We start from the raw sequence: 132,388 nt of genomic DNA, 5'->3' as shown, positions 1-132,388 counted from the left end.
TCTCCTTGGGTTTATCCTGCCTGGGACTCTCTGCACTTCCTGGACTTGGGTAGCTATTTCCTTTCCTATGTTAGGGAAGTTTTCAACTATAATCTCTTCCAATATTTTCTCGGGTCCTTTCTCTCACTCTTCTCCTTCTGGGACCCTATAATGCAAATGTTGGTGTGTTTAACGTTGTCCCAGAGGTCTCTTAGGCTGTCTTTAGTTCTTTTCATTCTTTTTGCTTTATTCTTTTCCGCATCAGTGATTTTCACCATTCTGTCTTCCAGCTCACTTATTCGCCCTTCTGCCTCACTTAATCTGCTATTGGTTCCTTCTAGTGTATTTTTCATTTCCGTTCATGTGTTGCATATCTCTGTTTGTTTGTTCTTTAATTCTTCTAGGTCTTTGGTAAACTTTTCTTGCAACTTTTCGATCTTTGCATCCAGTCTTTTTTCAAAGTCTTGGATCATCTTCACCATCACTATTCTGAATTCTTTTTCTGGAAGGGTGCCTATCTCCTCTTCCTTTAGTTGTTTTTCTGGGGTTTTATCTTGTCCTTTCACCTGGTACAAAGTCCTCTGCCTTTGCATTTTCTCTGTCTTTCTGTGGCTGTGGTTTTTAGTTCCACAGAATGAAATACTGCTGATGCTGCTTGATACTGCTGTCTGCCCTCTTGTGGAGGAAGCTGTCTAGGAGGCTCCTGTGTGCTTCCTGATGGGAGGGACTGGTGGTGGGTAGGGCTGAGTGGGCAGAGCTCAGTAAAACTTTAATCCGATTTGGTGGGTGGAGCTCAGTAAAACTTTAATCTGCTTGTCTGCCTATGGGTGGGGCTGTGTTCCCACCTTGTTTGTTGTTTGGCCTGAGGCAACCCAGTACTGGAGCTTACAGGCTCTTTGGTGGGGCTAATGGCAGACTCTGGGAGGGCTGATGCCAATGAGAACTTCCCAGAACCCCTGCCACCAGTGCCCCTGTCTCCTCGATGAGCCACAACTGCCCCCCACCTCTGCAGGTAACCCTCGAACACCAGCAGGTAGGTCTGGTTCAGTCTCCTATGGGGTCACTGCTCCTTACCCCTGGGTCCTGGTGAGCACACTATTTTTTGTGTGCCCTCCTAGAGTGGAATCTCTGTTTCCCCCTGTCCTGTGGAGGTCCTGCAATCAAATCCCGCTGGCTTTCAAAGTCTGATTCTCTGGGGATTCCTCCTCCCATTGCTGTACCCCTAGGTTGGGGAGCCTGACGTGGGGCTCAGAACTCTCACTTTAGTGGGTGGACTTCTGCTGTATAACTGTTCTCCAGTTTGTGAGTCACCCATCCAGCATTTATGGGATTTGATTTTAACGCGATTGCGCCCCTCCTACTGTCTCATTGCGGCTTCTCTTTTGTCTCTGGATGTGGGGTGTCTTTTTTGGTGAGTTCCAGTGTCTTTCTGTCAATGATTGTTCAGCAGTTAGTTGTAATTCTGGTGCTCTTGCAAGAGGCAGTGAGCGCATATCCTCCTACTCCACCATCTTGATTCCTCCCTCGCAAATAAGAATTTTTAGGAGGCTGAGTTCCTATAAGTCAAATTGGATCAAGAGAGTCCTGACTTTGGGGTTATTACTGTTACTGTTGTCACATTTCTACACATCAGTCAATAGCACCTGAGGAAATTCAGTATGCAGAGGTGACTAAGGCACGATGACAAATACACATTAATTCCAGAGCCAAATAAAATGTGTCTGGATCATAGGAGAGGTCCAAACAAAGTGCACCAGTGCCTTGACAGAAGGAAAGGTGAGGAGGACCAAAACGAGCAGAGCATCATATACTTCTGAGGCTGCTTATTTTAAAAACTGACATCAATGTGTTGTAAATTGATACCACTACAAATTGACTTCTACTTCATGGCCACCTTTGCTGCCTCTACATGCCTGGATCTAACTGCTAAGATTCCAGCTGAGCTTCCTGAGTCAAAGGAAGTAAAGGGCCACTTGGGTGTTTCCTATGAACCCCAGGTGGACTCTTAGGAGCTGTAAGTGGTTCTGGTGAAGGAGCTCAGGAAAGCCATAAAAATGATTCACCACAATCTGAATCATGTCATTTTACTGAAAATCACTTGGCTTACAGTTAGCAAGAAGTTTCATTAAATCATCATAAACATCACAAAGACTGGTACAGGCAGAAAATTACATAATTCTTTAGGGCGAAGAGTCTATATCCAGTAAATTATAATGTAATTATACAGCCAGCAGAAATTCTCTCTACCATGTATTAGAAGGAGTGAAAACAATGTCAAAAATACCACCACATTTGTTGACCTTCTAATAGCTACTCATGACATCATCCACATTTGTAATTCTGTTGCTATGGAAATCTGCCGAATTTCTAAAGCCATGGTTAAGATTTCCCTGGCAGACACCTGGGTTGGAATAAAATAGCACCAGACTCCCCAGCAAAGTCCCTGTGTTCTACATGTGTGTTGACATCTCTAATTTCAGGTAAAAAAAAAATCGGGAATAAGGGGAGAAGATGGTCCAAAACCAAACAGAACGCCACTGTAATTAGCTATGGAGCCCTAATTTTTTGATCTGTAAATTGCAAATAATCATATCCCCATGCAGAAAGCATCGCTATTATTCACCGACATCTGGTTCTCCTCTGCTTCTGAGCACAGGGGTGGTGGCCGGGGGGCGGTGATTAGAGTTCCCTGCTCCTTTGAAGCTGGGCACGTCCACGTGACTTATTTTGGCCAATGAAGCAGCAGTGTCCCATGTTACTTCCAATGGAAGAGAGTGCTGGAGTCTCATTGCTTGGTTTTCCCTGGCCCCGCCTTGTGGAGTTAGTGTTGCTATGGAGGGTCCACATAACCAAAGCAGCGTAGGATCCTGGGCAACATGTGGAGAGTTGCTCAGACCCAAAGCCAAAATCTGTGAGTGAGAAAAATTATTAAGATCAACCTCAGAGATGTGGGAAGTTGTTTGCTACTACAATATATCCTAGCCTATACTGATCATAGACTCTTCACAGGGTCATCAAATGGAGTAAAGAAGATTATCTATGAAAATATCTAGCATTCTGGCTGCAGTAAAAAGCTGCTGTATCATGTATTAATGAAGCACAGAAAAACACTTAAAAGATGAGATTTTGAACAAATGGTGCTGGGAAGACTGACTATCCACATGCAAAAGAATGAAGCTGCACCCTTACCTAACACCATGCGCAAAAATTAACTCAAACTATATCAGGGTCCTAAACATAAGAACAAAAACTATAAAACTCTTAGAAGAAAATGTAAGATAAAAGCTTCATGACATTGAATTTGATAAGGATTTCTTGACTATGACATCGAAGTCACAGGCAACAAAAGAAGTGATAGACAAATTGGACTTCATCAAAACTTTTTATAATCAGAGTGGCAAAGACACTATCAACAGAGCAAAACAGCAAGCCACAGAGAGAAAATATTTGCAAATCACATGTCTGATAAAGTGTTAATGTTTACCTTCTGTTACCAAGCAGGAAGGAGAAAATAGATATTTGGTAAGGAGCTAGCAGTTTCTGCGTTGATTGAGTGCCTTCTACCCTGTCTGTTTCTTCACATAATTTCCAAATCTAAGTTCTATGCCTGATTTATAAAGAGCTCAGTTAAATGTTTGCACTCCAGAAGTTGTTTTCTTCATTAGAGGTGGGTGGAGTTTTACTATAAGAAGTGGCAAAATGAGAAAAGAAAATTGAAAAGGTCTGGTGGGAGTGTGGATGAGAGATTCCTGCTATGTTCTCTAACCATCAAATGCAGTGGTTCAAGTAAAAAGAGAGGCTCAAATATGCATCCACACTGTTGTGTGTAACGTATTTGAAAGGTTTCAGGGGATCTGGATGAACTCCTAGGACATGGATGGACCTTAAAACATCATTGAAGGGACTTCCCTGGTGGCATAGTGGTTAAGAATCCGCCTGCCAATGCAGGGGACACAGGTTCCATCCCTGGTCCAGGAAGATCCCACATGCCACGGAGTGACTAAGCCCATGTGCCACAACTACTGAGCCTGTGCTCTACAGCCCTCAAGCCACAACTACTGAAGCCCATGCGTCTAGAGCCTATGCTCCACAACTAGGGAAGCCACAGCAATGAGAAGCCCACGCACCGCAATGAAGAGTAGCCCTTGATTGCCACAAGTAGAGAAAGCCTGCATGCAACAACAAAGACCCAACACAGCCAAAAATAAATAAATAATTAATTTAAAAAAAAGTCATTGAAGAATGCTCTGACTAGAGGCAGCCTCACCCACTTTAAATCAATCATTAGGCAGCCTCTTATAAATGAGGGGAGGTGGCAGCAGAGAGGGGTCAAGGCTTGGATCTTAGATCTGTTACAGATGAGCTGCACAATCTTGGAAGTCCCTGAAGCTGTTTTCTTGTCTACAATATGAGGCTGTTGGGAGAATCAGTAAGAAGATGTATTGTTACTTGGTAATCTATAACAGCACACAGCAAATATTAGCTATTTGTTACTTAAATAATAAGTGGTCATTAATTTGGATATTATGATATAGAAGACAGTATTTTACTTTATTTACTTATTTTTTTGACTCACCGAGGTACGTGGCATTTTAGTTCCCTGACCAGGGATTGAACACACAGTCCCTGCATTGAAAGCACAGAGTCTTAACCACTGGATTGCCAGGAAAGTCCCAGAAGTCCCTGATTCTCCCCCAGGCCTCCAGGAGGGAAGGTAGCTCTGCTGATTTCTTGATTTTAGCTCAATGAGGTCCATGATGAACTTCTGACCTACAGAACTGTATGATAAATCTGTGTTGTTTTAATCCACTGGGCTTGTTGTACTCTGTTACAGAATCAATACAAAATAAATACACTTGGGAGTATGATTGGTTGAAACTTTCTTAATCCATGTGCCAGAACATTTCTAAAACATAGATCTGATCTCTTTCCTCACTTCTAGATCCAACTAGACTCCACATCCTGCTGATTCCACCTGTAGAATTGATGACACTAGCTACTATCCTTTGAGGACTGGCTTCATGCCAGGCACATGCTACATACCTTTTCCACAATCTCACAACTATTGCCAAGTAGGTAATGATTTCTTTTATTCAGATGAGAAAATTGAGACTCAGAGATTAAGTGACCTTCCCAGGTAGAAATACTGCCCAGTGTTCTGGACACTTTATAATCCTCTACCTATATCCCCAGTAGAGGACCACTGCCCACTATCACAAATGCCCAAACATGGACAATCCTAATAAGATGGGTATTATCTTCATTTTACATATCAGAAAGATAAGATTCAGAGTTGCTGAGTAACTTGCTCAAGGTCACACAGCTAGTGTCTACACCCAAGTTTCGGTGCTTTTATCTCAGTCTCCAAAGCCCATTTTTCTTTCCACTAGTACAACAATTCAGTGAAAAATAGTGAGTGCTCTTTTCTTAGATTGTCCTTTATAAACTAGGGAGAGGAGAGACACAGGTTTTCTCCTGATTTGGAAGGAACTACTGCTGTGTTAAAGGAAAGCTGAACTTAAGAGGTTTATTTGGAAGCTCCTGAGGGAGAAATGTGAGAGGAAATGGCAGAGTCCTTTCATAACCAGCTCTAAACACACCCCATCCACTGTGCTTGAGAGGATTTTAATGAGTCAGGGAAGAACAGAATGATCCTTCCTTTTTTTCCTGAGACAATTGTTGCTTGAGAGGCTGAACAACAAATGGAAACATCTTGTTCCAGAGAGAAAAGTGTCTGTGGAGCCTCCTTCTTTCATACACCATAATCATCCCACCGACTTTCAAAGCTCTGCTGAAATGGCTTTCAAATTGGGCTGAATTAAAATGCTGGGGTGATACTTGATGCCTCCCTCTGCTAAAAAAGTCCATGTCCTAATCCGCAGAACCTGTGCTTATGTTACTTTACATTGCAGTAGGGTCTTTGCAGACATGATTAAAAGGACCCTGAGGTAGGGAGATTATCCTGGACTATCTGGGTGGGTCCAATGTACTCACATGGGTCTTTTTTTTTTTTTTTTTTAGAACTCTTATTGAGATGAGTTAACATACAATAAACTGCATATATTTAGAGTGTACAATTTGGTATCCCAGTCTTCCAAGAATGTTTTTGGCTATAGTCAGAAGGAGGTGTGACTACAAAAGAAAGGCACAGAGGGATGTAACCTTGTTGGCCTTGAAGATGGAGGAAGGGGCCACAAGCCTAGGGATGCAGACCGCCTCTAGAAGCTGGAAAAGGCAAAAAACCAGACCCTCCTCTAATGCTTCCAGGAGGGAAGATAGCTCTGCTGATATCTTGATTTTAATCTCAATGAGGTCCGTGATGGACTTCTGACCTACAGAACAGTATGAGAAATCTGTGTTGTTTTAATCCACTTGTTGTAGTGTTATAGAGTCAATACAAAATAAACACACTTGAGAGTGTTATTGGTTGAAAGTTTCTTAGTCTGTGTGCCAGAACATTTCTAAAACATTGATCTGATCCTCTATCCTCACTTCTAGATCCAAGTAGACTCCACATCCTGCTGATTCCATCTATAGAAATGATACTTATGACACTAGCTACTATCCTTTGAGGACTGGCTTCAGGCCAGGCACGTGCTACACATTTTACATACCTTTTCTACAATCTTCACAACTCTTTCCAAGTAGGTAATAATTCCTTTTTACCAGGTAAGAAAATTGAGACTCAGAGATTAAGTGACCTGCCCAAGTACAAATGATGAAGCCAAGACTTGAACTTCCTGGTCCTCTCTGGCAGGCATCTTGGGTGCCAGAGATGGGGGTGGAAGTTGGGGAACCTCACCAACATTCCAGAATCTGGCTCTTCCTCTCCATCCCCATGGCCATGGCCCTGACAGAGGTCCTCAACTTCCACCAGAATTTTGGCTACTGATCTTAAAAGGTACCCTGGCCTCCGGATCTCATCTTCACCAATCCATCATGCACTGCAGGCAGAGAAACTTCTCTGATACATACTGGTTCTTGCCACTTCTTTTTAAACTCTTCCAGGGGTCCCCACTTTCTGCTGCATAAAGTCCAACCATCTTGGCTTGTCGTTCAAAGCCATTCATAATCTGCTTCTGAGTTCAGTCCATCCTACTGCATGCTACAGACCCAACAACACTCATTTTGCACCAGAATATGTCATGGTTCATCACCACTTATATGAACCTCCTTATGTGATAGACAAGGAAAGTATAAATCAGAGATGTGAAGTTAGCTGCCTTAAGTCACACAGCTTGTATGAAGTAGAGTCAATGCTAGACCCCCAATTTCCCCATTAGACCATCCTGGAGCCTTAGAGAGAACATCTCTGATCCCTCCTCTTCTCTCCTCTGCCACAATTACTGAGTGAAAATAATCATCCTTTCTTGTGGAAAGGACTACAGTACCTCCAATCTGTTCTCCACATGGAATAAAATCTAGTCATTCTTTTCTACTGCTTAAAAATCCTTTGCTATTCACTGCCCTTAAAATGAATAAGCCCTTAAGGATGTGGCCCCTATGAGACTTTCCAGCCCCATCTCAGGGTCCTTTGCCTCTCACTTGGTATCCACTGTCTTTCAGACCCCTCCATGTGCCTCCCTCCTCCCACCTCAGGGCCTTTGCACATGTTATTTTCCTTTAGAGTGCTCTTCTTCCTCTCCATCTTTCTTCCTTATCCTTTATCTCCCTTCAGTCATTACTTCCCTAGGAAGTCTTTTTGACTGCCAGACTGGTTATGGGTCCTCCTTGAGATGCTCTTTCTGCTCCTAGAACTTTGCCCCATTCAGTCCATCAGTCTGTATTATCTGTGTGTGATTATTTGATTAATAACTTCTGTCTATCAAACCCTATGCTCCTTTAGAGCAAAGATTTAGTTTATCTGATTGTGTACTTTTGAGTCTCCAGAGTTGATCACAGCAATTGGAATGATGATGGAACTCAATAATTATCTGTTGAATGAATAAACACCAGTGGGCCCCAGCTGTGAAGTCAGTCCCAATTTCCATTTATGTGTCTTTTGAGGGAAAAGAGCAAGAAAGGCACCAACTGTTTCAGCTACTGGAGACACAGAATTGGATATCATATCCTGTAAGTTGTTTGGTATTGTTGTTGTTAGTATTAATTATGTTTTGCTTGTTAGTTTCGGGGGAAAGATTCAAATGTTAAAAAAAAAAGAAGAAAGAAACAAGCAATACTGCTCTGAACCAGATTTAAGCAGTAAGAACATTTCTAATCCATCAAATGAATGGAGCTAAATTAATCCCGTTTAAGAACACAATTAAGGACTCATGACAACTTTTAGGGAAATGGGTTTCCTGCTTCAAAATTTTTTTTAATTCTTAAGACGTAATGTCTTTAGGGCCAGGGCTGCACAAATAGGCCTATGACATTATTTCATTTTTTTAAACATAGGACAGGCCATGAGCAATAACCTGTGTGTAGAGCATAGACAGAGCTGATTCCAAAATTACCCTTGCTCACAACTTCTCCTCACACATTTCTTTTGGCATCATCTGATCTGGAAGTGGTTCAAATACTTTTGCTAAAGGCTTTTCAGCATTCTGACATCTTTTTTTTTTTTTAAGATTAATTTTTTGATATGGACCATTTTTAAAGTGTTTATTGAATTTGTTACAATATTGCTTCTGTTTTATGTTTTTTTTGTTGTTTTTTCTTTGTTTTTGTTTGTTTGGTTTTTGGTTTTTGTGTGGTTTTTTTGGCCACAAGGCATGTGGGATCTTAGCTCCCCAACTGGGGATCGAACCCGCACCCCCTGCATTGGAAGGTGAAGTCTTAACCACTAGATTACCAGGGAAGTCCACCATTCTGACCTCCTTTGACATCAAAGCAAATTTGATGAGCCCTATTCAACTTAGAAGAATTTTCAATTTTTAGTTTGTTTTTATTGTGGATTTGAACATTGTACATTGTTTTGTTGACTTGACCTGTCATTTTACTGTCCAGAGTCCAGCAGAAAGTACAATACCCTTCTTCCCAATCCATCTTAAAATAATGCTGTTCTTTTCCTTTTCAATGTCATCACAAATGTATGTTGTGCTTTTTCCTAAACCTCATTCATGAAACACATTCTTCACTTAGTGCTCTTCTTGGATGAACCATAATTTGAAGATAAAACAATATCTTGAGGAGCTATTGGAAAGCAAAATCCATGGCGACAAGCCACTGTCCAGCACATAAGGGACACTCAATAAGTATTTTTAAATGAACACATTTAGATTTATACTTATTTATTAAACTTTTAACATTAAAAATAATACATATTTATTTTAGAAGTTTTAGGACAAGTAGAAAAAAAGAAGGGAAAGAAAAGATACTGCTACTTAAAGATGATCACTATCAACATTTGGCGTATTCCTCCAGACATTTTACTTATGCATGTATATATATTTTTTTCTTTTTAAATCATACTATACATACATTTTTTTAACTTACATTGTATTAAGTGTATATATTCCATGCCATCAAGTAATTTGAACTACATCGTTATTAGTGTCTGTGTTATTCCACGGTAAGAATGATCCATAGTTTATGTAACTAATCTAATCACTCTAGGAAACATTGTCAGTGCTGTAAATGCTCTATTTTTCAGCACTTCAGGAAAATAGGACATTATGGTTACTAGGGAGTGAGTGTCTAGGGCCAGAATTCAGTGAACAACCCTAATTCTAAACTCACACAGAACGTGTTTCAGTCTTTCTTTGATGAATCAGGAACATCCTAGAATGACTTTGCATGTGGAAGGAACATCATTCATTTTACAGGCCTAACATATGTGCAAGGCTAGCTAAAGAAAACAGTAGCCCTGGTGCTTCTGGTGTTGAGAGGGGAACCCCAATACAGCGTCCTCAATACCATCAAATGACCCCTCAGGAATGAAAGAAAAAATGGCTGCCATACTTATTTGTTTGAGGCCAAACATTTCAATTCCTTGGTTTCCTTATCTCAAAGGAGAACGCCAGCCCCTCACTTCCACTTCCTGCTTTAGATAGCAGATCCAGACTGTATTACTCTGAAGATCAAAGGTTTACTTTAAGAAAAACTGACCCCGTCTGACAAGTGTATAGGGTACTGTTTCTAAGACTGCTTTTGAAATTAATTTGTGCTTGAAAGTCATGATAGAACCTACCACATATGGTGGTAAGGCTAAGTGTTGGACAGTGCCAAGGATGGTTACTCATACCACGGTATAGGGCTAGGGGAGCACCATATTTGGTGGGGACTACATATCTGGCTAAAGAGAATTCATACTGGTACCATGGGGCTCCCCATCTTATTCACACATATATAAAAACCATATTTTATATTTATAAAATTCCCACTTGGAAATTGCCATAGAGCATAAATCCAAACAGATTTCTCCAGAACTCACTACTACTTCTGAGCACATTCTATGAGTATTTACTTTAATGGAAAACCAGCAACATCTCATTTTTAGATGGGAGTTTCAACAATGAAGTATTTTAAATGATTTATATAAGGCTTACTCCAAGCCAATTTCTTAGCCTGAATAAATGAATATGTTCTATAAATTGTAAGGATTAAACAAGGTTAAGATATATGGGACAGGTTAAATATCTAATAATTTGCTAAAATGTTTTTAATTTATTTGCAGTGAAAATTTTTACTTGAAAGAAAGCTTTCAATAAAATTTCAGACCCAGAATTAAATTTCTCAGAATAAAACCAATTACATAAAGAAAACATTCCCCTAAGAAGTCAATTTGAGGTCACCATTGATTACTATGGGGTAAAGAACGGGTCCCCAGCCCCTGCAATCTAATGTCTGGTGATCTGAGGTGGAGCTGATATAATAATAATAGAAATAAAGTGCACAATAAATGCAATGCACTTGAATCATCCAGAAACCATCCCCACCCCGCCCCGCATCCCCCTCCCCAGCCCGGCTCCGTGGAAAAATTGTCTTCCACAAAACTGGTCCCTGGTGCCAAAAAGGTTGGGGACCACTGGGGTGAAGGAACCATTATTTCCTGCTGTCCATGGGCAAAACCATGACTTCAGGCTTTTCCATTGGAGAGGTGGTGGCAGGAATTGGGGTAGGGAGGGACTGTTCCTCTCCCATCTCCTCCAAGAAAATCTGATCTGTCCTTAGACATAAAGAGTGGCTCCTGGGCCCTTTGGGTTTATCCCCTTAGCACCCAGCACAGTGCCTGCACAGAGCAAACACTCTTATACATTCACAGATGAGGAAGAAGAGAGGAGTAGTAGAAAGGGAAGGTTTGGGTCCTCCCTGACCCTCTACGGGCTCACAACAATCCGTTGGCTGATGGCTCCCGGCAACGTATAGATGAAGAGGACCAGGAAGATGATGAGGATGATTAGAATGAAACCAATGATGATGTACTTCTTGTAATTCCTCCAGATGAGGTGGTACAGGCACTTGAAGGGGCTCACAAACCAGGAGAAGGAGGTGTCTGGGCGGCTGAGAAGGAAGCAAGAGAGCATCAGGGAAGGGGCCACGTTGTCAACACATAGGCAAATTCTCAGGAAGGATTTCTGACTCCTGGTTTCCAGAGACCCACAAAGATAGGCCTGAGAACAGGAGAAGACCATGGTGCCTTGAAGCAGAAGCAAGCTAGCATTTTATGTGATAATGATTCCTCATCATTTTAAAGGTTGGTCTGGAGGAGGCAAAGAGTCTAGTTAGCACTGAGAACTGAGGGTTCTCTGTCTGTCCCACCCTGACCAGCTCAAGCCCCACCTCCCTGACTACTCCAGTCCACAATAATTCCCCTCATTCTGAATTCCTACCTCACTCATGGCTGGACTTCCCCACTTGGTGAACCTAACCTATGTCTCCCACACTCTGATGACTGTTTATGAATCCATGTGTTCTCCCTAAATAGGCAGAAAGCTTCTGGAAGGCAGAGTTTATGGCTTGTATTTCTTTGGTGTTCTTCAAAGTGTTTTTTTTTTTTTTTTCAGTAGGTACACATTATAGGAGCTTAATAAAATAATTTTGAATGAATGAAGCACTCCTTATGTTCCCAACACTACGTTAGATAAAAGGTAGGTACAGAGAAGGGACCATCTACTCATCATGAGACACCTGGAGTCCAGGGAGAGATAAGACAAATACAATTTGAAAGAGTATTTTGTGTACACATTTCATATCTATAGATGTTTATTTTTAGTTGATATGTAACTGTGGTTTCAATTGAATAGGGTTACACTTGCTGCTAGCAATTCTACTTTTGGAAATTTATTTTAAGGTGATAATTTATAAAGGGGAAACATTTTTATCATATTATAATAATGGAAAAAAGGTAGAAGTAAATTAAACATCCAGTTATGGGGTGGCAACCAACTCAATTAAGGATACCGAGTCTATGGACTGTTCCACAGCCATTTAAAAAATTCTGATTGTGACAACTACAGCAACAAGGTAAAATTTTTCAGCAAAGGATAAGTGAAACATGAAGATCATTTTGTATGCATAGCTAGAGAAATAGAAAAAATTCACTTGAAACCTATATTCCTATGAAAAAAAAGTAGAAAAAATATATGAAATTATTCTGGAAATGCCTATGTGGTAGTACTATGGGAAAGTGTCCTGTCCAGTTGCCAAACATTCTGTAATGTTTGCGGAATATTTTTAAAATTATAGAAACAAAAAGCCACACTGGTTGGATGGTACCTATTGACTCCTCCCCACTTCTCCCAGAGGGATGCTCTGGAGAAATGCCTTCATCCTCTGATATGGGGACCACAGAGGATCTTTCCCATTTCTGACGTTCCCACTCCCCCACCCCATGGCTTCACTCACTTGGGCTTGGCCAGGGGCTCTGGCTCCTTTCGGGCTTTTCCAACAGGATTTTTCTCAGCTTCCTCTGCTGTAACGAGGTGGAACTCGGCTTCAACCTTGCCCTGCATAAAGACAAAACCCTCAGTTTCTAGTCACAAAGAACTGCTGGGGGCAATGCCAACCTTCTAGAAGAAGTGTTATCATGTGGGAGAATGCCAGGAAGGCTTTTGACTATCCTGCTGCTTTGTTTTGAGGAAGTATTATCTTCTTGGTCCTGGGAGAAGCCATTTTTTATGATGGACAATAAAAGCTCTGAAATGATGTTACTAGAGTTTTGTGAGGAGAGAGGGTCCCACATGTACACATAGACACACATATACTCAGTCACATGGACTATTTCACTTGTAATCATTTAATATCTGCAGAAGTAATTTGAATTATAGAAAGTAAAAATTAAAAGGGGGACTAATTACTTGAGTGGCAGAACCCTTCTGAATCTGCTACCATCCTTCTTCTCTGTCAATGACCCTCGAGAGGAGATGCGTAGGTATGGACCTACATTTGCCAAATGGCTTTTCTGTCATCTTTCCTTGTTTTTGCTGCCTCCTCTAAGTGTTTCAGAATTATCCTTTTATTCTAGCCCTCTGTCTCCCCTTCTCTTCCCTCAGTAAGAAACAGCCTTTTTGGTTTGAAAATTGTGTCATATGCTTCTTCAGAGCATTGTACCAAAGTTATTGGCAGGGATGTAAGTCTTGAGTTATCAAAGGATGAGACAGGACACCTGCAAAAGGTAAGAGTCATTCTTTCTTGTTCGTTCACTACTTTTGGGGACCCCTTGTATGCCAGGCACTGTTCTAGGCCCTGGGGACTTAATAAGAAAAATAGGATCCTTGATCTCCTGGTGCTCCCTTTCTTGGTGGAGGATACCCTCTCTCCAGCCTCCTTTGGTTTTGTGGATCAAGATTCAAGGTGACAGGAGGGACACAGAAGTGGCAGAAGTGGCAGGAGCATCATGAAAGTATTTTAGCCCCTATGAATGCTGTTAAAGCTTGTCTTTCTGAATCCCACATGGATGGGGCATGGTTGATTTTCTACCCCAATAAAAAGGTCTAAGATTCTGATGAACCAATGGTCTTGTGTTAATTTACCTATTCCCTCTGAAAAAGCCAGGGCTTCTTAACAAGCAAGTTTAGTTGCTGGCAGTCATGAAAATGTAATCATGGGAGAAATTAGAGAAAAGTAGAGTATCTGGGGTGAAGAGAAGCTAGGGAAGAGAGGCAGAGTCATGGCTGTCTGAATTAGTAAAGAGGCACAGTGGGCTTTTATTGCAAGTGAAGTCATGAGTTCAAATCTAGGTGGTCTCATCCATTCTTTCGACTAGTACATGACCCAACTCAGAAGGCATTAAATTCCTGTGATCCAGAAACATTCCTTAAAAATATGTATATATGTACTCTCTTATTCCTATTGAGAAATTTTGGCTCCATTGGCAATGACTTGCACGTAAAGGCACTCGGGAAGTATTTGAAAACCAGGAAAGAAAGAATACAAAGTTTCTATCCATTCTTGTCACTCCTCTACACACCTATCAACAGTAGAGTAATAGTAATATAACTCTAATTATAATTGCAATGCTTTATTGAATGCCCATTTTGCCCCAGGTTTGTTCTTTTTATCTGTCTCTCCCCTATCTCTCTCTCTCTATATATATATATGTATATAGCAAAGTAGGTCTCCTTTACATTGATAGAGAAATGAAGCCATAAAAGTTAGATAACTTTCCCAAGGTCACACAGGCAATATGCCAACCAATTGGAATTTGAACCAAGGTCTGTATGATTCCAAAGCTCATGTTCTTTCCATTATGGCAAGCTGCCTCCCAGCTGCCAGATAATTGGACTGGAACTTTTATGAGGACCTTCCTAGCTCTAATATGAGATGCTTCTGTGAGTGTCTTCATCATTTCCACCTAAAAGCTCTTGTCTTCATGGGTCTTAGTTTCCTCATCTATCAAATGGCCAGAGGCTCTTTAAAGCACCTTGGCTCTAACTTCTAGGTTTCATGAAAGGCAGAATTTAAGCTCAAGGTGCCCCTACAGGATTTCATGGTTGGAAGAAACCCAAGAAGCCAGGCCACAACTCATGGCAGAGGTTTTTCAGAGATGATCTGAGCTCCACTGAGCAATATATTTATATGCTGGGAGCTTCATCCAACTCCTCTATACTTGGCAGTGTTTAAGAGTCACTAACTAGTTGCTAGGCTCCAGAATGTTTGGAAGAGAGGACAAAAATCAACAGAGAACAAGTTAGGATGAGAGTGAAAGGATCATACGTGTCTTTTTTCTTCATTGCTTAACAATAAGCTGAGCCACAGTGCTGTATCACTTGCATGATGTAATATGAAGACATTATTGCATTTAAACTATTTGACAGACTGGAAAAACAAAAGACATTTTTTATTCCCATTTTATAGCCCAGGAAATGAAGGCTTGATGATGTATGCTAATTTGTGTTACAAAACTAGGATTTGTACCCAGGTCCTGTGATACCAGATCCCATCCTCTGCTATTTTATGTGTCCAGGTGGCCCCTTTACATGGGAAAAAAAGCAGCCTATTTATTTAGCAATGAATCAGTATGCATTTTCTGAAATGTTTAAGAGGAGCCCCATCACCATTGCCACGGCTCTGGCATTAGAATATATTTTTGATGTTTCAAATAAAATGTTGAAAAACACACTTGCTAAACAGAAACACTTGCATAAAAGAAGCTAAATACAAAAGGACACATGATGTGCGATTTCATTTAGCTGAAGAAGGAAACAGACATGATCGGTTGATGAAATTAAAGGTTAGGATAGTGGTCAGGACAGGGGCTCGAGGGGTCTGGGTCACTGGAGAGGTTCTGCTTCTTCGTCTAGGTGCTGATGGGAGTGTTTACTGTGTGAAAATTCATGATTGGCACACTTTATAATATATATCACTTGTTTCTATATGTAAGTATATATATATATTTTTTTTTTTGGAATCTCAGTCTTTATTGGCTGCAAGGCTTTGCACGCTCAGGCCAGTGCCAGCGCTTAGATCTTGTTGAAAGCAGCAACGTCAACGCTCTGCACGTGCTCCTCGAACTTGGTGTGTAAGTGTATTTTAATAAATTGGTTTTAAAAAGAAAAAAAAAAACATGTTTTTGACTTCCATCTAACAGCTTGCCTTGGGTAGCTTAAGAAATAGTATAGCATAGTGTAGCATAGGAATTGAGTGGGTAGGATTTGGTGCAGACAAATTTGCATCTGAAATCAGGCTCTACCACTTACTAGCTGTGTGACCTTGGGTGAGTTACCTGCCCTCTTTGAGTCTCACTGATCTGGAGATGCTAATAGCATGTACCCCATCAGATTGCTTTGAAAAATAAATGATACAATACTTATAAAGGGCTCAATCCAGTGTATGGTGAATAGTATACTCTTAAAAAAATCATAGTTGGTAACTTCAATGCTATTTTATGGCCAGAAACACATAATTTAATGAGAAATATATTCTGCCCATTCAGAAAACTCCCAGAGAAGTCCCAAGGACCCATGTTCCCACAGGAAAAAATTGCAAAGAAAAAAAGGAGCAGAGAATGTGAAATTAATTCTGCCCTAGGCATAGGAGTCATCAGTTAATATCATGAAGAGCCTTGTTCCCGCTTCACTGCCCTGCCTGAGTGGTTGCAGAGCATTTACCTGGTATCACAAAGGCAGCAGGGGAAGGTGTTTACTGACATAGTCTGATAAATGCTGCTCCTCATTCCATATCTCTCCACACAGAGGGTTTATGTCCTATTTCAATCATCAGTATTCAACCCAGCACCAAGCAGAGGTCTTAAGCTAATAATATCCTCCAAATGTCCAAATGTAATTTTAAGTGAGAGCTAGAAAAAATGGACAGTGTGTTAACCTAATGACATCTATGGATGGAAGAAAATGATAAGGAAAGGTCTCGAACAGACTAGATTTGTTGTATCGCATCCATTGTTAATGGGCCTCAAACTTCACTGGGCCTGGAGGGTGGACACTGGGGGAAGCTGAGAACTGATTGTGTTCAGGTTGGACATGCCATCTTCAGCAAATAATTATTGCTTATTAAACACAGGTCTCACTCGTATGAGGTGAGGCATTCACATACATTAATGGTGGGTGCATACTGTATACAGTCATACTCTGGACCTGCGAATTCCATTTCTGGGTAGCTAACTTAAGGAAATAATTCAAAACTCAGAAAAGTCTTTAATGCACAAAGCATAGTCATTATTCTTTTGGATATATTGTTCTATGTATCACAATGAGATGTCCCAGACTCATCTTGCATTTATCTGCCTGAGACCTGGAATCATCCATTTCCCCAAAGATGCCTGGTTTCTTTCAGTAGGAACTGGTATTTAGAAACCAGTGTTTCTAACAGGGTTGGAAAAAATATTTTAAAATTCATGAGTCCAAAATGATACAAAGAAAAATAAAGCAAGAGGAAAAAAATCTCATTTACCTCCATTAGAGGTGATTCTTACAACAGCTCTTGACTCAAAAACTTGGTAGTTAATGGAGAGAATTAAGCATTTATCCTGTATTTTTTTTTTTATGGAAGGTGGTAACTGTAACATATTCCCATTTGAATGAGAGAAAGGTCTTCTTAACACATGAATGCCAACTAATAAATGAACAAAGAATGATATAATTAGATAGATAATATATAGATGGATAGATAGATGATAGATATAGATAGATGATAGATCGATAGGCTGATAGATAGATAGACATGGATGGATGGAAAGAAGGAAGAAAGAAAGAAATTAATCAAGATCACCATTGGGTGAAAGCTGGCAGCAGAACGGGAATTTCCCACAGTGCCAAACTGTCACCACACTGGTTACTTGCTAATTGCAAATGGGAAAATGTACCTTTACAATGAAGAGATGTCACTGTAAAGTGATCAAGTGAGCAAACACAGCATCACTCTCAATGAGGCCATGTGAGGGCGTGTGCCTCCTGACAAGACTCAGTATGAAGTAAACAATGTGGTATATTACGTATTCTTGCCCAAAATGCTCAACCTGAACCTGAGAAAGCTGTTGTACCTAACTTCATGTTCCTGAGAAATACAGGGTAGAGAGAATATGATAAACTACATCATATGAAAACAACCAGACAAGTCAGGCCTACTCTCATCAAATAATGTCATGTGGATAAAAATGGTAAGGGGACTATTCAAAAATAAAATAGACCAAAAAGATGTAATAGGCAAAAGCAACACATCAACCATGAATGAATCCTGTTTTAAAAAAAGCAAAACAGCTATAAAGTACATTTTGAGGACAATAGGGTATCCTTTTTATAGATGGAGAAATGAAGATGATATGGGTATCAAATTATATTAGGTTAACTTATATGTGATGATGGCATTGTGGTTGTGTAGGATGTCCATATTCTCAGGAGATGCATAGGAAGTATTTCGGGGTAAAGTGTCAGAATGTCCACAACTTACTCTTTAATGGTTCAGCCAGTGTGCGTATGTGTGCGTATGTGTGTGTGTGTGTGTGTGTGTGTACTATACCCATATATTCACATATACAGACAAAATAAATACAGCAAAATATCTACAAATATTAAATCCAGGTGGTGGGTATATGGCCGATCATTGTCCTATTCTTTCAACTTTTCTGCATGCTTCATTTTTTTTAATGCGTATATGTTGAGGAAAAAACACATGATTAAACTGTAGCATTTCTATTTTGAGAATACAAAGAATTAATAATACTATTCATAATAAAATGCAGGGGGGGCGCTCATTATAACACTGAGTAAACCAAAATGAACAAGGCATTATTTTTAATATAGAATGATCACTACTATGTAAAATTAACCAAAATCTATGCATGTTGGAAATAACCAAAATGTCAGCAATAGTTTACCTTGGGTGATGTGCCTATGGGTTCTATTTCTTCCTTTCTACATTTTTGTGTCTCTCAAATTTCCTATAAATGCATATAATATACTTTGCCTTAAAAATGATCTTCACATGAAAATACCTCCCCCCTCTGCTTCTGGAGAATCTGAATTTGCCACATACTATTTAGATGATTTGTCTGTCTACCAGCCTCCTCAGCGAAGCTGTGAACCTCTGGATGGCAGGAATGTGTCTTATTGATCATTGAACTTTTACCTCCATGGTAAATGCTGACAATTATTTTTCACACCAAACTGGAGGCTAAGAAACCTCCCTTTTAATTTTAGTTGTTATGCTCTTGGGACTCACCTGGGCTACCTAACTGTAGACTCGCAAGATTAACCTGTAAAAGAGAATTACTGATCTCCATCTCCTAAAGGAGGTTGCTTTAGTAGGGTTATGCATATAAAATGCATAATGCAACGTGTTTCATGAAGAACATGTTCAGTACACATTCCCTTTCCTTCGCCAAAGGGTACCCATTCTTTTGCGTTTCCACTTGGAGCTGTTTTTCACCTACTATCCATATTCCACACTAGGTGCTGTGTGATTCAAATGTCTAAATTACATTGCTTGGGTGTACAGATAAGCAGCTTTAAAAATAAGCCTGGCAGGTGGCAATGCCCATAAACAAATCCCTCCTGGCTGCTGGTAATTGGAATAAGAGGACAAGGATGTCCTGACTGCCGGCTTCAAGGCACGGGCGGGGAGCTCACGCAGAGGTGGAATTAGAGAATGTCTTTGCTGGAAACACACCTTGGAGGCACCCAGTCCAAACTACTCATTTTACAGACATGTAAACTGAAAATTAATAAACAGAAACCTCAATTAAAATAGAAACGGGAGATCAGAAAGAGGAGCGGACACGCCCTACGCTGATAGCAGAGCCTATTAGGAAGAAAGACGTTCTCTTCTCGCCTGGCAAGAGCTCAGCCAATGAGATAGGCATGACTCAGCCAATGAAAAGCCATGGACTCTTTGTTAACTATAGCGCTCCCAACTTCCTTTTCCCTTTCAGGAAAGGGTTCTCTCCGTTTTTGCTGGAGATTTGCACATAGCTAGCCATGGTTGCAGACCTCAAATTCCAATTCTCTGTTAATCCCAAATAACCTATTTCTTGCTGGAGAAATAACTAGCAGTCTATTGTTGGAGCACGTATCAGCACTTTATTCCCTTTTATGGCTAAATTATATTCCATTGTATAGATATGACATATATAAAGCCATTTAAAAAGCAAAATGGAGTAGCATTGACATATATACACTACAAATGTAAAATAGATAGCTTGTGGGAAGCTGCTGTTTAACACAGAGAGATCAACTGGATGATTGGTGATGACCTAGAGGGGTGGGAAAGGGAGGGGTGGGAGGGAGTCGTGGGAGGGAGGGGATATGGGGATATATGTATAAATACAGCTGGTTCACTTTGTTGTACAGCAGAAACTGGCACAACAGTGTAAAGCTATTATACTCCAATAAAGAGCTTAAAAAAAAAAAAATAAAAAGGTCGCCAGGAGAGGTACAAACTGTTACATATAAACTAAAGTACAAGGATATATTGTACAACACAGAGAATATAGCCAGTATTTTATAATAACTGTAAATGGAGTATAACCTTTAAAAATGTGTCACTATATTGTTCACCTGTAACTTATATAATATTGTATATAAACTATACTTCAGGTAAAAATTAATTAACTTTAATAAATAAAAAATAAATAAAAGGTCGCCAGCGTCTTCCACGTTGCTAATCCCGATCCATCCTTCTCTGCTTCTTCTACAACCACCCAGGAGCATTTGACACAGAGACTCAGCTGTCCTCAGAATAGTCTCCTCTCTGGGTTTGTGTCGCAGCACATTTTCATCATCTTCTTCCTACATCTCTGCCAAGTTCTCTTTCTCCACTTGTGACCCTCTCCCACCCACTGTCCGCATTTCAATGAGGGACTGTTTCCTCTGTGAGTCAGATCCCCTCACCTCCCTGCGGGAAACCATTCACTGGCTTCCTATTGATCTGAGACTAAAACCCAAACTCTTCAACGTGGCGTCCGAGAGCTGCGTGATCCGGCTCTGATTTCCTCTCCACTTCACTGGCAACAGCTTCTCTTCACCCTGCTCCAACTGTGAGAGGTTTTTGCTTGTTTGTGTTTTAGTTGCTCTTACGCACTGAACACATTCTCACCTCGGGGCCTTTGCCTGTGTTGTTTGCTTAGTGATAAATGCTCTTCCTCCCATTTTTTTCCCAGAGGGCTCGCTACTTTTCATTCTTTAGGTCTCAACTGTAAATGTTCACAGTCACAGAAAAGCTTCCAACCACCATATGGAGTGGAAATACCTGCCTTGGCGATGCTTTAACTCAGTACTTCCCAGCCCTTGTTTTAAGAGTTGACTTTCTTGGTGTGTCTGCGGGTGACTCTGTGCATCTACATGTGCCCATCTATTCACCCTGGTGTGTCTGTCTTTGACATTGGACTATAAGCTCCATGCTGGCAGAGACTATGTCTGCATTACTTACATTTTATTCTCAGGGCCTACCCTTTAATAGATGCTCAATAAATCTTTGTTGAATGAAATGAAAAAAGAAATAAATGACAGAAAATAAAGAGTCAATTAGGATCAAATGAAATAAGGGGTCTGAACATATCTGTCAAACTCTGAAGGGCTATAAAAATGTAATAGGTAACTGCCATTATGCAGTACATACATAATCACTGCTGTTTATTTGATAGGAAAAGGAATTATGTTAAAAGATAAGAGTTTGGACTTCAGGACTTGGCATTCCCCATTTCCTGACCTCACAATACATTCTGGCAACTCTGACCAGTGGGCAGTTAGCTGTCCACATGAGGATATTCATGACTCTAGGCCGTGGTCATCATGGTTCCTCCACTTGGAGTAGACATCCACGCTTCTCTTCATCTAGAAAATACCTTTCATCATCCTTTGTTCTTGAAAAATCCATACTCTGCCCTGCTTGACCCCTCAACATCCTCAGAGAGGATTAGCTCTCCCCTTCCTCTCTTCCTTCCCTGTGTCATTTACACTTTGACTGTTTCATGCAGACTGGACTGTTGATACATCTGTCCCTCTCGCTGGACACTGAGCTGGTTAAGAGTAGAAGCCAGGCTTCCTTCCTTTCTTCCTTTTTTTTTTTTTTTTGGCTGCGTTGGGTCTTCATTGCTGCACGTGGGCTTTTCTCTAGTTGTGGCGAGTGGGGCCTACCCTTCATTGCAGTGTGTGGGCTTCTCATTGTGGTGGCTTCTCTTGTTGCAGAGCACGCACTCTAGGTGTGCAGGCTTCAGTAGTTGTGGCACATGGGCTCAACAGTTGTGGCTCTCAGGCTCTAGAGCATGTGGGATCTTCCAGACCAGGGATCAAACCCGTGTCCCCTGCATTGGCAGGCGGATTCTTAACCACGGTGCCAGCAGGAAAGTCCATGCTTACTTCATTTCTTAACTCATCCATTCATCAATCAAGTCATTGACTGAGCATCTATTATGTGTTAAGCCGTGAAGCCAGGAACGGAGTACAGAGGCTGCCACGTAGTAAGAGCTCAGTGCACATGCTTGAGGGGACTGGGAAGAAAGAGGCTGCTTGGGTCCTTGTTCTTTTGATCCATTCTCACCAGGGGGGACTGAATGGATAATGGATGGAAGAGGAAGCCTGCTACTAAAACATGCTAAAACTAGATACCACAGAGTCAGGTCAGCAGCTGCCATTTACCCAGTTAGGTTCAAAGAAATCCTTGTCTTGCATGCACTGAGCCCTTAGAACTAAGAGAGAGTGAGAAATCAGTCTCTATCCAGACCTGCTACCTGAAAGGTCCTGAGTTTGCTTTTGCCGCTGGGCACTAGGAACAGAGGGGAGAACAGGCTCTCTCCTCTTGGAAAAGTGAGTGAAAAGAGGCACCTATGCAGTCCTGGTCCCTTTTCTCAGTCTCACTGAGCACTTAAATCCTCCACCCTCCCTTACAGAGAAGTGATGAAGGGGCTGAAAGAAAGGGCAGGAGAAACTTTCTTCCCACTGTTTGTGAAAGGCCTGAGTTCCTACAGCATGTGCCACACAGTATGGATCAAGCTGGCAAGGCAGGGACAGGGGTAAATGGCTCTCCTTTCTCCTAGCATCCCCTCGAGCAAGTTTTAAAAGGATGGATCACTTTTTAAATTGAGTTTTGCGTTTGAGGGTGAAGGGATGAAGCAGTTACATTAAAATCGTACATTAGTCAGGACTTTATGCCTAATTTCAAGAAATGTTGAAAAAAATTAATGCCGGGGCATATGTTCAAGCCAAGAATATAGAAACCCACCCTGATATAGATTACTATTAAATCCAGCATGCTGAAATATGGAAGGCTTAATGCATTTATAAATTTTTCAAAATTCTCGCTTCTCAGCAGAATCTTTGCCCTAAAGGGCTCTATGTCATTTTAAGGCACTTGACTTGAAGTTTACAAAATGACTCATTTAAAGAGCAAGAGGTCCTCCGCCTGCCCCACCCCCACCCCATCTCCTACAGCTGTCACTTACCGTGAGTTCTTTGCTTTTAGCGAAAGGCCACCAGCCCCGAACACGCTTTTGCTGGAATATGGAAATCTTGCTCTCCTCACTTGCATTTTCAAACTTGGTGAGATCACAGGCTTTGGCAGACTTGGCTGCTCGAGGGAAACTATTGAGGTTCATTTCCAGGGAGCCTGTGAAGAGATGCCCTTAACAGCTATAGAAGAGCTTTAAAATCCGTCATCATCCTCATTCACCCACACATGCATCCACGTACTCACTGGTCATCCAGTCAGGACCACATGGGATCCACCGCATGTGCTAGGTATTGGGGGCACAAATATGACCAAGACATGTTTGGTGCATTTAAAGCATTTATAACATGGCAGCAGGTGGAAGACAAAGGCAGAGCTACCATATGTAACTTTCAAGTCAGTTTCGGTGTCATCTGCTGGGCCTCTTCTCTGCTCCCTAAGTGTGATCTGGATTACACATCTGTGCTTTGGGCTTTTCCCTGTCTTAGCACAGATCAGCCTAGAACAACCTCCTCCGCTGACTACACCTCCCTCTTTGAGTCCACTAAATTCCTCCAGGTTGGGGACTAAGTCTTAGTGTCTTGGTAGCTACTCTCCAGTACCTTCATGGGCGCTCAACAATGTATTTTCTTCTTTAAAAAAAAAAGAAGTATACAATTTTTAAGGTTACTTTCCATTTATAGCCAATATAAAATGTTGGCTATGTTCCCCGTGGTGTACAACACATCCTTGAGCCTATCCTACACTCAACAGTTTGTACCTCCCACCACCCCACCCTATACTGCCTCTCTCCCCATCCCTCTCCCCACTGGTAACCACTAGTTTGTTCTTTATATCTGTGTCTGCTTCTCTTTTGTTGTATTCACTAGTTTTCAACAAAGTATTTTCAATGAGTGAGTATAAGGCAGAGTAAGATAATGCCCTGAGAATGTTATATTTCTTTCTCTTTAACAATCTTTCCCTATTACAAAAATGATATTTGTTCACTGTGAACATTAAGAGTACACACAATAAATAAATAAATAAATAAATAAATAAATAAATAAATAAAAATAAAAAATAAAAATAAATAAAAAATTAAAAAATAAAAAAGAGCACGCACATTAGCAAAAAAAAAAAATAGAAATTTTTTTCTATTATTTTCTATTTTTTCTATTATTTTCCTACCTCCCAAAAATTGACCACTGTCCTACTTATTAGTTCATATCCTTATGTCAGTCTTTCTCTCTCTTTGGCTGTCTCTGACTATCTCTTTCTCCTATACAAATAAACTTATTTCTTACCAAAAGGGGACTTTTTTCTATGCACTTTTTTTTCACTTAATGCACCTTGCACAACTATCCAACTCAGTAAATATTCTAACATTTTGATGGCTGCAGGGTTATCACTTACTGAGTGCTTACTATGTATGAAGCACTGTACTTCATTTTTAAACTATATTATCACATTTACAGCTCCCAATGCCCTCTGAGGTATATAATATTTTTATCCCCATTTTACACCTGAGGAAAACTGAGGTACAGAGGAGACCTGTAATTAGCTCAAAATTTAACAGCTTCTTAGTGGTAGAGCAAAGGTCAATTTTAGTCTGTTCGAATATGTATCTTCCACCAGAGGGATGTACCATAAGCTATTGAGTCAATCCCCTATTAATGGCTATTTGGAGTGTTTCAATATTTTGCTATCCCAAAATTATTAAGTAGCATCGAAATTATGACCCCTGGAGCTAATTCAGACTAAGCTCTCCAAAAGCTGGGACAGAATCCTCAACATTAATATGAGTTTGATGAAGCCACTGGCTTACCCAGAAAATCATCTGAGGACAACCTTTCAAAATCCCAAACCTGGAGCACCAACACAGCTGGCGTCTTACACTCCATCTTCTCTAAGGAAAAGATGTTCTCCCTCTTGGTAATGACCATTTGCTTCTCCGCTGGGAGATACTGAAATGGAAATAGAAAGCGCCAGTTGAAGTTGCCCTCTCCAGTCAGGGAGCTGTAATGCACGTCTGTCTCCTGCTTGTCGTCTTCCAAACCCTTTAACCACCTGCATAAAGACAGGAAAAGAATTAAACACTCACAGCACACTCTTCAGGCATCGGTATAATCAAGAGTGATTTAACCAGTTTCATTGTGGTCACAGATACATAGTTTTAAAATTATGATCTAGTTAGATTCAGATGGAAGTTATCACTGAATCCAAAAGAGATAAATAGGGACCAAAGGGTCAGAAACTGAAACAAGACTCTCCTCCTAAGTCAGGTTGGGGAATTGTCTTCAGTTTTGGGGTAGATCTGAAGTTCCAAGCGATAAAGGGGTAAAATTCTCAGTGTCTTTAAGAGATAGCTGCACTCCCATGTTTATTGCAGGACTATTTACAATAGCCGAGCTATTAAAAACAACTTAAGTGTCCATCAATGGACGAATGGATAAAGAAAATGTGGTTGTATGTACGATGGAATATTACTCAGCCTTAAAAAAGAAGGAAATCCTGTCATTTGTGACTGCATAGATGAACCTATAAAATAAGCTAGACACAGAAAGACAAATACTGCACGATCTCACTTTTATGTGTAACCTACAGAAGTTGAACTCATAAAAGCAGCATAGAATGGTGGTTGCCAGGGGTGGGGGAAACCAAGAGATATTGGTCAAAGGGTACAAAGATTCAGTTATAAGAGATGAATAATTCTGGAGATCTAACATATAGCATGATGATTATACTTAATAATCATGTATTGTATACTTGCTAAGAGAGTTGATCTTAAATGTTTTAACCACACACACAAATTTATAACTATGTGAGGTGGTGGATGGCTTAATTAGTTTGATTGTGGTAATCATTTTACAATTTATACATATATCAAAACATCATGTTGTACACCTTAAATATATACAATTTTTATTTGTCAAGTATTCTTCAATAAAGCTGGTGAAAAAAATTTTTTTAAAAAGGAGGGAAAATTCAGGAAATGTAAACTGAAAGTGTAACCTGAGTTTTCTCTCACCCTGGGAGACTTCTTCAAAAGGTGTGCCATTTCTGCACCCATCACATTACATTGCTACATTACATAAATAAATTACCTAACCTCTCTGTGCCCTTGTTTCATCTGGAAAATGGAAGCAGTGGCAGTATTAGTTCAGAGGAATTCAGAGGAATTATATGAGATAATAAATGTACAGTACTTTGTATACTCCAAATGATCTGTTATGTTATTTCCTCTTAGAATTATCTGATCTTTCTCCTCCACGCCAAGTATAAAATAAGCTACAATGAATATATTTTCCCCTAGTGCTTCAACCACAGCTAATTAATTCTTGAGAAAAGATGTGTTTTTAATTCAAACTAATTGATAATGCCAAACCGCTTGCTTTCTGAAAGCAGACATCCCTCCCTCCACCCCATCCCACCCTGGGGCAGGGGAGGGTAAAGACCCTTCTCTTTCCAGAGGAGTGGTACCACTCGGGGTATGAGCATAATTATTTAGCTAAAGATGGTGTTCAGTCAACGAATATATGTGCCCCTTGCCTCTATTATGAGGCAAGGGGTGAGCTAGATGCTAGGGGAGTGATGGGGAGCAAACAGAGATGGTCCTTGCCTTCATGGAGCTATGGTCATGGAGGGAAGAGGATGGAGGGATACGGGTGGGGTGGCAAAAGTCACCAGTGAGGGATGTGCAAAGGCCCTATGGAAGAAGAGGTGAGGACACATTCTAAGACAGAAAGAAGCTCAGTGTGACTAGAGAGAAGAAGGCAAGGGGGAGTGGTGATCCAGTGAGATGAGTCTGGAGAGATAGGCAGTGACTAGTCATATGTGATATTTTAGGACTTATGAGGGATTTGGATCTTTGTCCAGAGAAAATAGGATGTCATTAAAGCTCTTTAAGAACAAGACTGATGTGATCAGATTGTATTTTTGAAAAGATAACTTGGGTTTCAACATAGAGAACAGATTATTGGAGGCAGGACTGAATATGGAGATACAATTCAGACAGTATTGGTATTTCAGTGGCCCCAGCAAGAAATGATGGAGGAAAAGATGATGATGGTGATGTGGTGAGAGGAAGAGAATGGATAGTACTGACAGCTATTTGGGAGGTAAAATGAACAAGACTTAATGGCATACTGGAAATGGGATTGTCAATGAGGAAGACGGTTTCTTGCTGGGGGAAGACAAAGCGATAACAAGATAAGGCTGAGATGAATTTACTGTTTCTGAGATGAGTTTTACCTGAGGGTACATGTTTTAAGTCGCATTGTTTCTGATTCTCTACCACCTCATCTCCCTCCCTGATTAGGGGCTAAAAGGAAACCTACAAAAGCATTTGTGTTACAGCCAAGAGGTTAGAGAGAGATACAATATATTTCATTTCCTGAGTCCTAGGCTAGTAAAACTAGCAAGTGGGAGGGTATAAATTTTAGCTTTCATATTAGGCTTATAATCTTCTTAACACAACCTTTCATCAATAGCCCTACAGCTCTCTACTTCCTTCTGGTGTAAAGGTATTTTGAATGTCATTCAAAAAGTTTAGGCATCCAATGTTTAACAGAAAGAAATGTTTACATAATAAGATTTCCTCACAAAAATATCTCGTGAGATAATCATTCTTAGTAAAATGACCAAATAAGGCAAATATTTGACAAAGAAAGTGACTTTATCTAACGTAAGATGGACGCCTTTTGAGGGATGTGGGTGGCGTATCGTCCACGAGGCATAGTTTGGTTAGGGGTTAAAGCGGTAAAGAGGAGAAGGAAAGGGGGGATGGCATTTGCTGATGATCTTACCCTTTAACATAAATATCACTTGATTTTTGTCCGGTGAAAATATTCTCATCCTCTAAAATGACATCTTCCGTGTTCCAGATGGTTACTCTCAATTCATACCTGGGATAAGGGAAGGAGACTTAGGTTGAAGACCCTGGAAGCTGAGTCAATTGGTGTCTATGTGATTTTGGTACCGCTTTGAGTCTATAAGCTTCCTCAACTTTACCAAGTTCAAAAACACCCATACTTAAGGGCTTCGTTCCAACAAAACCAAGTGCCCAGCTGGAATCACCTAGAACATGATTTCTCTGAGCACATCCTCCTTCCATTAACCAAGATTTTTCAGAATGTTGAAGAATGTTGAAAATGAGGGGCTCCCCATAAAACAGGGGCCACCATTTCAATCCCCACCACTACTCATCACCACCACTCACCTCCTGCTGTAATTGGCCAGGTGGAAAGTGAATCATGATTATGATTATCGGTGTCAATTGATTAATGTCATGTATCAAACACCAGATCAAATGTCTTGATCTTTAAGTCTGTGACTATGGTCTCTTTCCTTGAAGCTGGGCCTGCAGCTTACTTACCCTTTGGGTTTCCTTGGTGAAATGTCAACAGGAGGTCCAGGCTGAGGCATATCTTTGGGAAACATGTCAACCCACATCTGCAGGCGGCCCTTGTTAAGAAAAGAAGACACTCTTTAGCTTTTTTTTTCTTGGGGGGGGGTACCATATGGACCCTGACCATTCATGATTTTAACAGATCCCTTTACTAGAAATGGATATCAGGTATATATAATGTAATGTAATGTAATATAAAGATACTATCCATATTGTATTTAGAATATTTGTTGACAAAGATAGAATTTATGTTTTTATTAAAAATTAGAGCATATATAAAGACCACCATATATCAACAGAAGGAGAAGGATAAGCAAAACTTTATTTAGCACTTACTATGTGGTCGATGCAGTACTATGCACTTGAAAAGCACTGTCTCATTAATTCTTCCAATGTCCCCACTAGGTAGATGTTATTATTCCCACTTGGCAAATGAGAAAATGTCTTGCCCATGTTTACACAGGCAACATGTAGCAGAGCCTGGATTCAACCTTTGTCTGTTGACTCTAGAGACCCCGCTTTTCTTACCAACCCCTAAGGATTACAAACGTAATACAGTCTGACAGAAGAATCATGCTTCATTGCTTCCAATGTACCTCAACATCCATTAGCTCCATCCGTGTTACCCCCCAGCCACGTTTCTATGTTACACATAAAGAAACTAAGGTTCAGAGAAGACAAAGAAATTATCTCAAACCCTGTGGCTAATTAGTGGCAGAATAGGGCCTTCCATCCATTGTTTTGGACTCCATACATCAAAATTTACCCTGCTGCAAGGAAGGGATTTGAGAGCCCAGCTGGGGAGAAGGTGCAGTGAATTCCATGTTCAGCTCTGCTGTATGCACTCTAAGTACTCTCTCAGCTCAGGCAAGAAGGTGAGTGATCAAAAAGGGCCGGGATGGTCAGAGGAGATTTCACATGAAATAAGTGGGGCTTCTGACAGAGTGGGAACGATTTGTAGGGTTTGGGCAAAGGAGGGGCTTTGGCTAGGAAAAAAAAAAGAAAGGATTTCCAGAGAGAGGGGCAACGTAAGCAAAGAGTTACATTCAGGAAAAGAACCAATTCAATGCAGGATTATATTCCTAGGGTCTCTAAAGAGATATTAACATTCACCTTTAACCAAGAAGCCACATCTGACAGGCAAAATGAAGGATACCAGTAACCAAAAGGTTTCAAACATCTGGTAGTAAATCTTAGGAAATAATCATAAGCTTCTACATTTGACAAAAGTTTATCCTTTCAAGACGTGCCCCCACATAGGCTATCACTAGGTTTACACCCCAACGTTGCTGGGATAGCAGTGTGGGAGCTCCTGCCCCGTTATGGTCAAGTCCATGTGCTTTGCCCAGACTACACAGTGAGTGAGTCCAGGGCTGGGACAGAACTAGGGACTCACACTGCCTGGGTTAAATCCCACCTCCATTTATTACCAGCTGAGTAACTGTGAGCGAGTTACTTAAACTCTCTGTGAACCTCAATCTCTTCATCTTAAAATTCAGGATCACAGTAATTTCATCATGAGGCTGTACTAAGAAATAAGGGTGAGGTGACCCACAGATCTTTGTTTGTTTAGGAAAATCCTGGTGTGTGTCCCTTGTGTCAGCTTAATTATTAATAGTGCCCCCTTTCACTCTCAAAATGGCCATAATTTGGATAGATAAATCTACAGCCATCTGAATTAGGTGAGATAGTTTCTGTAAAGGGCCTGGGACACAAAAGGCTCGTAATAAATTATCTTCTCTTCCCTTCTAACTCATAACCCAGATCTCTAGTTATCTTTTCCACACCGATTGTTTCGCCAGTTCTTCAAGGTAAGCCTCTATCTATTGCTTTTCTGGGAAAACTAGTGGGCTGTGTGGTTACTGATAGATATTGGACAAGGTCTTGGGCACATCAGATGAGTTTTGAAGTTTCTCAAATATCAGGATTCTTCAGAAAGAATTTGATAACTCAAATCATAAAAGGCAAAGAGCACCAAATCCAACTCTGACTTTAGGGCAGAGTTTCTCAATCTCAACATTCGTTTTGGGCTGAATAATTCTTTGTTGTGGGAGGCTGCCCAGTACAGAATAGGATGTCTAGTGGCATCTTTGTCCCTTCCCATTAGATGCCATTAGCACCACCACCCACTTGAGACAACCAAAAATATTTCAAACATTGCTGAATGTCTGGGGCAGGAGGGGCAAAACTGTCCCTAGTTGAGAACCATTACTATACGGCACACACAAGATTAACTTTTAGGGGAAAAGTCACTTTCTGGGGGGATGAACACTCCCATTGAGACCAGAACTGTCTTGGCCACTACCTGCTCCATTCCTGGCTTATCCTTGTGGTACAGCGGCCGAGTTTCTATGTGCTCAGGAACCAGCCTGCACCCAACCTCCGGCATATCCTCCCAAGAGTGTAAAACCCTGAGGGCCAAGTGCTCATGTGACTCCACCATCTCATCTGCATGGAAGAGAGAAAAATAAAGAGACTTCTCAGGTGTGTGTTCCTGTAAGGGGACAGAGATGGGCTCTCAGATGCATTTTCAAACACTCCTTAAAGGTTCATTTAAATATAGCAAGGAACGGGGAGAGAGAAAAGGCAACAAAAGAGAAAGAGAACAGAGAATGGAAAGGGGTGGGAGGAGAGTGGTGGGAAGGGGAAAGAGATTGAAAGTTAAGAGAGTGAACCTATCTACAAAACAGAAATAGACTCACAGACACAGAGATCAGACTTATGGTTGCCAAGGGGGAGTGGGGGAGGGAGAGGGACAGACTGAGAGTTTGGAGTTGGTAGATACAAACTATTACATTTAGAATGGATAAACAACAAGGTCCTACTGTATAGCACAGGGAACGATATCGAATCTCCTGGGATAAACCATGATGGAAAAGAATATTTTAAAAAAGAATGTATATATGTGTATAACTGAGTCACTACTGCGCAGCAGAGATTCACACAACATTGTAAATCAACTATACTTCAATTAAATTAAAAAAAAAAAAAGAAAGTTAATAAGGCGGGAAATGAGATGGTTCTACCAGAAGACCCAGAGCGCATTCAGGGTCTTGGAGTACAGGATTCTCACCACCCATTGAATCAGACTCCTTTAGAATCTACGAATCACAAACTTGGCTTCAAGGGACTAGAGAGGGTATGTTTCCTGGACGTAAAACTGTTTGCTAACACCACAGTGGGAGAGAGCCTGGGGAACCAGCGTGGCTCTAGGCAAGGCGGTGAAATAGGCACAATATGTGCTCATCGATGTCTTTTGACTTTTCTCATTATTGCTTGGGACCTCCCTCCTACCAATACCTCCTCCAGAAAAGATTCTCTGATCTATCATTTTACTAAAAAAGGTAATTCATGACAAAAACTACCAGTAGAAATCATACTCACAAAACAAGACAAAAATTGTTGAAAGAATAAAATCTTCTTGAACAAAGTTTAAAACATCCAAATTCAACATAGGAAAGTTGAACCTGGTTTAATCAAAAAAAAAAGGCTACCAAAAAAATCTTCCACATCAGTCACTGCAATCAGCAAAAGTCTATAAGGATGAACCAGTAATCAATGAATTAAATCTTTGTCATAAAGTTTAATCAGTCAAGAACTGATCTTAATGAACGTAATTTCAGATTTTTGGTGGGCAAGTAAATTGTTTAATCATGAAATGGAGAATGCTGACCAAGGGACTAAATTGGCTTAACAGAGCATATTGCAAAAAAGTATTTTTCTCACAGATATTCATCAATGTTGTTAATACACTAAATGTCAATAACTCTGTATGCATGAACCTCTAAGAAGTTCTTGGGGCCAAAACAACAAGGTAAAAAGAAATCTTGGCATCGAAGTGGTAGGATCAACATAGTGTCAAAACACCCTGTAGCATGTACTTAATTGGGCTTTTTGCATCAGAAACACTGCACCATACACAGGTAACTTTTAAGCATCAAATGGACAGATGTGACAGGAATGGTTGCATATCCTTAAAGTAAAAGTCGCTTTTTTTTTCCCATCCTAAATTTATGAAAGGTTCTTTGAGATCTTCCTGGTTTGTCCTATGTTACTCATACAGAAAAATCTGTTTCTTGGTGTTGAAATAGGAAAGTTGTTGGTATAACACTTATGGGGGTAATTTGAGCTGGGTCCAATTATTTATTTTATATAATATTCATTTCAAGGTATTTGTCTTCTGATGCAAAAATTCTACTTATATGACGTATACTGTAGACACACCAGATATATGCAAAAATATGTGTAAGGAGATTCACGGTAGTGTCACTACAAAATGGACACAATGGAAATAAATGTCACAGCTACAAAATAGAATATTATCAAGGATCGTCTCAAAGGACAAAGGAGAATTGTCATAACCTACTGGAAATAGAAAAGGCAGAGTAAGTATAAAACTAGATACAGGGTACATTTAAATTTATGTAAAAATGTGACATACTGCACACACACACACACACACACACACACACAGAGTAAAGAAATATACCAGCATGAATCATGGTTTCTCTGAATCTGGGGATCAAGAGTCATTTTCATCCTCCTCCTAACTTCTCCATATTTTCTACCATTAGCGTGCATTAATTTGACAATAGATGACCATTGTCTTCAGTCACCAATACCACTGAAAGCAGGCTTTTCAAAAAAAGAGCCACATCAGCAGAATACATTGTGGGGAGTTACCCGTGTCCTCCTCGGTGAAGACTGTTTTTCCAGAAAAGACCTGGTTTCCTATCTGTATTTTCCCAGGGCGAAAATAGGGGCCATCCAGCTTGTTGTCTTTGCAGAGCTTGGTGAGGATTTCAGTGGGTTTGGAGGTGTCTCTCCAGGCATTGTATCCTTCTCTGAAAAGTGGAGAAAGGACAGAGGGTGAGGCCCGGCCTCCCCAGGAGCCACCCCCGAGGTCCCCATAAGAAGAACTACTTAAGTATGATCTGCGTGGTTCCCTTCAGATTTAACTGGACTTTCTACATGCTTGGGGCTAGTGTTTTTCTTTTACTTTGCTCTCTCTTTTCTGGTCAATACCTCTGCATGTGTATGCTTGTGTGAAAGGCAGAATTTCTGAGTAGCTTGACATAAAAATCTTTTCTAGGTAGTTTTGGATATTTTTTTTTAAAGAAATTCATCCTTTTCAAAAAGAATTGAAGCGAAATTCACATAACAAAACTGACCATTATAAAGTTGACCAATTCAGTGGCATTTATGACATTCACAATATTGTACAACCACCTCCTCTATCTATGAGGCTGAGTCAAAAATTATCCGCACTCTGGCTGTTGTTTTAATGTAACTGGAGTGTGGATAATTTTTGACTCACCCTCGTAGTTCCAAAAAATTGTCATCACCCCCAAAGAAAACTCTCTACCCAGTAAGCAGTTACTCCTCATCCCCCCTGCGTGCCCCCCCTCCCCGCCCCAGCCTCTGGCAATCACCAATCTGCTTTTTGTCTCTATGAATTTCTTTGCAGGTAGTTTTTGTTTAGTTTGTTCTATTCCTGGCAGAATAGCTTTTACCTGCTACTTATTCTAAGAAGAAAGCCTAGCTCATCCTTCCAATTTCTCTGTTTCTTTCCCCGCTTTTCTTCCTCCCCCAAAATCATATTGTAGACTCATGTCACAGGCAGGAAGTCTCGAGTGCCGTTTCTCTAATCAGTTATTTCCTAGTGGTGAGCTTCTAAATCTTTCAACCCCTTCTTCCCTTAAAAACTATCTGTTTGGTTAAAAAGTATTAACTTGCAATGAGATGCTCCCTAGGAGCCATGACCAAGGTAAGCTTGGATTTCTCTGCTCCCTGGGACCTGGGACTCATCAGAATTTAATTTACCTTAAATAATTTATCTTAAATGCTTAACATTGGAATAAACCAAAACATGACTATAAAGTAGTTTTCCTACTTTGGGCCAGAGATATGAGGATCCTGAAAAGATTCCAAGCTATGCCCAGAGCCACACATAGGCCTCCCTAGAAATAGGTGCTCTCGTCTATTTTTAAAACTTCAGTGAACAACTTCCCTGACTAGACTATTCTGGTCCCTGGTAGTTTCGTTGTCAAGAAATTATGCTGAACAAAAGATGCAGCACATTTGCCTGTGGCTTCCTTTACTGACTTCAGAGTGAGCACAGCTAATCATTCTCTGAATGGTACCCTCTCAGGTACTTGAGAATGATGTAAATAAACCAGGAGGCTTATAAATTCACTAGCGTCCCAAAACTGAACTGGCTTTCTAGGTTCGGAGAAGAACAGGCCGGCAGTAGAGACGTGTCTGAAAATCATGCCACAGAGGAAATAGATGTTCAGGCTGTGTTAATGAGAGTCTAAACTGGTCCAACTCTTCTGGAGAGCCATTTGGACACATACATTAAAAGTCTTTAAAGTGTGCGTTCGTTTTAATAGAATAAATCCCTGTGGATGGACATTGAATGAATTATCAGAAAGGTTTGCAATGGCTTTTGTATGGAAATGTGCATGGCAGCAATATCTCTAATAGAATAAGAAAGAAAAATATAAATGCCCTGAAATTCGGGAAGGGCAATTGGTTATATCATTTTATAATAAATTCATATAATGCAACACCATAGAGCTATTAAAATAATGATTTTGAAGAATATTTAATGACACCATAAAATGCTTTTAAGGGTATAAGTGCAACAAGAAGCTTACAAAATTGCATAGATAATATGTGTCCAACTTTGGGAGGAAATAGCATAGAAAAAAATACTAAAAGGAAATACAAATCTTTTAATGTAAGTTTTATCTCTAGATGAAATGATTTGAGCATCATTTTGTACTTTCTGTATTTCCTAAATTTTCTACCAGGATATATTACTTTATATTTGGAAGAAATATTTCTAAAATTATACCGTGGAAATCTAATGGATGTTTTTATATTTTCCAGGCTGATATTTGTAAGAGTTTTTTTCTTAAGATATTAAATACATCATACTTTAAAAAATAAAGCTGGTCTCCATTGCTCTATGTCTCATTTTTAATTGAGCATTAAGGGAATGTAGTATTTTAATCATAACTCTGCCAGTATCTTTATCTAGAGGCCTGTTGCCATTTTTGTCTTTTATGAAATTTTTGTCACCGAGAAAGGCAGGATTACATGTGTTTCCTTCCAGATTGAGGTGGTGTAATGTACTCCTGGTTATCAAAATACTCTTGGCTTTGGGACTTTGAAATGGTAAATATTCATGATGTGTGAAAAAGCATGAGACATAACTGTGTGATCTCAATTACATAAAAATGGATACTTAGTTGTGCAAATACACAAATGAGACCTAGAAGGACACATCAAATGGAAAACTGCTTGTGATGATGAATGACTGTATTTTGCTTCTTGGGTTTTTTAGTTTCCTATTATGTACATGTTAATTTTTAAGAAATACATGTTATTTTAACAATCTTAATAAAAATAAAAAAAATTTTAAAAAGCTGGTAATTTGTATTTTTAAATTAATCAGAATTCAAAAACCTTTGTGAAGAATGAGAATTGGACCCACTTTTCTCTCATGTGTAAGATGGGGATAACACCTCAGTGGGTTTTGAGAGAATTGAGTAAGATATTTCACGTGAAGTGTGTGTGGTATTTTGCAAGCACTCTTGAGTGTTAGTTGTAATTTACTAGGATATTGTCATTTGTACTGTATTAATCATTCTTCTAGCATCATTCCCCACCAGGAACTCCATCCACCAGGCCCAGCTGATTGAGTGAACAAATACAGCTCAGTTCTTGACTCTCGAAGAACCTGCCCTGGATTCTAAATCAGTGCTGCCTTTCCAACCCCAAGTACTCTCAAGTGCAGTGAGAAGTTTCCTCCAAACCAGCCCTGCTGACATGGAGCACATCTGAGATATTAAGGCTGAGCCTTGACTGGCCTTCCCAGCACATGGGCTGCAGCCTCAGAAGACCAACAATGTCTCCACGGGAGGAAGAACTTACATCTCGTACTGATTCTGCAAGCCACAGATGGCTCGGTGTTTGCTGTAGAAGCGGTTCTCCAGGTCAATCCTGGTCTCGCCAATGAGGTCATCCGTCCCGATCATGTCATGGTCGTAGATCAGCACAGAGAGCAAGGACTCCTTTGGGAAAGTGGCCTGGATCTCAAATGACCTGCCGTCCAAGCAGAGGCTTTAGGAATCAACATTTGGTGACACACAGAACTTGTCCCTGTTTCACTTTTAGCCCACTTACTGCCCATAGGAACTCACTAAGCACTCAGCAACCCAGTTACTACTTAATGGATGTTTACGTGGTTTAATTTTTCACTGAGATGCAAACAATCTCCAATCTTTTGTCAATTTCCAGTCACCAATCATCTCCTCTTTTGTGGGCCACATCTTGCAGTCTTCAACTAGGGTGACAGCAAGAGGGAGAGGAAATTCCTTAGATTTTGGTCTCAAATGACTTCTTCTCTTTTCTTTTTTTCTTTTTGGCTCTGGAAAGTCATTTTTATTAATCATGTATGTCAGCTGCTTACCATATACGACCAGTTACCATGCAGCCCCACAATAATTATGTCATTACAATGCACACGAATCAATTTTGTGGTATATTTTATCTGTCTCTATATGCATATCTCCAAAAATAGAGAGACAGAGATACATGGACATGCTCAGGCCTCTCAGTTTGTCCCTGATCGGTTCTGATCGCCTCTTACAATTTTAAAGAATTAAAGGGCACATGGCTCCAAACTGCCTGAGTTACAGTGAATGTCCCCTCACCCTACTTCCCGTTTTATTGACAAACAATTAGAGGCTCTTTCAAAAAAGCATCAGTTGGAGATCAAATGGGTAGGTATCCACTCTTAGGAATATGGCAGAAGTGATCCTACCAAAGACCTTACTGATTTCTAATCTTGATTTTGAATCAGCCACTTGCTGGTTGTAAAACATTGAGAAAGTTATTTCATCCCTCTCAGCCCCTTCATGTGTAAATGGGGATACATATGTCTTCTTTATAATATAGCATAATGGTTAAATGTGATATTGTTTGTATAGACACAGATTTTACTTCCAGGCATTCAACCTGGTACCCAGTAATTTACCATTCCCTTTCCCCTCCATTGTTGCTTCATCAGGGAATACCAGCTGGGTTTATCTGAAACGAAAATCCTATTGAAGGTGGAAAATCATTAGAACATAGAATTGCAGGGACTTCCCTGGCAGTCTAGTGGTTAAGACGCCACACTTCCTCTGCAGGAGGCATGGGTTTGATCCCTGGTTGGGGCACTAATTTCCCGCATGCCAAGCAGTAAAGCCAAAAGAAAGAGAGAGAGAGAACATAGACTCGTAGGATGGGAATGCTATCTCTACAAGATTCTGAGCCCCTTGAGAACAGAGACGCGCCCTCTTCATCTCCGCATTATTGGTGCCTGCACTTCATCTGCAGGGAGTAGACACAATAAATGTTTCCTTGAGCTGTAAGGGATCTCAGAAATCACCGTATCCAATCCCTTCATTTTACAGATAAGGAAACTGAAATCCAGTGAACACAAGGGACTTGCCCAGGATCATAAATCAGGTCAAACTGGGATAAGTAGCAGTTTCCTAACTCCTAGTTCTGTGTTCTTTCCACAATCCCACCCCAGTGCAGTGTTGAAAGGAGCAGCGATGCTGTCGGATTTCCTGTGACAGTGTTTTATCCTGCTACTGAACGTTAGAGACGATAATTAAGAATTGAATTGGGAGTGAAAGCCTGCATTTTAGGGAAATGTGTTCTTGAAAAAGAAAAATCAAGGATACACCAGTGTCTCTTCAGTTGTTCCTGACTCTATCTGCCTGGGGGACAAGGTGGGGAGGGCTCGTCTGGGAGCAAGGGACAGAGAGGAGGGGCGGAGGGGGGAATAGAGGATCCGTTATTTCCCTGCATGTCCTCAGGCCTGTCTGGGCTGCTGCTGTCATGCTCAGGTCCACTTAGCCTTGACCCTCACTCTCCAGGGTGGCAGGGACGGCAATCACAGTGCAGCCTGGAGCCAATTAACCCTCCCCAGAGAGAAAAAAGCAGAGATGCTGGACAGCTGCAGCACCTGTAACTGACAGATGCTGGCAGATCTAACAGGCCAGGGATGCGGCTGTGCAGAAAAGAAATTCTTTTCTTCCATCTGAAGACATAGTATTGCCTCCCTGGGGCTCCAAGATTTGGATCTGAAACTGTAATTGATATTCTAGAGGCATCTCACAAGAAAGTGCCCAGCCACCTCTGAGCTTGGCCACCACCAAGCTGCTGCCACCAAGGAAGGACTTATTAAGTGCTTAACTGCCCCTGGCAACCATGACAGAGGACAGGGGGCTCAACTGTTCTGGTCCATCTCCCAGAGTTGTATGCTATGTGCTCACAGATTCACCTCTCCTAAATTTTCATTAGCGCTGTCCTTAGAAAAGCTACTGGGACTTCCCTGGTGATCCAGTGGGTAAGACTCCAAGCTCCCAATGCAGGGGGCCTGAGGGAACTAGATCCCTGCATGCATGCTGCAACTAAGAGTTCACATGCTGCAACTAAGAAGCTCACATTCTGCAACTAAGAGTCTGCATGCCACAACTAAGAAGTCTGCATGCTGCAACTAAAGATCCTGCATGCTGCAACTAAGACCCAGCACAGCCAAAAACAAACAAACAAACAAACAAAACCTACCAAAAACAGCTCACCATCATTGGACTTCTAGTCACTCAGGGAAAAACTAGGCTTATACCAATGTGTGTGTCAATAAGATAGGCTCTCTAAATACAACGTTGGTGTGAGAAAAGAGAATGCATCATGAAACAGGTGAAAACTGAACCTGATAGAAACCTTCAGTACCGCTAAGCTTCAGAGCAAAGATGTCCCATTGTTTTTTTGTTCATTCTTTTCTTCATTCTTTTGTTGATTCATTTGTTCATTTGACATTTGTGAGACATCCACTATGTGCCCGGCACTGTGGTTATTAAGAAAATGAGGAGCCGCCCACTCTTCAGACCCGTACCCCCCAGGATGATGGGGCCCCATGAAATACCACTGAAAACTGACTGAAGGGTTGTTTGTCCAACTGTTTGTTCATTTGCTCATTCTACAAATACTTAAAGAGCATCTGCTCTGTGCCACGCCCCTGTCCTAGGTGCTGGGGATGCAGCATTGAAGAGATTGGACCAAGTCCCTGCACGAATGGAGCTTGCATTCTAGCAGGGAGATGGGAGATAGCCATGAACACATAAACACACCAATTCATGTCACACGTTATGAAGAAAAGTAAGGCAGACCAGGGGCCGGGGCATCAGGGGTGGAGCCTGTGACATCCTCCTCTGGGGAGGTCTCAAAGAGGAGTTCCCCAGACCCCAGGTCAGGCATGAGAGCCGTCACTCTCCCTGCTGGGACACCACAAGATTGGGCCAACAATATCTGTCTTGAGTAACAATCAAATACACATCTGACAAAGCACCCACATCTGGAGGGCTTCTGGAAGAGGCTCTGCAATGGCAGAGGCAGGAGGAACTATTCCATCACCCTCTTCTTTTGTTTACCACAGCCATAAACGGAGGTTATAAAACCAGTCTAGTTCATGGCACTGCAGTGAGAGCAGCTCATAAAAAGTGACTGCAAAGCACTTGGCAAAATGAAGTGCTGGTTACATAAACAGCAGGTAATGGTAAAGGTCATCTCTGGATCAAGGAAGCAAGGGTAGGTTTCCTCAGCATGTCGTTTTAATCATTCTCTTTAATTTGAACAGGCAAGATCATTTATTGCCTTATTTCCTCGTGAGCAATAGAATGTAAGAGGCTGGTGCTGATCAAATGTCAGAGGGTCCAAAGCGGTCACAAATGTGTAAATGAATTTAAATGAGGTAGATAGAGATTTCATCCCATGTTCCTTGTTACTGCGGGAAAAAAAGCAATTAAATACACTTAAGCTGTGTATGTTGCTAAAATGAATGTCAAGGGAGAGAGGAAGGAAGCTAATGTGTTTTGAGTATCTGCAATGCACTATCACAGACACCGTGCTAGCTGCTTGTCATACGTAATCTTCTAAAGGCGTCCATGAGTGAAGTGTCATTATTATTGCTTTACTGATGAGGAAAATTAGGATCAGAGAGGTGAAGCCATCTGCACAAAGTTACTCGGCCTGTATGGGGCAGAGTGAAACCCAGGTCTGCTTGACTCCAGAGTTAATGGCAGTCAGGAGCACACACACACGCAAGGAACATAAATGTGTGACCTACCCTTTTAGATGATAAATGGGGTGGTAGGGTCGCTGTGGACTGGAGAGTGCCTGGTTCACCTCAACATATACAAGTGTGGTTCACCTCAACATACGCAAATGCGATGCACTGTAAGCACTTTGCAGGACAAACAACAAAGGTAGGGGTGCAGTTCCACTCTTTGACTGCAGGCGGTACCTCAAATGAACTACAAAATGATAGGATGGGAAAACTCCTTTGGTAGAAGACAAAAGACCAAACATCTGGCCTCTTCTTTTCTACTTATGAGCAGCAGGAACTTGAACAAGTCTCTTAACCTCTCTGAGCCTTGGTTACCTTGTTTGTAAAAAGGAACTCTCTCCAAGGCAGGAGGCTGAATCTGATGACTGTTCAAAGGCCTCTTAAATTTGAGATCTGGGAAAATCATTATTGGAAAACCATGGGCATGAAGACTGTGCAAGACCAGACTGCTGAAGGGACCAAGGAAAGAATTCGACCCCTCTCCACGAAGAGAGGCTTAATTGGTTGTTATCACGGGCAGGAGTCCTCATTTAATCTCCTGTACTGTTTTCTCAGACCCACACACTTATCCACACCAAACACCCCACAGAAACACCACAGGAGCAAATGCAGAGAGGACGATGCAATGAGACGCAGATGGCCACTGACCTTCCAAATACTGGGTTCAGTTGTTTAGGGATGTATTTGTCCCGGTCTTTGATTTCAGTTTTGCCAAGCTTGACCACAATGTAGGGATCCGACTTGCCATCTGGATCAGCTGGGCTAAGATTAAATGCCTGGAGAAGAGAAAAAAAAAATCCCTTCGGTCCAGTGGCTCTCAACACTGGCTGCACACCTGGATTGCCTGGGAGTTTTAAAAACCATTGATGCCTGAGTTCTATCCCCAGATATTCTGATTTAATTGGCCCTGGACTTGGGGATCTTTAGAAGCTCTAGGTGATTCTGGTATGCAGCTACAGTTAAGAATCACTGTTTTAGCCTCTCCACTCTGCCGTTAAAAGAAAAGTTATGTGATTTGCCCAAGTTCTACATTCTCTGGAGTTGTCTGCCCAATGGGAAGCAGCGCTTGGCATAGAGTAATGAGGAATCTGTTGGACCAGGAAGCTGAAGGCATGAATTTGGGTTCTGGTTCTAGGTAGTCATGTGATCTTGGGCAAAATATGTCACCTCTCTGAGATTAGTCTGTAAAATTATGGGGTAGACCTAAAGGCTCCTCCCCGAACTAGTGGGCTCTGAACTCATGACCGTGTCAGTCTTGCATTGAGCATTGGTTAGCTGAGTAATGATCTGTTTCCACCATCAGGGAGGACCAGGGTAGGGAGCTGGTGAGGAAGGATATGGAAAAGATGGAGAAACTGTAGAGATGAGAGCTGGATAAGAAACAATCTTATTTTCAGGACTCTATCCTACAGACAGAAGGGCATAAGCACACAAAGCTATATTTTCAAGGTGGTTCATTAAAACATTGTTTAACAGCTAAAAATTGTGAACAACCTATATGTCAATTGCTTAGGGAGAAACTCAATCCAAAATTGTCCCTTCTCATTTACTCTCATCACATCGCCCAATTTTTTTATTGTAGTATAGTTGATTACATCGCCCAATTTTAATTCTTCATGTGGCAATTATCTCTGACATTCATCTTGCTTGTTTATCTGTCTGTTACTTATTTTTATACCCTCCCAATCCCCACACCACCCCCAACTAGTTATAATCTTCATGAGAGCAAGGGTATTGTCTGTCTTGTTCATTACATTATCTCCAGGACTTAGGACAGGGTCTTCCCAGTACTTGAATGAATGAATAAATGGTTACTATGTTAATTCAAGAAAACACTAGGGGGTTACTAATAGGAATGAGAAAGACCTATATACACTGATCTAGAAAAATGTCCAAGGTACATTACTAAGAGAGAAAATAGAAGATCAACATATAATACATGAAGCAGGACTCTGTTAAATAACTACCCGAGTGTAGCTGTAGACAAGTGTAAACAGATAGAGATGTGTTTTCATAAGAAGAGAATATATGCATAAGAAGGGTAAGTTATTTCTGGGGGAGGAATTGCAGTGGTGAGGGGATTTGATTTCTTTCTCCATGCAACTTTTAAGGAGTATTATTTTCTACTTCTTTGGTATTTCATTAAGAGATTTTCAAATTAACTTATTATTTAATTAATTAAATCTTAGTGTAAGAGAGCAAACCACACATAATCACTATTACTAGAAATGTCAGTGAAAAACATTGACTGTCCATAATTTATCCTACTTCCTACAACCCGGGGCTGCCACCCTCTGACTCTTCATTTGCTCAAGACCTGCCTGTCCTCAAGTTCCAGCCCCAGTACTCCTTCCTCCACTCTCTTTCCTGAGCAGGAGACTGATCTGCATTCTCTGTCTTTGTCTAGAGACGCACCTGTATATAAACATCTACATATAGATACAGATATATACATACACATGTATGTATATATATACACAGATATATACATGTACAGATACAGACATATGAAAGTGTGCTGTAGATATTTGCTAAATGAACATGAATAAACAAATCATAATCCTTTTCCAATCTCTGTAGTCCGAAAAATTTCTCCCCCTCCTTCCTACTATTCAGATTCTATTTCTGAGTTCCCCAAACTCTGTCCCGTAGAACCTGAGTTCTGCAAGGTTTTCTGTAGGGAGGAAAAATAGGTGTGGGCAGTACGTTTTGAAAATGCTGTTATGAGATTCAACAGTTAAATAGGTTTCTTTGCTTCTGGAATTCTCAGAGCCTTGAATATGCTAATAAGCTTTGTGACTCTCAGGTGCTGGAGAAGGGAAATGAAGTATTATAAGCATGACTTCTCGGATTTATCTGAACATATGGTCTAGTTCCAGAGGAATGCACGTTAATGATCTCTCCCAAGACAGGAGTGATCTCCTGAACAAAAATTTGAGATTAGTCTAAACTATCTTGTGGGTGGGTATTTAATATAGACTACTGGGCATTGCCAGTAGCGCGTCTCTCTTATCTTTCCAACTAGATTGTGACTTCCTTGAGGGCAGGGACTGTGGATTTTTTCCCATCACAACATCCTTAGCGATTAGAACATGCCTGGCACATGTGGTCATGGCCATGATGATGCTGCTCCTGTTAACAAAGAAAAACTGAGAACTGCATGATGGAGAGGGGACTTTTCGTTCTCCCTTAACGTTGGAGAATAACTCATCTTTGTTTCCTGTTTCATTCCTCTTTCTAAAAAAGATTTTAGGCAATTTAAGCAAACAGCTAATATAAAATAAGATAACTGCAATCATAGTAAGATTATGAAAATCAACTCCAAGTTCAGGAGATGAAAACAAACACGTGACCATAAAAGTCTAGCACACGGTGGCTTTGACTGAGCATCAAATGTGGCCCCGAGCTTCCTGGCAATCAGGACCAAAAGGTTCAAATTAAAGTTTAGCACTCTCATTATCAGAAAGGAGGAAGCCTAGGGCAGGTATTATTTTTCTTGGAAATACACAGGAAACAAAATTTCTGACTGCAACAGAGCAGAGGCATAGCCACGGGGCGGGGGGCGGGGGGCAGGCAGGGGAGGACTGCACAGTGGCAGCTGCCCTGTTCTGCCCTGGTTCTTCCCTCTAACTGTCTTGCCTGTGAGCTTCCTGCTTCAGTGCTCCTTGGTTTTCTGTCCAGCTAGCAGACAACCACAGAGAGCAAATAAAGCTACACAGAACAGTCCTACCAGCCTGGGAAATATTTTCCCTGAGTGAAAAGCCATCAAATGTCCACTTGAACAACCAAACTTCAGACCGCCATTATGGGCTGAATTCTGTTTTCTTAAAATTCCTATGTCAAAGCCCTAACCCCCCAATATGACCATATTTTTTGGAGATAGGGCCTTTAGGGAGCTAATTAAGGTTAAATGAGCTCATAAGGGTGGTGTCCTAATCCAACAGAACTGGTGGCCTTACAAGGAGAGGAAGAGATAACAGATCTCCTCTCTCTCTCTCTCTCTCTCTCTCACACACACACACACACACACACACACACACACACACACACACAGAAGAAAGGCTATTTGCAGACACAGCAAGAAGGTGGCCATCTACAAGGCGGGAAGAAAGGTCTCAGCAGAAACCAACTCTGATGGTACCCTGATCATGGACTTCCAGCCTCCAGAACTGGAGAAAGTGAGTATCTGATGTTTATGTCCCCCAGTCAACGGTATTTTGTTATGGCAGCTCTAGGAGATCAAGACCACCCCTCAGAGTAAACAAGGATGCCTCACCGCAACAATGTACACCCTGATCAGGACACTGACGGGGTGGTTGGGTGGAATCCCTTGCTGGATTTTTAGCTGCCCGCTGTCCTCGATGCTGGTATCCTCGGGGCTTTTGTAGATGCAGAAGGAGCCCTGGAACCACAAAGCACTACCCGTTGAAACAAGATGGTCAGATGCCCCACTGAAAACCATATAGAGGAATAAATTATTGATACACACAACAATTTGGATGGCTCTAAAGGACATTATCTAAGTGAAAAGAGCCAACCTCAAAAGTCTCATACTGAATGATTCCATTTATATAACATTCTTGCAATTTCAAAATTATAAAGATAGAGGATAAATCAGTGATTGCCAGGGAGTAGAGACGGCCAGAAGCAGGGCATGATTATAAAGGGGTAGCATGATGGAACTCTTTGTGGTGATGGAATAGTTCTGTATCTTGTTTGTGGTAGTGGTTACACAAAGCTACATGTGATAAAAATTACATAAAACTGTATCATACTTTCTATCAATGTTAATATTCTGGTTTTGATATTTACATAAGATGTAAACAATGGGGGAAAGTGGGTGAAGTGTCCACTAGACCCCCGCTACCATCTTTGCAACTTTCTTTGAATTTTAACTATTCCAAATAAAAAGTTTTTTTTTTAATTTTATTTATTTATTTATTATTTTTTGGGGGGTACACCAAGTTCAATCATCTGTTTTTATACACATATCCCCGTATTCCCTCCCTTCTAAAAAGGGTTTTTTTAATTAAAAACAAAAAAATAAAAAAAACCCAGCACATATAGGCCATAGAGCTGGGAAAAGGAGCACGGCCTGGGACACAACAGGACCTGGGGTGGTGCTACCCTCGCCCCCTGGATGTCCTCAGGCCATATCATACAACGTGCCTGCATCTGTGCTTCTTCATGGTACATCAGTGATTCAGTGTTGGTACAGTACCACCCTCCTCACAGGGCTGTTACATGAGAAACACGAATAGGAGCATCAGATGGGATCCTGGGTGCCTTTTACATGCGGGGTGCTAAGCTAGTGTTTTCTTCCATTACCTCATTCAATCTTGGCTGAAGTATTTCTATTTCCAGATGCTGCAGCCGAGGCTCAGAGAGGTCAAGTACTGCTCAAGATCATGAAGTTAGTTAGGATTTAAATCCTAAATTTAAATCCTAAATTGCAGCTTGCAGATTGACAAGATGCAATGCCCATGCAATTTCCAACACATCACCTTCATATAAAGGGCCCAGGCATGCAGTAGTTTCACAGCGAGTGTCAGCTCCTGCTTTGTGATGCTGACGCTGTTAAGTCTGCCAGATGAGGGGTCTGTGTTGTTTGGTTTGCGTAAATCATATGTTTGGTAGGTTAGGGGTTGGAAAAGCTAAGGAAAGTTCAGTGATCCTTTTAGGCAATGACTCTGGCTCCTCATAGTCCACAGACTGAGCTCCAATCCACTTTACTGGCCACAAATCAAATTGAAAGACCGGGGCTAGGTCTTCTGGGATTCTAGAGAGGGAGGGTCTTACATAGAGATTATAGATTTTTCTTATAGACACCACACACCACAGTCTAACAGAACTGAGTCATATCTGACATTTATGGACAGGAGAGCCAAATAAAAAGGTTAACTTTGGAACCTGCCTTAAACTTTCCTATGACTCGGTCTCCATCAAGGCCATGGTCATCCTCCGTAGACTTGCCTCTGAGCAGCTCAAAGGTTTTCACCCAGTCTTCAAAATTGTTGAATTCACTCTCAAGATCCCCATCATATATCTTTAGGAAAAAAGGAGAAGAGTGTGCTCAGAGGAAGAAGAGCCCAGGACTGATTTAATGAAAAATGCCAAGATTCTCCAAAACCAGCCTTCATATATGCCCCTTGGGAAAATCTAAGAGGCGCTGTTAATTTATCTTCAGCAAAATAAGGAATATGATTGACTTGGCATTCCTAGAACTAAGTACCACTCTGAAATTTATAAAATGTTTCTGATAAACTTTGAAATTCCAAGAAGTATAGCTAAATGAAAAATTTTAAAACTATAATATATAAGTATAAATATGACAAGTCTTTTTATAGCTAATTGATGTCATTGATTGTTGGATACAGACCACAATATATTGAGGACATTCAAATTTTTAAAATATTCATTAAACATTTCATTCTTAACACATACTAAGTGATGGAATATTTGTTTTTATTATAATGCATATAGACATGAATTTTCCAACAAGAAAATTACATGTATATTTTAGAAATGGAAAATTGAGTTTTTGGTTGAGTAATATAATTAAATCACTTGTTCAAATTTCCTATCAAAGTTACTTATCTAAATTCATTATCTAGGTCCATGATTGTCATACTCCCAATTTTTCACATCCATCAATCTGCCTCTAGCTAATAGCCTTTAGCTAATGTTAGGATTGGTCTGACGAAGCTGACTTCAATGAGAGTTAAAATGCCTGCTATTTCGAGTCTCTACACATCTGCATGATGATGTCAAGACCCAAGAGGTGATCCCAGGGGAACTCACACACTGTAAGTTACATTGCTGGATTCAGACTAACCAAGATAAGTTATGCCTCGTCTCAATATGAGGATGTAGAAAGTGAAAAAATAGCAAGCTCTGCTGTCTTGGTTTACAAGCTTGTTAGTTTGTTACTCTGCATCAATGATTATAACAAAGACAAAGTAAGTTAGTGCAGACAGAGGTATTTTGGAGCTGACTGAAGCACTAAAGCACCCCCGCCGTCTGAGTTTCCCACCCTAACCATGGCCAAGATGGCTGTGTCCACACACCTGCAAGACAGCCAGGTTGGGGATTTCATCTTCTTTGAGTTTCTTCTTGAGCATTTTGTCTTTCTTCTTCTTCAGACCATCTATATTTACCACTGCCTCGTCTGGTTTCGCCTCTGTGGATATTTAGTGGAAATGGTTAGACTTCTCATGGCTGTTGAGATGAGAAGAGACAAAGTCAGGCTCCCTCTTTCCCTTTGCTCTGGCATGTGTCATGACCCTTTTTTTGAGAAAGAAATAGTAACGTTTCACTGTAGGATTTCTGCACAGAGCCCTGCAGCCTGTGCACTGAAGGAGCAGAGGAGATGCCCCTCACGTGGCAGTGCAATGTCAGCGGATGCCCTGGGGCCGGCAACATGCTGGCCTTCCCCGCCATATGCAAGAATTCATTAAACTAGGCACAGAAGGGGTAGGTAATTTGCCTAGTCACCCAGCTTGCAAAGAACAGACCCAGGATGGAGTGACACCAGAGCTTTAGATACATTACCTCTCAGATCTGTTTAGGAACTTGAGAATTATCTAGTTCAACAACTTCAGGCTAAAATATGCTAAGGGTCTTACAAAAAGTCACAAATGTACCTCAAGAGATCATTCAGTAATTTTTTAGGCACAGGTTCTGGAGAAAAACCAGCTGAGATAGACTCCTAACTTTGCTATTTTCTAGCTGTATAAGCTTGGGCAATGTACTCAACCTCTTTGTACTTCTGTTTTACTATTTGCAACTCAAGATACTATTGCTTATGTCCTGAGGTTGGTCTTAGAATTAAATATACTAATAGGGGTGGCCTGAGGAACTGAGCTTGACTTTAGTTTTCTTACTTTTTATGTTACCTGAAACAACCCTCGGTGTTATGGTTGTTTTTAGGCCAAGAGCTACTGTTGGCTTATATTGAATTTGCGGTCATTTCAAATCCCAGGGCTCTTACATTTGAGTTTCTGCCAAACCAGAGCTATCCAATCCTTGTCAACTGAGTTTGGGAAGCTAAATCCAAGTCACCTCTATTAAAGTTTGTCATGTTGGTTTTGTCCTGCCATCCCAGCTTGCTCCTATTTTTACTCTGTTCTTTCTACATTAAGACCGTCAACGTAGGGAGCCAAAGGGCCGATTTCAGCACTCAGCTGAACTCAGGAGACCTGGGATCGGGTCCCGGTCCAGCTCATATTAGCTACGTGACTTCTTTAAAGTGTTGTCATCTTCCTAGGATTATTTCCTCACTAGGGAAATGAGAGAATTGGGCTCCAATGTTGCTCCCATGGCTCCCATGTTATCATTTTCTCACTCAAATGGCCTTATGCATCTTCAAATGTCCCCAGAACAGCCACTTACCTGTGTTGCTTTTTTGCTGCTTGGAATTGCTCTCCTTTTCCTTTGAGAAAAGAGGGAGATGAGATGATGGACACTGTCACATCTCAGTTATTAACCCTGATGGCTAACAGTTCTATTTCAGTTATCTCAGCCTTCTGCATTTTAAAAGAATATGCAAACAGTCCTCAATAGCCCCCAGATGAAGCTTCATTGTAAAGACCTAGGACTTAAGTGCAGGGAGATGTCCTGCCCTAGAGAAGAGGTGCCCACACCTCCAAGACCAGTGCCACCAAGCTGTAGGTGTCCTTGTCCTCTATGTGCAGCCTCCTCTCAGCCGCTGGGAAAGCAACCCCTCTCCCCACTATCCTTCCATACCCCTGGAGCACCACCTCAATCTCCAACTATGAGTTTTAAGGGCTGGCATGTTGGATTGTCCGGTTTGTCTTGGGACTGAGGAGGCCAGCAGAGGGAGTGTTAAACACTCGCCAGAAGTGGTAGTGTCCATTGTAGTAAAAGGAGGGCATTTGGAAGCAGGGATTAACATTTGGTTTGTTTATTTAACTATATGTCAATATTCATGGATAGTCCTAGATGAAAAAATTATGGTCTTTCCAAATAAAGAATCAGAAGAGCTCCTATTCAATAAAGTATGATAACATCTGAATAACTTTCCTTTCCATTTTTACTCAAAGATGAGAAGTTTTACCAAATTCAGCCACTGAGCTTTTGCCTGAATCTCTAGACCCACTCCCCACTGGTTCTCTGGCTTTATAACTCAATCCCTTTCTTATTCCACATGCATGAGGCCCTGCTGATTATTCCCATTTGCTAAGACCAAGACTTCTGCCTTTACTTTGACAATTTCCCATATGAACTTAGAGACCTGCTGGAGACCTGCAGCCCTTTGAACTGGAATCTCCAGGTGAACCTGAAGCCCCCTTCACTGATGCACACCTGTCTAGAGACCCCATTTCTCCTGGCTGGATCTCCCTGAGATAGGCAGATTCTCTGGATGCCATGATAGACTGCACATCCTGTCAACATTTACAGCACAGCCTGTGTCCCAGGGCCAGCTCCAGCCAGACAGTAAGGATCTGGCAGTTCTGGACCCCTGTTCCTTTTAGGCTTTGTACCCTTCAGCAGTTAACAGAACCACACACAAGTAGGGCTTTCCTATAGTGGAATATAAAAGAGGGGATAATGCGGGATTTGGGGTGGGGGAGGGTGGTAAAGGGTGCTGTGTTCTTATTGAGGCCCTTGACTGTCACAGCCAGGAGAGAATCTACCTTCTGTGCTTTCTTCAGGGAGGCATAATATTTCGACCACCAGTCAATGACATTTTCAGCAGATTCATCCGCTATGGTCCTCTTTCTTCTTTTAGTCGACCTCCGGGAAGGTTTCCTGACATCCTGGCAAGGGATGAAGGGTGCATTTGTAGTTAGGCATCAAGGATCTGCATGCTGGTGACTGAGCAGTTTACTAAGGAAGAGGACATATAGGTACCCTCGGGGAGGTGGATGGAAGCGTCGGCAGGTTTGGTGATTGCAGCTCTCCGTCCACTTTCAATAAATAAAAGTTTAATAATCTGTCATCCATTCATGTGTTTATTTGGCATTTATCGAGCAGACATGAGATTTCATGGTTAATGTTGGGACTCTAAGGGTTAGACACGATCTCTACCTTTAGGAAGCTTTGAATTCAGTGGAAGAGACAAGCTGGCTACAATGTGACATAGTAGAAAGGGAATTAGCTTCTAAACGTAACGTAAACAAAAACAGAAATTTTGTGATTCTCAGTTTGCTCAGCTAGGAACAATAAAACCTGCTCAATTCACTGTCATGAGGATTAAAATACATAAGGTAAACAATCCTCCTCCAGCATCATTTCTGATTTGAACAGGTGCAAATAAATGACACTTACAACATACATGATGGGGGGATAGGAGAGGCAGTGTATGGCAGAAAGGAGGCATTTGGGGAGAAGACAGCTGTGCCATGACAGATTCATCGTGTACTCATCATCTGTTTGCTCTCAGACATCTCTCGGGTACCTACAATGTGCCAGGCACTCTATCAAGTGCCTGGGATACAGAGATATTTTTAAAAATCATCTTTGACCTGGTGAAACCCACAGTTTATGGTGGCAACAAACATTAACTGAAATTTGCAACATAAACTGGCAGGTACAATCCTGGTGGGATGCAGAGAACCCTGTGGGCTGTCGGACAGTCACGCTGAGCCTGGATGAGATGGGAAGAGCCTGAGAAAATAGCCATTCATCTATCTTACTCTGCCTTTTATGTCAGCTTTTACCATTTGCTGGGCAGGTCATCTCGTCAGACTTTCTTAAAATTGCTTTCTTCTTTAAGTCAATTGATAGATACATGAGGCTTTTGCACTCAAAATGATGACTTAAAAGATTACTCCTGTCCCCATTTTATGGTCTTGTGTATTATCCATCTTCTCTTCCAGAATCTCAGCTAACCGAGGTTGTCTCACTTCTATTTAGAATCCAGAAGACACATTTTTTTTGTTCCACATAACATTGTACAAAGCAGGTTCAAAATAATTGTGGAATAAGCCTTGATGAGGAAACCATTGTTTTTCAAGCTAATGAATTGAGAAGAGTTTCTGTTCGATTAAATACTGCTGTCACATTTGACTAGCAATTTAATTTCATATACACTGACTTATCTGATTCTATGACAATGCTGTAAATGGGTACTGGTGTCCCCATTTTACAAACGAAGAGCCAAAGCTCAGAAATATGAAGTTGCTTGTCGTGGTCACCCAGCTAGTAGGTGGGAGGATTAGTATCTAGAGCCTTCTAAGCAAACTCTAATCTGCCTTGTAAATGTGAAGAGGGTTGATATTCTGACCTTAGGTTTTCCATCTTTAGGTGGCTCCTGGGCTGCAGGTTTGTGTTCTGGCTCCAGCATAGGGGATGAGTCAGGGATGTCAACCAGGCTGGCTGCCTGAACCTGGGCCGAGTCGGGTACCACTATGGAAGGCGGCTCAATATCCACAAAGATATGATCAGTTGGGAGCTCCTGAGTAGAGCTGGCGGTCTCAGAGGGCTCAGTGGTAATTAATGAATCTGAAATAGCTGAAATGAAAGTACATTGGGTCAGGCAACTGGGCTACAGTACAGGGTAATCATTTCAGGGACCCAATACTGGGAATCGGACAGATCTGGATTCAAATACGACAAGTTCCTAACATCTCTGAACCTCGCTTTCCATATTTATAAAATGAGAGTAAAAATACCCATGTCATTGGGAGATAAAAGATCTCATGACGTGAGGTGTCTGAGGCATAATAGGTAATCAACAAATGACTGTACTTATTATTGATCCCTCAGAGTAATTTTAAATAACTGTGGTCATAGGAATCGTGTTTATCAAGATTTAGGGCACAGGTCCTCTGTCCTCTGTGTTGATTGCCTTCCCCCAGTGTGTTAACTGGGGAAAACTTGGAGGCTGCAGAAGTCTGTGAACTCCCCAAGTGTTGACAGGACTCTGGACACCTGAGTCCATGTGCATGACAGGGAGCAAGGCTGTGTCCCTGGATGTTACGAGGTTTTTAACTGAACTGTCGATCCCTGCCAAGGGTCCTCTTCTCTCCATCTGTGCTGTAGAATTCAGGACCTAGGAACATTCCCCAACGGGAGGCTCCATTGCTGGCACAGTCTCCATGCTACTTCTGACTTTTCAACAGCAAAGTCAACCCAGCAAACACTTAATAGGCATCTACTCTGTGCTGGGCACAGAGAAGGGGAGTTCAGTGGGACAGAATAGAAAGCTTAGAAATACTTGGGGTGTATGCCTATTTGATTTATGAAAAAGATGACAGGACAAATCAAGGAGGAAAGTTAGTAGACTCTGGGGGAAAGAAAATGATGTACTCTATAGAGATAAATGTAGCTGGATCCCAACCTCAAACCATCTAAAGGTCTTTATTTTGATTAAAGATCTAAGTGTAAAATATAAAAACATAACACTGACATGTGAAAATATAAGATCTTTGTGACCAAGGGGTAAGAGAGGGTTTCTTAACAAGAGTCTAAAAGAATAAACCATAAAGTTTAAAATTCGGATGGATATGATTACATCAAAATTAAGAATTCCTGCTCAAAGATGAGGACTTTAGATAACATTAGCAGTTATCAGGTTAGGAGGAGATTTGAGAAATATCTATAATCTACAGGGTATTAACATCTAGAATATACAAAAAAGAAAATTTAAAGAAACACATAAAACATGGGCAAAGTCTATGAGCAAGAACAAAGTCATAGTAGGGGAAATCAAGATGGCAACAAGCGTGTGAAGAAATGTGCAAACTCAATAGCAATCAGAGAAATCCAAGCTAAAATTACAATTAGATACTATTTTATATCTGAGTGGCAAATACCAAACACCAAACAAAATGAAACAAAAACTCAGAAGGTTGGATAATAGTAGGTGCTGTTGAGCAGGAGGGAAATGGGACTCCACAGCAGTAATGGCAGGAATATAGACTGGTATAGCCTGGTGTGGACTGGTGTAGACTCATGTAGACTGGTATAGACTGGTATAAACCAGTACAGCTCTCTGGAGCGCCCTCTGGAAGTACTTAATGGAATTACATGCACACATTCCCGGCGAGCCAGTAATCTCACTCCTGGGTGTATATTCCAAAGAGAATCCCACACAGGATTGTCCCTCAGTGAAAACACACAGCATGTTCATCACAACACTTTTTGTGGAAGTGGGGAGTTGGAGGCAGCCCAATGGTCCAATATGAGGGGAAAACAAAAGCAAAGTGGGGTAGATGCAGCAGGTCACGGTAACAAGTGAAAATACCCACAGCAACATGGGTAGATCTTAAACATAGCTTTGAGTGATGAAAGTGGAAAACCAAATGAAGATTATAGCATCATATCATATATCAATATTTCAGTTAAATAGGTTTAAATTTTACAAGCATCAGCAGTGGGGAGTGGGGGCGCACATTGGGGAGGAGACTGGGAATAAGGCATGAGGGGCAGTGGATATAACGAGACAGAAGCCTTGCACAGACCAGTGATGCTTGTACAGTGTGAATTGAGAAGCGCAATTAACTCGACTCTGCACGTGAAATCCCAAACAGAAGAAATTATAGTAACATCAAGCAAAGAAAAGTGTCAGGGAGTAGGGGCAGGAGAGAGCTCGAGTCACATTCCAAGAAGCCTTCTTAGAGGAGCTGACCCTGATGTCAGGCTTCAAGTCAGAAATTGGCAGCTAAGAAGTAGAGGGGACCGCAGGAGCAAATTCTTCAGAAAGATCCACTTGACCTTGGGGCATCTGCTTTGCGTTGGAGCCCAGAGCAGGCACCTGCAGCCACCACGACTTTGTAGCCCGCAGCTCCAGAGCCTAGAAGGAGCTTCCTACCTTGCCCAACTTGGGCTCCATCCACCTGTGAGGTGAGGGCAAGGGGCTCCGCGGATTTACACAAAAACTGTTTCAAGCAGTTGATGGTGTAGGTGCCCACCAGGGTGCTCCTCCCAAAGGCTCTCCAATCCACCACGCAGATGCTCAAGGGTGGGTGCAGAAGCTCGTTCTCAGGCAGCTCCTGCGGGGAGAGGCTGCGGTGAAGTGGGGCACTGCCTGGGCTGATCTGTCTGGGGGTAGGACCAAAGCAAGCTGGGCACCCATCCTTCCTCTGTCCCTGCCTGTCCTTTCCCTCCAGGTCACCCCTGCAGCTTGCCAGAGTCTGGAGCAATGCCTTCTCAAGCCAGGGAGTCATTACCCAAACATATGAGGGATGGCACTAATTGTCTACATAAATTGCAAAACTCACACACTCCCAAATTCTCTATGGCAGTAGTCTTCAGTCCTCTTATTTTGTCATTATTTATCTGAACTCTCATCTCTGATGAACATTAATCCACACCAAACACATAAAACAGATGAGAGTTGAGCCATTTAAGATGGAGCTGAGTGTTAGGGGCCAGCACCCCATCCTTTCCTTTACCCTGGTGACCCTCGAGGCTCAACAAAGCCTGGTGTAGAAGGTTTGCAAACACAGTACGCGTTCTGTAATTCTAGTCTTTGTTGATTTAGAATCTGTGTCCATTGGAGCTGACTGGGTTGGACGAAGAAAATTTTGACGTCACAGTTGGTTCCAAATCGGAGCACAAAAAAGTATTGAAATAAACAAAAGCACAGGTGTCAAACATCACTTTAGAAGCATAAGTTCACGTGTAAACTACTGACATGCTATGTACAAATAATTTTTTAAAAATCTAACCATTAAAATAAGTTTCATGACAGTATCTCCTAGGCCAGTGGTTTTCAAACTTCAGCGTGTATCAGAGTCACCTGCAGAGTTTGTTAAACCAGAAGTGCCTGGGCTCCACCCCCTCAACAGTCTCTGATTCAGTAGTACTGGAGCAGGGACTGAGAATCTGCATTTCTAATAAGTTCCCAGGTCACGTTGATGAATTGGGGGCCATATTTTGGGAACCACTGTCAACCTGCTCTGATTTAGTGTATGATCTACACCCAGAACCTTTAAAAGCAAAACAACAACAAAAGTCTATTTTATCCCATTCTGAAATTCTGGCTTTTCACTGAATTAGACTGTTCTTTCTCATGAGTAGTGGATGCCTGAAACTTTAAAACATCTCCTCAAGGCAGATTCAGGAAGGAGTGGGTTGCATCTATGGAAATGAAGGGAATGAGCAGGTGGGGGCGGGGAGAGGGGAGAGACCCGCACCACTTCGAAAGCATCTGCCTGGACGCTGAAGTTTGGGTTGTTCTTGTAGCTCTGGATCACACAGGACTTGACCCCGCGTCCCCCACACTCAATGAGGACCTGGGGACGATCCACCGAGAGGAGCTGCACCTTCTTCATTTCTCGGACTCCCCAGAAGAGAACCTGCGGAGGAGAGGACAGGCAGCGCTGTCACTCAAAGGCCCAGGGAGGAGCCAGTAGGTGGGGCTCGGGTGTGGGAAAGTCAGACGTGCCTGCGGGAGAACCACAGCATGTTCTTCCAGGAGAGGACGGGGCGGCTCCTTGAGGGCTCCCTCTGATCAGCCATGTCTCCTTCCCACCCCACAAGTCCCCTCACACAATGCAAGCATGACTGCAACACACCAGTGTCCCTTAGTCCCAAAGAACAGCCCAGTCCTTCCCAGCCCCATACCTCCACTCGGTATTTACTCAGCACTGGCCGGATGCTGGCAGGAACCGGGTAGATCTGGGCGACATCGGGTGGGTCGAGGGGAGGGAGCCCTTGCAGCCCAGATTCAGGGACCTACCACACAGATCAAGTGCTGGTTAGACGTTCGGGGGGAGAGGTAAGGAAAATGAACGCTGCCACACAATCACCTCATCTGAAACGCTGTCACTGTTTTAACCAAAGGAATGTTTCCAGCTTAAAATGTAAATCAAGACAATACATTTTATCACAGTAAATTATTTCTTAATTGGCAAGTGCATTCGCTCACAAGTACAAGCAACATTTAGTGAGCATGTACAGTGTGTCACAGATTAATAGGTTCATAAGCTTTCAGTGAGCCCACAGCACAGAAGGGAGGAAAAAAGACAAGCAGATAGATGCTGGTAACCTCATCAAATGACACGGGAACTACAACCGTGGAGTGGAGAAGGGGCTCTGATGGGACCCTGAACCTCTGAGGTGTAACTATTCCCTCACTATGCACTACAAGAGATTCATTCAGTCACATGCAGACTATGTCTTAAACAGGGAAACAGAAAATGAAGTCTTTTGAAGGCAGACCTCCAGGATGAAAAGGCGTAATTTCCTGTGCACTTGGAGTGAATGAAACTGCAGGAGGGCAATCACTGTACGTGATTGAAATCTCACACAAAGGACTTGGAAAGTCTCCCAAGGAAAGGGTCTTTCTCACTTGTGGGCCACCCCACACTGCCTTCAAGACCTTGCTCAACATGTCCTTCTTTCGAGAAGCCGCCCCTGATGTGGTCCAGGCCTCTGTGGCCATCCTCCTACCCTTCAGTCCTTGGAACACAGAGTTTCCTCTCTGGAGGCTTAGTGCAGAAACTAGTGGACTGAGCCCAGAAACCGGGCTCTGCTGTGTGACCCTGCATGAGTCCCTTTCCCTCTCTGGGTCTCCGATACTGGACCAGCTGACCCTTCAAGTCCCTCAGGAGCCAGATGTTCTATTAAATACCACTTTTGAGCAGGAGGTTTTCCTCGCTGGGGGAGTTTGCCTGACTTGGCCGAGATGAAGGCTTTGTTTCCTTCATTTCATTCTCAGACCCTCAAGTGATGGTCCGAATCCAGTGGGTTCTTGATGAATGTTTACTGGCTCAATGACACGTAAGCCTCATACGCTCAGAAAAGCCTAATTGCTCATCAAAACCTGCAAAGAATAAACATATCACCATTTCCTTTTCACAGGCATATTCTAGCTGGCAACGGCAGATGTGGTTCAGTTAATTAGAAGAAAGCCCGGAAAAAGAAGACAGCAGTCACTGTGAAAGCCAAGTAGGCTCAAGATGATGAACCTGCAGGAGGAACCAGACCAGATAAAGGAGCTGGGAAAAGATGAGGTGCACGCTGCCTGGCGGTGAGGAGGGGAGCAATCCAGCCTGCAAAACATCACCCCCTGGGAAGGCCAATTGCTCCCTCAGCTCCAAAGGGAAAGCCAGAAAACTGCTGTGATGGTGGTACAGGATGGCGCCTCCGGATGTGCTTTTAAAAGTACCATATGTTTGCTTGTCTTGGGGCTGCTGAGATGCCCACCTGGGAAAGGCCCTGTGGAAGCTCATTCCACAAGCACCTCAAAGATGCCCTTAAGAGTTTAACATGGGCCTTGAAGGATTCCACAGCATTGCAGGAGCTTCAGCAACTTTGCTCCCAGCCAAGGTGAAGTTTTTTCAGAGTGAAATGGGTGAGCTGCTGGCCTATAAAACCATAGGGTGTGCAGTCACTCAGCACATGGGGCCAGGGGATGAGAAAGAATTGTTATGAAGGCAAAGTGCTAAGAATCAGGATAGGCTGGTCCAAAAGCCAGGCTGCTCTAATATCCCAGTGGAGACAATATATCAGGACCTCCAAGGAGGTCCAGCTACAGGACCAGGACAAGGTGCAGATTTTAAGGGGGTGCCACACTTGGCGGTCAGGTAGGACCCTAGTTCCAGCACCCCCCCCCCCAATCTGAAAAATCACTGGTGCTCAGAAGCCTTGCTCGTTCTCTGTCTCCCCCAGCCTGTCATCCATACCTCCATTATCCCTCGTACTCAATGTAGTGGGCGGGTACCAGTTTTGGGCTCCATCACTTATTAGCTGCGGAACTTAGAAAAGTTATTCAGTGTCACTGAGTCTCAGTTCTGTCATATGTAAAGTGAAGATAATGATATCGGATTCATGAGTTGCTGTGAAGAACTGATGAGAGAGCATGCAAAGCACTTAACACACTTCCTGGCACATAGTGAGTTCCCTAGGAGTAAGGGTAAACTGGAAATTGACAGATCCTTGCAAAGATCAGAGCTCAATTGCAAATTACCTTAGTCTTCAATTGGACTCAGATGCTCTAGGATTGCTAGTGCCCCAAACCACACTAGAAGCAGATTTAAAGCCTCTCTTGAGGAAAACGATATCAGCCTAGGCTCAGATTTTCTTTACATAGCTTATATGAATGAGTGAATAAATGTACTTGAAATATTGTATTGCGAGTCTACTTAGGTGTAAAATATTACTGTTGGCTCTCCTATGTGATACGGAGATGAATTTCACACCCCACCACCAATCCGTCAGCCAGCCCTGTAGACTCTGATCTATATCCAGAAGCCACCTCCCTTCTTTTCCATGCCTACGGTCTTTTTTTACTGATAAATTTTAAATTTTTTATTGAATAATAGTTGATTTATAATGTTGTGTTAGTTTCAGATGTACAGAAAAATGACTCATGTATATATACACACATACATATATATTCTTTTCCAGATTCTTTTCCATTATAGGTTATTACCATATACTGAATACAGTTCCCTGTGCTTTACAGTAAATCCTCGTTGTTCACCTATTTTATGTATAGTGATTATGTATCTGTTAATCCCAAACTCCTAATTTATCCCTTCCCCACCCTTTCCCCTTTGGTAACCATAAGTCTGTTTCTGTTTTATAAATAAGTTCATTTGTATCATTTTTCAGATTCCATGTGTAAGTGATATCATATGGTATTTGTCTTTTACACTCTTCATCCAAGCTTCCAGTTCTCCAATCTGGATTACTTAAAGGGCCTCCCAGCTTTCCTCCTTGTCCCATCAGCAGATATTCAACCCAGCATCCATAGTATTTCAATGTAAATCAGATATTATACTAAAAACTCTCTTGGCTTCTCATCTTCATAGAGTAAAAGCCAAAGTCCTTACAAGGTTCCATGTCATCCTTTTCCTATGACCTCATCTCCTACCTTCTCCCCACCGTTCACTCCACTCCAGCCACACCGGCCTCCGTGCTGGTCCCCAAACACGCCAGCACTCAGGCTTCAGGAGCAGGCATTTGCTGTTGCCTCTGCATCTAATGCTCTCCGCCCCAATATATACATGACCCACTCCCTTTCCCACTTCAGGTCTTGACTTCAATACCACTTTCTCAGTGAGCCTTCCCTGCATCCCTAAAATGTCAGCCCTGTCCCTCCCCCAGCACACACGTCCACTTCATAATTCACATTGCTTTACCTTTCTAGTCAGCATTTCACATCACACTGCTGTTCTATGATAATTTACATAGTGTTGTCCATTATCTTCCTGGCCCTAAACTACAAGTTCCACGAAGTCAGGGAGTTAGTTTTATTCACTGAACACTTACGAATGTGCCTGGCACAGAATAGACACTCAAAAATTTTTGCTTGAGTGCATGAATGCATGAGTGAAATAGTCTTTTCCTTCAGAAAACTTACAGATTAAAGGAGACAAGTCTGTAAACGACTGCCTTTATCAAAGCCTGGATTAAATAGAAAAAGAGGCAAAGTGACATAGGAAGGAAGAGGAGAAAACATTTGACTGAGCTGGGGGAAGGGAAAGCTTCCTGGAGGAGGCAACTCTTGTCCTGAACAGTGATGATGATCAGTTTCCTAAATAGAGAAATAGAGTGCAGGGGTTGGGGTGGGCAGAGTACGGAGACATTTCAGAACAGGAAGACAGCTTGGCTAAAAGCAGAGGAGTACATTTGTGTGGTGAGAGGTCTGAGAATTCAGAACAGTCTGCTGTAAAGCGGCCAGGGTATGTGCAGAGGAATTGTGCTGAAACGTGACACTGAAAAAGCAGTTTGAAGACAAATTAATTTGGGGAGAGCTTAAATGCCAAGCTGTGGAAGTCTGACATTCTCCTCTGGGCTAGATTTTCTTTTCATGAACTATTAAGAGTTATGCAAAAAGAAAATATTTGTACTCAAAAACATGTGGGAAATATTGAATTTCAAAAGGAAATTTCAAAAGTTGCTTTATAGCTGACTTCTTGGAGTCTTTACTATGGTAATGGGCATTTCAAATCCCCAAGAGGGACATAATATGAAGAATTTCCCAAACTTTCTTTTTACTGTATTTAGAGGGACTGGTGTTCTAAAACACAGACTTTGGAAAATGTTCCTGGAGGTAAGAAGCAGACAGCCATTGATGATTTCCAAAAAGGAGAGTGGTCTGGTGGACTTGTGTTCTGGAAGGAAAGTGGAGGGTGACATGAACAAGAAAGAGGGGGAGGTCAGGAGACCAGGAAAGAGGCCAGTGGAACAATCCTGATGAGAACGAGAGTCTACGGGAACAAGGGACAGTCATCTGGCTGAAACAATTGGCCTGGCCCTTGATACAGACCCAGAGTGAAGAATTACAGCGAAGTCTGAATTCTCAAGGCAGAGAGTCTAGGAGAACAGGGGGGCAGTGGGCCAGGACTGGGAGGACAGGCAGCAGCTAGCTGGGTAGGGGAGGAAAATAGAGAAAAGGAATTCAGTCTGCGGCATCGAAGAACCCAGGTAATAAACTCTTCTTCTGAGACAGAGAAGCATGTCAGTAATGGAGACAGATAGGCTGAAGGTAAACCACTCACAGATGGAACCTGAGAGCCTCTGGTGACAAATGAAGGCATTTTCCAGCTCCCACCTTCTCAGCCTGTAGGAGATCCACGTGGCATTGATGATCAAATTAATTTTTGGACAAGTAACCAACTGAGAAGAAGTCCTAATGAAACCCTAATGAATTGTGTCACTTGGGCTGCTTGCCTCTGACAAGGCTGCCTCCATCCACCCCGCTGTCAGGCAGCAGCAGGATCTCGCACTAGTCCACCCAGCTCATTGTGGGGAGAGGGAGGGAGGGAGGATGAGATGTTGGACCATGGAACTGGGAGAAAGCCCAGCCTTCAGAGGGCCATTTGGGATCAGATAGTCCAGAGGACTTGTTGGGATCAGACGGTCCAGCCCCCTCACTGATAGATTAGGGGACTCCCTTCAGGAAGCGTCATGCAGTAAAAAGAGCAGTTGACTGAATCCAATTCAGTCAATCTTGAGCCTCAGCTTTCTGGCATGTAAAATGGGAGCATTGTACTAGTTTTCTCCAAGCTGTCATTCTTCTACCACTTTGTGCTACCATCTGTGCTATTTTTCAGTAAACACTTTCATTAGATACAGTTTTGTTTCTAGAAAGGAAATTTCAGGTTGCTAAGTAAAACAATCGCCACTCCCCATCAATGGAAAGTACCTTTAAAAAGAAAACCAGTGAAAACAAAAACAATGTTATTGGAATACGTCATGTGTAGCATTTCTTAAACTTTCTTTTCACTCTGTCTGGAGGGGCTGGTGTTCCAAGAAGCAGACTTTGGGAAATGTTCCTGTAGATAACGCTGATCTTTTTCAGAGGCACTGAAGCTGAAGCCTGTGCTCTTTCTTACAAAGGAAGGTGGCAAGTTAAGAGAGGTATTATATACAGACGGGCGTCAAACTAGACTTTCTTCTAAAAGTAGTTAGAAGGATCAAAAAAGGCAAAATTCCATTTGCAACAATATGGATGGACCTAGAGAGCATTATGCTAAGTGAGATAGGTCGAAGAGAAAGACAAATACTGTATGATATCATTTATATGTGGGATCTAAAAAAACAACACAAAAACAGAGAATAGATTGGTGTCTGCCAGGGGTGGGGAGGTGTGGAAAGTGGGTGAGGGTGGTCAAAGGGTACAAACCTCCAGTTAGAAGATGAATGAATAAACCCTGGGGATCTAAAGCACAGCGTGGTGACTACAGTTACAATACTGTATTGTACACTTGAAAGTGGCTATGAGAGTAGATCTTAAAAGCTCTCACGACACAGACACACACACACACACACACATACACAAAAAAGGTCAACTATGTGAGGTGATAGATGTGTCATTAACCTTATTGTGGCAGTCATGTTGCAATATATACATGTATGAAATTATCATGTTGTCCACCTTAAATTTACACAATGTTATATGTCAATTATATCTCAAAAAACCTGGGAGAAAAAAGGCAAAACTCCCTCAATGTTGATTCAACATTTTTTAATGCTCTTCCTGATTTCACTCATTGGCAGCCTAAAACCACCTGGGATCTTACTTGAGGAAAGACTGGACCAGCTGGTTTTGAAGGTCATTTTCAGTGCTAACAGTCCATGATTCTGTGCAATGCACATCTATCTGGGGAGACCTGGTTCTATTAGGCTCTCACTTCGTTGATCATCCTGGGATCCTAGACCCTAAGATTTGTAAGACAAAGATTTCGCTAGTCCTCCTCTCCCCTCCTAGACTACAGCCATCACAGAGCTGGAGCCCATACCTGGGTTCCTGCTACTCTGTCCCTTTAAGAGTTCGTTCAGCTTCAGTTCCCCTGACGGAGACCTTGCTCTTTCTCCAAGGCAGCCACTCCAGCCTTAAAAAGTTCATCCTTAAGTGGAGCAATGACCAGATGATAAATGGAATATTTATAAATGGAATATTTCCTGCCATATCAATAAACAAAGGATGTCACAGTCATCAAGGATTGTAGCCCTCCAACGTGATCAGGTGAGCTGAAAAAAACTCAGGGCTGAAAAGAATGCCTGCCATCTAGCAGCCCTCAGATGGCAGCCACTCCCTGTGGTGAGCCATAAGGAAACTCAGGATATGAAAATACAGGCGGAAAATACAGCTAAGGTGCATATCAAAGGAATGATTTCTATGAGCGCAGAGCTTACATCTTCCCATACATAGAAAAGCACTAAATTCCTTAACTTGAGATATCTGGTTTTCTTTAATTAACAGTAATCTTTCGACCTTCTGACTACCCGTCCTTTGTTGTAAAACTCCCCTATGTCCTGGCTCCTCCTCTCACCTCCTTGGAATGGTTTCTCAGAGCTCTCTGAAGTGCTGTCTCCCAGGGGCTGCAGTTCTCATTTTGCCCCAAATAAAACATAACTCGCAACTCTCATATTGTGCATATATTTTTTTAAGTCAACACAGACGACAATCAAGGTCTGATTGGGTGCACTTCAGAACCCATCTCTGTAGTCATAGGCAATGCCCAGGCTGCACACGTGGGCAGTCTGGATTTGAGTACAAGTGTGTCTAACCCAGTAGCTGTTCCCTTCCTCTTATGCTCTCCAGCCTCTCCAGCTCTCAGGGGAGTCTGTATACCTGGATTCGAGGCTTCAACCTGCCATATCGAGCAAGTCATTACCTTTCTATACAGCTCAATTTCTTCACCTGAAATAAATAGATGGGACTAGATGTTTTGCTTGACTATTCCATGGTATAATAAGAACAATAATAATAAACTAGGTAGCATTTGTTGAGTGTTGATTCCATGCCAGGCACTTCAGGCCGGTTAATTGTCATCTCCATTTTGCAGGTAAAACAGAGAGATTAAGGAGCTTACCCAACATCGCACACTAGTGAGTGGTGGGAATGAGATCTATACCCACGGGATCCACCTCTAACACCTTCCCTCTTACCCACTCGGTGTGTCTTAGGAATGTTTGCTTTCTAGTTTCTCTGCAAGAAGATTTTTTTTTAAATTGGGATTTCTGGAAAATGGGCTTTCCTAGATAGGGATTGATCTGACCCAAAGTTGCAAGTGTGCCACCTGCCCTCAGTGAGTGGGGTGGTCAGGGAGAGAAATCTCTCTGATACAGGCCCACCTGGTCCTTTCTTTCCCAGGTCATCTCTCTGTCCCATTTGGTCCTTGACTGGACAGCCATACTTGAGAGACTCAGCCTTCCCCAAGTATCCCGCCTTTGCTTTCTGAAAAAGTCTTCCTAGACACAAGCTCATAAATTCCCCAATGTCTTAGTGGGACAACTAAGAACTTGTCTTTGGGAAACTTTGTGATACAGTGTAAGGAGCAGAAGACTTGGTCTAAGTTCAGCTCTCAGCTCAGCCACCGACCAGCAGCGTGATGAGGTAAGTCAGTCAACTGCATTGATCCTCAGTTCACTATTCATAGAACAGGAATCATAACCCCTACCTTAATAAGACTAAGGGATGTTTCAGTGTGATGAGAGGTATGTGAGGCAGCAAACGCAACACGGGGCACATGGGAGTGTCCACTAATGTTTGCTCCTGTCCCCTTTCATATCCTCTTGTGGTCTGTATGGAGCTCAGGGTCTGATGTGTAGAGCTGCTCAAGGACTGCTGGCCAAACCCATACCGACCTTTCATTCTGGGACTCTGACTTGCAGCACAGAGGCTCCAGGAATAGCCTGTCACCTGAGTTCTTAAATGGCGCCTCCCAGATCCCCAGAAGGAGCTGTCTCCAGACACAGGATACCAGGGAGGGACCAGGCATAGCATGGTGGATGTGCACTTCCTGAGAGGCTGCTTCTCTGGTGAGGTAGACTAGATAGATGGCTAGTGCAAACATCACTCCCAGTTCACTTACCTGCAGCAGTTCAAATACGGCAAGGAGGTCCCCTCCAGAGAGGTTCCCAAAAAAGATGGGGTGATAGCTCAGCCTGGGGGGCTCATAGTCCTGGTCAGATAGCTTCACAATGGGAGCAACCACGGTGGCACCTAAATATTCAGGCTTCCCCTAGGGCAGAAAAGAAATGAATTTTTGTCCCTAGTGGTCACCTACTTGGTTCTGATCTGCAACAGTGCGATTTTGTAATTAATCTTCACAAAACTGTCAGCCTCAGCATCTCCCTCCTGATACTGTGTCACTGTCTTCTTCTGCTAAGTCCCTCTTATCCCTTCCCATAGGCTTGGGGAGCAGTGGAATCCATTTAGGCTCCCAGGGAAAACTCCAAGGTCATCTTAGGGGCTTCCTGGCTCAAGGCTATCTGAGGCGTTATCTCCTTTCTCAGTGTATTGAGCTCAGTGGAATGAAGTTAAAACAATCACCCAGGGTAGATTTGAAGGGGAAAAGGAGAAATAAGGTGGCACCAAACATTCTAAAAGATCTTCAGGGCAGGGCACCATGGTGGTTGGGAACACAAGTTTGGAGTCCAGGCAAATGTGAGTTGGAGTTCCCATATCTACTACTTTCAAGATCAAGGGTCTTGGGCCAGTTACTCAACCTTTTTTAAGCTTCATGCTTAAAAAGAGGTTAAAAATACCTTGTTCATAGGGCCATGACAATTAATCATGATGTATATGCTTTCCACAATGACTAGTATACAATAAGTGCTCAATACATAGTAATATGATGACGATGGTGATGATGGCAGTGATTAAGGTCAGCACGTTTAAGTTACAGAGCAATTCTGCCCTATCATTCTTGGTAGTAAAAAGAGGCTATTAGAACAGCTTTGTATGTATGTATCAGTGGTAAGTTTCTCTAAGAACTGCTGATGGTGTTGTCTCCTGCCTCTTCCTCCTGCCTGCTCTCAGGAGCCTAAGTACACACGAGCAGCTTGGGCTGGAGCATGAGGCTGCTTTGCTATTTATCTCAGGAACTGCTCTGATGTAAGCTTCATGCATGCAGGATCGCCTGTTTCATTCACTGCTATGTCCCCTGGCACAGGGCAGGCACTCATTGCATATTTATTGAGTGAAATCTTTTGGATCCATGACCTCCACTTCCAAGGACAGTGCCCATATTCTCTATGGCTGAGGCTGGGTTTTAGCATCTGTGCTGATTCATTGCCTTTGGACTCACGAACCAGCACGTGCATTCCCAGCCGTAGAAGGAAGCGTGGTTGAGGTTTAGCTTGGTCACACTTAAAAACAAACAAAGCTGTCTTCTGGTATCCACAGGTGGCATCAGACCTGTTCCAGGGATGGGTGGGGAGTTAGGGCAGCTGGATATGAAATGAATGAACTGCCACACAATTATTTTGTCCATAATCCTGGCTCGGAAAAATTAAGTAAAATGAGCCCTGGAAACAAAAGCGTAAACATAAACACAAGCAACCTATTTGCCAAATACAAACTCTTTTCTTACAGAGCCAGCGGATCTGAATGAGGACACAAGCCACTTGGGGAATGACAGAAAGCTCTAGATTGGAAGCTGGGTCCTGCAGAGTCAGGATCTAAGCTCTGATCATCACCAGAGGACTGCGATGGCTGCAGCCCACAGGTAGCACATTTTGTGTGTCCACACGTACCTCAAGGAAGAATGTACAAAAACTTTTGTATTTCCTTTCTCGCCTACATTTCCTTTTCCTTTAGATGTGAGAATGTAGCCTTGCTTTTCTGTGCAGGGTTTGGCTTGGGGTGGGGCCCTGGAAGGCAATGGCTGAATGGAGATCTAGAAGGGGATCTGAAAAGCAGAGGGGCAGAGGGAAACCCACGTAGCCCAGCGGGTGGGTCTAGGAGGAGCTTTCAGTGATGCTTGATTGTTGTTAATGGTTGTCAAATAAACACACTTAGGATTGGAACCATGTTGTTAGGGACTCAGTTGAAAAGGTACTTAGTTTGTGACCTTCTCTACAGAAAGTCCATACTTGAGGCGCAGCAGTAGAACACATATACATCCAGCCCCAATTTACAGATGGGGGAGTGGGGCCCAGAGAGTGACATGGAGAAGCAGAATATGCATGTCTAAAGGGATGCAGCCCCTCCAGCCATTCCCACATGTGCGGGCAAGAGTGGACACAGGAGGCTAAATTCAAATTCCAGCTGTGCCTCCAGCTAACTGTGACCTTGCAAAAGGCATCTAACCTTTCTGGGTTTCTGTTTCCTTTTCTCCAAAGCAAGAGGGGGCTTCATGCTTTCCAAGGTCCCTATTCACCTTCTACAATCCTCCCATCCTAATTTCCTCCTGACCTTTGATGAAGGTCAGAGCTGCCAGGATGCTCTGAGGAGGTGAGGAGGCTTTAGGAAGGCTTCTTGGAACAATTGTTGTACTCAATATATTTGAGCTTCTGCAACCTCCACAGGAGGTAAAGACATTAAAGAAAACAAATAAACCTCTGCCTTTCCTTTCAGACTTCTTAATTTAAAAAAGAAAAAGATTTGTTTTAGTGATTAAAGAAAAAATATCCTCCAGTAAGCTTTTGAATCTGCCCAACATTTCAGGACACAGACATCTTTGGAGAGGAAGAGGTTTGGCTAACATCATAACAGAAATGAGATAGAGATGAATGTGTTGTTTCAGGGCTTGGAAGCAACGACCAGAAAAAAACAAAAACAAAAACAAAAAACAGACCCAGTTACAAAGGCTGAATCAGTGACAATATATCCCTTTCCTTCCAGCCAGGCAAGATCAGTAAAGACCTTCTGTTTTCAAAAGGCATGGACGTTTTTATTAAGTAACAATAGGATATAGAACTAGCTGAGGGCTGGGTACAACCACAGGTTGCCATAATAATTTTATTCCTGAAGAAGTGTATGTGGACTGAACTTTAGTGAACCAGATCCTATTTTAATTGCAATCTAAAGGGGAAATCTAAGCGAAAACCCCTTTAGTAAAGCAAATGATCATCACCAGTTTCCCTGGTTCTGTAAATCAGTGTTTCCCCAGGTGAGGACTGCCTCCGGGCACAGTCACAGGCTGGTTAAATAAAGGAAGTTAGTTGAACAGGGAGTTTTTAGCAAGGCACAGTTAGCGCAGCCCTGGGACACTCACCACTGCGTCACTGTCATACAGCTCCACCACCACTAACGGCGGGGACTCTGCCAGCTCCTTCTGGTCTCCGTGCAGCACCAGGTCATTAAAGAGCAGCATTTGGTTCCAGGTTGGGGAAAGGGTCTGGGAAATGACCTGGAAGGTGGGGCCAGAAGACACGCAAAAGGTCACTTGATTGGGTGGGAGGGGGCTCCGAGGTGCATTCGACAGATCCTTATGGAGGGTAAAGAGGACGCATCCTTGTCATCATTACTCACTCATTCAACATGCAAGCAACAAAGGAAACCCATGCACTACTAAGCATCAGCTGTTAGGGTTGCAGATTCCCTGCGCTGGAGGAGCTTACGTAAATTTCACGAGAAGACCCCCCCCCACCTGATCAGCACCCTGTTTGCTGGCATAATTCCAAGTCAATCCCCCCAGCAGTGCTGTGCTGATAACACAGCTACACTCTGTTGAGCATGTACTGTGTGCTGGCTGCGATGCGTCACATACGCTGTCTGGGAGGTGAAAATGTAAACCAAGGCTCACTTGTCCAGAGCCAGCATGTGGCAGAACTGGGATTCAACCCCGGGTCATCTGGCACCAAAGCCCAGGCTGCTGACGTCATCCATTCTCGCCAAGTAGATGCTGATATGATTGCCATTTTACGGAAGGACAAACTGAGGATGGGGAAGATCTAGTGATTCTTTGCTTGTGAGCAAATAAAATTTTGTCATCAAATACTCGAAAGTGGATTTTCAATCTAATATTCCTTACTTGGAACTCCACTGTTTTGTGGATATTTATCTGACTGCCTTGAACTGACCAGGGTCTTCAAAACAACCCTCACCATTTTGCATGACATCATTCTTTCTTCCGTAGCAAATTGTGACATTGGAAGTTGGCTGCACCCACTATGCAGAGGGAGAAACCAAAGGACAAAGGACAACAACCCACTTAACTCGTTCAGAACCGTGAATGTTTCACCTAGAAGTGGCCCAGAGTGCCCTGCCAACCCATTCAAGTGGTACCTTCAGAAAGGAGGATGTGATGGGCTTGCATCCTCTATTTAATTGGATGTTTGGAAACATGCCAGTTTCACAGAGCTAGAGGCTAGGGTTGTTTTCAGGATGGGTGACTCTGCACCTGGGCAGAAACTGTAGCATTCACATGTGAGGCCTGTCCTGGAAAGAGGCCACAGTCACAGTCTCCCAGGCTGTGAGGGCAAATGGTGATTTCACAGGTTAACACAGACTGCACAGCGGCTGCTGGGTTCCGAGGAAATTTCCACACCACCTCTGCACTGCACCCTCACCTCTCGCCATTCTCTCCAAGAGGGATTAGAGAGAGATCTGGCCTAAACTAACTACTGCTTAGGTTCCAAAGCTCAAATAAAACTGTCATCTCAGAGTTTTACATCAAGAGCCATTTCTAGTCACGGCATTAAATCATTTGCTCTGTGGCTGCAAAAGAATATTTTTATTGCTCTTTTTTATGTGAGTCATAAAAATATCATGCATTCCACAATATCCTTCCTTCCTTGCTTTTTGCCTTTAGAGTATTTTATGCCTGAGACACAGTGAGGTTTTTGAACATAGCATTTCAGAGAAAATCTTAATTTTTTGGACAGGAAAAGAATGGTTTCAACTAACCTGTGAACAGCAGTTAATGGTGTTGCAATGCAAAGTTCCCTGTGTCAGTGACTGACAACACAAAAATCGTGTTTTTATGTTGCTTTCGAAAATAGAAATGTGATCTTTTTTGCAGCCTGCATGCAACAGTGTGATGCCAAAGCAATTTATGATTCTCAGGGCCTCTTTCCTACAGAAATATTCTGATGGCTTCCTTGGCACTTTGGGCTATAATTGCCACTTGATAAGATTCCAGAGGCCAACATTCACTCTTTCATTCATCACATATTTATTCCTTCAAAGTGCTAGGCACAGTCTTCGGCACTAACGCAGCATCCTGTGCTTAGCAGGTGTTTGATAGCTACTTGTATAAATGAATGAGTGGGTAATGGCCTGTCCCATGAATAAAAGGACCATGTGGCCACCTTTGAGAGGTACTGAAAGGCTCACCCAAACAAAAATACATTCTCCCACTTCTCTGCAAAGGTGAGCACAGCTCACCTCATTCCCTTGGGGCTTCCTTGAGGACTTATGCTTTATAAACTCATTCAATGACATGGTTGGAGAGATTATAGTAACACCAGTTTAACACTTTGAAGAAGGAGTAAGATGCCATGGATGGAGCGTGGCTTTAGAACCAGAGACCCCCTGGAATGGAACCCTAGTTTCACAACCTGCCTATGTCCAACTTGGGCAGGTGATTTAACCTCTCTGAACCTTAGTCTCACTCATTTCAATGGGGTTAGCATTTACCTTGTAGAGTTGTTATGGCCCTTGTCTAAGATAAAGTATATTAAGTGCCTGGCATACAGTAGGTGCTCAATAAGTGCTTATTGCCCAACCCACTTCACCCCACACACATTTATAAATGAGTAAACATTTACTGACTACCTACCACATGTTAGTCTTGGTGCACAGGAGTAACTCATGTCTAACAAGAGACCCCCGGGTCCTTGGGATTCAGTATAATCTGATTGTTTGAAATCTCAGCTTCCACTCTCCCCACTCACTAAGATCCTCTCTCCTCCTGCTCTATGCCCCCCTTTTAGCCTCGTAGTCCTTCTCGCCTTTCTCTTTGTCCTGTCGCCACAAGATTTCCAAGTTCCACATCCTCAGTTGTGTCTGGAATAGCTGGATGCCCCTTCTGAAATATTTCGTACATTGTCACTTATAAAGGATTGGCTGCAAGACCAGGCCCTTCAGAGACAGTTCTCCTTAAGCAACATGTGGTCTGTCCAGACAAGTGCTATCAGGTGAACAGTGGACCAGCTCAACTATGACTGCAGGGACCCCAGGCTCAGCCTTCCCCACCTTGAAGAGTGCACGAGTGGGGCACGTCACACACGCATCAGCCCCACCAAGGCAGCACACACTGAAACAGGAGAAGGAAACTAGAACCCTTTCTTACCAAAACGGAAGGAGAATGGTTAAGCAAAATGACTTTGGAATTGGACCAACCTGGGTATCCTTCTTGGCTCTACCATCTTCTCATTAAAGAGTCTCCAAGCCTTACCTTCCTCATGTGCAGAATGAGAACACTAATAACACCCACCTTTGGGCTGCAGCTAGATGTAGCCAAAAATGCATATAAAATGCTTAGTATTGTGCCTAGCACAGGGGTAGCGTTTAGTAAATGACAGCTATTATTTTAAAAATTAGGTACTTGGCTCAAAAGTATGGAAGCAAAGTTTAGGGTTCAACAGAACCTGTTTTCCCTTTCAAATGATTATTGGATAAATAAATGTCCTCTGTCTCTTTGAGGTATGAGTCTAAATCAAATGAAGATACTGTATGGAGATGCAAAATAGAAGGAGAATTACTTAGCAGTCCAGGGAGCTCACGCAAACCCCCTGCCCCACCCAGAGCCCTGAGATCACCTCCGAGGGCCTGGAACCCCACAGCTGTGCAGGCAGAGGCGGCTTCCAAGGGGCCCCCTTTGAGGATCCCCTTGTTTCTGGTGGGAAGCCTCGATGGCAATAATAACAAGCAGTCACACAGGAGCTGTTATAAACGGGCACCGTCTGGGAGGTACACAGCATCACCATCCCTATTTTACAGATGAAGAAACTGAGGACAAAGAGGATTTTGCTTCAGGTCACACAGCTGATAAATGGAAGAGCTCAGGCTTGAACCCAGGCAATACGGCTCCGACATCTATACTCTTAATCACCGCTCTACGTACTACCTCTCAAGATACAGGGAAGAGAAAGGAGTCTGAAGTCTTCTGGTGTTCATGCTTATTCACTAAATGAGGATGCAGTCACTTCCTTCTGAGGTCTCTCCAGACTTCCCTCCCAGGCAGAGCTAACCCTCCTCTCCCTGTGGCTCTTGGAGGTCCAGCACTGTGGGGTTTATCACAGTGTGGCCAGTTTGTCTGCCCAGAGGACTGCCTAGCTCCACACCTGGATTGAACACTGTGCAAGAGCAGAGTCGGGTCCCCCAGCTTCCCCGAGCTCAGCACGGGACCTGGCACAAAACAAGCACTCCTCCAGGGCTGGTGAAATGGGAGAGATGCTAGCTCACGTTATGCTCTCAATCTGAGTGTCGTAAATCAAAGGGCCATCTCCCAGGTCGTGGCCTCACTCTGGGGAGAAATGTCAGCCCTCTTAACATCAGTCAATGTAATGGCCACTACTCATCAATCTCTTTGTACACTTAGCTCTTTGCTTCTTCCCAACAGTCCTATTTTAAGAAGACAAACGGAGGTTTAGTGAGTAAAGGCAGCTGGAGAGTAGATGAGCTAGAATGTAAGCTCAAGTCTCTTCGTGTCTTAACTCTGTCTTAATTCCCAGAGGTGGGCAAATCCTTTACTGAGCTTCCCTCCCTCAGAACAGGGTAAATCCTTAGAGAACACATCTAATGAGAAAAGCAGCCTATTAGACGTGTCCTGATTAGACCCCTTTTCACATGTCTGCACTCAGTGTACAGGAAGAAAGCAAAGGAAACAGGTACAGATCCATCTCCCTTAATCCTCACGGCATCCATCAGGAAGCAGTATTCTACAGAGGGAGACACTGAATCACAGAGATGTTGAAAGTGTGCAAAGTCCCCCAGCTGGAAGTACAAAGTCTAGGGCTTCCTGACCACAAAGTGGGAAAGCTTTCCTCCCCACCCAAGAGCCCTGAGTAAAGGCTGGATCATGGGACTTCCCTGGTGGTGCAGTGGTTAAGAATCTGCCTGCCAATGCAGGGGACACGGGTTTGAGCCCTGGTCTGGAAAGATCCCACAAGCCGCAGAGCAACTAAGCCTGTGCGCTACAACTACTGAGCCTGCGCTCTAGAACCCTTGAGCCACAACGACTGAGCTTGAGTGCCACAGCTACTGAAGCCTGAGCGCCTAGAGCCCGTGCTCTGCAACAGAAGAAGCCACCGCAATGAGAAGCCTGCGCACTGCAGAGAAGAGTAGCCCCCGCTTGGTGCAACTAGGGAAAGCCCATGCAAAGCCACAAAGACCCAATGCAGCCAAAATAATAATAAATAAAAGTTCTCTTTAAATAAATAAAAAAAAAGAAATAAAACTGTCTCTATTCACGACACATTAGAAAACCCACAGAATCCACAAAAAAACGACTATAATCTATAAAAAAAAAAAAAGACCGGCTCATAAGCCTCATGCAGGTCGTCTGTGCTGTTTTCTTGTTTGCTCATTCCCACTGAACCTGGCATTGGGCCCATCACTCCAGCAGATGCTCTGGGTGCCAGATCCCTTTCTTCCTCATCCTTCTTTTCCTCCCACCCTTCCTTTGACTCAAGTATTTGCTCTCTTGGCTTTAGGACAACAGATCATATTGGATCAGTAGACCTTCCCCAGGTCCATCCTTCCTTATACCTGTGCTTTTGAGTCAAACACTGACACATCCAGAGACACAGGTATTTGCAACGTGCCCCTGTTTTTCCTTTCCTGGGGTCTGCTGTGGCTGCGCTGTGGGCTGAGGGGAGAAAGCAGGTAGGCTTCCCTGGTTACCTTTGTGGTCTGGCATTGGGAAAGGAACGTGACCTTGGCAAAAGGGTCTGAAAGTCCGTTGCTGTCGGCTGCGATGAGGCCCCGGGCTTGGTACATATGAGCTCTCAGCTGAAAGATGTGCCGGTCTGTGGACAAATAACGGGAAGAGGCTGCATTAGCAGGTTTCCAAGGAACAGTGTGTGCGAGTGGGTGTCTGCGTGTGCTGTGCATCGTGGGTATATGCAGAGACAGACCAAGGAGACCGCGGGCACTGACAGCCTCTGAGACCAAAACGGACACAGGGAAGGTGAGGGAAGAGGTCAGGGTCCTGTGTACTTTGGAACCAGGCATTCTCCTCGGTGCATTCCCCACACTGTGGGATTTAATCTTCATAACAAAACAACCCTGGGAAATATATACCATCTCCATTTTATAGGGGAGGGAAATGGCTCACAAAGAGGCTAAAATACATTTCCAAGTTTGCACAGCAAATGCCAGAGCCTGGATTTCATTTCTGTCAGATACCAAAATCCAGATCTCTTTCTAAAACACCACGTGTTTGGAATCTATATGCAAAACGGAAACAGACTCACAGATACAGAAACAAACTCGTGGTTACCAAAGGGGAGAGGGACAACGGGAAGGGAAAAAGTAGGGATATGGAATGAACTGGTACAGACGACTAGGTGTAAAACAGATAAGCAACACAAGGAATGCAGCGCAAGGAATTACAGCCGCTATTTTGCAATAATGTGTAGTGGAGTATAATCTGCAAAAATACTGCATCACTATGCTGTACAAATGATCTCATATGGTAAATCAATGATACTTCAATTAAAAAACACAAAAATACAAAAATACCACATTTCACCTCCTCGTAATTCTCCTGCTTTCACTGGTGTGTGTGTGCATGTGTGTGTATAAAAAGGGACGGCTCCACAAATTGTTTTTGCCTCCATAAACTCAATAAAGTCTTGAGTCTTCCATCCATCCATCTGCCATTCAGCCAGCCAATGTCATTCTGAGCACCTACAGCGTACCAGGCACAGTTCTGGCCTCTGATGATCCTGAAGCAGCTAAGATAGTCCCTGTGCTCGGAGAGCTCCAGGGACGGGGCAGCAGATAAGCCAAGCGCCCCATTCCCAGTGACAGGAGCCAGAGCTCAGTGTCCTGTGGGAGAGACAGGTAGAGGACGTAGGAGGTTAAAGGCAGGAGTGAGCACACCTGCTTGATGGGATGGGAGACAGAGAGAGTGCGGCTGGTGGGGCAGACCAGGGGTCACTGGGGGAGCCCCAAGGAAGAGCTGAGATAATTATATTCATTGGTTCATGAACTTTACGATACTTGGCCCTTGCATGGCCCCTCTTTGTTTTTCATATTCATTTGTTCCCCTTTACCCTCTTTTTTAAAAAAGTTATTTCGTTCATGGATCATGCCTTTGGTGTTGTATCTAAAAAGTCATTGCCGCTTACAATCATCTTGGTGTTCTCCTATATTATCTTCTAGGAGTCTTGTAGTTTTGCCTTTTGTATTTAGGTTTATGATCCATTTTGAGTTAATTTTTGCAAACAGTGTAAGTTCTGTGTCTGGATTTATATTTTTGCTTATGGATGTCCAGTTGTTCCAGCACCATTTGTTGAAAAGTCTACACTTGCCTCACTGTATTGCCTTTGCTTCTTTGTCAAAGATCAACTGAATGTATTTATGTGGGTTTATTTCTGGACTCTCTGTTATGTTCCATTGACCTATTTGTCTATTCTTTTGCCAGTACCACACTGTCTTGATTACTGTAGCTTTATAGTAAGTCTCGATGTCGGGTAGCGTCAGTCTTCCAACTTTGTTCTTCTTAATATTGTGTTGACTCTTCTGGGTTTTTCCCTCTCCATACGAACTTTAGAATCAGTTTGTTGATATCCACAAAACAACTTGCTGGCATTTTAATTGAGATTGCACTGAATCAAGAAAAACCCTAAGCAACAGAACTATCTATCTAAAATTGGAACAAGGAGGTAAAAGCTTGGATACATTACAGAGGTAAATCCTCATCTTTCACAGCGAGCAGTTATGTGTTAAATGTGAAATAGAGAAATAGTGATATAAACAAGTCATGCAGAAGAAAGGCAGAAAACCACCTTAACAAAAACTGTTAAAAGTGTTTTTCCCTTTTACCCTCTTACCCAAGAGAGCTCCTTAAAAGGGTGACAGTAAACAAAGGAATGTTCAGCAGAGGGTTGAGGAATTTCCTGACCCAGATATGTAAAGAGAGAGTCCACGTGCTCCTCAACACGCTACCTAAGTGGGCAAATTTCTCACCTGGGAGTGAGGTTGAGAATGGTTCATCCCCTGAGAACGTCCACCGGCTGCCCCCAACGTGACTCACCCTACAACTTTAGTGGAGCTCCCAGTGCAGCCACCTAGTTGGGACATTGCACGACTGCCGCCACTGACTTAGCCTAGGTTTTTGTTTTTCTGAAATCTTGAGTCTTACCAGCTCTGTTCCTTAGACTAGTTAAGTCCGCTTCCTCTTTGCTCTCATACTGTGGCCCATCTCTGTGCTGTGGCTCCCTTTCTGTGTGTGGTTATTAGAGACACGTCTGCCCCCATTGGAAGGCCAGGATCACTTCTCACTGAGCTCTACAATCCCCACTAGTTTTCCCACCATGCCTTCCAAATGCGGTGCAAACTCATCCTTGGTTGAATGGATATGTTCTGAAGCATAAAATGAATGAAGAAACCAAATTCTCCAGGAGGTGTGGAAGGCAGCCAATGCCATCAATGTCAGGGCACAGCAGAGCGAGTTTATTAGGTCATCCCGTGAAAAGAACATGCTGCAGAGGCTCAGAAAGCTTTGGGAAGTCTTTCCTCTCCTCTGAATTGTTAGCAGCTGGGACAGAAAATATGTCCAGGTACCTTGGGTCTCTAGAGATAGTGTCTATAGAAATAAAAAGGTAACTTGATGTGGGTGTTTTCACCCAAAGATGAAAACTCTAAAGACAGAATGGAAAGCAGTGGAAATAAAGAAGAGTTTGGAGGTAGTTCATTTCATCATTTACTAGCTGTGTGATCTTGGGCAGTTTCTAAATATTTCTGATACACCCCTTCTCCACCTATAAAATGAAGAAATCACCCAAGGTTGGTGTGAGAAATAAATTAAATCTTATGCACAAAGTATACAGCACAATGTTTGGCACATGGTAGGGGACGTGCATTTTTCAAAAAGACAGGGCTGAGCTTTCCTTGCTCTTGTACATTGATATTGGGCATGGAAACCATGAGCTGAACCATTGGATACATATCTCTAGAACTTTGTCTTCTCTAACTATTGAGCCACTTAGATTCCAGTGGCAGTCAAGTTCAATCGATATCAGAGGAGCCTTATGCAACACGGAAAACGTGTATTCGTAGACAGTTCTCCATTGTTTCATGACACTGGCTCGATTCAAAACTCAACTTCAATTGAAGTGAAGGCAAAACTGTGTTCTACCCTATCTGAATTCAGCAGCAAAGATCCTGCAAATTGAAGCAATTTGGAAACAGAAAGCAAAATACAATTGTAAAGCGTTAATACTTAGAATAAAGTTCAAAATTATATGAAAATGTAAACATGAAGGCACGCATAGAAAATATCTACATAGAAGAGAGGATTACATTAACCAAGCTGAATTTCTAAAAGTAGCCAAGTCAGGAACCAAGCTAGAGAAACATGAGTGACCACAAAGATACCAGTTTCTATTGGGTCATTACTAGGAAATGTAAATACTTGCTGTCAAAACTTCGATGCCATGTAAAAGGAACTCTGCTTTAATTCCAAAGGTCTTATGAGCACAAGAACTCACTGGTGTTTCTTTAAAAGACATCTTTTGCTTTAAATGCAAACTCAATCTATATAGTCTGCCGACAAAGAAACTCATATTGCATTCTCTCCATCAACAGAAAAATATAAATGTTTATTCCAGTTGTGTTTAATGACTTCACTTTATTCTTTTTAGATGGGATATTGGAAGATCAGAAAGAAAATTTAGCGACTGTATTAAAAGAGGCAAATAAGTTGATTCTGAAATAATGTGGAAACAACTCACACGCCACCCCTCAGAAGCCCACCAGAGACATCTTACAACCCTCTTTGCCCAGTGGGCATCATACCTTGGTAGAGCAGACTGGCTGGGGGTTGATTGGTGTCAGCCCCTGTGGAGGACATTTCCGCTTCATAGCCTGCTGGTAAGTTGTTCAAAATGGCACTAGAGTGTCTGGTGGAGCCCAGCCACAGGTACACGTCAATTTTCGCTTGCACTGACCAGCCAGCCGGCCGTTTTCCAGGAAGCTGGGGAAAGGTTACAAGGAAGACCACCTCATTACAGGAGCCATTATGGGCCTCACTCTTTGAGAAAGAGGTCCTTCCCTGGGGCTCATATTCAGATGAGACCAATGACCCCCGTGTCCATGATGCGCAATTTTAGAGAAGGATCCAGGTTTGATGGGGCCTGAAGCTTAAGCAGGCCCTGTGCGAAGCACTTCCAAGCCCCAGATCATTTAAACCGAACAGGTAGGTGTGGTTATTGCCCTTGTTTTATAGATGAGAAAACTCAGGCTCAGAGAGGCTACCTAAGTTCCTAAGATCACTTAGATTTCAAGTGATGGAGCCAGGACTCGAACCAGGAGAGATGATACCAGATCTCGACTCTGGACTCTGAATCCCCACAGCCTGCCTCTCCCCACCCTGAGTGGAAACCTCCCTTCCCAGAACTTCCAATTGCCTGGAATTCCAACCACAGCCTCTGCCTCTTTGCTTTGTTCAGCAGAACACAAACACTTCCTCCATAGGTTGGGCCCCTGTGGGCTTGAAGGAAACCTACCTGCTCTACCTCGTCCTTTCTTCCTGCTAGACACCTCTCGTGCCTTCACCCCTTCCTCACGTAGTGTGGTTTTAAATTCCCTTACTACCCTGCTTTCCCTCCTTTGACTGTACTTAGATTTGCAATTATATTTCTGTTTGTTTGAACTTGTATGTTGATGTGTGTACTAGTGTATGTGGGTGGGTGCATGTGTTCTCAACATGTCAAGGACACAACTCAATGCAGGGCGGCTCCTCTATCTCTCCATCACCAGGATTACGGGACCCCTTGCCCCCAAGGAGTCCCCGGCCCCAGGCTCGGCTGCGTGCAGGACTTCTGACAAGGCTTTCATTCCAAAAGCGGCCCCCCTCCAGATTTGGTCGATTCTTCTGGGTGCCTCTTCTCAGTGTTTCTTAGGATTTCCCACCAATACACATTTCTCTTTTCTTCCACAACACTTCTTTTCCATTGAGAATCACAGAATCCCACTAGGAGAGGCTACCACTTGCTCTGACCACTTCCCAGGCACCCGTGGAAAGCCCCAGAACCCCAAATTGTGCCTGGTTGTTCACCTGCCTTCCTGTCTTGCTCTGTGAGTTCCCCAAGCAGACTGTGAGCAGCTCAACTCAGCAACTACTACCAACTGCCACCAGACCTTGCTGAGGGAACAGGACCAGAAGGGCATCGCAAAGACTGAGACACAGTCCTGGGCTTCCCCTCCAAGAGCTCACATCTGGACAAGGAGGCCGACTTGCATTCACTTATTCAAATGAAAAGTCAAGTGTAAGAGAGAAGATGCCACAGGACCAGAGAAGAAGCAGCAGGTATTTCCATCCTTTCTTTAAAACTCACTTATTCCAGTCGGCTTTAATAAAGTACTTTGGAGCTGGACTCGTACAGAAGGCGTCCCAGGAAGAGGGAAGTGCCTGAACAAAGATACAGGGGCAGGAACTAACAGTGGTGATTAGGGCTGAGGTTTAGTGAGTGCTTACTCATTGCCAGGGACAGATTTACTAAGAGCTTTCAGCAAAGAAACAGAATGTTTCAGCTGGAACAGAGAATGACACAGACAAGCCTGCAGAATCCTGCTGAGTGCGTGGAGGAGTTTAAGACTTTATTCTTTAGGGAGTGGGAGGCCATTATTTATTCAGCTTAAAAAAAAACAAAACAAGGTCATTTTGTTCTTAGTGAAGACAACCAGTCTGCAGCTCATAATTTTAAAAATTATAACCGCGACCCTCAGTTCATCACTTCTACAATAATAATAGCTAAAATGTATCGAGCACTTGTTCAATCAAACATTTATTGAGAGCCTAAGGTTATTTTGTTGTAATAAAAGCAATCCCTCTGCCATCTGTATGCATCACAGGACATCAGTTCACAAAGGCAGGAGTTTTATCTGTCATATCACAGTGATGTCTCCAATGCTTAAAAGAGTACTTGGCACCCAGGAAGCACTTGGTAAATATTTGTTGAATTACTTCTTTTTCTAATAATAATATTTTCTCCTTGCTGAGCAGATACATTGCCCCAGGCCCTGCTCTGATGTTCCTCACACAGGACATGCAAGTACATGTTCCTACACACAGAACGTCCTATTGCTTGCATACTATTAACAAGCCATAGGTTATCACTCATTTTCACGATGACCCTAAAGTAAATTCTTTTATTATGTGTATTTTAAAGGGAAGAAATGGGGTTTAGAGAGGTGAAGACAACTGTCCAACATCATAGAGCGAGGGAAAGATAGAGCCAAGACTCAACCCTGCTGTACCTGGCTCCAGAACCCATCCTCTTAGCCTGTGCTCCTCACACACTGATATGTGTATCCGTGCAAGTGCATTGCCTGGCATCTGGTTGAAATGTAAATGCTGATTCAGTAGGTGTTGGGTAGGACTTGAGATTCTGCATTTCTCCCTATTGGTGCTGATCCTGCTGGTCTATAGACTACAGTTTTAAGTATTTGAGTAGCAAGACTCTTAACTTACTATGCTGTGTTGCCCCCAAGCCTTTCCTTCTTAAAGTAAAACACAACTGATGGGAACACACTGTGTAGCACAGGGAACTCTACCTAAAGCACTGTGGTGACCTAAATGGGAGGGAAGTCCAAAAGGGAGGGGATATCTGTATGTGTATGGCTGATTCATTTTGTTGTGCAGTGGAGGCTAACACCGCATCGTGAAGCAATCATACACCAATAAAAATTAATTAAAAAGAAAAGTAAAACAAAAACTCAAAGCATCCTTCATCTCTACTGTTATGAAAACAAACTGTGTGTGTGAATTCATGGTTAGAACCCAAAACTCAGCTAACATCTTGTGAAAATGTTATACAAGGACCATGGCTGCATGCCTAAAGTTTGCGGTGTTTACATCTTTTAAAAAATATACACATTGAATTTGTGTGCAAGACAGTGCAGTCTCTCACTTAGCAATCCAAGCTGGAACTCATGCAAGATCATTGAGCATCTTCCTAGGTGCTCGCAGGAACAACAACCCACGCTTAACTTCACGTCATTTCCAGCCTGGGCTGTGTCTTCCCCACCTCCAGCCTTCCCCATTCTCCTTTCTCTACTGTGCTCCTGAAGCCTGACCCACCAAAGCAATTTCTTTCCTTTTAAGAATAGCATGGCAAGGCAGGGAGGGAAAGAAAAAAAAAAAAAAAAACAGAGAAAAATAATTAAAGAATGCAAAATTGCATCAAAAAACTATGATCATCAATGTGTAAAAATTACACGAGACAGAACGCTAAAGACTTAGCCTGTCCCGTAACCGCATCTCCCTCTGGGGTCCTGATGAAATGTTGGCTGGCTTACCAAGAAGGGAAATCTGGGCCAGTCAGAAAAAGGAGAGAAAGATGGTCATTCACACAAACTGTGTTGAAGCTGGTCCATTGATATTAGTGAGAGAAAGGTGTGTTGGCCTTGAAGAGACTTCACTTTGAGGCAGCACCCGGAAGGATGTCTGCAGCCACCGCTGTCTGCTGCATCCTAGGGAAAGCTGGATGGAAATTTGGAGGCCTGAGAGGAAGAGACTGGACTCAGGACTGTGGAGCAGAAGCCAGGATAGAGGCGGAAACAAGACTGAGAAGGCGCGGACTCAGCCCTAAGAAGTGACTCAAGGAGGAAAAAAAAATGAGATTGGGTACCTCCCTCTGGCAAGTGCATCCAGCTCCTCGCATAGGAAGAGTTTCCTTTCGCTAATGAATGTCCTTTTCTGAGACTGAAGGGGGAGAGCTCTGCGTTTCGGGGTGGTGGGCTGGGCTGAGGTCAGCAAATTCTGTTCCAGCATTTTTAGCAGCATCATGAATATGTTTAAACTAGAGAGAAAGAACGGTCACAGAACAGGGACCCTGATTTGCCGTTCCAGATTTACTATTACCTAGCCATGTGACTTCAGGTCAGGCAGTTTTGTTTTCTTTAGATTAATATTCCGCCAACCTGAGCCCCCTAGGTGTAGTAGTTTCCTGAATTTCATAAATAGCTATTCTGTTGAATAAGGTTGACAAGCGTGGGTTGTAAAAGATATTTCCTGACTGCAGGACTCCGAGTTTTCTACTGCTAAACAGGCACCGTGAAATGCCAAGAGAGGTTGCAATGGCAACCTCCAAATGTGTCTGAACACGGGATGTTTATGGAGCTTTTCAAAGGACCTCTGTTCCATAGAATAAACTTTGGGGTAACTCTGGCCTAGAGATTTGAGAGATTTACATTCTATGCTTTGTCTCACTGTGCTTCCTAATTCCCAGTTAAGAAACCAGAGTGAGTAGCAGGTGTGTGAATACTTTGTCTCCCTGGAGCAGCCCTTGCTTTTTTCAGATTTACCAATTCGGTGAAAAGAAACAGGGCATAAAGGGAGGTGGTGGGAGGGAGTTAAAAGCAGGGATGACAATCAGAACAGGAATGAAGATAGTTTTGCTGAATCGTCTTATCAAGATGTATCATCATGTCAGGACAATTGAATTCAACATTCACAAAGATATCACCCAAAATAATCCCAATGGCGAGAGGAAAATCCAGATAAAGAAGTAAGCTGAGGGCTTCCCTGGTGGCGCAGTGGTTAAGAATCCGCCTGCCAATGCAGGGGACATGGGTTCGAGCCCTGGTCTGGGAAGATATCATATGCCATGGAACTACTGAGCCTGTGAGCCACAACTATTGAGCCCACATGCTGCAACTACTGAAGCCTAGAGTCCATGTTCCGCAGCAAGAGAAGCCACCGCAATGAGAAGCCTGCGCATCGCAACGAAGAGTAGCCCCCACTCTCTGCAACTAGAGAAAGCCAGCCAGCACAGCAACAAAGACCCAACACAGCCAATAAATAAATAATAAGTTTATTAAAAAAAAAAAAAGAAGTAAGCCAAGGCCACAGGGTAAAGGTCCTAAACTCCCAGTGATGTCTATTCTCTGGCTTTAGTTGACAGTTGTTCTTTGTTCTAATTTTAAATAATGCCAGGATACATCAAAATATTTAGGAAGGAATAACTTTACACTGGTTTTCTCATATTTTTAGCACGGGCTTTCAGAAATGATTTGCTATTTTTAAGACAAATGTATCTTGTGACCCCAGAATTCCTTAGATGGAGAAAGTTGAAGAAATATTTGTGGTGAATAACTAGGGTGAATTTTTCTTTTTTCAGTTTTACAGGGGTGGGTTTAAAAATCCTTTTACACACATGACAGAAAGTAACATAAGAGCCACAAACATCTCCGTGGAAATGTCCCCTAGCTGTTGGGTTCTCATTTGCTCGAATGCCAACATTTCCTGTGCGTTGACTCTGGGGGAGGTACACTGTGCTCTTTTACATGCAGTTATCCACTAGCTCCCAACATCAGCCCCATCTGAAGGATGAAGAATAGGAGACAGAGATGTTAAGTAACTGTCCCCAAATCATACAGCTCCTAATATTAACCCTGGAATTCTCTAAGAGGTAAAACTGTATTCCCCTCAAATGCACATGTTGAAGTCCCAACCTCCAGTACCTTAGACCATGACCTTATTTGGAAATAGGGTCACTATAGAGTTAAATGAGGTCAATCTGCAATAGGGTTCCTATAAAAAAGGACATCAGGGGAAAAAAGACACACACACAGGGAGAACATGATACCAAGATTGGAGTTATGCTCCCACAAGCCGAGGAACTACCAGAAGCTAGAAGAGATGCTTCCCTAGCAGCTTCAGAGGGAGCACGGCCCTGCCAATCCCTTCACGTCAGCTTTCCAGCCTTCAGAACTGGGAGGTGATAAACTTCTGCCGTTTGAGCCATGTAGTGGCACTTTGTTACAACAACCCTAGTAAACTAATACAAATGCCAACCCAGATTCACCTTATTCAAAGCCAAGGTATGAAACCATTACCCCACACTGCCTCTTCTGCAACACTTAACCATCACATGGACAGTAGACTTTAGCAATTGGATGCGCTTAGAGGCTATCTTATCTAGCTGCCCACGGCCATATTCATATCAAGGGGGCAAAGAACACACTGTAGACCTCTATTTAGGGAATTATTTCCCTGTAATAGCTATCATGGGGCCCAGTTCTAGCCTCTGGAAACACACACACACATGCGCACACACACACACACACACACACACACACACACACACAATCAACCCACCATCCATGTGGAAGCCCTGCAAACACTTAAAATCTCTATCATGCTGTCAAATCTCTCTTCTCAGTTAAACATTATCTCCTCACCTATTCTTCATATGGCGTAGTTTTGAGCCTTCTCATCCCCCTTCTAAAGCAGTAGAAGGATAATTACGTTGTATCAAACAATCAGAACTCACATTGGCAGGACAGCCCACTGTGAGTTGGGAAAATTAATCAGTCAAATCACACGCTCTTGCTGTCAGTCATTGGTGAGTGTTAAGCTCTTGGACCAGCCTTTCTCCGTGTTTGCTCAAGTCCACTTCTGGGATAGAAATGTCTTTGTAGTAGGGGTAAAGTAACCAGGGTCTCCAGGAAAGTCTCACGTCTTCATGTAAAGACAGTAGACTCTATCCAGAGATTGTGCCTATGACCCTGTGCTCGTGAACGGTGCAGGGACTCAAGATGAAAGACTCATATTTTTATAGCGTAAAGCCACCAGGAGTCCTAAACTAGCAGTTCTGTGGAATAGCAACCTCTCCTCTTGTAATTTTCTTTGAAGTCTATTTCTAAAATATAGATAAACTCGTGTGAAATGATGCCATAGATAAATTACTCAAGAGAAAAGGTAGAGAGGAAACTAATAGAAAAATGTTCATTCTTCTTAATAATCAAAAAAGTAAAAATTAAAATAACCTTAAGGTACATCCACTAGGTTGAAAAAAAAAAAACAAACAAAACCTTACACATGTCTGGTGGCACAGTAATTGGAAAACTGGAAAATATTCAGCCCCAGGATGGTCCACTAAAACACAACTTGAATCAAGAAGGGGCAAGGTGTCCTAGTTGTCCTCAGACCTTCGAAAGTCTTAGGGTCGAGTCAGAGATCTGGACACACACTAGGACACACACCCAGCAAAAACAGAGATTTCCCACCTTTGAGTCAAAAATGGTCCAGACTTACTTTGAGGAAATGAGTTTTGATCTTCCCGCAGTGCTGACCCATCTGCTCGGTGACGGGGGAATAGAGCAGGTCCTTGGCGGCGACGCGGGCATACGCCACCCTCTTGTTGTTGCTCAGCATCCAGATGAAGACATCGGGGATGGTGTGCTGTGGCTGCGGGGGCGCAGGGGGTGGATTTGACAGGTGAGTGTTTCAGGGAACAGCCCCCCTTCTACACAAGTTCTGAGACTTAAACCGTCTGGGTACTGCAACACCTGTACAACCGAGCAAGTGAAGTGTGGCTTCTTTGAGAAAGTCTCAGGTCACGGAAACCCCACATGCCAAATCGCTTCTCATGCTTTGACAATACGCAAGTCGGACCCATGACTTGGCATCTTTGGTGGCCTACTTTTCTCCATCTGCAGAACAAATGTTTTCTACACCTTCCCATGAATTTTTTCTTTGCAATCTTGTAATCATGATTTAGCGTCACACACTGGAGCTCCTAAGAGCCAGGTAACATTTCCAGAACATTCAAATGAAAAAACGAAAATAAAAATCCACGTACGTCTTTGGATGTCTTTCCATCTGCTCTTAGGGAAGGAAAAACAATTTTACAAGGGACTTTATACCTAAAATATGATTGCTAAGTATTTTCACTCCATTTTAGGTGGTTATTCAGGAGAAACTGCACTTAACTGCACAGAAAATTAGACTTTAAACTTGAGCTAATCAAGATAAGAATTGCAGAATTCCCTGCCAAAAGGCCCATTATGTTGTGTTTGAAATGCACATTTCTGAGCCCATATATTGTCATAAACTAGGCTTTGACATTCTCGGACTGGAAGAAGATGCTCTTTCTAACCCCATAACCCTCTAGTGTAATTGGTACCCTAAGAAGGCATCTCTTCTCCAGTGACGTGGAAACAGAGTCATCCGTGTGGAGGTTTTCCAGCCATAAGGTCAGTCAGTCACAGACCTGGCTTAAACCTTCTGGGTGCTTATTCAAATTCCTGCATTCCAAAGTGACTGTCTCAGGGCTTGTTATGCCTCCAGGGAATGACTGATTTGCAACAAGAAAAAAGACTTTCGAGAACTACAGAAGCAGTAAATCTGTACCTCTCCCTGAAAGCTTCCCTCACAAAACCTGGTATTTTTTTGTTTGTTTGCTTCTTGGCTGTGCCACACAGCACACAAAACTTACCCGCCCAGGGATCAAACTCATGTCCCCCTGCCTTGGAAGCGTGGAGTCTTAACCACTGGACCACCGGGAAGTCCGAAACCCGATATTTAACAGAAGCAAATACAAGGACTTTTTTTTAGGCCGTTCAATAGCTACCGGAAGATATTGTTTACAACTAACTTTAAAATGAGAAGCTGTTTTAACTTTTACTGGACATGAGTTTCAATTCTCTTATGGTTAAAAACCTATCAAAGGTCCTGTGCTTATTTTGACGTTCCTTGAGCCTGTTAAGGAGTGGGTTTTTTTTTTTGAGTGTGCCTTTTATTTCTTCTGAATACTCAGCCTTCATAAAAAAATCGATGAAGCTGTACATGTTTGTCTTAATTTAAAATCTCCTCTCTCACCCTTCAAATAAAACAGTGCCTGCTCAGCAGGGCTTGAGAGAGGATGCTGCTCCGTCTTTGATTCTTATCAAACATTCAGATCCCACTGGGAAGACATTCGGTCTAATCTTCCAAATGAGCTCTGCCTGTGCCGTTGATTACCTCATCCACCAGAAAGCGGATTTTTTCCGCAAAGGTGTAGGCTGCCTGGATCATTTCATCAAGAGAGAAATTTTTCTTCTGCTGCTGAGTGAGCTCCTTGGCCTCGTTGGCTATGGCCTCCTAAAACAAAACAAGAGATCTTTCTAGAAATCTGGTTAAGGAGCACAGTCCTGTTGCTGGAGAGTCCTGAAAAGTGCTTGTAATCTCCACACTGAGCCACTCACGAGGGCTGTTTCAGGCTCTGCTACCAGGCACGCTGACCATTAACAGAAATTGGTAGGACTATGGGGACCGTGACTATTATCTCACCTTCATTTGATGGATGAGAAGCTGAGGCTCAGGGAAGCCAGAGGCTTGTCGAGGTCCCATGACTCTTTAGTCAAGAACTGAATCTAGGCTTCCTGATACTGACAACAAGGACAGTAGCAATAGCAGCTAAAATGGATCGAGCTTGGACCCTGCTGCCGGCAACGTTCTAGCTGCTGTGTGGACCCTTAGTATTCCTCACAGCGACCTTACGGGGTAGGGACTAATTGCCATTTTCCACCAGGGGAAACAGTCATGCAGCCACCAAGAGGCAGAGCTGGACTTGACCCCCTGCTGAGTCCAAGGCCATGTCCTTCATCACTGCTCTCACCACCTCCTCCTGGAGGCACGATAGATGCTTCCAGACCAAGTTGGCATCATTGGAGAGATGCACCGGGGAGCTCAGTGTGCGTGCTTGGAACGTCCAAAAGTGTTTATTTTGATTCATTCATTCAGCCCGCATTTACGTGCTTAGGAGAAAATCCGAACACTTTACAGTGACTTCTAAGGCCCCGTGTGAGTGGGTCGTGCCCACTCTCTGCTTCTTCTAGGAGTGCTCCCCTCACTGGGCCCCGGGCACACTGGTCCTCAGGAGGTCCTAAAGCACGCCCAGCTCCGTCCATCCTCAAGCCTGGGATGCTTAAGGTTCCTCTTGCTCAAATGTTCTTCCCAGACTCTGCACGGCTGCCTTCTCCTCAGGCCTCCACGGCCACGTCACCACCGTCACACATTCTCCCACATTTCCCAGTCACCATGGGCTTTAAAATGCCCTTCATAATCATAACCTGTAATCATTTTTATTTATTTATTGTTATCTATCTTCCAGCTTCATGCAAATGTTAACTTTGTAAGGACAGGGACCCCCCACTCCACCCCCACCTGGGTCTTGTTTTCACCTTGAATTCTCAGTGTCTGGTGGAGCTCCTGGCACATAGCAGGTGTTACATAAACGTTTGTAGAATGAATAGACCAGTCAATAAATTCCTCAAGGACAAGCACCAAGTACTTATAGCCTTGTGTTCCCAGCACCCAGCACAGGGCCTGGCACTTAGGAAGCCCTCCGATTAAAGGACCTGAATCCCTGCTATGGACCAGGTGCTATCCTAGGAGTCAAGGCCTAGGACAAGAGGAGGCCATGAGCTTCCTTCCCCTGAGACTCTGACAGTTGGTGAGGTGAAAGCGATATATGCAAATAACTAACATGTGTAAAGCCTCGTGGGACCAGAGAGGCCAAAGCCAGGTTTTATGGACAATATGATATTTGAACTTAGTCTTAAAAAATGCACTGAATTCATCCAATGATAAGAAGAAAAAGGACAGTCCAGTTGGAGGGAACAACTACATACGAAGGCACATAAAATCGTTGAGGGTTCAAAATTGTTGATGTGTAGATATATGGGAAGAGCGTGATGGAAGATAAGGCTGGGTGGCTAGACTGGGCCCAGATGGTGAACAGCCCTGCATATCATGCACAAAGGAATCTGGGCTTTATCTGTTTTTTTTTTTTAAGATTTTTTTTTGGGATGTGAACCATTTTTAAAGTCTTTATTGAATTTGTTACAATATTGCTTCTGTTTAATGTTTTTTGGTTTTTTGGCCATGAGGCATGTGGGACCCCAGCTCCCCAAGAAGAGATCAAACCCATACCCCCTGCATTAGAAGGCTAAGTCTCAACCACTGGACTGCCAGGGAAGCCCCTGACCTTTATCTTATAAACAATTGGGAGATTCCAGTGATTTTTTTTTTTAATCAAGAGTGACCTAAGCAGATTTGTGTTTTGGAGACCATTCTGGCTTTGGCATGGAAGATGGTCTGGAGGAAGATGACTGCAATAGCCCAGGCCAGAGATGCTAAAGCACTTGGGTTAAGCAGTGGTTCTGGGGATAAAGAATGGAGTAAGTGCCAGAGACTCTAAGGGCCAGGAACTCAACCTGGCCTGGGGTCAAACTGACCGTTTAAGATGAGGTATAGGATTCAAAGTTGATTTTCAGGCTTCTGATTGGAACAGCAAATGAGGCTGGTGGTGCCAGTACAAGATGGGGAACAAGCTTAGGTGGCAAGATGATGGGCTGAGTGGCATACATTGTGTTGGACGTGCTGATAAATTGCACATCAAGCAAGAAGTTGATATGTCCACCAAGAGGCTGGAAACACAGGCCTGGAGATGCAGAGGGAGAGCTGGGCCACTACAAAGTACTGAAATCTTGGGCTTGTTCAGGGCAAGGACTGTTGGATACAGAAAACAAGGGAGCTCTGTGGGCTATCTGTAGAAGATGGGTATTGCAGAGACAGGGAGGGCAGTCAGAGGTGGGAGGAGGAAATGGAGTAGGAAAAAGACCTTACAGTGAGAATCTGGCCTCCCTTGGAGTAGAGGAGAACACACACCTTCATTTATTGTTCTGCAAAGAAGGGTGAGCCAAGTGTTCAGAGACTTGGGGATTAGTCTTTCAAGTACGATTAACTAGCTGTGACCTTTAAAAAAAATCATTTAAAAAATTATTTAATCTCTCTGGGCCCCATTCACATCTTTAAAATATCCCTGACCAAACACTGAGTAACTTTATTTTGCAGAATTATCATGGCCTCACACAAGACGCCCCTTGGTGCCATTGGTGGAACTGAAATTTCAAGCAGAGATAATCAGGGTCTGATCTGGTCTGGCGTTTTCCAGTCGTCACTCATTCAACAGGGGCCAAGCATCTCTGAGGCACCCAGCAGTGTACAGGGTCTCCAGGACACAGAGAGGTATCAGCCACTGCCCTGCCCTCAGGTAGCGCTCACAGCTTTTCACACAATTCATAATGGGAGGACACCAAGGAGAGGGAGTTTAGTTATTTCTCTTTGTCTCTCAGCTTAGGAGGCAGAAGGTTAAGTGAAAGAGTCTACAGACTTTGACAAAATACAAATGTCAAGAAAATGAACACGTCCTACATCAGAATAGAATACAGGGCTGGCAGGCTTCTCGCTCATTCTTGTAAACATTCAATAAATGCTAGCTCCTCTCCAACTCACTCATCTATGTACTCCCTTCCCACTCATTCCTCTACATCACACAAATGTATAACCTTTAGAGCCTTATCCTCATGTGGTCTATGACCTATGCTTCACCCATGAGGTTTATTTTTAAAGCACATTTTAAAAGTGCTTTCTAAGTATAAATAGATTTTCACATACCAGCTCCTGCCAACAGAGCGTAAGTCGTTTCTTATCTAAATTGGTTTGGTTCAACATCTTGGGCTTCTTTTCTGCTTCAGAGATAAAGGCACTATAAGAGAAGAATAACAATTTTGAAACCTACTTAGTGAAAATTCATTTCTATAGTTCCAGTGATTTGCAAGTGTACTTTCTGCAATACAACGGGAAAGTTGATGAAGCCATGAAAATGAGATTTTTCATTTAGGATTAAGTAATGGTGCACTAACGTTTCTAAGAGACAAAACGAGAATGGGAAACGGTGCTCAGGCCCCACATTAGTTTGAGGGATGTTTGTTTTTCCACTTTCTTTCAGTACACACCTATTGTGATTGCTTCCCAAGTTCATAACAGCAAACACAAAATGATGCAGTTTTCCTTTATCTTGCAAATTTAACACACATGAAAAGTTTTCCGAAAAGTTGTATGTAAAGCAAATATTTTAGACTGAAAACTGGGCTATATCTTCACATTTTTTAAACCAAAGGACTGAGTAGTAACATATTGAGGATGAAGTTAAAAATGTGTTCACTAGAAAAATGGTAAAAGTTATGAATGCAATTGAAGAAGAAATAGAAATGGCTTTAAACTTGGGGAAATAAGATATTGCCCTCATCAGCAATAATTTAAATGCAAATTAAAATCGATACCATTTTCATTTACTAAAAACCGGATAATATTCAAGGTTGATAATATTCAAGGGGAAATAGTCACTCTCTCTATTATGATAGGAGATTGTTAATTATTACAATGTTTAAGAGGTTATTTGACAGCACCTATCAAAATTTAAATGTCCATATAATTTGATCTAAAAATTACACTAGAATTCTATCTTTCAAAAATAACTGAGAATTCTTGCAAAAATATGTTAACATAGTAATATTTATTCTAGCATTGTTTATAGTAAAAAAAAAATAACTCAGAACAACTTAAATACAAGGGACTAGTTAATTACTACATGATACAGGTCGTGTGATGGAACACCGGGGATGATTGTGAGGTACTACTGTAGAAAGACGCCAGGGATACATTGCTGAGTGAAAAAGCAACCTGCTGAACAAAGTGTGTGATATTTATGAAGAAATAGAGTGTTTTTATGATTGTGTGTGTTTGCAAATGCACAGGAAAAAAATCCAGGAAGACAAATCAAACTCTTCTCTCCGAGAGGGATTGGAGAGAGAGTTGAGAACACTTTTAGTTACACCTTGCATTTTGTTGTTGTTGTAAGATGAGCATGTAGTACTTCTGGGATGAAAAGAATCAACTACAAAAGAACAAAAGGGAGGTCTAAGATGCCATACCTCCCAGGAAGGGGTCCCACACCAGAGCTCTGCCTGCTGGCAATTGGAAGCTTCAATCAGAAATTCTCTTTGGGCACACGAGTCATTCCATTTTCTCTTCGTTTTTAAAAAGAATAAAAAGGATTCTGTTTTGAGGAGGGACCTGTTGCCACATGCCTACCCTTCCTAGAGGCAGGGGAATCCATTCCACCCCCAGGATGGATCAGCTCCAGGAAACATGATGGATGCGTCCAATCCCTCGCCCTTCCTCACAGGGGGAGAAATAACTTGTTTCCCCGTCAGAACGGGGGTAGATGACTTTGGCACATAAGTCTGTTCATTCCTCATCTTTCAGACCCACGCTGCTGCTGACTGTGGGCAGCTTCCTCACTCCCACATGGCAGGTGGTCTGTCCCTTTGTGGGGAGGGGGGAGAAGCCCCGAAGTCCGGCCGCTCAACCTCAAACAGGTGGGGGGACCACGAAGTCTCCTGGACCTCGGGTCCAAAGTGCTTTCTCAAATCCAGGTTTACCAAATATAAAACGAACATCTGATCTCTGTTTGACCCTCATGAATATCTTTTCAGTTGGTTTTAAACTTGAAGAATGATTATGAAAGGGGAATGATTATACCCCAAGTAACCCCCACTAGAGAAAAGTTATTGAGCTACAAAGGGAATTGCAGGTGGCACTTAGCTCACAGCAGGAGTAGCACTGCTATATATTGCTTCTATATGAAAAACAGAAGAGAAATAAAGATAGAAAAACTACATATTTATTTCTTTGCTTCCTTTTTTTTTTTTTAAGTAAAAATGCTTGAGTAGTTGAGAGATTAGGAAAGACAAAACTTACAGAGCAGAATACGAGAATTAAGCTACCTGCTGTCTATTAGTTTTTTCTTTCCATCAAATGAATAGCCACTCCTTTTCCATTAATTCTATTATGACAAACTCTAATTGTTGCTCAAGTCTTGACCTAGTTCATTTCAAGAGTTACTCCAAGTTGTTTCCTATGGGGAAGGCAGCCTCTAAACAGCCCCAATGATCCCCACCTCCTGCTCTTCTTGGCATTGTGCAATTCCTCCCCTTTGAATGTGCACTGGTCCTAGTGACTTGCTTCTAACAGAGTACACCAAGACTGATGGGTCACGTCCAAGATTAGGTTATGAAACAGCGTGACGTCCATCTTCCTGGCATGTCCTCTCTGACTCTTCTTTCTTGCTCACTCTGATGCAGTCAGCTGCCATGTGTGAGAGGTAGCTAGGAGAGGCTCACGGGGCGAGGAATTGAGAATGGCCTCCAAATAACAGCTAGCAGTGAACTGAAGTCCTCAATCATCCTCAACCCAACAGTTCATGAAGCACTGACTTCTGAAAAAGACCACATGAGTGATCTTGGAAGTGAGTCCTTCCCAGTTGAGCCCTGAGATAACTGTAGCCTTGGTCATGCCTTGATTGCTGTCTGGGAGAGGTTCAGTGCAAAGAATCCAGCTAAGCCACACTGCATTCATGACCCAAGAAACTGTGAAATAATAAATATGTGTAAGCCACTAAATTTGAGGGTTATTTTTTACTCAGTAATAGGTAACTAATATATCCTATTTTTTTCATCTTTTATTATATTGTCTACCTCCTGGAATGAGTCATTAATTGGTGCCTATTAATGTGGTGTATAAAAAATTTTATTAAATAGCATTTGATTTAACTTATTGATGTAATTGCCAAATAGTTGTTGAGTAACTACCAAATGCAGAGAACCATGCTGGACACTAACATTGCTAGCATTTTTCTTGTTTCATAAAGAGTCTCTGCAGTGTTTCTTTTTTTCTCTTTTCATTTTGTTTTTGTTTTTCCCCTTTGCTTTATGTTTTAGTTAAATGTCAGGGAGCAGGTGTTAAGAAGCAGTAGTGAGCCCACAGTTGCTGCTAAATTACGGAACAAAATTAAGATGGATATACCACTATTCAATGCCCATCTGAATGCATGTAAAATTGACTTTTCTAATGTAATTAAAAGCTGATTTTGTATCAGCTGAGCTCCCCAGATGCCAGCTGTCTCTCCAGTACCTGCTTTGACTGATGAAGTCGCTGAGCAGTGTCTTCATTTTCTCTTCTGGGGCTTCCTCTGAAATCTTAATCAGTTCTTTAACTTCCTCTATACCTTCTTCCTGAAAACAAACCACAGAGGTGGGGGGATGAGAGGTGGGAATGAGACACCATAGAGGAGACACTGATTCTAACATCCACAGAAATAATACTGAGCTAATATTTTGTTTTGAAAATGAAGAAACATATCACTTATTTTTTGTGTGTGTGTATCTGAACTGGGAGACACTACTGCATTCGAACTTTGAAACTTCCTTTCCTTAACTGGAATTGGTCCAGATTCAAGTCTTCTCCTGCATTGTTCAAACTTATTGTTTCTGTCCCAGATTTATTCCTGAACTGAGTTCCATTTATTTAGAATCTACTTTGTGGGGGAAATCTAATGTCTTGGGAAATACCTAAGAAATTATTAGATAGAATTATCAAAAACTTCAAAAGCAATGTTCATGCCAGTTTGTTATATAGGAGTGTAACCACACTGAATAATCCCTGAAACTAAAGGACTATCAATTCTTCTGATTATGGGTTTTTTTTGTTCCTGGGAGGGTGGGGGTTGAGGGAAAAGAGGACAGCTGGTATATGACAATGGCTCTATGCTTGCGTACTTAATCACTGTACTTTTTCTTTGGGTCCTAAATTCTAGGGTTCCATTCCACGGCTGGAGGAAACTGGTACCCAAGGGGCAATATACATGTCACCACTGCTTTGCCAGAATTTATAAAAACTACATCCTCCATCACATGCTTGGGGACATATATTTCCCACAAAGTTGTGGAGTGGTTAAAGATTTAGGGTTGAGAATCAGACTACCTATGATGTTCAAATCTAGGCTTTACCAGATGACCTAACCCGCTTCTGCCCAGTTTCCTCATCTGTAAACCAGGTAACATGGTACCCACCTATGGCCCCATAGGGAAGTGTGAACTTCTTCAAACAGTGCTTGGTGCTTAGTAAACATTCAGTCAGGTTAGCCATGATAGGCCAAGCACAGCAGGGATCCTGGCTCTGAGAAAGGAATTAGGAACGAGTGCTCAAGGTTACTATGGCCTCTAGGGAAAAAAATTCTGACTTGTTTGGTCAAGGCTTTTAGAAACAAACTATTTTGTCTGCAGGAGAAGCAAGACCAGCCATATAAAGCGAGGGTATGGCCTCCCCCGGGAGCCCTTCCAGTGCTTCCAAACCTGGCCTCCAGGAGCCCTTCCTGACCCTACCTTCATGTTGCCTGGAATCCCCATGGCCAGAGGCAATACTGTCTTTTACACAATTAGAGACTGGGTTATAAAGCACACGGGAGACAGAAATGTGTGTTTTCCTTAACGTGGGTTTTCACGGAATGAGAGGGATGAAACCAGGGTTATCTGGTGAGGCACGGTGTGGCAGTGGGAGTGGGAGTCGGGGGACAGACAGGAGAGGACATTGCCCATGAGATGTGTGGACTGGAAAGAGAAATGTGAAAGGAAACAAAAAGGAATCGCAAAGGGAAGCTTTGCGATACCAAAGAAGAAGTGTTCCCAGATTTTCTTTCCTCCCTGGGGCTTGGGTGGGACAGCCCAGCATTTATCGCCTACAGGCGCTGTTTTAAACACTGTTCACACATTCAATTCCTCAAATAATTCTGAAGGAAAAGAACAGGATATAGTGAGAGAGGGTAAGAGGGAGGGAGTCAGAAGGCTTCTCTGAGGAAGTGCTTGAAACGGAGCCCTGGAGGTTGACTGGGCTTCACAGGAGAACTAGGAAGGGGAAAGGCAGCCCACGCAGAGGGGAGAGCGTGGAGGGGGCTGGGAGGCAGAAAGGAGCTTGGTTTCTTTGAGACACTTGAAAGGAGATCGGGGAGCTTGGGGTAAAGGCACCTGAGAGATAGGACTAGAGAGGTGGCAGGGCTTGAACTTGGAAGGAATAGTCCACCAAGTTAACGACGGGATTTTATATTAGTGGAAGCTAAGATCGATCAATTTTGTGAGACTGTTGTCCATCCCCGGCCCTTTGGAGATTGGGAAAATGGCCTTAGGTCCTATAACAGAAGCAGAGCAGAGATTTAAATTTAGATAGTTTGATTTAAAGTCAAGGGATTTTGCAAACTGTATTCTCATTGCCCGGGGTCCACGTGGTAGGAGCCATGTGTCCTCCCAATGCAGCAGCCTCAATTCATTTGTATTTAAACTGAGGTCAAGATCCTCTACTGGGTGGGAAAGAAATCCCCTTTACCTCCAGCTTCCCAATATTCAAATCCATCCCCCATCAGAGTCACCTACCAGGAGGTCCGCCATTTTCTCCAGCATGTTGGACCAATGCAGCCTAAACGTCTGGTCTCCCCAAGAACTGATGAAATAGACACAGGGCTTCTTGGCCTCAAACGGCAAGTAGTTATAATTCCTGGGAAGACACGTTAGGTCTGGAAGTTAGTTGGCAATCAGTGTTTTTCAGACAATCCCAGTCACCTGTTCACGTTTGTATGTTCTGGGTGGGTTGGGGGAAGGGTGGTGACAAAATAGTCAGACTATGGATTCCATCCTTAGCCTTTACTTGGGGATCCATGAACAATAAGCAATGAACAGTTACATGGCTACAGTGGAGAAACAGTAACAGTTACCACCCTCTGACCCAGGCAAAACTTAGAAATGATCACCAGAGGGCAGGATTTAGCAGGCAAGCCCTCTTCAAGGAGAAATTCTTTTTCTAATTGAGAGAAGAGAGAAGGGAGAAAAACTAACATATTTTTCCTTTTAATGTGTATATGCTAGGCCTTGACTGGGTAAGGATCAATTGAGATAACAGATGAGACTGTATTTTATAAACTGAAATCACTAGAGAAATGTAAGAGGGTAATAATATTAATGAAGGTGAAGTCATATACTTCAAACTAAACTTCAGCATTCCATGGCTTGCTGTCCATCCATCCATCCATCCATCCATCCATCCAGTATTCATTGTTGCGGGGCATTGGTGCCAATACTGTAGGTGACCCACTTGATTAAGAAGGGACAACAGGGATGGCAAAGTTGCTGGAAGGGGAGATGTGCAACCAAAGAGAATGCCTGATGGTGATGCCTGGATATGCTTAAATGATGTTGAGAAAAAGACAGTTAAGAGGATGAGACCAAAGACAGAAAAGAAGGAACCAACTGGTTGAATTTGGTTCCCAAGGAGGAAAGAGATGGATGTGAAAGCAGGTAAGATGGGAGAGGTGTAGCAAAAAGTTGAGGTTCCCTGGGACTTCCCTGGTGGTCCAGTGGTAAAGAATCTGCCTCCCAATGCAGGGGACACAGGTTCGATCCCTGGTCAGGGAACTAAGATCCCACATGCTGCAGAGCAACTAAGCCTGTGTGTGCCACAACTACTGAGCTCGTGCACCTCAACTAGCAAGCCCGTGTGCTGCAAACTACAGAGCCTACGTGCTCTGGAGCCTGCGTGTCACAACTAAAGAGAGAAAACCCACGCACCCAAACTAGAGAGAAGCCTGCGTGCTGCAACAAAAGATCCCTCATGCCTCAACAAAGACCCTACGTGCCCAACCAAAACCCGACACAGCCAAAATAAATAATAAATAACTTTCTAAAAATAAATAAAATAAATTTTTTTTTAAATAAAATTTTTTTAAGTTGACGTTCCCTGCCTAATGACAGCTATATTCTTAACTAAGTTTGCCCCCAGCCCCCTGTAATTTTCCCCACAAACCCCTGGGTCTATGTGAAGAGAAATGTGGAGGGCAGGCCAGAACACATCTCTTGTGATGGGCATGGTTGGACAGGCAGCCCTAATAAATGTGGATGGTGTTTGGAGTCACTGTGCTTGTAGAGGTTGGGGTGGGGCGGTGAGGTGAAAAAGAACTTTGTTTCCATTCCGGAAAGCTACAGAGAGCTTCAGCCTGAAAGAATGCATGGTTGTTCTTTTTAGCTCTCCAACCCACATTTCTTCCAGAGGCCATAAAATTAGCAAAGGTGCCCCATGGTCTGTTCTGCAGAAAATAAACCAGCTGGCGTCCATTCGGAAGAGAAGCCGAATAATTTCTTGGCAGAAACTGAAGTTATTATTACAACAGGAGAATAAAATAAAAATTAAAAATAAAGAAGGTCAGAAACTGCTCTTTCCTCTATCTTGTTAAAAATTATGGCACCGAGAATCCTGTGAGTGAGTAAATTCCCACTCAATGCTGTACTTCATTCCAAGGTTTCTTTGGTTTGGATGATGTTGTGCTACTGATGTTCAGAGCCTCTGTGTCTTTGGTGTCCAGGGTCCTCCGGGTCTTACTGGGTCTGCGTGGTCCAGAATGTGGTGGTTTCTCAGCCAAATGTCAGTGCAGATGGAGGACAGCAGATGGGAGGGCACCACGTTGCCAGTGGGAAGAGAAGCCTGCCAGTTTGAACGGCTGCCCTGAGGCACGACCAGCCTTGTGACTTTGGGCAAGGGTAGGCCTGAAACCCTGAGAATTAAATGATGACCTGACTCTGGATGTCTTGTGCTCCAATCTCATTCTTGAGCTCCAGCCCCATATGCGAGTTGTATGTGAATGCATGTGCTTGGTAAAACTGGAAAGCCCAGAACAAACACAGGGTGTTGTTTTAAGTGTCCTGCTAGATTGCCCCTTACTTACAAGGTGGTATTTCAATGGAGGCAACAGACAAATTGTGCGTGTGTGTGGATGCTGGGTGCACATACGTGCACGTGTGTGTGTAGGGGTCTAGTATAGAATCTTCCAATCAGAGGCTGCCACCCTGGCTTGCCACTAAGTGGACAGAGCCTCAATATAGTGACAGGACTATAAAGCCTCCAGACACCAGCGTGACTTATTTTGGTCTCTTCGAGCCAGCCGGTCAGTACTCTGGTGAGGTCCATCGGAGAGTTCCTCTCAAACCCTTCCCACACTACCTCCTCTGACATCCCCCGCAACAGCCAACAATGGGCTAGTCTAACGAGGTGGGGCTGTTTTCACTGCCTGATCCTGGTGAAAGGGTGGAAAGTACCACTGAGCATCTCAGAAAAGCCTCCCGGAGCTGCAGATCCTGTTCATTGATGTCCTCAGGTTTGACCATGGACAGAGAAGCCATTAAAGGATTAGGAAGTTTGGGGTCTGTTTTGGTGTGTGTAAGGGAGGATGGGCAACCGAGTATGGCTGCCAGGGAGCCAAAAAAAAGACCCCAAAGAAGGTGGTCCATGGGAGAGACGGGATTTAGAAAATGTAGGGCATGCTTCACAACGAGGGGCTAAGCAGCTGAGATTATTTTCACTTACTCCTTCCCACTTTGTCCCAGACAATCACTTTCCATCCCTTAAGCTCATTCACACCCTTTAGGATGTCAGCTTTGCTGAAACCTTTCCCAGCTCTTCACCTCCTCCCACTCCCTCTCTCTACCTCATGGTACCTGTGCCCAACCCAGTTATGGCATTTCCTTGACTCTTTCAGAAACAGTTATGAGCATCTACTACGTGCCCGACACAGAGGGGAGATACAAAGGTGAACCAGACAGTCCTTTGCCCTCAGGGTGCTCACCGTCTAATAGGGAGACAGACTAGTAAAAACAACTTAAGGCAGAGTGATTAGTGTTTGATGGAGGAGAGTAGAGAAGTGCACGTCAGACTTGGGATTCGGGGAAGGGAACTTGAACTTAGTCTTGAAAGGTAACAGGAGCTAATAGTTCTGAGGAGGGCGCTTGTTGCCTAGTAGAAGGAAGAGCATGTTCAAAGGCCCAGACACAGCAAAGAGCAGGATCCATGTGAGGGACGGTGCTGGAGGAATGATGGAGTTTGGGGAATGCCCAGAGATTATCGTAGAGAAGTGGGTGAGGACCAAATCAACAAAATATAGCCTCTGAAATTAACCCTGAAAGCCACAGGCAGCCAATGGATGGTGTCAATCGAGGGAGTGGGGAGTTCAGATAGATTGTTTGGTGAATTGCTTGAAGCAGATCCAAGCCAGGTAAGAAGCGTTTAAAACAATTTAGGCCAAGGATGCTGACAGGCCAGATCAAAGAAATGGCAATAGAGAACACACTTGAGAACTAGAATTGATTGGATGGGTAGGAAGAGAAAAGAGAACAATTGCCAACTTTCTGATCTATGGCTTGGAGGATGCAGAGAATGGTAGGACCCGTCTCTGAGATGGGAAGGATAGGAAAAGGGGCAAAGTTGTCTATGAAGACCATGAGTCTGGTGAATAATCTGGGGACACCCAAGTGGAGGTGTTTGGATCTGCTGCTCAGGAAAGAAGGTCACCTGGGGAAAGAGATGCGAGAGCCCTCATTGTTCTAACAGCGGTCAGTAAGCCATGGGTTCATGTCCAGAGAGAGTGTCTAGATCGAGAAGAGCAAAGACTGAAGAGAACGAGTGATGGGGCTCCAATCCCCTCCCGTGAAAACAGGGAGAGCAATAGTCTCACATGAGAATCCAGTGAGATCGCATTTTTTTACTCATAGCATAAATCCCAGAACACAGACGACTCTCTCTCTGAGTGGCTTTCCCTTCCCATAAACCACTTGGCTGACACCACTGTCTTAAGACAGAGTTCTATAATTCCACTTCTCTCTGCATGTTGAAATGTTACATGGAATAAAGATCAATGAGGGTGCACATAGGTGCCCCAGCTGTTTTCTGAAATGGTCTTTTCTGGTGACTGACAATCATTTCTTGGGGTCTTCCGTTTGTGGCAAAAATAAGATAAGAAATGATGTATTTAATAATTCCACCAAGTTGAGTTTACATGACATTCAGATGACTATAGTAACTGTTAATAGGATTTTGGATTGAACTTTTAACTTCTAATCTTCCTACCTGGTCATGCTTCACAGTATTACAACAAAGGGAGCTTCAGACGCTATAATAATAACCATCATTGTTGCTCTGCCCTTAAATGAATTCCCCGGATGTGTCATTTGGAGACTTGTCAACATGTTACTGAGAATTGAGGACAGCGGTCCCTGCCATGTTGTCCTTGTTTGCACCTTGCTCCTATAACTAAGGTAAAGAACGTTTCTAGTTTGGGGAAAGAACTGAATCAAACAATCCCAGAAATTGGTCAACCTTCTACTGTCAGAAACCCTGGCTATTCTCATCTGCTGTGCCTCCTACCTGTTCCCTTCTGTCACGAGTGGCTTCTCTGGGTGAGTGGTAGAGGCCATAGGCATAGCTGCATCCCCTTCTCCCTCATGCAGGAGTGGAAGGGCATCTTCTTCCGTTGGGTCAACGGGCTTCTTCCTACTGCCATGATGCGACCCCCCATCAATCAAGTTCCCAAAATTACCTGTAGAGCCAGTAGCAAGGGGAAAAAGGCCAGGTGTCAATAAGCAGAATCAGGCTGCTTGGCAGAAAGGATCTAAGTTTATGTCTACTCAGGGCAGGGACATAAGCTCTCAGTATGATGGCAGAGTGATGGTCAGACCAGAGAAATAAGATTAACCATGATGCTAAGCCATCATCAACATCCATCTTAGGTTCTTTTTTTGTAAAAATTACTTAAGTTACAAATGAACTGGATTCTGTCTCCATTTCCTTCTGCTCCACTGATGGAGAACTTCCCAGATATAAATCAAGACCTCTGATGGAATGCTCTTTCTTGGAAAGGTTTTCCCAGATGTACATCAATCCGGGAAGATTGCTGGGTCCACCTATTATATATGTGGCATGTTGTTTGCATTAACTCATTAAACCATTGCAACAGCTCCATGAGGAATTATCATTATTCCCATTTTATAGATGAAGAAAGTGAGACCCAGGGAAATTAAGTGAACCTAGGGTAAGGGAACCAGGATTAGTAGTCCAAGTCTGTCTGAATGCAAACTATACCTTTAATCCTTTGTTTCCAAGTATGAAAATAAATCTATCCCTTGCACATTGACACTAGAGTGGACAAGGAATTATTCATTTCTTCCTAACGTGCAAACCTCCAGCAGAGTGCCACCATCTGCATGTAAGGCACTAACTCATTTATTTAAGAAATAGGTATAAAGTTCATGCCACATGCCAGGCACTGCACTTGTCTGCACTTACCAATAGAAACTTCAAAGCTAATGGGTTTATCTCCAATCCTCCGGTCAATCATGGTAGCTTCAAAAAAAGCTCCAAAGAGTAAAAATTCCTCATGTTTTTCTGGTACAATCTATAGAAAGAAAAAAATATATTAGACAGGCTTGGCTCTTTTTTTAGCAGGAGGAAGCTGAATTAGTGATGCCAACCTGGTCCAGGGTAATTTATAGGAACCTGAGTCTCGCTGTCAGCCTGAAAGGGCACATCCTTTCCCCTCTAATCAGATCGGCAGGAACCAGGACCTACAAATTGCAAATCCAAATTCAGCCATTTATATAGAGTGATGTATTTTCAACCTTCTGAGCTTCAGCCTTACAATCAAATATCCTTTTATTGTAAAAGTAAGCCTGGTATATGTATCTTTCTAAGAGATTGATGGTTTGAGGAGCATGTGAAGCTGGGACACCACATGACACAGCATCACATTTCTGAGCGAAGAGGCTGAATGAGCTGGAGTCATAGTCTGTGCTTTCTGCTTTTACCCTTGGATTTATTAAACTCAACAGAAAAAGCAATAAGGTTCATCTAAGGAAATAAAGCAGTTGTGGCTTCAGAGATGAAGAGCTCTGTTTAAAAGAGAGCCCTGAACTCTGTCCCTCTCTTCTTTTTGAAATCCTTCCTTCACGCAGGAGACTCCTGTGCTGTTGGCATCAGCAGGAAATGTTTCTGTTGACCAGAAAATGTGGAACAGGGTGGGGGGCCCCGTGCTGGCTCTTAGTCACAGAGCACACACCTCTCCCAGCTGCCACCACTGTGTCCCTGGCTGTAGGCCAGTCCCGTATCGTGCCTTTCCTGGGGCCAAGTTTACTCTCTGGGCGGAGGTTAATCAGAGACCTGAAGGGAGTGGAGGCCATGGAGGCTGGAAGAGAGACAGCAGGTTCTAAGGCCAGGTAATCCCCTCTTCAAAACCCAACTCTGCTACTTCCTAGCTGTTGATCTGGGGCAAACCATGTCCATTGTCCTGGTGTTATTTCCCTTGTCTGTGAAATAAGCATCATAGTAGGACCTACACGGGGAAGAAATGAGATCATCTGTTATAAAGCCTACTCATCGATGCCACAAGTGGTAGTCTCCCTGAGTATTCCAACTATAATTCATGTCTTAATCCCATCCACCCTTCAAGGTCCAACCCAAATGCATCTTCTTCTGGAAGCATTCCTTGACCTCCTGAGTTAGAAAAATGATGATGGTAATGTTTACAGAACTCTTGCTATGTGTCAGATGTGGTATTAAGAATTTTACCTACATTATCTCGTGTAATTCTCATGACTCTGCTAGGAGGGGGATCTTTCTATTATACCCATTTAAAGATGAAGACACTGCAGTTCCATGAGAGATTAAGATATCTGTCCAAAGTTACTGAACATGACTAGTATTTTCTGAGCGCTTACTATGTGCCAGGTTCTGTTCTAACAAGCACTTTGCTGCATTAATTCATTAAATCCTCATTATGAGCTGATGAAGTAGAGGTTGTTATTGGAAATAAATGTACGGAGCTTATGTCCCTTGCTCAAAGATGCAAACAGAAGGAATGTTTGTCCAGAGGCTGGGCAGTAACCACTGTACCATACTGCCACATCCTAAACCCAGCTGTCTTACTTGGGAGCCCAACATTTTAATCATTATACTGCATTCGCTCCAGGAAATAATAGCACTTTATCTGTCCCTACTTATTGCACTTCTCACTTTCCACTTCCTATACATGTATTTTCTGTCTTATCCCCCTTTCTATACCATACATTTCATGGAGTCAGACTCTATTTTTATTCCTCTCAATGTCTGGGATTTAAAAATGAACACAAAGTTTGACCTAAGGGAGATAAGCTTTGATGGTGGTCATGAGGGTGAGTTTTAAAAGCCAGCATCATGGGATCTCATTTGTCCAGATATGCAATGAGAGCAAGGCTGCAGCAAGGGAGATTAGGGCTAGAAGACCCTGGAGAGCTAAAAAAGAAGATGCTGCACAAAAAAGATGTTACCATGTTGATAAGGGTGAACTCTGAGCTGCTGGGGCTCCGGGGAAGGTAGAAGCCCAGTGTGGTGGTTTTAAAATATGTCCACAGATTCTTGGAAAATCCTCCCCTTAAAAGGTGAAGATTCCCTACCCCACCCCTTTCAGCGTGGGCTGGACTTGCAGCTCATTTCTAACAATTAGAATGTGGCATAAACATCAGTGTGTGACTTCCATGGATTTGGTCATAAAAGACGGCAGTTTCTGCCTTGTTCTCTCTTAGATCACCCACTCTGGGGGAAGCCAGCTTCCATGCTGACACTCAATCAGCCTATGGAAGCGTCTATGTAGTAAGGAACTGAGGCCTCCTCCCCACAGTCATGTGAGGGTACCATGTTGGAATTAGACCCTACAGCTTCAGTCAAGCCTTCAGATGACTGCCGGCCCTACCAACATCTAAATGAGAACCTCAGCAGGGATTCTGAGCCAGATCCACCAAGCTAAGGTGTTCCCAAATTCCTCGCCCGCAGAGGAAATAAGCATTTGTTTATTTTGTGCTGTTAAATTTGGGGGTAATTTGTTATACGGCAATAGATAACTCATAAACACAGCAAGGAACTGACCACAAACCAGAAGCCAAGATTAAGAGAGGAGGGAGGAGAAATAAGGGTTTGAAGGAAATAAAGCTTTGAATGAAATAAAGGTCTGAATTTTCCTCTCTCGTACCATGCAATAGCCAAGATGGCACCCTGGCCTTGTAGAAAAACGTATACTCTACCCCACATAAGTTCCCAGTCACCCTGGCTTTCTGCTAGACTTTACTTTTTCAGATGGCCTCAGCAAAGTATCTTGAAGATATTGACTTAGGTTAAAGAAATCTTCAACTAGCCCCTTTCCACTTTGCAATCTCTGTTTAGGAAAGAATGGTTGGCATCGACAAGAACAGATACAGGAGATATCAGTTTAGGTGGCCACTAAGCTACCCACAATTTCTGGCAAAGTCCAAAAAAGTCAAGTAGGATGGAGAGCTCTGAATAACTGCCCACTGGCGGTGGGAGTAAATCATAGCAACATCGGTAACAATGGCAACAGCAAAAGTATTGCCTGCTCACCACGGTTGTGCTAAAAACTCTGCTGACCATTTTACAACTATTCCCTCAATCACCCCAGGAGGTGCCTACGGCAGAGGGACTCTTGCAACCCCATTTTGTTGATGAGTAAACTGAAACACGGAGAGATGTTAGTATCAGAGCTATGAATAGGACCAATCCCCAAGAGGTCCATCCCTGAGCCTCTCCCTCACACTGTCTCATAAGACTTATTAGCTCCCAGGAGGAAAATTAAGTGGCTCTTCCAAAGAAGAAGGTGACCAATGTCCTAAAAATCCTTCCATCTGTCTAGTCTCTGCTAGGAATGGATAGCTCTGGGACACTGGCCATTACTTCCTTTCCCATCCGAATTTATTGCCTGGCTGACCTGAGAAACACACTCCCAGAGACAGAGTCATCCAAGTTATAATCTACCCCCCAAAACAGAAAATTCCTTCATCTGCAACTAAAAAGTACTATTGCTGAACTAAAGAATTGAGAGGATATTTGTGGTTTGTGTTCCTGTTGGAACCTCAGAGCTCTCTCCCACAACACAGAACTGGGCTGGAAGATGCTACCAAGCTTTGTGTTGAGTCACAAGCAAAGATAACTATTCCCTCCAGTTGTGATTTCCCCACAGCCGGGGTGGGCAGGAGAATAGGTTTCTCAATTTCTTGCATCCCAGCTTGTCACCCACTCTTCCTCCTCTTCATCCCTCAACCCACATTATCTCACATCCAGAGCACATGCTAAGCTAACAAAGCTAAACAAAATTAGGCCACAGATAGAGTTCAGCCCATCACCCCACCAACGCACTCCCACCGGCTTCCCCAGCGCATTTTTGTTTCTCTTTTACTTTGGTTTCCATGGGAATCCATGCTTGGGGGGATGCGGATGGAATGTATCATGAGCAGATGGCTGTCATGTGAGCAGGAAGGGGCAGAGGACCAGCCCCGGAAAAGAGGGCTGAACCAACATGCATTTTGCAGGGGGAGGGACACCTCTGTGGGTCTTTGGGGGCCTGTGGCAGGTGCTGTCTCTGCTCTGGGCTGGAGTCACAGACACAGTGGAGCAGTGCTCAGACCTACCTCTGGGGGCACATCGAAAGCCTCCACCTCGACCTCTGTTGAGCTGGTTTTGTCTGAAGCCTGCTGGGCTTTTCTATCATCGGTTTTGTCACCCTTGTCCTTACTTGAGCCTTTGGAAGATTTGGAGTCTTTGTCCTTTGAAGACAACTTGAGCTCCTTGAGTGCCTTGGAGAATTTAGACTCCTGGGACCCTCCCGAGAGGATCTCCACAGCAATCTCCACCAAGATTCTGCCCCTGAATGATGCGCCTTCTCCGAAACCTTCATTCAGTTCCTGGTAGTCATCCATCAGACTCTGGTTCCTGGGTGAGCCATACAGGTTAATCCACGCAGGTCCGAAGGTGGGTAGAAAGCCTGCAAAGATTGCAAGCTTTAGTTGCCTAGTTATGCTTTCAAGTCGGTTATTTTTTGCTTTATGAAAATTGTGTACATTCAATTAGAAATGTAAAACATAAAGAAAAGACAAGAGAAAATATTTACTGAATATCCCATCACGGGGAGTTCCCTGGTGGCCTCGTGGTTAGGATTCTGGGCTTTCGCTGCCATGGCCTGGGTTCAATCCCTGGTTGGGGAACTGAGATCCTGCAAGCCATGCGGCATGGCCAGAAAACAAAACAAAACAAAAAAGAATATCCTGCCACCAAAAGCCACAACTGCCGTTTTGCTATATTCCCTTCTAGTCTTTCTTCCACGCATATGCTTAAAATTGTCCACAATTGTAGTAAGATTATGAATGCCAACGTGCATCCTTGTCTGTTCATTCATTCATCAAATGTTTATTGACTCCTAACATGTGCCAAGCATCATGCTAGATACGAAACACAGAGCCCAGTGGAGAATAAAGCAGATACAAACATTAAACAAATAAATATTCACATTACAAACACTATGAAGGGGATATATCTTGTGCTGAAAGGACAAAAAACAGGCTGATGCAGCATGGAGAGGAGTTAGGCAGAGAGAGAGAGGAGAGAGTTCTGAGCAGAGGGAAGAACATACAGCATTTGGAAAGGGGCTTGGAGATAGAAGGACGTGGAAGAGAAAGCAGCCAATGTGGCTGGAGTCCAGAGAGTGAGCGGGTGAGAAGAGTTTGGAGAGGTGAGTGGGTCTCAGGAGACTTGATAAGGATTTTGGTCTCAGAAATTATGGGAATATTTTAGAGAGGTTTAAGCAAAGGTGTGACCTAATCAGATGTGTGTTTTTAAGATCACTCTGGCTGCTATGTGAAGGTTATGAGAATGGATGTGGACTATTTAAAATGGATAACCAACAAGGACCTACTGGATAGCACAGGGAACTCTGCTCAATATTATGTAACAACCTAAATGGGAAAAGAATTTGAAAAAAAATAAAGACATGTATATGTATAACTGAATCACTTTGTTGTATACCTGAAACTGTCACAATATTATTAATCAACAAACTCCAATATAAAATAAAAAGTTAAAAACAGGGCTTCCTAGGTGGCGCAATAACAACTATTGAGCCTGTGCTTTAGAGCCCATGAGCCACAACTATCGAGCCCATGTGCTGCAACTACTGAAGCCCATGCACCTAGAACCCGAGCTCTGCAACAAGAGAAGCCACGGCAATGAGGAGCCTGCGCATCACAACAAAGGGTAGTCCCCACTCACCACAACTAAAGAAAGCCCACGCACAGCAAAAAAGACCCAACACAGCCAATAAAATAAATTAATTATTAAAAAAAAAAGTTAAAAACAAAGTCCTAGGGCAAGTCTCGTATCAGTTATCTTTCATAGGTGAAAATAGAAGTCCATCCTGGTTTGATTTCTTGTTTTGTTTTGTTTTGTTTTGTTTTGTGTTTTATTTGTTTTGCATTTGTTTACTTCCCTGTTTTAGCACCATATTTTTGTCAAGACTTTAGCTTTTCCCCTAAAATAGAAATAAATAAATAAATAATCTTTAAGGAAAAAAAAAAAAGAATGGGTGTGGGGATGTAGGCACACTGGTTCGAACACCGCTTCATCATCAATATTGAGGACACCGGGGGCTTGGACCAGGGCAATTGTAGTGGAGATTGAGAGAAGTAAGTGTTCTGAGCTGTGTTCTAAATGTAGAACTGAAAAGACCTGGTGATCTTAACTTACTCTTCGCATAAGTAGTTTCCTTTCTTAATGCATAGCATCTGGGAAAATATACAGTGTCTATGCAAACATCTCTTTGGCAACAGAATGTTCCATTTTGACAGGCAGTATACAGTATGGTGGTCCTGAACATGACTGCCTGGGTTCAAATCTCAACTCTCAACTCTGCCATTTTCAAGCTGTGGAAACTTGGGCAAGTATTTTAACTTTCTGATGCCTCAGTTTCCTCAACTGTAAAATGGGGATGCTAACAGCACCTATCTCACCTATCAGGATTAAAAAGAGATAATATTAAGTGCTTCATACAAGTCTTTAGGAGATGCTCTAGAATATTAGCCATTCCTCTTAATAAGTAGATATATAATATACTTATTAAGTATAAGTATATATATCATAAGTATACATATGCACATATACATATATATGTGTGTGTGTATATATGAAATTTGCTTAACAATCCCCCCTTGTTGTTCCATATGCTTTATTGTTATCGACAGTTTTATGCCTAAAAGCTCCTGTCTCCATTCCCCCACCCCCACCCCACACCCCCTTGGACTAGATTCTATCTTGCCTTTGAGTAAATTCTAAGAAACAGTGACATTATGTTAATAGAGATACAAAGATTTTATGGCCCCTGATGTCTACTTTTTAAACCATTGTTTTACATCTCCCTGAACACATGAAGGTGTTTATGAAAAGTTGTGGGTAACATATCTACGTCTAGTTGAAAAATTGTGTAGTGGACAGAGTGTGTTTCTGCATAAAGCAATCTTGTGGCAAATCCTCCCACAACATGAAGAGTTAAACAGTAGATATTTATTAAAGGCTTTGTATGGTATCACTCTGTGTGGGGCACAAAAATGTGTAAATCTTGTTCTCTGCTTAAGCCAAGCCTTCAGTATAAGGTCTAAGTGTATACACACACACACACAGATATATACATTGATGAACACAAATTTGTAGTGCAGAGAAAGATTGCCTTGGCATTTAAAAAGGAAAGGTAGGTTGGTGTATTTAGAGAATTGTCAGCTATTAATTTAGATTTTGCAAATAAAAAGCTTTATCCTGGGTGAAAACTCTTTTGACTGACTCGGTGGATTGGCTGGGATGCTGCATCCCCTCTCTGGTTCTCTGAGTGCACAGCCAGCAGGACCTCCTTGAAATACTCACGCTCTTGAGTTCCCATTGTGAGTTGAGGGCACCATATTTTTTGGGTCACTTAAGCACATCAAAACAATTCTTAGCTTGTGAGCCATACAAAAATACATGGTTGTCCAGATGGACCACAGTTTGCGAACCCCTTATCTAATCTAAACTCTTCATTTTTCAATTAAGAAACCTGAGGCCCAGAGAGAGGGAGTGACTTCCTCAAGGACACACAACAAGGCTCCTGAAAGACCTGGAATGGGGAACAAGCCTCATGGTTCCCAGAGCCTGGGTCTGTCCACCAGCTGAACAAACCCAAGCCACAGACCACACAGAGACGGAGGGTGCCTAAGACGTGGCCTGCTCCAGCCCTCTCATTTTGAAGGTGAAAACTCTGAAGCAATCATTTCAAGACCCCACTTCTAAGTAAGACAGGTGAGGCCTTACCTTTATCTCCATCCTGTTCATTGGAGATTTTCTTCAAGTCAATGAAATGGGTAGCCAGCACTATATCGTTCATGCTGCCTTCATCCCACACCTGGATTTTCACCCTCCGACACAAGGGAGGGAACATTTCCTTGAAGACCACCTGTTCGTGCCACACAGGATCTGCACAGTTCTTCTGCACCGTAGTTCGCCCCTAAAAATAAAGCCAGAAAAACCTGAGCCGTGGGAGGAAATGAAAGAGGCCGTTGACCAACTAAAGAAAACTCTTCACACCAGCTGGGAATATAAAGTGAGTTGCCAAAAATGATGAACCTGTTTCCACTGGCACCCACCATGAAAACCAGCTACACCCCAGAAACATTATTGATGTTCTACCCTGTGCCAGACACCATGCTGGGCATCTGGGACAAAGGTGAGCTGTCACAGGTCCTGCCCTTAGGAAGTTCTCATCATCACACTCAGTTGGGGTGAAACTAACACCTGTGGTACAAAGGAGTTCCATGCATCTCCAGGAACGCAGCAGATACAATTAGAGCCTGACTTCATGTTTTATAAAGGTGCAAATCCCTTCCTTAGTCTGGGCCTCAGTTTCCTTGTCATACAGTGAAAGTGATGCCCTGTATGGGGGTTATATGTATCCTATATAGGCCAATGGGGTCCGAGACAAAAATAGTCCAAGGTTCACCCTGCCAAGAGGAGGGGCTGGGTGGAGACGTGTGTCAGCTGAAGCTTCCAAGTCCAGCCAACCAGGATTAAGCTCTGACCATGTGCCCAGGGCCTAGCACTTCAATGGCTCTTGAGCAGGGAACAGCTGGGAACAGGGACGTCCAGGCTTACACAGGACAAGGACTAGCTGGGTAGATTGCAGAGCAAATTGAAAGGGAGGTGGTAATTCTCCAGGGACTGGAGACTGGACAACAGCTCAGAGAAGTAGCCAGAGGTGAGGAAGGAGGCATGTCTGCCTGGTCCTGAACAGCCATCGGCCCTCGCTTCTTTCCATGAACTTCAGTGGAGAGGAAGTGGGTGACTCTTCTCTACTTTCCTGCCACATGATGCAAGGCCTTTTTGTGACAAGCTTTCTCCCTCCAGGCACTTCCTAATTCTGATTTTAACTTAATGTCATTTGACCAGCAATGTCCTGGATAAAGAGTAGGATTCCGGCCCAGGTCTGCCAGAATTGGTGACAACGGTTCCTCACCGTCTGCCCAGCGAAGGAGACCTCCACAAAGGGATCCACGAGGTCCTTACTGTCACCCACAAATGCTTTGGTGACATTTGCCATGATGCTGGAGTTCATTTTGGGCAGCCCTTCTGCTTTGTAGAGTCTCACGTAGAATCTGGCCCAGGGTCTCTCTGATGGAAACCCTTGCGGGATCAAAAGATTCCTTCGTGGGGACAAAAATAAAACATAAAAAAGCTTTCTCACTTGAAAGAGTAGAGAGAAAATGTAGAGGCAATTTAGAGGCAAAAAGAATTCTGATACAAGAGAAAAATCTGAAAAGATTAGGATTCATCACTAAAATGAGTTTTCTTTCTGGTGTAAATGACAGTGCAGGGTATGAATAGAGTGAATGCAAATTCGTTCAGGTCCTGGAATTATAAATGCTTAAAAGAGGTACATAAAGTCTTCCCATTTTACAAGCTAGTGGCTGAAATTATTCTTCCTTAAAAGAAAAATCAGCTAAATTCAGATCAATAAGATAAGCTCAGGAATAGGTTATCTACTATGGGTTATTATAGGAAAACAGGCTGTTCTTGTCCTAGAAGCTGACCTCCCAAAGGACAGTGACGCCTTTGATGAGAACATCATGATGCTTCTTCTGCTAGAGCAGAATCCCTGGTGGACAGGCCTCGAACTTGGCAGTTCTCATGAACCCATAAGAAAAGGGAGAGGAAAGAGACATAGTAATTGGGACATATTATTTTTCTTGCATGGTCCTAAATGGACCTGTCTTACTTTTCTATTTGCTCTTCAGCATCAGAGGTTTTGGGGTTTGGCTTTAAGACATCTCCTTTCCCAGTCACGCTGATGTCACACTTCAGGTACCCCTTCGTGCCAGTCCTGATGTCGCCAGGGTCCGTGAGCATGGCCCATTTGTCACAGAACTGATGACCTGCAAAATGTCCTGACAGCTCAGATATCCTGCACCCATGCACCCAGACACTCCACCCAGTTCTCTCCCAACCCAGAGCCTCCCCGCCCTCTACTCCCCAGGAGGGGCTAGTTCATAGAGGTTAATTCCATGTCGCATGCTGTCTGCCTCTCCTCCTTTTCCCCCTCCCCTCCCTTCCTATCTGCTTCTCCATCATTTTCTCCCACCTGCCACAGGGATTTGGGAATCCTTTAACCTAGTAATAACTGCCTGGACAGGAGTCTAGCTTTGATTGGAGTGAAGGACATTAATGCGGTGTAGAAGTCACACAATTTCATAGGCCATAAATGCTGCTTACGGATCTTTTTGTTTGGCCCAAACTTCAAAAGTTCTTACAAAACCTAGACTTCAGGCTTATCTTTTTAAAAACTGTTAGATCTGGCAGCGCAGAGCCAGTAGGTGGTAAAGGAGCCGAGTAGATGCTGCTCCTTCCATAGGGGTTGTAAAGCTTCCCGCTCCATTTCCCACAGCCTCTGTCAGTCCTGACTGTTAAGTCCAGCCCACTGCACTCAGCCATGCTCATTGCCTGGCCCCCCCGGGGTCATATGAGTTGCAATCACTGTTAAAGAGAAGGGGCCTTTCATGAGAATATCTATGTTTGTTGTTGGTTCTGTTACGTACTAGCTCTCGACCTTGCACAAACTACCTACCTCCTCTGAGAAATCAGGGATAATAAAAATAATTACAGCAAACCCATGTATAGCATGTCACAGGCATTATTCTGTGCTGGATTCCATAAAGTGCTTATGTATTTTTTTTTTTTTGTATGTTTTCTTATGCATATATTCATTTACATATGTATTCACTTAATGCTCCAACAATCCTTTAAGAAGGTGTTATTTTATCCTCATTTTTACGGATGAGGAAACTGTAGCACAGAGAAGTCAAGTTATTGACCCAAGCTTGCTCAGTTAGGAAAGAGCAGAGTGGAATTTGAAGCCAGGCCATCTGGCCCGAGTCCATATTCTTAACTTCTACACCCTTCCAACTTTCCTCCTTGGGTCTCACAGCAGTAAACTGGACAGAACTTGTGAAATTGTTTTAAAAAACTGCTCACTAGTATGGACACATAAGACAGTCTTATCGTTGGACTGTGAACTTTGAGAGAAAGAGCCATGTCTTATTCCACTTTGTATAACTGGTGCTCAAAGTTATTGAATAAACGGATACATGGATGAACATATAAACAAGTTGACCTCCAGGTGTCAGAGTAAAAGAAGAGGAGTAAGAGAAAGAGATTGGGAGGCAATGCTTTCTCACCAGGTTGGTGGTACACGGTCCCCAGGTCCACTTTGAAGGAGCCAATCAGTACACTTCCTATCAGCTTATGGTGAAACACCTGGGGAGAGATGGAGCCGTGAGTCTGGCAACACTAGATTTCTCTTTGAGGACAGATCTGTGAAATGGGTTCATGACAAACCCATTCAAAGAGGATTTTAAGCCTTGAAACTTGTCTGGCCTTCACTCTTATCTGGAGCACAGTGACATTTGGTTATCACACCTCAGGGCTGGCTGTACAGGGTGTCCTAAGTATCACAGCTGTACCTCAACCTCCTAGCAGGATTTCAGCTGTCTATTCAAAGACACCTGTCAAATCTCACTGCTTAAAAGGTGGTTGTTTGTTTGTTTGTTTGTAGCCAAAATGAACCGTAGGGCAGCCCACTCTTGGAACCCATCTCTGCCTTTTGAAATGCTATCCATCTTTAAATGCCTAGAGCAAATGCTGCCTCCTCCAAGCAGCCCTCCCTGACCCTCCACAACAGAAAGTGTTCTCTTTCTCTCCTAAAATCCCATAATACTTTGCTCACAACTTTCTCGGAGAACTCATCCCTATTGCCTTGAGAAGTTTGGGACATGTACGACAGTCTGAATAAAGGAGGCTGTCATACTCACTATCTTGTCTCATTAGAAGTCAGCAGAGTGCCTGGCTGGTTATAGCAGCACATCTTTATGCTAAATTCTATTAAGATGAGGAAGTTCTAAAGGAAGCTAGCAGAGCTGGGCCTGGGTCCAGAAGCCACATTGCATGAAAAATTGCTGAAGAATCAGGAGTAGTTTAACCTTTAACCCAGAGAAGAGAAAACTGAGAGTGTGGAAGAAGGGCAAAGGTAACTCAATTGTCTTCAACTCTTAAAAATACTGCCATCTAGAAGAGCTTGGTTCCCAAGCTATAGGAAGAGAGATTTCAGCTCACCATAAGGGTAATTATTTATTTATTTATTTATTTTATTGGCTGCATTGGGTCTTCTTTTTGCTGTGCATGGGCTTTCTTTTAGTTACGGTGAGTGGGAGCTACTCTTCGTTGCGGTGCGCGGGCTTGTCATTGCCAAGGCTTCTCTTGTTGCGGAGTACGGGCTCTAGGCACATGGGCCTCAGTAGTCGCAGCACATGGGCTCAATAGTTGTGGCTCATGAGCTCTAAAGCGCAGGCTCAATAGTTGTGGCACACGGGCTTAGTTGCTCCGCAGCATGTGGGATCTTCCTGGAGCAGGGATCGAACCCCTGTCCCTTGCATTGGCAGGCAGATTCTTAACCACTGCGCCACCTAGGAAGCCCAAGGGTAATTTTTATAACAGAACTCCCCAGCAATGAAATGGGCTTCTCTAGAAGTAGTGATCTCCCCATCACTGGGTATAATTAAGTAGTGCCCAAGAACCACATCATGTGTTGTGGAGGTGATGGAGAGGGATTCCTGCACAAGCTGGAAGTTGGACCAGATGCTCTCTGAACTTCCTTCTAACCGTAACATTCTATGAGTTCCTGGATTCAAGGATAGTTTTCTACCCACCGCATGGCCTTGTTCATAATAAGCATTCAATGAACATTCAGTGAAATCATGAATGATGGATGAGTCAGAGAATTTCGCAGCTTCTAAACATCTCCTTTTGGCAGAGGCGATAAGAAGCAATAATTCAATTGATTTTTTTAAAAAATGAAGACGTGAGAATGCTTCCCATCTCCCTTCCTACTCTTCCTCCCTTGTCCAAACTTCGCTAGGGTTTTAGAGAACTGAGGGGAAGCAAGGACAGTCTGGCTTCAGTAGAGGAGTTATTTAAGTCCACATGCACAAAACTCACCCCAAACCGCCCCCATGCTTGGAGATGCCAATGCAGCTTCCCAAAGCCTTGAGCAAGAACATGGGTCTGACTAAGCTCTCTTCTCAGAGCCCCAAATGGATCTTTAAATAACAGGAGACCTCCTCAAATCATCCACCCAGTGTGAGAGCCAGGCAACCCCAGGGTGGCCAAGCATCAGGTTACAGGAATACAGGCATCTCACACACGGAGAGAAGGGGGCCCTGCGTGCCTGTGGCCGCTGTCAAGGGAAGATGGTCTTTGGCATCGCCAGGGTCTGCTACAGCCTGGCTGTCCCAATAGCATCTGCTTACAGCACTCACCCCCTTCTCCCACACTGAATTCTTTCTGGACACAGTAACTTTTGGTTCATGGACTAGCAGAAAACTTACATTAAACGCTTCCCTTTCAAGGGGAGTTTTCCATTTCAAATCTTCACTCTCTATCCCCAAGAGTCTTTTAGGGAGACCAAAGTATTCTCTTCCTCCAAGTGAGAGGAACAGAGAGAGGCAATACCAAGTTTGATCCCCTGCTAAAAATCCACTTGCCCCATGGAGAGTCATGACCCTTGTCTATGATGCTGTATAAAACCTAGCTCTTAGCTATTCATCCACCCTCTAGACAGTCGCCTAGGAGCCTGTTACAGAGCTGATCCCACAAACAGGTGGTTGCCTGAGCGATGCATTGAGACAATATCCTGGGCAATGTCCCAGGTCCCAAAATACCTTCTCGCCACCTGTCATCACGCCTGAAATTCACATGTGAAGAATGTCTGGCTCCTGGTGACTTTTCATTCCTCAAGAGTCACATTCTTCAAGTACCCCCAGGAAAGAGAATATCATGATTCCACTATTACCTAAGCCTTAAGGCATGACTTATATATAATATACATACATATAATGTAACGTAATATAATATAACAATTTATAGACTAGAGATCGAGTGGGTGATAATGACAGGCAAGGAAGTCTTCAGGACAAGCTTTGCCATCTTCATAATTCTCATCAGGGTTGGGGTCACTGAAACATTTCCTCATTCTCCACACTTCTCACGTTGTCATGTAAAGTAGGAATTCTGTCCTTTCAGAATTTATTGGGAGAAGCGGCAGTTTCTCAGGCTGGTGAGATGAGTGCAGTGAGAGGGGCTGCTGCTCTCTGCTCCTTTACTGAGTGGTGTGAAGTTGGCCGTGATCTGGTTGGCCTGCCCTCCCCTTATTTGGATGAATAAGCCTTCAACACAGGCATTTTCCTTCTCACTCCTGCCCTCCACGTGGTGGGCCAACCTGGATAAGGCACCTGTGTGGACCAGGAAGCTCTGTCTCTACTCCTCGGACTTGATCTGCGGAGGCAGGAAATCACCCGGCAGGGCTGAGGAATGCGCTTCGCAGCAGACCCAGCACCCCGTGGGCGGGTCCTGACGTTTACGCTCAGAGGCGACTATGAAGATGCTGGAGGGCAACCACCTCCTCCAAAGCACATTGCCCAACTCAGCATCATTGATATATTTGGTTGCTTCCTGTTTCTTGTTCCTGTTTCTCTATTTAATACCAAATAGGAGAGGAATGGGGCGGGGTGGGGGGGGGGTGTATGACTAATTATTAGTACTGTGGCTTCACCCCAAGAGAGAAATACTAACTTCTGCTTGATAAACAGAAAGAAATCAACACAAAATGGCAATCCATTAAGCTGTCATTTATAGTTCACATATATAGTTCACATTGCCACTTAGTAAGCTACACAATGGCTTGATGGTAGCTTACAACTTGCTTCCAAAAAGCATAGAACCTTTCTTGAGTTGGTTTTCCTTCCCAAACCCCTCTGCCCTGATTATTTCAAGTTCTACCCTGTTGGTTTCAAACTCAACAACCCAACTCACACTCCTGAATCTATTCATCCCTAAACAGACTGAGCTGCCCTAGAGAGTTGCCAAAGCCTAAAATCTCTTCTACCCCCCATCACCTCCACCAGCAATGATATACTTACTGAGATTTTGATGATCTTGTCAAAAAGATGCAATTGGGGCCCAACGAAGTCAAAGACAAAGTACTGGAAAACATGAAAATTCATTCTGACCATAAATTCCAGGCTTGCATGTAAGAACTCTGTTCTTGGAATAGATTCAAATCTGCATTGTTCTAACGAATTGTCACAAGGTTCTCAACGGCATAAGTGTATCATCAATTAATTGGCCCTCCCCTGTTGAAAGTCATTTAGTTTGTTTTCAAATTTTTCAAATAGAAAAAAAAAGAACATCACCAATTACATCTTTGCACTACATATATGTAAGTTTTCCTCTAAAGTGGACATGAGAATTAGAATTTTTAGGTCATGGCTTGTGTGCCTGTAAGTTTTTAGTAGCTAGCATAAAATTTTTTTCCCAAGGGAGCTAGGCCATTTTATATTCCCACTGGCAGCATATGAAAATAGCCATTCCCTTGCCAACCCTTGAATTTTCAATTCTTTTACATTTTATTTATTTGTTTGTTTATTTGTTTATTTATTTATTTATTTCCTGTATTTAAAATAATCAGTGAAAGTGTATCACAGTGTGGTTTTAATTTGGAATGAACTTGATTACAATTTTATTTTCTCCAGATTTTTCAGCTTCGGACATCCCTGTAAAATTCCCAAGATTGACCAGGGAAAGAAAGAAAAGAAATTATGGATAAGGGAGATTTCCAATTTGAAGAAAGTGATTGAATTTTAGAGTTGAAGAAAATATATAGAGTGGTCTCCATATTTTACAGATAAAAAGATTGAAGATGAAAGAATTTAAAAGACATGCCTGGAGTCTTATAGCTAGTTGTTGCTGGGCTGGGGACCAAAGCTGAGTTCTGCTGAAGTTATCATAAAGGGAATTCAAGTGCTTCACCATCGGAACTTTATCGAGTACCTCCCAAATGTGAGGTAGGATGTTCCTCACGTAGAAAACTGGAGTAGTGCCTTGTTGTGGGTTGTGGGTTGTGTGTTTTGAGGACTGATGGGGGTGGGGGAGGCAGGTAGGAAGTTGTTTCATGGATTGTTTTGTGTTTGAGCTGCAGGATGGAAGATGACACAAGGACATTAGAGATGAACATGACAGCAGTAGGAGAGGGAGAAGTGACCACTAACAGCCTGCCTTTAAAGGCAACACAGAAAAGTCAAAATATGGAAGCGGAACGATATCATCATATACTATAATAAGAGGCTTCAAAATGGTGGTCCTTCAATATCAATGAAAAGTTATGTTCAGTGTCTCCTGTTTAAGAGAAGAGGAAACTACATGTAACATTTCAGGAAGTTTTTCATATATATATCTTCATACTTTTTAAGAGTTTTGGTGTTCAGAATTTCTTTTATGTGCGAAACACTTGAATGAAGTTCTTCATTCTCTGGTATATGAGAGGCTGTGGGTTCCTTTGGACCAATAAATTAGCTTTAATTTTAATTGCCTTCTGCTGAGTTTCACATATTTCAGACCCAACTGCCTCACATAGGTTCCCTGGACTTCTGAACCGACACACATTTTTTTCTGGCTAGGAAATATTCACCAACCTCTACTAACTGGTTCCTTCAACATCTGATGAATTGGGGGCTTGAAAAATTAGAGTCCAAATCTCTAACAAAGATTTTTAATTCAACTTCTACATTTTTACTTGATTTCCCAGTGATTACACTTGGCCCAATTGAATGTCATTTAGATCCAGGATTTATATTCACAAAGCAGATATTAACATAATCATCAGCAAATCTGTAGGGTTTTGCAGTTTTAAAGCATTTTCATGCACGTTATCTTACATCACATTCAGCCCAAAAGATGTTAGGGAGGTGAGAAGTAGAACAGAAAGGAAATAACTGCCACTTAAACACATGCAAAAGTCTCAGAGGCAAGAGTGAGAAAGAGGAAAGGAGTTAACTGCTCAAATGGGATTTGGGGATTTTCCGTTGATTTTATTCTGCATACTCTCTCTGCCTTCCTTTTCAATTACCACTCTCATTAAAAAGTTAATTAAGAGTTTACTGCAGTTTTTGACAATTCATGGTGTTGAAGAGCCTAGAGGGGAACAAGTACTCTTGCACACTGTTAGTTTTAGTATAAATTGTTACCTCTTTGGAGGGCGATGTGGTGATATCAAATTTTAAATGCATATACTCTTCACCCCAGTTATGCGATTTAAATGTCATTATAAATAGTATCCAAAGGTTGAAAAAAATTAATATTCATCAGTGAGAGATTGACTGATTTAGTAAATTATAATATATCAACCCAGTGGAAAACAGCCAAGAGGGGAAAATGAGATTGAACTGTATGTCTTGATACAGACTAATCTTTAAGATACATTGTTTTGTGAAAAAACCAAAGTCCAGGACAGTGTATATAGTGTGATACCATTTGGCTACAATATTTGTCTGTGTTCTTATGCACACCTAGAATATCTCTGGAAGAATATACAAATGCCTGGAGAGAATGGCTGCCTCCAGGGAGGGGCACTAAGGGATTAGAGATCAAAAATCAGGGGGAAACACATATATCCTATATATTTTCATATATATCATTTTATACTCTTTGTATCTTTTATTATTTTTTTTAAAAATGTATAATCTTTTTATTTAAAAGCAAGAATTTAGTGTGTACAAATTTAGAAACTTTGTGTCTCTCTTTTATGTTTTCCTTTAAAATTGTTATACTGCTTAGAAAAATACCACTGTTTTAGTTTCCAACACAGTGTGTCTATTTCAAAAGTAATAATTAAATTTCAATATTTCTGCTATGCAAAAGAATGTGTATCTTCTCACTAACCAACACATTTATTGGATATAAACTCAGAGCTTATGATGAATGAAGATGAGTTTATAAGAATTGGTACAACCACTATGGAAAACAGTATGGAGGTTCCTCAAAAGATTAAAAACAGAACTACCATAGGATCCAGCCATTCTTCTTCTGAGTATTTATCCAAATAAAACAAAAACACTAATTTAAAAGGATGTATGCATCCTTATGTTCATTGCAGCATTATTTACCATAGCCAAGATACGGAAGCAACCTAAGTGCCCATCAACAGATGAATGGATAAAGAAGATGGGGTATATATACACAAGGGAATATTTCTCAATCATAAGAAACAACAAAATCTTGCCATCTGTGACAGCATGGATGGACCTGGAGGGTAGTATGCTAAGTAAAATAAGTCAGACAGAGAAAGACAAATGCCGTATGATTTCACTTATATGTGGAATCTGTAAAAAACAAATGAACAAACATCACAAAACAGAAATAGACTCTTGGATACAGAGAAGAAACTGATAGTTGCCAGAGGGGAGGGGTATTGGAGGAATGGGTGAAATAGGTGAAGGGGTCTAAGAGATGTAAACTATCAGTTATAAAGTAGGTCACAGGGGTATAAAGTACCGCACAGAAAACATAGTCAATAATATTGTAATAACTTTGTATGGTGGCAGATAGTAACAAGACTTACCACAGTGACCATTTCATAATGTATTAAAAAAGAAAATTGCATTGCTATGTTGTACACCTAACACTAATATGATATTGTAAGTCAGTTATACTCCAATAAATATTTTTTAAAGAGAAATAAGAAAATGGGTCTATTGAAAACATAGCCATGAACTTAAAATCAGGGGGAATTCTTTGCCTCTCCTTTCCATTGTGCGTTAAACTCTGTAAGGAGGCTCAGCGAATTTGCCACGGGCCTCGATGAGGGATGGGTAGCAGTCACACGGGGCACAGAATCCCTATTTGGCTAAAGAGTGCTGAAGAGCAGTGGTGAAGAGAGTGTTGGTGGAGAGGATGTGGGTGACCTCCATGACTTACTTCATTGTAAAATGGGCTGTTGGTTCCTTCCTTCACTGTGCTTTGCTTCTTCTCATCCCCAATCTCAATGATCACAACTGGGTCGATGTTCTCGCCCACCAGCTGACGGGCCTCGGTGATGTTTATGGCAATCTGCAACACAAAGCAGCATGTACACACACCAGGCCTGGCTGTGCATCCACACAAGAAGAACTGGGGGAGGCTTGGTAGGCAGAGCTTATCACTTACTTGGTAATTTTGGGATCTGACCTCCCCATCATGGATCTTAGTCAACAGTTTTGATCTATTAAAAGAAAGTTTAACATATTTGTTTTGTTAAGTAAGAACCTAACTTAGCGCCATAAGCCACAGTTACATTTTCCCAGTTGTTTCTACATGCTTTTATTTATATCACATATTCTCTCTCCATCTCTGGAGGAGATAAGTCTAAATGGACCCATGACTTAATCTATGACTCAGTTTTCCCATCCCCAAAAATGAAGCAAATGATGCTACCAAGCCCAAGCTTACTCTGCTCGCCGCACAACAGGCCAATAAAACAGAGATGAGAGGGGAGTCAAGGAAGGGAGGGAATACGGGGATATGTGTATAAAAACAGATGATTGAACTTGGTGTACCCCCCAAAAAATAATAAATAAATAAATAAAATTTAAAAAAAAAACAAAAAAACAGAGATGAGGTGTTGAAGCAAGGAATACGAAAGCTGGCAGACCCAGATGATGGCAGACCAGTGTCTCAAAAAGACCATCTTATCGGGGTTTGGATGCCAATTTCTTTTTTTAAAAAAATTTTTAATTAATTAATTTGCTGTGTTGGGCCTTCGTTGCTACGGGCTTTCTCTAGTTGTGGAGAACGGGGGCTACTCTTTATTGTGGTGCACAGGCTCCTCATTGCGGTGGCCTCTCTTGTTGCGGAGCACAGGCTCTAGACATGCAGGCTTCAGTAGTTGTGGTTCATGGGCTTAGTTGCTCCACGGCATGTGGGATCTTCCCAGACCAGGGATCGAACCTGTGTCCCCTGCATTGGCAGGCGGATTCTTAACCACTGCGCCACCTAGGAAGTCCTGCCAGTTTCTTCTACAGCACAGAGAGGGAAAGGAGATGAGGAAGTAAAGTAAAAAGGCCATAAGTTTTGCAAAGGTCCCCTGGAATGGCCAGCCTCAGGGAGGGGACGTGTTAATTTCTTATTTCTTGCAGCCATCCACAAGTAGACGATGTCTGGACATTTCCCTGAACAAAGGTACTTAGGTTTCACATTCAGGCAGAGGGACAGGATTCCCCAAGGCAGGCCATTATGTATAGACAGTGCCCTTTAAATGAACAAAAGCAATGGGAAGAAAAGGTTAAAGTCAAAGAAACAGATCCAACATGTAGTCAGATTTGACTCTTCCCTGTTATCATAAAAGCCTTTACCACATGGAGTGATTGCTACCATTAAAAGATGTAACACATATAAAGTTTTAACCCAATGCCTGGCAAGAATAAATATCAACTCTTATTATGATTACCAGTATCATTTATTTCTTATTTTACAGGATGAGAAACTGAGATGCCTCAACAAAGCAGTGGCAGAGCTGGGTCTAAATAAGGATCTTCCTTATCTGCTGTCTGATCCTATCCAGACATTTCTGGTAAAATACAGCAATTCTGAGTGTTGTGATTGTTTTTGAAAAAAAATTGGCAAAAAAAAGAAAATTGCAAGGAATGACCAAGATGCCATCTCAGTGAGATTTCACATTCCAGGGCATTTCTTTTATCTGGACTGTCATGAGTAATTGAAAACAGATGTGCAACACCTGGGCATTTAGAGGTTGGATAATAATAGAAAGAGATGAAGAATCCCTGTTGTCACAGAAGCAGCGATGGGTGGGACATAAACTGAGCTCGAGTTCCTACTGAATTTTATTCTCTTGTCTTCTAGCAACACTGCTGCATTTGACTTCACTCCATTTCTGCTGATTATAATTGAGTCCAGTAGAGAAAAGAGAAAACCACTAAGAATCTCAAGGCTTTGGAGTCAGGCCGATCTGAATTAGAATATTTGTTTTCCCCAGTTTTGTAACATTAGCCTTAATTGCTTCAACTAAAAATAGAAATAATAATTTCTACCACAAAGGGTTGCTCTCAAGATTAAAAGAAATACTGCACATAGGAAAGGGTAGATATCAAAGGGTATCTTTTCATTAATAAAATGGCAAATCTGTACTGATCATGTACCGTGTGAAAGCTCCATGCTAGTCTCAGAGGAAAAACAAACATGAACAAGCCATCACCTTGGTCCTTGCAGAGCTAGCAATCTATCCAAGGGAGAGAGGACCAAAGCACATAAAGGGAGAACTATTAAGAGTAAAATATGTCGTAGAAAAAAATGTGATAGAACTTCAGAGAAGAGAGAAATCTGTGAGAGCCAAAGTAAGCAGCGGAGACATCACTACAGAGGTCAGATTTGAACTGAGCATTGGTGGGTGGGTCGAATTTTAATTGATGGAGAGTGCACTGAAGGAGGAGAAAGAAAAAGGCTAGAACTACTTCCTTCTCCTCCTCCTGCCTTCCTCCACTAATTCAGTGCTATTATCCTAGTGAAATAAATGACAAAGGATTCATTAAAGATATTAAAAAATAATTGACGTCCTGATTCTGGGGTTTCAGGGTGGTGGTTGTCACGGTGCAGTGCAGGGGGAAGGAGATACTGCAGTGAGCGTGAACACACAAAGTTTATGTCTTCTTTTAAGGGTCACCCTCTGAGCTATCATCACCTTTTCTGATTTCCACCTATCTCCCACCCCCACCCCCCACCCCTTATACATATACACCGTGTACCATCCTGTCACAGCCCAGTAATAACAACTTAGGATCTGCCACACAAGGAAGCACTAATTTGCTCAACTGATAGCAACAACTCTGAATGGAAAAGGAAGGGATGGGGCTTCCCTGGTGGCTCAGTGGTTAAGAATCCGCCTGCCAATGCAGGGGACACAGGTTTGAGCCCTGCTCTAGGAAGATCCCACATGCCGCAGAGCAACGAAGCTCGTGCGCCACAACTACTGAACCTGTGCTCTAGAGCCCATGAGCCACAACTACTGAGCCCACGTGCTGCAACTACTGAAGCCCATGTACCTAGAGCCTGTGCTCCAAAACAAGAGAAGCCACCACAATAAGAAGCCTGAGCACTGCAATGAAGAGTAGCCACCGCTCTCCACAGCTACAAAAAGCCCATGTGCAGCAATGAAGACCCGATGCAGCCAATAAAATTAAATAAATAAATAAATATTAGCTATTAAAAAATAAAATAAAATTCTTATTAAAAAAGAAAGAAAAGGAAGAGATGATGTGAGAAATTATCATGAGTAGGAAATTGACATAAACAAATACGGTTGACTGAAAGCATTGATAGCCCCAATCACTGGCTTCCTTGTATCCAGGTTTTTTACCCTGGAACTTGTAGTCTCCTCTTGCTGTGACATGGGCTAGACTTGTGGCTTGCATCAGCCAAAAGAATGCAGCAGAAATGGGTTCTGCCAATTCCAAGCCTGGTCTCAAGAAAACTTGTGTACTTCCACTCTTTCTGTAGGAACACTGCCATCATCACCATTGGAATAAGCTTGCACTAGGCTGCTGGAGGATCTAATATCGTATGGAGGAGAGCCCAGTGTAAAGCAATACTGGCCCACAACCAACCCTCAAACTAAAATCGGCAGAGCTGCCAAATGACAACGACACATGAATGATGTACCTGTGACAATCTGAAACCAGTAAAACTAACCAACTAACCCACAGACTCATGAGCAATAACAAATTCTTATATTAAGCCACTGAGCTTTGGGGTTATTTGTTATGCACTGATAGCTAACTGATACAGAAAATTGCATGCAGAAGGCATGCACGTTCTGACTTTTTGTTGGGTGGTGTAAGCACCACTTTCTCATTTGGGACAAACACAAGGCTAAGACATCCAGCATCTTAATGAATTAAAGAGCAGGTGAGGGACAGCTCTTGATTCTGTCTCTGGTGCTGCTATCATTCCTGGACAAGGAGGGACATGAGTACCTTAACTCAGGAAATTTAAGACAAGAAGCTGGTAGAGCCAGGACCCTGGCCAGCACTGCCATAGAGAAAGTGGAGGAGACACAGCACTGTTTTACTGCCTCAGAACTTCGGCTCCTGTAGACCGTGGCTAGGTGTTATTCTCTGTTCCCCCGGAGCGTGCAGGGGAACCTAGCAGAGGGGAGGTGATCGGCTAATGTGTGCTGAGTGCCTGCATCAACACTGTACCTTCTCTGTGGAGGAGCAGCAGGGACAGGAGTGATGGAAGCCTTGTCAGAAATCAAATCTCCTCCCAGGCCTTCCTGGTGAGAAGGCCCTTCCTGTGGTGCTTCTGCTTCACCTTGACCATCTAGAGAAGCAAAGGAAGGGAAAGATCTGTTAAAGATGTCACACCGTGGCGATCTGAGCCGTGACTCTGCGCCCATTGCTATGCCTATCACCATAGGAGTACAAGGAGACCAGAAGATAGTCCTTGACCACGTGGACCTTAACATCTGATTGGCAGAAAAGCCAGACACATACTATGCATCTTCCATCTGTTTCCAAAAAAAAAAAAAGAGTAGATTTGTATGCCTGGTATTGTGGAATTATGGATTATGAATTTAAAGATGTGCTTTCAAGTCATGACCTTGTCACATTAGACTTTAGACAACTAGTTTATTCCCTCTGAATCTCATTAGCAAAACGTAACATGCATACAAATCACCTGAGAAGCTGTTAAAAAGCAGATTCTGATTCAGTAGGCCTGGAGTGGGGCCCAAGATCCTGCATGTCTAAAAGCAAGGTCCCAGGTGGGGCCATTCCTGCTGTCTAAGGGCTAGTTTTAAGTAGCAAGGTATCATAGGTTGAATAAAGTTCCACAAAGAGATCAGATCCTAGTCCCTTTTCGTAAATGCAATTTTATACTGAACCTCAATATACAACACAAGTGTGTTGACACCAAGCTCTTCTACGTGCCATGGGGTGGAATGCAGGGCAGGGGACCTCTTGCCGACCTCACCACCACCCTCTTTGGGCACCCCTGAAACCATTTCTTAGAACCCCGGGCTCCATGGAACTCAGCTGGTAAGCCTGTCAATTTAATAAGCGCTAAACCCCTTCCAGCTTTGATATATTTGGTTCCCTGATTTTAATCAGCGAACCAAGCAAAACAGAACCAAGTCAGAAGACAGCCGGAATAACGCAGCCCATGAGGCCACAGGAGCTCGTAGACACAGGCCTCGTAGGTGTTCAGTAGTTACAGGAAGGATGACTGAACGCGTGAAGCCTGCTCTGATTCTTCTCTCACTTGGGAAACAAAAAACAAGGCCAACCTGCAGGGCCCCAGAGGGAATGCCAATGCCTGACTGCGCCCCTTGAAGCACAAAGATGAACTGAAGACTTGCTCCCGGACTTGACCACAAGGGCCTCACGAATGAGGAGCAACTGCTACAGAGTCAGGTCTCCAGTGACCATGAGGTACCTTATACGTGCCAGAAACTGGGCTAGGTTAGATGTTCAGGACGGAGGGATTAACAAAACATGGACCTTCACTCTAGGGGTTTACATTTTGGAGGGCGAGACAGACCAGGAGGCAGGAAGGCAGTCAGCTAAAGATTCATCTATAGCTTACGTTCATTCATTCATTCTTTCATTGAGATACCATGTTCTCTCCAATCCATTCAACCAAGGAGCATCCACAGTAATCTTCTTTCAAAAAAAAAAAAAAATCATGTTTCTTTTTTGAAAACCCCTCCATGGCTTTCCATTGCACTTAATAAATCCGAAGTCCACACACGACTCAAATTCCCTGTCCTACCTGACTGCCGTCTCTTCCTCTTGGCCCACCTGTTCCCCCTGCCCCCCAGCCTGCCCTCACTGCTTTCTAGTCACATGGGCCAACTTCCATCCCATCAAACAAGCTCTCTCCTGCTTGGAGTTTTCCTTCACAGGCAGCCCTCCCCCTGAGCTGCTCTCCCTGCCCACCCCTGGTGGACTCCTGCTCATCCTCAATGTTGTAACTCAAATATTACCCCCTCCCCAGTCAGGGAGCCCCTCTCGGACCACACTAAAAGAGACTTCCCAATAGTCTCCACTTAAGCACATTGTCTATTTTCTTTACAGCACTTTTCTCCACCTGTAATACAGTTACCTCATCAGGGTCTCCATGGATAACAGATGGTCCATCCAGAGCAGGACAGTTTGAGGACTTTTTACAAAGGCATGTGTGTAGGAAAACCACAAAGCATTGTATAGCTATCTTTGGCTGTGGCAGCCAAGCTAATACTACTTGGAGGCCCCAAAAATGAGGAGAGAGAACAGTAACCAGAACCTGGAAGGAGAAGTCAGGTCCAGTTGGCTTCCCTAGGAGGAGGGACTCCCATCCTCCAGTTGAGGGGCACATCCAGCCACCGGGTCCTGACCTCACACGCATCCCTCCCCTAGACCTCCTGCTGGGGCGCCCCATTGAGGAAGGGACCTGGGTCATGCATCCACGGAGGTCAGCCTCCTGGGACAGAGAACAGGTGGACAAGAGTGGAGAACAGATCTGGAGGGACAAACGGAAGAGTGCCCGACAGGGCCGTCCTCCCTGTAAACTATCCAACGTTACCACCATATACCCAGGATCTGGCATAAGACCCAACACTCAGCACACACTCCATTAATATTTGTTAAATAAATGAATGAACGATGATCATGGGAGGGACCCCAAGAACAGCTACTCACTGGGTAACTAATTAATGGATGGAATTTTATGAAATTAAAGCAATACACAGATATAGGAGCCACAGACTTTGAGAATCTCTAAACACATCACCCGGAAAAGTCCTCACTTCCCCGGTCAGGCCGAGAAGGAAAGACCAATCAGTTTCGTAGACTTTGTTTTGGCAGTCTCCCACAGGGTCAGCCCCTGGCCAGCAGGATGGATGCTATTTACTTTCTAGGAGGGGTCTGACTTCTCTCCACCTTGTTAGCTTTGTGGGCTGAAAACTAATTAAAATGAGCCGCAGGAGCCAGCTCTGAAACGCCTGTGGTCGGCTGCCCTAAATCTCCACCAGCTTGTTCTTTCCCCGCTGCAGTCAGTAAGGCCTCCTGACTGGAGGCTGACCTGTAGGGTAGGAAAGCCTGGGCTCTGGTGTAAGACTGACCTAGCCTCAGGAGCCAGCTTCTCCACCTATTGGCTGTGTGACTTTGGGCAAGCACTTACCCTCTCTGAACCTCTTATAAAACAGGGGCAAAGGAGCCTACATTTCAGAGTCATGAATGATGTATGTCAAGTAAAAAGCAGAAGGGGCTTATTCAGTGTGTCATAGATATTATTTTTCATAAGGTCCTTGAAGGAAGGAACTGTGTCTTATTCAACCTTGTATCTCCAGGACCTACTATGGGGTCATAATTTCAAGGACACCAGGAAAGACCCCAGAGTCTTTCCCACCCACTCCCTGATACCTTCAATGTGAGGGAATAGACAAGTACTCCTATTAAGCTTTAAGCCTTTTCTCCACTTAAAACCTAATGCCTCTCCTGGTCCAACCAAGGATGACTTAATCATTATTATCAACATTTTAGTATGAGGGAGTCTCTGTATTTTTCTATTGTGAGATTAGGTTTCACCTGAGGGTGAGGCGTGGAGCTGGGATGGGGTGGGTGTATAAGGCTACAGGGTGCCTGCAGGAGACGGCAGTGAAGGACGCACCCCTGCAAGGAGACCAGAGGGTGAAAATAAAGCAGACCCACTGCACCTTTTTGGTTTAGAAATGGTCCAGAAAGCTAGCCTTGAACCAGCTGTTATCAGAACCACCCCAGACCTGTCCACTGGAAGCAGTTGATCGTATTTAGTTCAATACACATGAGTGTCTCCCTGATGTGGGGTCTGCCCTCCACTGGCACAGGTCACACTGTAACTTGGGGCTTTGCTCTTCTGGAGAAGGAATCGCCCATTCTAAGTGCAGAAAGTCTGAGAGCCTGCATTTATCAATACATCCCAATGCCAATGCTTCCTGGCTTTGCAGCTCCCACCCTCAAGGCTGGCTTCATGGGTCTGTTCAGCCCACAGGGCCCTGTGATCAGAAGGAACTCTCTGCCCTTGGCTTAATGCTCTGCAGTCACCATCCAGCTATTCTTAATAAGCTCTTAATAATGGCTTTGCATTTTCATTTTTCACTGAGCCCTGCAACTCTGCAGCTGGTCTTTTCCACACTTTACTTACTCTCTGCATCTCTGTAACCTCATTTGTGAAACTGGGATAACCACACCTTCTGGTGGGATGACGGAGGAGTTAAATGAGACAATATATGTCAAGCCTCCCCCAGAGCTGCTGCTACCCTCCCTCTGATTTTCAAAATCTCACTTGCTTCTCCCCATGACTTGTGCGGTCAGCTCAGCAGCCCACATCACGCCCGCTTAACAAAGGGAGAAGCTGGGACTTGGAGCTGCTGAGTGATTTATCCTGGGGCCACAGAAACAGAAACTGGAGCTGGAACACTGTCATTGCCTCCTTGGGAGGACCACTTTCATGACCCAGCAGGTGTCCACCCACATCTGTTTGGCCCAGGGACCGGATGACCAGTGGCACTGGGGGGGATCGCCTTGGGCCTGCACTTGGGGTTGGCAGGGTCTGAAGACCCACAAGGCAGCATAGTGCCCACTTCACTTGCTTGGAGAGTGAACCCCATTCTTAGCCAAGGAGGGGTCAACCCTGGAGTCCTGCAAGCCCCAGGGTGGTGGTCCCTCCCCATGCCCCCAAAGCCTCACCTTCGGCACCCTTGTTGGCTAGGATTAACCCTTTCTCTGCTTTATTCTTCTTTTTCTTCAGCTTCAGCCCAAACATCCCCTTTCTGAAAAAAAAAAAAAGAATAAATAATACAGTCATAGTAACTTTGACTCATTCATACTTGTTAAGAGAAAATAAAAACACACACACAGAGTCCTTCTGGAAGCTGACCATCCACCCTGGATGGGCATCAAAAGACAAGTGTCAGGGGAATTTCCTGGCGGTCCAGTGGTTAGAACTTGGTGCTGTCACTGCCAGTGTCCGGGTTAGATCACCTGGTCAGGGAACTAAGATCCCACAAGATGCAAGGCCCATCCAAAAAAAAAAAAAAAAAAGTGACAAATGTTGGGATGACCCAACACACTCTCCAGATAGATAGCTCTACTTTTGCAGAAACCATGAAGACCCCACCTGGACAAAAATCATGAAATCCACTTAGAACCACACATAAATGATAGCACTAGTTATTTTCCCTCCAATTCTCTTTACTCACCTGTGCCAGGCACTCAAAACAAATGATATCATTTAATCATCACAGCAACCCTCTCCTACCCACCTTACAGATGAGGAGCCAAGGCCCAGAGAGGGTAGGTAATGTTTCCAAGGTCACACAGCTCTTAAGTGTCAGAGCTACCCCTGGAACCGGGTCTGTCTGATTTTAGAGCCCAGGCTTTAACCACTTGGCTGCCTGAGACTGCAGGTTCCCCTGAGCAGAATGAACACCCTCTCCACAGCCAGGCTCCCAGACCATTTCCAAGGTCAAGAGGCCCAGGGATTTACTGAGGTCATGCCACAGGGGCACAGCCCAGCTGACACATGGTATATGCCCAGGAGGGAAGAATAGGAACAGGAACAGAATGGAGGAGAAAGGAGGCGAGAGCAGCAAAGGCTCGGACCCTCTCAGGGAGCATGCTGCAGCCCTGGAGTAACGTGAGGACAGTGGCAGAACCACCAAAGTTTTCCATTTTGCTTACATGTTTAGGACTCATGACGGGATGGGCTGCAATGGCCAAGACCAGGGCCTCCACAGCCAGACTGCCTGGGTTCTAATCACAGCACCATCTTTGCCACCTTGAAAGGTCACTTAACCTCTCTGTACTCCTGCGTCCTCATGGGTAAATGAGATAATAAATGTAAAGCATTTAGCCCAGTACCTAGAACATACTAGTCGCTCAATAAATGTTAGCTATTCTTGTTATTATTTGAAGGGAAAAGGTTAGGACCAATGAGAGGAAGCTTCTAGGAGACAGGTGTTCCCTCCATTCACTTATTTCCTTATTTCCTGATTTGTTTATTTATCCTTTTCATGTCCTGCCTTGATCCAGATGAGGAATTAAGGAGCCCTCCTCATTGGTGCTGTCTCAACAGTGCAATGGACTGCACTGGGTGGGAGTGAGTTCCCTGTTCCTGGAAGTGTAAAAGCAAGAACCTGAGGACCCCTGGTAGAGGATGTTGCAGAGAGGACAAACATCAAAAGGGTGGAGGGTGGACACTGGCTTAGGGGACCCTGGGGTCCTTTGAGATCCTGAAATACAGTAGAATGATGGAAAGAAAGGGCTCTGGAACCACCCAGACATGGGTGGATTGGGCAAGTTGCAGCACTTCTCTGAGCCAGTTTCCCCCTGGGTACAATGGAGATAAATAACAAGGTACATACTTTACAAGATTGTTGTAAGAAAAAAATGAGGTAAGTAAGCAAAGCACCTAGAACAGTGTCCAGTATATAGAAAGTATTAAAATGTACCCTTTTGGAGAAAAACAAATATCATATATTAATGCATATATACGGAATATAGAAAAATGGTACAGATCAACTGGTTTGCAAGGCAGAAATAGAGACACAGATGTAGAGAACAAACATATGGACACCAGTGGGGAAAGCACAGGGGGTTGGGGTGGGATGAACTGGGAGATTGGTATTGTCATATACGCATTACGCATAAGAAAAATAAATATCAAATTGTACACCTTAAATATATGCAGTTTATTGTATGTTAATTGTATCTCAATGAACGTTCTTAAAGAAAAAACAAACAAACAAAACAAAACATATAGACACCAAAGGCGGAAAGCCATGGGGGTGGGGGGTTGGGGTGGGATGAACTGGGAGATTGGGATTGCCATATATACATTACTAACAAGAAAAAAAATATCAAATTGTACACTTTAAATATATGCAGTTTATTGTAAGTCAATTATATCTCAACAAAAGTTCTTAAAAAAAATGTACCCTTTTGGGAGGTAGTATTTTTTCCGCCTTTGATTTACCATCAGCTGTGATAAGAACATTCTTCTAAGTCTCCCAGGATTCTCAGATACTCAAGGGAAATTCCCTTTTTCTGAAATTTCTTAAAGGAAATTTCCAATAATAGTTTGTGCTTTCCTGTTTTCAAAGGAGAGTTACCAAGCAAAGATTCCAAGGCCAGCCCTTTCCAGACCCTGAATTGCCATTGTGGTCCCCAAAGTCTCACTGCCGTGATTATTTCAAGAAGCAGAATCTGATGTTCGCTGGAAACTGGCGAGTGGCTTCCGCAGACTACTTGAGAAGACTGAGTTACTTCCATCAGGAAATAGACAGTTGCTACCAATAAATGACAATAGCTACCAGAGGGAGACCTAACGCTCCTGTAGGAAGCTGACGTGTTCATCACGGATGGCCTCAGCATTCTGAACTCTCCCACGGGGCACTGGCTGAGACACCGGGGCAGGTCCCAGGCTGCTGTTGTGGGCCCGGAGGCCAGAGAGATACCCCACCTCTTAGAGCCAAGCACCCCGCCCCTCCAAAACCAAGAGCTCCTGGCCCTGCTGTGCATGAGACACACCTAAGGAGTTTAAAATATACCAATGTCCGGAACTACCTTCAGAGATTTTTAATTGATTTTGGGGAAGAACCAGTTCTCAGGAGTCTGCCCTAGGCACAGCTCAGACCCCTTACAGAGGAAGCCAGAAACCTTCCTGTAATGCCCAAAGAATTTA

The 132,388-nt window shown here is 43.0% G+C and overlaps 1 protein-coding gene across 1 annotated transcript; it reads right to left on the bottom strand.

Moving 5' to 3' along the window:
• Positions 1–11,240: 11,240 nt before the first annotated feature.
• FER1L6 (fer-1 like family member 6) lies at positions 11,241–129,469 on the bottom strand. Its single transcript, XM_057737004.1, has 40 exons — positions 129,394–129,469; positions 124,888–125,008; positions 120,845–120,899; positions 120,617–120,748; positions 116,785–116,847; positions 112,990–113,068; positions 111,534–111,690; positions 110,775–110,961; positions 109,577–109,769; positions 105,880–106,232; positions 101,717–101,825; positions 100,799–100,970; positions 95,989–96,109; positions 93,698–93,798; positions 90,338–90,428; positions 86,858–86,977; positions 85,151–85,303; positions 77,905–78,082; positions 73,783–73,907; positions 68,207–68,341; positions 65,078–65,227; positions 56,370–56,480; positions 55,940–56,101; positions 54,613–54,793; positions 52,084–52,310; positions 50,492–50,614; positions 49,227–49,266; positions 47,903–48,015; positions 46,750–46,881; positions 45,112–45,237; positions 41,484–41,611; positions 36,587–36,757; positions 33,329–33,489; positions 30,951–31,093; positions 28,613–28,701; positions 28,044–28,142; positions 25,064–25,305; positions 23,255–23,418; positions 12,769–12,869; positions 11,241–11,424 (listed from the first exon to the last, which is right to left on the bottom strand). Exons 1-40 carry the CDS (start codon positions 129,467–129,469, stop codon positions 11,241–11,243), a joined length of 5,568 nt encoding a protein of 1,855 aa, XP_057592987.1.
• Positions 129,470–132,388: the final 2,919 nt, after the last annotated feature.

This window comes from Hippopotamus amphibius, chromosome 5 (genome assembly GCF_030028045.1).
Source record: "Hippopotamus amphibius kiboko isolate mHipAmp2 chromosome 5, mHipAmp2.hap2, whole genome shotgun sequence".
Taxonomy (NCBI): Eukaryota; Metazoa; Chordata; class Mammalia; order Artiodactyla; family Hippopotamidae; genus Hippopotamus; species Hippopotamus amphibius.
Note: the sequence above shows the minus strand (reverse complement) of the source record. Positions and strands in the feature narration are given on the sequence as shown.

Excerpts from the sequence above, each read along its gene's own strand:
- FER1L6 (XM_057737004.1), bottom strand. The coding sequence starts at position 129,469 with ATGTTTGGGCTGAAGCTGAAGAAAAAGAAGAATAAAGCAGAGAAAGGG. Across the intron at positions 106,233-109,576 it reads TGAACAGGATGGAGATAAAG|GCTTTCTACCCACCTTCGGA; the intron begins GTAAGGCCTCAC and ends CAATCTTTGCAG. Across the intron at positions 28,143-28,612 it reads TCACCAAGGAAACCCAAAGG|GTATGAATTGAGAGTAACCA; the intron begins GTAAGTAAGCTG and ends CCCTTATCCCAG.